Source organism: Physella acuta, unplaced genomic scaffold, assembly GCF_028476545.2.
Source record: "Physella acuta isolate Inbredline_101_S28 unplaced genomic scaffold, ASM2847654v3 ptg000080l, whole genome shotgun sequence".
NCBI lineage: Eukaryota > Metazoa > Mollusca > Gastropoda > Physidae > Physella > Physella acuta.
Window position 1 is genome coordinate 624494 of NW_026731600.1, and position 144179 is coordinate 768672.

The following is a 144179-nucleotide window of genomic DNA, read 5'->3' on the forward strand; positions in this document are numbered from 1 at the left end:
AACCCACCTGTCAGGTGCTGGACTTCTGAAGGCACCATGGTAACGCCGGAGTTGACAAACAAAGGGTTGGCGCAGATGTTGAACCAGAGCAGCGTTATAAGACTACAGAGGTCTGAGATCGCCAGGCTTAAGAAACTGATGTTGATGCTGCTGGTCAGACCCTGCTTGTAGAAGACGATGATGTTGATGATGTTGGAGATGATACCAAACACGGCGAAAATGTTGCAGAGAAAAACGTAGTTGACAATTTCGAAAATAGCTCGAGGCTCTGCTCCTAACAAAAAATCTCCTACGCCTGTGCTCTCCAGGTCTTCTGTGTTCGTTTTGTTTACAAACAATTCCATGTTTGTTGTGCTTATTATGTCCGAAGAAAATATTTCTTAAAATTTCATTTCATTAAAAAGTAAATTATTTTTTTCGGATATGGAAAGAAGTGTCAATTATATTATAAAAGTAATACATAGTTTTTGTTGTTTTTAACTCACGCGTGTGGATACCTCACAATATAATACGTGTAGTAAACTTAATCTCGCGTTGATTGTGATTTACAAAAGAAAGTCATGAAAATGGGAAGTAAACGCATTAAAAATTATGTTTTCATTCATTGAAACTAACTGATAAAGTACCTTGAGCTTCTATATAAACTATAGCTGACAACGTCCGAGGAATTAGGTAGTTTACATTTGATCCTGTTAAGTCTGTATACCTGGTCAACAACACACATCAAGCCATCCAAAGTCCTACTGCAGCTTAAATTCAGAACTGAACCTTATGTCTACTAACTCAACCAGTTGAGTACAGAAATCGTTTAACAATGTACTTTCTAACTTTATAACATTTGTATGAACTTTGACAAAAACAAAATAATCAATTTTTGATCTCGTTGCAAATTTTGTTTAAATAACTGACAAGACACTGTGGTCACGTGTCAATGCCATTTTCTGTAATCGATCAGATTGCACTTAATTATTTAAATTGTTCAAGGGTTTGGATCATACTAAAGGACAATTTATAAACGTACATTTGAAATTCTAGCCAAACGGATAATTATAGAGCAAAATAAAACTAACTGCTTGTACCAGATGGCGTCCTAGTACTTAAGTTTACGACTCGAAACCTCGGTAAAGTAATCGAATTATCCAATTTAATCATAGCCAAATCTTAAAACGATTAAAAACGACTGCGCTAAAGGATATTTAAATGGAATTTCTCCAGTACCAGTTCGTTGGGTGCAGCCCAGGGCAAGCAATTTATATTACCGTTTCCAGTTTCTAGATCAGCCAAATTTTAATAAATTAGTGCTATCAATATTGTGTATATGCTGAGATCGAAAACAGAGTTCACTGTTCGCTGGCGACGTTAATAAATACACCCTTAGGCTTTTAGCTAGTTTAATACGATAGATGACATTCAGAAATTTTCTATTTCTTGAAAAACAATATCATTAGTGATACATATCTAGATCGTAACTGATAATGAATTTTTCATCAAAATAATCTGGCTGGCTTGTGATAATTTTATAAACTTCTTAGCTATCTTTCAACCGCGGGTTTTTTCAAAAAAAGATAAAATTTATCATTTACGTTGTTTAAACAGAATTTGAGTTGATCTATAATGTCGAAATAAGGTAATTTAAGCAAGAAAACCATTTTCCCCTGAAAACAATTAATCCCCTAAAAAGGCGTGTTAATTTTCTTGTGATAATATTATCTTAAGACGTAGGAATACTCTGGTTCAAATATTATATTAAATTATTTAATCCCGATTTAGTGAATCAAAAATTTTCAATCATCAATTTTTTTAAGTACTTGGCAAATAAAAGTATGATATTTAAGTCAATTTTAATTAAACGTTCCTCTTCTGGAATTTATTTGAAGATCAATTAATTCTTCATCAAAATTGTGTGTGTTTTACAATCAAAGCGATAAAATACTTTCCATTTTAAGTGTCACGTTAAATCAAGGGAAAATGTGTGTGAATGTACGAGGAATCGTTGTTTAATGTGTGTGCATAAACTAATATACACGTATAGAGTAAACTGTCAGCGATAAAGTTCTGTTCTTTTCACTTACAGGCCAATTCAGAATAGATTACATTAACTTATTTGGTAGAAATGATGAACAACTTCATATATTCTCTGTAATATAATATGTATATGTAAATTAATATAAAATCCAAAACAGTTTTATAAAAGAATAAAATGAATTTTAACAATTAAATAAAATTTGGCAAACAAAAGTGTGTATATGAGATTTTCATTTATTCAATGCATTAAATACGTGTGAATCATAGTAAAATATTTCAAACCACAATCACTTCTAATTAAATCTTACACAATGTTATGATACAAAGTCGCATATAAAGATATATAGTTGTGCGTACAATGTAAAGATGGCTGAGCATAATGCTGACCTCACTATCCCTTCATATGCCAGTCACTTTAACAGGTGAACTTGCTTTACTTGCCCCCATGGACCTTCAAGCTCTAAAAGGTACTTTACTTTTTATAGTCACACATCAACAAAGATTCTTTTTTTAAATTAATTATCTTATAACAAGGTTTATATTAATTTATTAATGAATTTTAAAACATTCAAGAATTAAGACAGTATATGGTAGGTACCGTAATCTCTTATGATACAGCTGTACTACAAAACAATTATTTTCAGTAGAGGTTGATTGTGGCGTGTCTAACAAGTTTCATTAGCCTCTTTTGTTGTAGCTTTCAAAACAAATATACATAGTTTATTATTCTAAATTAATTTGATATTCTTGATAGTTCTTGTAGTGTTGGGCTCTTATCAGTCCTCAATGTTTTCTAACATTGCCTTGAATTATGTATTGAATTCCCTTACCAAAATTATTCTTGGATAGTTACTTAAATATCGGTGCATGGTTCCTTGACAAATGATCTCAGGACGAATTATCTCAGACAAAATATCCCAGACAAAAAATATCTCACGGACAAATAATTTTAGGACAAAATATATCAGGACAAATGATATCATGGACACATTATGCATTATTATACATCTAAAGAAAATCATTTATTTTATTATTTTAGTGCTTATACAAAATCCCGTTATTGTAAAAATTTAATAGTTTAAATATTAACATTTACATTCACTACACACAATCCCGTTTTACTCTGTCAAAAGATAATTTTGTTTTTGCTTCCCTTGTAATATATTTATGAACGAGCCTATTAGACCACTCTGTGTATATTTTCTTAGAATTATATTGGACTTATGTAACTGTATGTTAGTTTAAGAACGAAATATGGGGTTATTTGGACTTGCTGGGTGTCTTTCCTTAACTTTATATAGAGCCATTGGAAGTCTCTAAGTGGTGATAAAAATCTCTTTTGTTACTTTGAAGCAATTTATTGATAGTTTATTGGGGTCGCCTAAATTCAGTGTAGTCATGTCGCCGATTGATTGTTAGGTCTTTAACTAGGCTTCATTCTTGCAGGTTCATGCTCAAGTGCAGACTACCGACTGCTATTGCTTATTTCGCCTTTAGGCTTTAACTTCAAGATGTCAGTGACCATGTTTAATGATTTTTTTTCTGTGTGCTAAAGTTTTCGTTGGTCAACGGTAAGGGAAATAATACATTCAATATTTTGATAAAGCTATATTTATGTGCAACTGAAAAGAATTCTCTACTTTACTTTCAAGTTGTGAAATTGTTTCTGTATATATTGCAATATAGTTAGTAAAAGCTAAGTGTTGTTTTTTTTTTTACATGCACTAATTTCAATTTATTTTTTTTCTATTTGCCTTCCTCGTTAATTTTTTTTTCTGTTTGTATTTGCCTTCCTCACAAATTTCAATTTCTTTTTAAACTCCATTTCACTTTATTTCGAAGATTTAAGATCTTTTCGTTGTGATCTCATCAGAAGCCCCGTGAACACAGGCTGATGACTACTAACATGCCTTGTTTCTTCCGTAGGTTTTAAAGATCATTTAGTAACAGATTTTCATTTCACCTCATCTGTATCTATCTATATTTAGTATATATCTAATTCTCTTCATGGAGACCATAGAAAACACCAAGCCACCACCCTCATCCCCACCAGTCAGGTGAACTGTGGTTCACCCCGAATGTTTACAATCGTAGAGTGACGGCTAATAAATATGGGCAGATTATTTAGTATTAAACGAAGGGGAGGTAACGATTCCTGATTGCTCTTTTCTTTGTCTGTAAACAGCTGCTTTCACTGGGCGGGAGAGGTGGGAGGGGCGGGAAGGGGTAGTGTTGTATTCACAAATTATGAATTGCTGATAAGCAGAAAATAAAACAACTAGATGGCGGCGTACACTACGTTAGAATTATTTCATGGAGATGAGGACTGTTCGAAATTCTTTTTATGATTTTTGTAATCGTTTAATAATTGAAAAAATTGATTCTAAAAAACCGCTTCCTAATTAAATTAAAGTAATTTTTTTCATCATACCCATCAAGAACAGAGCCAGGTGTGCCACAAAAGAACAAGGAATCTGTCATTTCTCGAACTCATTTTATTAGCAACTTGACTCAATGCTTTGGATATGGGAGGTTGTGGGTATCGAATATTAATATTGTATCATGGTATATTTTGCTGACGACTTATAGCCCGAATGTCTCGGGTTCGAATTTGAAGGACGTCTCTGAATCACGTTAGAGAAACTGCGATGGTGACGATCGCCTTGCATGCCCAATATATACTGATAAAGCGGGAGTTGATAAAGTGGAAGTAGATGAGGTAATTTATATTTTTAATGGTAGAATATTAAATTTCAAGAAGTTATATAATCCCAACTAAATTTCTTTCAATGGTTTTATTCACGTCCCCTGTTAAATAACATACGTCTCTCAGTAAGTAAACAAAATATCAAAGAAAAAACATGGATCCATATTGATGACGGGTAACGAAATATTTAATCTTACACATTTATGTTGCAGACACGTAGGAGCCAATATGAGTTGATGTATTGATTATCTCATAGTTTATCTTCCGTGATTTGAACCTCAGACTTCTCATAGTTCGCAGCAATGGCTTATTACTGTCTATATTTACTGAAGTATTGAAACACACTAAGTTAAGGGGAAAACGTTTTCAACGCTTCAGATGACTGCAAAAAAATGTTGTTTTTTTTATCATCCTTCATCATATGAATGGATGATGTGGTCAGCACTATCCCCAGCCGCCTTTACTGACTACAGTCACAAGTACGAACTAAGTTTCGAACTCGAGACACGAACTCCAGACCTTCGAACAAGCATGCAAACACTCTACCATTCGACCACCTTGTCCCTAACGATATTATTCTGTGCCTAAAACATTTGATTTTTTTCTTAAGATCTTGTTTGGTAAATTAATTACCGTCAACCATTCTGGGCTGTTTCGGTGTTTTTGGGTTCAACTTTTTATTTTGCTTACAAATCAATATCGGTAGATGTGCATCTGACTTCAGGTAATCAAATTTAAGCTGAAGCTATATACTAATTGTTTGTTATAAAATCTGTATATAATAACTAAATAAATCTTTTTTCATAAAATATATTGTATTTATATTTTATTTTTATTTCAGTGCCGGCGCCAGGTTATTTAGCGCCCTAGGCAAAACTTATTAAAACGCCCCCTTTCACACAAATTAATTACTTAAACATATCCTATAAGAAAACAATTCATTAAAAGTGATATATTAATTTATTATCAATTGCATACACGTTATAAGTAGACATCAAAATCAAATTTTACTTGCCTCCTTCGTCTCAAAAGTTTTAGTAATTCCTTCAATTCCAGTTTGCAAGCGTAATCACATTTTATTGAAATTGTTGCTAAGTCCACGAGTCTACTTTGTACTTTACGAGATAGCCCCCCCCCCCCTCCCCTCCTCTTCCCCCCCCCCCCCCCCCCTTAGAAAATGTTAAGTGCTCCCCCTCCCTGGGGGAAAACAGTCTGGGAAAAAAACACAGAAAAAAAAGTTCTTGCAGTGTTGGGCTCTCTGCAGTCCTCCCAAGGTGAGTTCCAAAACGGAACTTACCTGTTTTAAGCTTGACTGTCTTTAGTTATAATTGTAAAAGGTCTATATTGTGTGATTATGTAACGACTTTTTTTGTTTTGAAAAATAAAAGGTTATAAATGTTATAGATTCCAGCCTAAAATTGTTATATATGAATCCTTTAGGAGAGGGTGAAAAATATGAAAAGACAATTAATTAGATGTTTAATGTACGACTAAGACTGTATGTCTACTAACAAATTAAGTATTGCAATCTACAACGGCTACTGATGTTTTTCAACTTGATTATGCTAAAATAACCTACCAAACTATTTTGTTTAAAACTTAAGCTCTGTATAATTTTTACAGTAGCGAATAATAACTTAAAGTTGTATTTATATGTAAGCGGTCAACCTAAGGTCAGGAATTGGAAATGAATGTAAAGTTAAGCAACGAATTATCTCCCATTTGAAAATCCAAAATCCAAACTTTTATACAAGGGAAATAACTTTCACAAGAATTGCTAAATTAACCAAGTGAAACTAAGATATGTTTAAAAAACACAATAAAACGCTCTTAATTTCATTACGTAATAATTACAACAAATGTTTTATATTATCTATGTAACTTTGTGAAAACAATATATTTTACCTATTGACTACTTAACTGCAGGTTTTGTTTGAAAGTCTAAAAATGGTTGCTCTTTTATAACATACTACTATTCAATTATGATGACATACATTTTATTGCAGTTAACTTTGCGAATCTGCTTACAGATAAAATTTTGGATCCCCTAAATATAGGGATGTCTTTCAAAAAAATCAAACACGGGTAACTACTTTAGACATTGCTAGAACTATTGACTAAATATTTTTTTAAATTAATTTGGAAAAATTAAGTTTACGGTTAGTTTTAAATTCCATCCTATTAATATGTATTCATACTTTAAGAGTGGTAATATAGTTAACTCAAAAACTAAAGATTTTTCAACTACAGAACGATTACCTTTCTTTATAGTGTGTTCCGTACTGAATTGAAATCATCTAACTTGCGATAAACTCGACTACTCGATATACTCTGCTACATTCACAACACGATACCTAAACATAACTAGACTCGATGCTTCAGAACTACGACACCAACTCGTTGAACTTCACCAAGCTCTACAAACGGTACTCCCAATCAACAACAATTTCACTGGACCTACTACTACACTTTAACAGTCAATATAATTCGATACCTTAATACCACAAGAATCAATACTCCCGAACTCCAGAACTACGATACTTCATCACCTTCATTCTCATTTGTCTACTACCAATCATATTCCACCGGACCTTCAACTACACAACAGATAAATAAAAAAATACGACACTTTAACAATTAGATACTTTACGAATCCTATCAGATACAGCCCTCCGCCGTTACTCCCAAATCTAAACGAGTCATCAAAACTTACCAAACAAGAAGGCTACAATACTTTGAACACCCCGTCATTACAAAACTCTATACACCAGGATAGATTTCTAATTCAATGTCAGACAAAATGTTCAAAATTTAAATTACGAATTTATTTAATCGTTTTCTACATCAATTAAAACGGCAATGTGACTGGTAAAAAGCGCCCCGACCAAATTAGGGAGGTGGGGTTGCATTTTCACCATCGCGATTAAATAAAGGCCTATATAGACCAAATTTAGGGGTGGGTTGCAGAATTGATAGTTCGTCCTGTGTGCCAAAATAGATCGCTACTCCTTTATAAAAGCTATTAATTATTAGTTAACTTTTGATAAAATGCGATTAAACCTTTTGCGCCCCCCTAGGGATGGCGCCCTAGGCGACCGCCTACTTCGCCTAATAGGTAGCGCCGGCCCTGCTTTTAGATTATTAAAAAAAAATTGTGCGTATTAATATTCGTAAAATCGTTCATGTGACATGTATATAACTTAACATGCAAATGAAAGCTAATGTAATGGTTTTATACATTTTGTTAACGAATTTTATAACTAATTTTGTTAACTTTGTTAACTAATTTTGTTAACTTTGTTAACTAATTTTGTTAACTAATTTTGTTAACTAATTTTTGTTAACTAATTTTGTTAACTAATTTTGTTAACTAATTTTGTTAACTAATTTTGTTAACTAATTTTGTTACTAATTTTGTTAACTTTGTTAACTAATTTTGTTAACTAATTTTGTTAACTAATTTTGTTAACTAATTTTGTTAACTAATTTTGTTAACTGCTTGTAAAAATTCAAGTTTCTTGTCGTTTACTAGAGCTGCAAACAGGAAACAAATCGTGAAAAGTTGTTCTATATTTAGAACTCATCTTGTAGTAGAGCAGTATGCTGACGCTAGAGTTGAACGAGTCCAGTGCAAAAGCAAACGACCAGGTCACGAAAAACAGGTTGGAATACTTCCCGACGACATACAGACCTGGGACGATATAAACCGCCACACTGAACACGACAGCTGGCATGTAGCAGACGATCAAAAAACTGGCAATCACGATGACCATGTTGATGGATTTTTGGTCTCGGCTGGACAGAGTATCGGACTGTTTGTTATCGTGGGTCGATTCTTTTCTCCATTTCGTTTTTTGTCTCAGTTTGACAATTAAAGTAATCGTAAAAATAATCAACGCAGAGAACGATACAAGGATGTACACGCCGAAGAGAAGAAAAGTAATTCCCGAAGCTTTGTCGTAGAGAGCTGTGGGGACGAGACCCAGTAGGGTTTTGTTGGTCTCCGGGTAAAACTTCCAGTCGATGTAAAAAGCGACGTACTCCGGTACCAAGGCCGTGATATGCAGGATGTAGATGAAGCAGATGATGAGAGCAGCACGTCGGGGGGTGATGATTTGTTTGATCTTTAGGGGCAAGGTGATACACAGGCAACGCTCGGCTGTGACTTACGCGGTGATCATACAGGTGATGCGGGCAAAACAGGAGTGAGGAGACCCACCGGTCAGGTGCTCAAACTCTGAAGGCACCATCGGAATATCTGCGTTTTTAAATAGCGGGTTAGCTAAGACGTTGAACCAAAGTAGAGCCACAAGACTACAGAGGTCTGAGATGGCCAGGCTTAAGAAACTGATGTTGATGCTGCTGGTCAGACCCTGCTTGTAGAAGACGATGATGTTGATGTTGTTTCCCACGATGCCGAACAGAGCGAAGATGTTACAGAGGAAAACGTAGTTGACTGTTTCAATAATGACGCGAGCTTGTTCACTTAACAGTTGGTCACCTGTATCTTGGTTTGTCTGTATGTCCGCGCCACTTTCATTAAAACTGATATCCATCTTCTGTTTTATGTACAAAAACTTACAAAGGCTTGTAGGAAATTTTAATTTATTCTAAAACAACATCGGGACAAGAAGTATTTTATTATTATTTTCTTCTACAAAACATATTTTTACTACATAAATTTCAAAATATAAACGTAGAACTCTATAAGTTCACAAAGAATACATGATTGATCAAACTATGACATTGCATGAGAACTTTCAGTGAGAGATAACACGTTATTTACATCGAATTTGTTACACTTAATAACATGGAGAAAATAACGATCGATTCGTTAGTTTGTAAAGACATCATTATATTGCGCCAATAACAGGATCAATGAACGCAGTGAATTTCGAATTCCCTACCTCTGTAAATGAGGGTTTGTATTAAATTTAATTCGTTAAACGTTTGTAGCGCAGTTATACCTATAAACTGAACCTTAATGAATAATCCTCTATTCGATGACTAAACGCGCAGTGCGATCAAATTAACTCAAATTTTCAACAATTTAATTTGTCTCTGTTGGCTTGGTACATGCCAATAACCTACAGCTGCAATCTGTTTTCTTATTACAGATAAACTCATTAAAGTATTTTAACATTATTGGGTAGAGTGTAGCGCCTGATCAATAAATTATGTAAGATATCTTTCCGCTGGATTTTAAATTGTCGCCCCGTAGGCGGTGCGCCGGTTTACCATCAGTCTCCGTATACGATTTCCGATAATGACCGTAAAGAAATTTTGTGGCAAGATATAATTTGAAAAAAAATTATGATAAAACGTTGACACCATCATTAAATTTTGTAATAAAAACATTCGGTGCAGTAAAATTAAATAACTGCTAAATTTATCATTGCTTTCGACCGGGACGAAATGACGTTTTTCAATCACGATCTATAGTCGTTTTAGTAAGTTTTGTCTTCCAGTTTGTATTCGTATTCCAAACTTTTAAAAAAGCATAAAATTGTTGAAACTATAAAAACGACATAAAATAAAGACTTCCATTCTTTCAAAACAGTTTATTGTCATGTCTTTCCAAGCGTCCAAATACTAGTTTTTTATACGTATTTAAAATTAAACAATTTACGGATAAACCTAATAGTTTTGGAAAAGTTACATTTGTGAACATTTTAGACAAAATTTTCACTCTTAAAGTTTTATAAACATTTTAAAATTCGAGTTCCAATCAACAGCGCCACTCAGTTTTACAATTCGTTTTAATATGTTTAGCCTGCTTTATAGCACACAAGTTTTTTTGTTTTTTTTTTATATTGCAGAGTCAGCAGGAGGGATTGAAATTGCAAGGAACTGAATAGAATCTACATCAAGTGCTGACCGACATACAAACTAGTTAAATGAGATAGAGGACAGAATCTTTCATATGCTGTAGGACAATTAGTGTGCGCTTTCCTATAAAATGAGCTGTCATCGGCCATCTTGTTCTGATATTTCTTTGTGGAGTATGAGAACATTTTCCACGGATATTTCTTTATTTACCACTAGTACGGCCAAAGCCGACATGATACGGAGCAGAATAACGTCATTCTCTAAGAGATAGCCTACTCAAACTTTATGAGACTGCTGCTCATACTGCTAGCAGTATAAAATACAGGCTTGTTTCTGTTATATGTTGCCAAACTAACAGATATAATTTTTATGTTCATTACAACTATAAACATATGACCACTCATGTGCTACATTGTTTTCAAATTCTGCTAAAACAATATTGCACATCTTCTTAGGTCAACGCTTGAGTAAAAAAAAAAGCGAGCGGCTTTTAAAAAAACGGTGGTTTTGGATAACCGTTGAATGGTCTGATATGGAGTATATTTTGGAACCTTCTAAAATCTTCTGCTGAATTCAAAACAAGTATTTCAACCGCCTTGGACTTATAATAAAGATTGTCACAATACAGTAACTGGATGCGTTGAGTGCAAACTATAATCCCATATGGAAGATGAACGTAAAAGTTTAGTACAAATCAATGGGTTTCTTCCCCTGATCTGTGCGTATCCCGTGGGGAATCTCTATTTCAGTGGTTCTTAACCTGGGTTTATCAAACGCAGGGGTTCGGTGAGTCTGTCTTAGTGGTTCTGCATAGGTCAAGACACACACCCGACAAATATTAATCTTGATCGGAATATGTCATTGGGGACGATAGAACTATTCAGATTTTCTTCCAGACTTTTTTCTCCGGGGGGGGGGGGGGGGCACTTGATATTTTCGTGGGGGGGGGGGGGGGGGCGGCGGACACTAGTAAAAGTGTATGTTTACTATATAAAATCCATCTTGTTCGGGGGAGCGGTAGACTTTCTTCGGGGGGGGGGGTGCGTCTGCAGTAGTAATATTTGTTAAGTCACGTTGCGATCGGAAGCAGACAAAAAAAATAGTCTGTACTACGTAGAGAAAGGGTAGGGAAAGGTTGAGAAAAGAGAACAAGAGTGGTAACTACGATGGCGGTAAACTAATGGCTTTAATGTCACAACTAGAATCTATCTAGATTTTTTAATCGAAGCTAGACTGTGTTGAATGTTTGGTGGATTTTAGACAGCGGCGTAGCTAGGGGAGGTCGGGTGGATCGGCCGCCCCGGGCGCCGATCCTAAGGGGGCGCCAAAAGGGGTAGAAAAATTAACTTAAAAGCTCATTTTAAGCTGAAGTATTGAATTAGCCACAGTCAAAATAACGAAAATAAACGACTACAAGTCTTTATACAATGATTAAACACTTTGTGGCACAGAAATAGAAAATGTTACACGATAGTAAGAGGTAAGAAGCGTTACAAATCTTTCCGACTGGGTAGGGGGGGGGGGGCTTTTTCACGGACAGAAATAACTGCACATAGAAATGGGAGGGAAAGGAGCGCAAAATTGATAGTCCGCCCCGGGCGCCGGAAAAGGTCGCTACGCCTCTGATGCTAGACTGTGTTGAATGTTTGGTGGATGCTAGACTGTGTTGAATGTTTGGTGGATGCTAGACTGTGTTGAATGTTTGGTGGATGCTAGACTGTGTTGAATGTTTGGTGGATGCTAGACTGTGTAGAATGTTTGGTGGATGCTAGACTATGCTGAATGTTTGGTGGATGCTAGACTTTGTTCATGATTTATGGATGCTAATGTTTTGATGTGTGTTTATGAGTGTATTTTGTGCGAATGTATCTTAGTGCTGATATATAATGAATGGATGGAAACACGCCGCGATATGTATGATGGTTATGTTGTTTTTTTTATAGTTTGGTAGAGCTAAAATAATAACTATAACCCTATTTTTGATTGATACGTGTCACTCTTCACTATGTCATACACTTAGGGAGGTCAATTCTTTCAAACTTATATTTGTAGCCTTGCGAACAAATCTGATCGCTAAATCTTCAAGTATATTTAAATACGCCAATTTATTATTACATGAAAACACGAGGAAAATTACCGTTAATTAGATCCACAGTTCTCCATCAGATTTTAACTTTACACTTTTAGAACACCAAAAGTTTTTTTTAAGTTTCTTGAGCTTTACTTCTGTATTGACTACAAACTGCGAAACATTCGTGAAAAGTTGTTCTATATTTAGAACTCATCTTGTAGTAGAGCAGCATGCCGATACTAGAGTTGAACGAGTCCATTGCGAAGGCGAACGACCAGGTCACGAAAAACAGGTTTGAATACTTCCCGACGACATAAAACCAGTGTTTCTTCCAGACTTTTTTCTCCGGGGGGGGGGCACTTGAAATCTTCGGGGGGGCGGTAAACTTTCTTCGGGGGGGCGGACACTGTTAAAAGTATATATTTTCTATATAAATTATATAAATTTCATTTCGTTCGGGGGGGGCGGTAAAAAGAGATGCCTGGAAGAAACTCTGCATAAAACTCTGGAACGCTGTAAGCTGCAACACTAAGCACGACAGAAGGCGTGTAGCATACGATCAGGACACTGGCCAATACAATGACCATGTTGATGGTTTTCTGGTCTCGGCTGGACAGAGAATCCGACTGTCTCTCATCGTGGGTCGATTCTTTTCTCCATTTCGTTTTTTGTCTCAACTTAACTATCAAAGTAATGGTAAAGATAACTAGTAGAGAGAAGGATATGAAAATATATAAGGCGTAAAGAAGAAACGAAAGTCCTAGAAGATGGGAGTTGTTGGTTGTGGGGACGAGACCCAGTAGGGTTTTGTTTCGATCCGGGAAAAACTTCCAGTCGATGTGAAGAGAAAGATATTCTGGCACCAAAGTTGTCATGTGGAGGATGTAGATGAAACAGATGATGTATGCAGCTCTTCTAGGGGTGATGATTTGTTTGATCTTTAAAGGCAAGGTGATACACATGCAGCGTTCTGCTGTTATGTAGGCGGTGATCAGACAGGTGATACGAGCAAAGCAGGCGTGAGGAAATCCTGCAGTCAAGTGTACAAACTCTGAAGGCACCATTGGAATGTCATCGGCGTTTTTGAACAACGGGTTGGCGCAGACGTTGAACCAGAGCAGTGTGATAAGACTACAGAGGTCTGAGATGGCCAGGCTTAAGAAACTGATGTTGATGCTGCTGGTCAGACCCTGCTTGTAGAAGACGATGATGTTGATGTTGTTGGTGAGGATGCCGAAGAGAGCGAAGATGGTACAGAAAAAATTGTAGTTGACAATTTCAAAAATCACACGAACCTCCACGCTCAGCATTTGATCAACTACGTCTTCAATCACACGAGTGTCGGTGTTGTTTGAAGAGTTTTCTACCATTGTTGTTTTACGTGTGACGTCTAACAACGAACTATCACATGTGTAGATAATAATTTTATTAAAAATTCAGAACATCAGGATTTTATAACCAAACTATCAGTGTATTTTTTTAAAGACAGTAACTATTTTGTTGTATGTAATAGTTCATCACATAAACGACTACAATTCATGTTTGTAAGTCGTAATAACTTACAAGTTATATGCCGTTAAACCAATCCCGTTTCAAATACAAAATTCTTTTTGTACATAGTTCACTAAGCTGTTTTCTTAACTTCATTAAAATAGAATATTTTTTAAATATATATATATATATATAATATTAGAATCTCTTTTATGGACCCAATAACAAATAGATCCCTAAATTATGAGTCTACAAATAAGTTGAAAAATAGCTGCAACGCTCAATTAGAAGAGAGGCAATACTACTCTCCTAATATCAAGTTGGTAAAATAAAATTTCCAACAATTTACGTGTCACAGAATTTTTCCCTTTATCCATCTGCCTAATAATGCATAATTTTCTAGTGTTTACACATTTATTTTACCATTTATTTTTTTATTTTGTGATGTACAAAATCTCATGTCAAAAATATCACAGTAACAACGTCAATCGATTCACCCTTAGGCTCTAAGATAATACTATCTATCCTAGCATGGCTTTCGATAACGCTAAAAACATTATTTTGCCGAGAGAATTTAATTACCAAACTAACTTTAAATAAATATTCCAGTAAGCCTCACCGCCATGTCGTAACAGTAATCACTTAGTTTACGTAATCAAGCTCGTTTATCAAATGCCGATAAAATACGCATATCCAGTGCTTTTTGATCGAAACTTTACGATCAATGACTGTTATTGGATTTTGTTATCTAGAATACGCTAGTAATTTTTTATGGGAAGTACAACTATAAGAACGTTATAATCTTTCAATGCAAAATAATAAACATGTTGTGCAAATGCTGAAATAATCACTTCATTTTTTTGTTTCTTTTAAACGCATCAGAGTTATGAATTTGATTATATTTACTAATCAGTGAAATATAAGAGTATACTAAATTGGTGTAAATTTCTTATGAATTAACAGGCAAGTGTAAATCCAAATACTACCTCTGAAAGGAGAAAGAGAATTTTGTTAGTTATCCACGGAATTCAAGTCAATCAACGTAGGACTATTGGTCTGACTGCATCGGTTCAATTACAGAGGAGCTAATTAATTTCTTTCTGCGCCTTTTTGTATGTTTGTTTCTGTTGGCAACCCTAACATAAACTAAAACTAGCATTGTTAAGCCTTTGGGCCCACATATATAAACGAGAAAAAATAACATGTAAATCTGAAGAAAATCCGTATCACCTCATTTGCCAGTTGTGCAGAAATTCAAAAGAATCTGGTGATTGGATCATACAAAAACGGCGCTAAGTCAGAAACTAAAAATCCAGTTAGACTTTTAATGCGTCAAATGGTAAATGAAAAATAAAAGTCCGTATATGTAAGATTTTCATGGTTCTGGAAAAGATTATCAATATTAAGCTACGTATTGAGACTGGTTTAAAACCCAACTTTTGTGTGAGCTGTAGTTAAAACACCAGCACAATGTTTCGGTTTTTGTCATCGGCTATTCCTAAATACAAAATATATAAGTTTTGGTTCTCGTTCGATATGTATTAATACGTTATATAGAAAGATATATCAACCTGCTTAAAGAAAACAAAACGTAGTCTGTTAAAGAAATCGAAATTTGGAAGCGGGAAAGCGACGAACAAAATCGCCAGATAAAACTACCGGAGAGCGAATAAAAGGGAATTCCCAGCATGGTGACTATATGCAACACTCAGGCAGATAACGGGAAAATCAAAGAAATGATAACATGGAGACCGCAGAGATTTTCTAACACATGTAATGTCGGATGATAAGAGATCTCATGAGCGACCAATACTTTTATTTTTAAAAATTAAGTTTGATTTTTATTTATTTTTTCAGTGCATTTATAAACTTACAATTATAAAGAGTTATTATAATTGTTTCTTTTTCAACCTTTTAGTAATTCGTTCTTATTTAAGTTGACATCATTGTTACCGGAGGTTGAAATATCTGGAATGAAATTGCTGTATTGAAAGTGGATTAAAATATTGAGTTACAATATTTACCATAAACCCACATACAAACAGAAAAAAAACAGAGCTAAAAAAGATTTTTAAAAAAACGCTATAGTAATAAGCTTTTGAATTGACTTACATAAATAAATAAGTAGATATTGTTTTCTTCAATTAAGCATTAGTCGTCAAAATGTTTAGGAGATTTTATGAGCGTTTTTATTTAAGTTTTAAGTTTTTGTTTAAATTCTTCGTTGATCACCTTGCAACCCAATAGTGATTTTCAGCTACATCACTTAGAAACAGATTATTTTCTTGTTCTTGATAATATAATCCTTACAAAAATTTACTTTTAGAGATGTTTAATTGAAATCTTAATGGCATTTATGGACACATAATCTGTAAAATGAATGAAAACATCCAAACTAAACCAGACAAGGTTTAAACTTAGAAACATGTTTATTGTAGCAAAATAATCTAATAATATTTGAGGGACATCAAGAACATGCAGTGAAAATTTCAATTCCATAGAAACAAAAAGCAAGTAAACAGTTTATTGAACTTTCAATCCAAACAAGACAAAACAGGAGGAGTCTTGCGCTGAATGTATTTCAGACTTTTATTTGGTTTGATGTATTGTGACCGTCAATAGAATTGGTTTTAAATTTAAAGGTGAAAAGTTTATCATTGTTTAAATCAGACAATTGTAATCTATTGTAATTAAACCAGACAATTGTAATCCATTGTAATTAAACCAGACAATTGTAATCCATTGTAATTAAACCAGACAATTGTAATCAGTGTTTCTTCCAGACTTTTTTCTCCAGGGGGGGGGGGGGGGGCACTTGAAATTTTCGGGAGGGCGGTAGACTTTCTTCGGGGGGGGGGGGGGCGGACACTGTTAAAAGTATATATTTTCTATATAAATTATATAAATTTCATTTCGTTCGGGGGGGCGGTAAAAAAATTTCGAAGAGATGCCTGGAAGAAACTCTGATTGTAATCCATTGTAATTTAACCAGACAATTGTAATCCATTGTATTCGCAGAACTTCAACGTTGTTTGCTCACTCAAATGGCGAGGTGCTCAGATATCTCTCGCAGAAAACATCTTCCCTTTCATAGATGGTTCATTGATAGATTTTACGTTGTATATCATAATATAAAACCTATGCTCAATTTTCATTATTGAGCGCCCATGCTTGGTTTATTTTTAGTCATACCAGCATATCGTTTTAGTAAGATTATACTAAAACTAAATTTTGTTTTTTTACTTTTTAGTGCATTTTTTGTGATTTTTGAATAATAATAAAAGGTTTTTTCCTTCAAATATTTTTTTTGTGATTTATTAACATTGTGTATCAGAGCGCCGTCCTGCTACTTGCATCAAAATTAAGATATTTTTATGTTGTTCGTTTTCTTTCGAGACTAGTTACGTTGTTTTAGAAGCGAAATTCTAATATGAAAAGTAGTGTAGAGTTATCTATGGGTCACTGTTCTAAACATGCTTTCTTTAGATTTTCCATTGTGTGAAGAATATTTAATGAGTATAGATCTATGTTATTATAGTATCAATTAACAACATAGAAAATACAAGAATGTGCTTTTTGTGTGCTAAAATGATCAGAAATTCCACTAAAACAACGCATACAAAGCCTTCTGTCAGTTAATTGAGTTAAAACTATCTTTGTCTGCAGCAGCGATCGTACTTTAAACTTTGTCCACGCACAATCTTCAGTCTTGATCTGACCATCAAATTACATATAGCTCCACTGTTAAACTCTAGACAACAGTAATGGCGGGGGCCGTAATATTTTCTGAGCAATTTTGTTACTCTTTGCTCATGCTGTCTGTCTAGTTTGAGGAAGCTGCCGCCCATACGGTGCCTGTATTTTTATTGTAGTCATAAATAAATGAATCACAAAATACTAAACGGTATTGAAGGGGCAATGAGAAGATCACTGCGTAGACAAAACCTGTGGCCAAATCTCAGTACCCTTTGTATTTTCTAACCGATAGTTAGTAGATCTACTCTCGAACTCAGTTTCTCTCAGAAATCTCTTTATAATATATACTTTTACCAGTTTCCGCCCATACCCCCCCTCTCCCCGAGAAAACAAGTCTGAAAAAAGCACTGCTCGAACTCGTGGAGCCAGAAATCCTACAGTTTTATTTTTATTCTTCTTCTTCTCGCCTTTTTCATCTTCTAGTGGAGCACAGGCCATTTACAACGTCCTTCCATGTACTCTTTTTGTCCTTCGCTCTTTGTTCCATTTCTTTACAACTCTTTCAAACATGTCTTTTTCAATTCTATAGTTTTCTTTTTGTTTTTGTTAGTTTTTTTTTCAGGAGGTGGGATATCATGAAATACCTAGTCTGGTAATATGTGTTGCCGTTTTCCTCAACACTGGACATATCCATGTCCATTTATTTAAATAACTTAGGTAAACGTTCTCATCATTTTGTAGCATTAAAGTAGTAACAAAACAGAAAATTGTCTTAGACTTGAACGTTCGCGTGGTTCAGCAAAGTACCCAACATCGTTCACCACGGCGAGGAGGAAACTCCTCAGTAACAACAACATGTCAGTGTACGACCCGTTGATTGATAGAAGAGTTATGGAACCTGGCAGAGCTGGGTGGTCAAGCGGTCCTTCAGACACCAAACTTCTTGCACAACACAACAGCAACATTTCCTTTGTCTCAGTAGAGAAGAGGGTGTGGTTGACTATTCACACACAAACGAATGAGGGCGAGAATTCAGCAATGATGATCATGGCACTGTTTAGATATATATATATATATATATATATATATATATATATATATATATATATATATATATATATATATATATATATATATATATATAAAGAGAGAGAGAGAGAGAGAGAGAGAGAAAAGGGGAGGTTGAAAATATTCAAAGCCTCGGTTCCTACACACTATGAATTCAAAAGTTTATGCGATCAAAAGATTATCAGGAGATTAGCCTGTCGGGTGTTAAGCAGAGGTTAAATATAACAATTTTGAAAATTTTGAAAACTTGCTTAATAAAACTAAAATAACTAGCACACATTGCTCAAGACACAGTAACACTTGTGAAATATTGGAGAGACTTAAAATAGACAATACATGGAATACAACAATAATTCGTCGACACTAATCACTCAGGTTTTTCTCACATCTCTACCAAGGTCACGTGCACCCAGCCCAGAAACTTAACAAATGGGAATTCTTTGTTTCCTGTCGACATTATCCTCTAATCTAAATCTCGAGTATAATCTAACTTAACACGATTTTGTTATGAACTAGATCACGTTTTATGGAAACTTCAGAGAGGCATGACAGGAAAACTGATAAGATTACACTCATTATATGCCTACTGTACTTTAATTGGTTTGCACTAGAATTAGTACCATGAAAAAGCCGTCAATGGAGACGATTCGGTATACTCAATACACTTATTCCTAATCAACCCGCCATAAACTTCACACACGAAATTATCAAAACTGTCTTCGCTTCTTAATAGCAGCTTCCTCCCGCTTCTTAATCACAATTTCAATTAAAGCTATAATTATTATTGAACAGACCTCTTTAAGTTTTAATTACATTATAATTACAAAATTAGATAGCTCAACTCTGCGGGTTTCGATGAAGAGTCCTGGTGAGGTACGAAATCGATTACCTTTACGTTTTTTTAAAGATCAAATCAGTAACCATGATTTTAAAAAATTTAAGAACTTTTTGTTCAATTATCAAGCCAATTTCTGCATAGAAAATAAAGTATCAGGCAGTTCGAAACCTTGTTACTGTTAATTAAAATAATATCTAGCGCTATTTAATTAATTATGCATCAACCTAACTATATAATTTTTAATTAAATGTTTCAATGGCGCAGAAAATAATTACCCTAGGGGTTCTAATTGCTATTATTTTATTTTACTAGTAGGTTAAACCTGCACGTGTGTGAGACTAATTGCTCGTTTCACCTCATGATTTAATAACGTCCATACATCCCTAAAAAATTAAATTATCAAAATATGTATTTACATGATAATTAAAATGTTAATTATAATTAATGCAAAAACGAATGTTTGGAAATGACATTACTATGTTTCAGCAGAAAATTAATTAACCCTTTAGTGCTCAGCAGGGACACGAAAAGTAATTTCAAGCAATTTTTACCTACTCTATATTCGATCAATATTTAATTGATCAAATCAATTTTAAAAATATATCTGCAATTTCAATTATTCGCTATTTAAGTTCGGGTAAGGGATTGTTCTGATCGACTTTTGACACAATCTACACAGAATTTGTTCCACGTTTTCAATCAGATACATGGCCAGATATCTCACATTTTATATATCACCGTATCTCCTAAGCAAAACAACAAAAAACTGAAGTAGACTGATAATAAATGTCTACTAAAGTATATGTTTAGAAACAGCGATCCGTTTGGCAGGTGAAGTAGAGTTCATATGTTTCTTGACCTCGGTAATACGAAGGGAAGTTGTTGTCAGCACTATGCCCAGCCGCCTTTACTTTCCCTAACGTGTTAAGTACCCATCAGAGCTGGGTGGACTCAGGGACGTTCTGCTAGCTTGGACCCGGATTCGAACTCGAAAGTATACGTTTGTTTAACGATAACTACTGACTCTCAAAAAATGTTCCAGCGCTAATGCATTGGTTAGATAAAAATCTCAATCTTTTCATTTTCCGACTGTTAAACTGTAACTAGTAATAATCAAATCAAACCAAACGATACGATACCTGACTTTAGGAGCATAACAGCTCGTCTGCTAGTTCAAATATGTACCTTGCTAACATGTCCACAGCACTAATTAGCCTCCATTAGCCGTAGCTGTAAAACCCATCATACCCCATTAGTTTTATCATTGTGGTGGTCGATCCCATCTCTCATACTGAGGTTGATTGGACTAAATTATACAATTAATTAACCCGAGCTGACCTGTGGGGACATTGAGGCTGATTGGATTTAACAAAACAATTAATTAACCCATGCTGACGTATCGAGATAGTGGAAGTTAAAAGCCGTCAAATCCAACTCGTCGAGCTTATATGGAGTGCTGCACTATTTTCTGAGCTCCTGGGCTGCTTGATTATAGAGGTAAATGAAAATTAAAATTATCACCATGTAAATAAGAAGTAAGACTTTTTTTTCTATCTTTTGATATAATGCTACAAAAATTTGAAAAATATTTCAATGTTTCCTTGGGAAGCTAAGGTTTAACCATTTTTTTCATAGATTTGTTAAAGTTATTTTCACAAGCAAACTCCTAAGCTTGATAAAGTAAAGCATATTTTGCTATAATTTCTTTTTAGTATTTAAAATTATAAATTATATTTGTACGTTGATATTTAAATTATAAAGACAATTGGTCCTATATTTTTTTTCCGTTTCAATCATTCAGAAGTGAGGCGTCACCAATCCGAATTTTTAAAAAAGTATATTCGGCCAATTAAATTATATGCAATCTTGTAGACTATTGTTTCTACTAGCTGATTCTTTCCCTTTTTGCTGCTGTATTGAGTAATTTTTAAACTATATTTTAATTAGCAGTTAATATCAGATTTAATTAATACTGCAAATTTATCGACCTGTTTTCGAGCCTGTATTTTAACTCTTCAGTGTGTTAAATTATCTGAACGTATTTGAATTCGATGTTAGACATTTGTATACATTTTGGGCTACATCATAAAAATATTTTCGAATAATTTTACCCCATAGTATTTCTATAAATATTTATCTTAAGTTTACACAATCTTTTAAATCTTATTATATAATAATCTGTTTCGGTTTTCTGAACATTTCTGATATGTTGCAATGTGTTTTACTTTTTTTTAGGTTAAACTGAAGCCATTAAAACCCATGGGAAAATGTAACACCCTAAACCAATTTGAGCACAAAAGATTGTCGCTGTGAAGTAATAGTTGGATACTTTTGACGAAAAGAATGTAAAAAATTGATTTTGGTTTTTATGTGAATATTAAGTTAAATTAATTTTTTTTTTTAATTCTTGTTTTTAATTGAATTTATTTCGGAGATAATTACTTTAGAAAACTTCAGATTTTTACTCAGCTTCTGACTTTAAACATTTTGCTTAAGGTACTTCATAAGATAACTGGATAATTAAAGTATCAAAACAATAAGATGTTTGCCAACTCAAATCCAAGTGGAAACTTCAACACAACCGGTCAAGACCTTGAACCTGATGACCCCGGTGTAATGCTGAGTAACCGAGTGACTCATGTGTTCATTATGGTCAACTACGTTTTCCTCAGCACCATCATCAGCCTGTTCGGCATCGCGGCCAACTCGCTCAACATGCGCGTGCTGGCCAGACAAGGGTTCCACAACACCATGAACATCAGCTTCATGGGCATGGCCATCTCGGACATGGCCAGCTTGGTCACTCTGCTCTTCCTCAACGTCTGCCTCAGCCCGTTTTTCCACGCCTTCAACGAGATCCACTACCTGTTCGGTGCCTGGTTGCACGGCTGCGCGGCACGCATCACCGGCTGGATAACCGTGTACATCACCGTTGAACGTTACCTGTCTATCGCCAGACCACTACAGGTTAAAACTTACGTGACCGCTAAAAGAGCCGTGACGATCATTTGTTTGATCTATGTTTTTAATCTACTCACTCTCATACCGGAAGTGTCCACAATCTACCTTGACTGGAACATGTTCTTGACCCCTGGCGCTGTTATGGAATCGATCACCTCTTCCTCTAAAGGAATGACCATCGTCGCTCTCGTTTTTTCAGTCCACGCTTTCCTAACAATAATGTCTTTCATCGCCTTGGCGGTCTTCACGTCCATCCTCGTCATTAAACTCAAAGAAAAATCAAAATGGCGGAGCAAAGCCACCCACGGGCATGGACAAGACGAGGCGGTGTCCGTCAGGGACAAGAAAACGGTGACCGTGATCATTTTCGTAGCCACGCTGTTGATCCTGTGCTACGTGCCGACCGTGACCTTCTCCATCGTCTCGTCCAGTGTGCCTGAGTTCAGCTTGTTCGGGCGGGAGTCGAACGTCTTCTACGTGGCCTGGTCCTTCGCCTTCATCACCCACTCGTGCAATTCCAGCGTCATCATCTTCATCTACTACAAGATGAGCTCGCGATACAGGGCCACGTTCAAGCAGGTTGTCGCTCAATATTTTCACAGGAGACCGCTAGAGCAAGCAGACGTTGACGGGGTAAACGTCACAAACACAAGATTTTAAACCGCTAGACGAAGTAGAACATCACCAATACAAGATTTTAAAACAGAAAACATTTTACAAACAAACAGTTTTGTAATGTGTAATTATGGAGCACTAGTTCGTGGTGTGTTTGTTTGTGGTTAAATGCAACACGCCACCAACACAAGATTTTAAGACAAAACAAAAAAAGTTTACGAAAATAAACAGTTCTGTAATGTGTAATTAAGGAGAACTGGTTCGTGATCTGAGTTTGTTTTATGGGTAAATAAAAACTGGAACGTAAACGTTTCAAATATTTATTTACAGTAGGAGAATTAGTTTTGACAACACAAGACCGTTCCTTAACTGTTTCATAAATCCGCAATGAATAATTAAAACCTGCATTCACGTCCATGTAAGATAAATCCACCGACCTCACTTTCATGTAAGAAGCAAGCAATTGCTAAGCCGAAAATTCCCAAGTTCGAACCCCTGGGCTTAGATAATTCCAAAATCTAACAACTGCTGCATTGTAGTTGTTTTTTTTTCTGGGATGGACAATGGCTATAGAAGCAAATTTAAAGAAAAGCAGGCTGAAATCGAAATCAACGGCCTTTATAACGCATAGCATGTTAAGGTGTTATACTTGATTGTACCGGTGAAATTCCTTCCAGCATTACAATTTAGAACGAAGAAGAAGATGCACTTTCTAACAAAGGAGCACACTGAACAAGTTCAGGCAATATTCACGCAGACGTGTATCATACTAGCATCCAGCAACTGAATGGGTTTTTACTAACACACAAAGTTCGTTCAAAACGTATCATACAATACTATCCTTTACAAGTTCGAAAACGATAAATGTGGTAATTTCATCACATTTACCGATAAAAAATTAGCTACTTTAGATTTGCATGTAACATCATATTTGTCACACGGGAAACTTGTTTCACGTTTTATTTGAATACTAATTTTCTTAGCCATCCTATCTATCAAACCATTTCGTACAGAACAATATCATCAGTTTCTCATTTATCTAGAACAACAATTTCGTATACAGTGGTCTATATCAAGTAATAACAACTGTAACATCGAAAGATACTTCCTACGTTATTAAGTATTTTTCAAATAAAATTAGTCGGTCACAGAGTCAAAAAATCGTATGTAAGTTGTTTGGAAATTATACTCATAGGCAGTAATTACAGGTTTCATTAATGTGTCTGTTGACGTAATATTTACATAGCTGCCACACCTGCTCTGACATGTCACAGTGGATGTACACAGTGGATGTACACAGTGGATGTACATAGTGGATGTACACAAGTAACAGTAACAAGACAGTGATCATGTGTCCAGTCCACTCCCCGCCCCCACGCCCCCAGGGGTTTGTTTAGTTGGAATCTCCGGTGTACACGTGTAGCAGTAATAAGACTGGGACTCTACACCCCCACACCACCCAGAACACATCCAATCTCTCCCTCCCCCCCCCCCCCTCCCCCCACTCTACCATATAAAACATCATTACTTGCGCGTTATTACTGTCCGTGGTCGGCTTTTAGAGGTTTAACCAACTACCCGTGACCAACAGTTACCGCCGCCACATAAAGTGATGGAGCATTTGCTTGCGCTTTAAGCCAGTTATCTCCGTATTATTGAATATAACCTTCTTTAAAATAAGTTTAAATTACTAAATTAATATCGAATTAAATTAAAGATTATCTTTTTTTTTGTAGTCTTCGTAAATTAATGTATCAGGAAAGTTTAAGAGACTGCTTTGGGTCAAAACTAAATTACAAGAAGTGTCTTAAACAGTATTTCTTCCAGACGTTTTTCTCCGGGGTGGGGGGGGGGGGGGGCACTTAATATTTGTGGGGGGGGGGGCGGACTACATTTTCCGAGGTAGGGGCGGACACTGGTAAAAGTATGTCTTCTGCATAAATTTATAAATGCACAAAATTAGAAATAAAAATTCACTTACAAAAATAACAAAATATTCCATTTCTGAACAGTATGTATCGGTTTATAACAAACCTTTAGTAATACGGAAAAGTGAGTCGTTCCGTGCATCTATTCGTATCAATTGTTCTACAGATTGGAGGTGTCCTAAAAAGTTTCTTGAACTCGGCTTGGTACTTGGAGCTCATCCTATAGAACAGTACAATGTTGATGTTAGAGTTGATGGCGATGGACAAAAAGGTGAAGGTTGCCGCGGCCTGGTACGAGTTGGCCAGTTTCCCCGTAGGCGCTGAACTCCGGCACCAAAGCGGCCACTGAGGTAACGAACACGCTGTTGGTGTAGCAGGCGATCATGACGCAAGCCAAGGCGATCACCATGGTAACGGTTTTTTTTTTCTGACGAGTCGAAAAACTTTCTGTTTTATCTTTATCGGGCATGGCTTTGCGGCGCCATTTTGATTTTTGTTTGAGAACTTTAATTAAAATGGAGGTGAAAATGATCATACCGATGAAAGCAGTGACGGTGAAGATGGCGTTTAACCCGGAAGTCAAACCTTCAAGAGGTGGTCTGTTTGTTCTGTATACAAGTCCTATTATTGTTTTGTTTTGTGACGGAAAAAACTTCCAATCAAGATACAGAACACAGTACTCAGGGATGAGGGTCATGAAGTTTATAACGTAAATCAAGACCAACACGACGACAGCTCTTCTGCTTGTGAAAACAAGTTTGACCTTTAGAGGTATTGTAATAGAGAAACACCTCTCTGCTGTGATGTAGACGGTGATCCAGCTAACGACTCGGTTAACACAGACATTTGGCCAGCCCGCTGTTAGAAGTTTGATTTCGTTAAAGACTATAGGAAACCCCGACCTATCCATGAAAGGATAAACGCAGATAACTCTCCACAGAAGAAATAGAAGATTAATCAACATCGTCATTGTCAGAGCAAAAAAACTGATGTTCATGGAGTTGTTTAAACCGTGTCTGTAGAATACACAGAGATTGATGACGTTGGCCACCAAACCGGAAACGGCAAGAATTGAACAGATAATGACCACATTGACCAGGCTGAAGAACTCCATAGTAATTGTGCCGATGATGTCAACTAGACCACCCACTTCAATGGTCGCATTCATTGTGGTTATTGCGGTGTAACTACCACTGGTCATTGCGTTGTAACTACCACTGGTCATTGCGTTGTAACTACCACTGGTCATTGCGTTGTAACTATCGCGAGTTATGGCAAAAATTTCTTACTTCGATTTCATTTATTATTTATTAATTTTTTTAGCCTCATCCCCCGCCCTTTTTTAATTAGTTAAAAAGACATTTCTGCTGATTTAAAATGATTAATAGAAGCAAAAAAATTAACTCAGCTGTTTCCTTCCTATCAGTTTTATGTGTTATCATCGGTGGATCCGGGTTAAGCTTAGTATACAAAAATTTCCAGCAAAATTTCTCCTTAAATTGATTTAATTAAAAAAACGTTATATTTTATTCATATAAAATTATATACATTACTAGGTGATTTTTAGTGTTAGAAAATGTTTATCGTTCAATTCTATACTGTCAAAAATTATGAGAAAATTAACCAACGACTCGTAGGGTAAAAGGTTTGATTGGTTGATTGATTCTCAAATCATTAAAATTTTAGCTAAAAAATAGTTACAAACCCAATTTACATTGAAAACTAAGCCCTTTTTTGTGAGGTACATATGGTATTAACAATTTCTTCCACTATATCTCCTTAAAAACAGTTTTACACTACACATAATCACAAGTAAATCTATAAATTACATCGTTTTACAATGTTAGGCAAAAAAAACCACATACTGACACTACCAAGGTTTCTTATTGCAAGGCCGGCAAAGTGGCGAAGGCTAAAATACCAAATTTGTGAACCATATTCTAGACCAGGGGTCTCCAAACTACGGCCCGCGGGCCGGATGCGGCCCGCGAAGTCCTCTCATCCGGCCCGCTGAGATATTTTTTTCCAAGAAAAATCCTTTGTTGGTGATAGCTAAGGAACTTTGGCCAGAAAAACCAAAGACATGCCTGGAAGAAACTGGCCCCCAAACTGAAATTTGATAGTTAAAGCGGCCCCCGGACTGAAAAGTTTGGAGACCCCTGTTCTAGACTATATTTACCATACGTTTTAAATGTACCAGCATAACAAACTACTTTCTCAATATAATAAGTTGCAAATATCCTACAGTATACACGGATTTGAAACAAAGTTTTATGATAGATTGAAGCGTTGTTTTTGTTAAAAACAATAACGAAAGAAATATTTTACAGAATTAATACTAACGAAATTAAATATTTTAAATATTTTAAAACAAACTGTTACATAATGTGGAAAAAGTTTCTTTCTAAAAAACGAATTTACGTTCTTAAAACAACGCCGAGTATAGTTTCGATTCTCAATTTTAATCGTAAACTTCACCAATAATGTGTCTTTAATTATACTTTACAGAAAACGCAGCTTAAAATTTTTTTTTAAGTAGACAAACATCAAACAACAGAAGTAACTTTGATAATTGCAGTCTTTAGAAAACTTATCTTTAGTTAATAGATGTTTCCCTCTAATTTTAGAGACAAGATCGTTGCGTATTACATTCGAATTGAACAATCGGGTAATTTTATTCGCGAGTCGACTCCCCATAGTTTAGCTGTAACTGATACTTACAAGGAACCTACAATTTATTATGATCAAAGAAACTACTTTTTATTAACACGTTTTTATTAACTCAGCTTCGCGTGTGTTTGTTGTTAAAATTGACATCGAAAATTAGCCCACTTCTGATTGTTCTATAGATCTGAAATTTGGCATGCAGGCTACTTTCGCCTAACAATTTCAGATGCAATCATAAAAACTAGCAATTAGAGACCGTAATTAGCTTAATTTAATTACGCCCTAAGGACCATAAAATTGAGGACATGATTTCTAAAGATACCGACAAGACTGGAGGCCTATTGACACAGTTACTTCGGCCCCAATCGATGTGAGCGCGCTGGCCGTGATCGTATAGTGGTTAGTACTTCGCGTTGTGGCCGCGACAACCCAGGTTCGAATCCTGGTCGCTCAAGATTTTTAGTCCGTGTATTTATAAACACTTAGTCAATTCATACTTAATCAAGTCATTAGATAAAGTAGAAAATAAACTATATAAAAAACTTTTTTAAAAACCACGTTTTTCATGTGTAGCAACGGACTAAAAAGGAGAAAATAAAATACTTAAAAAAAACTTTTTAAAAAACCACGTTTTTCTTGTGGACTAAAAAGTAGAAAATAACTATTTACATACATTTGATGACAAAAAACGTGGGTCGGGCAGATGGGTCGGGAAATTTGATGGTGAACGAACCCACGTTTTTTGTCATCAAATGTATGTAAATAGTTATTTTCTACTTTTTAGTCCACAAGAAAAACGTGGTTTTTTAAAAAGTTTTTTTTAAGTATTTTATTTTATGTGAACATAGATCTCAATAGCTACGTGATTATATTGTAGGTCCGGTAACTCTTTCTAAATGTTCGTATCGTTCACCAGTACTCTGAAATCCACGGGTGGAATTCGCTATAATGACATATTTTAATTTGTATTAACTTTTTACGTCATAAGTCATATTTTAAACCTTATCTATGGTTTAAAAAATTGCTTGAATAGAATTTAAATTTAAAAATTGTGTTTAGTTATTCTAGAAGCATGACTAAGTTTTTTTCTTAAATCTACTTTATAATTCATTAAACGCGACTTCGTAGGAATTTCAGTTCATTTTTAATCAAATGTTGAATAATGTTGATATTTTAGTTTAAATGTTTGCCATAAACTTGATATTTACTTGTTACTTCCCTTACATGAAATGTTTAGAGATATCTATGGAAGAAACGACACAGGTGTTCTAGGTGATCTAACAATGTAGACGCTTTAACTAACCTGAGAGTCTGCAGTCATAAGCCGTTTACACTTGTAAAAAAAAATAAAGAAAACCCAAACTAACGAACCCATAACGAGGTTGTTGTTTTTTTCGTTTCCGACAGAAAAAACTTTTTTTAAAATTATGTACAAATGTTATCGCTATACCTAATCTCAGCTGGGTTTTTAAAAATAATAGTACTAAACTGTGATGTGTACTATTTAAGGAAATCAATCCAATCGTAGGATTATCGCTTTTTTTTTAATTAATTTACTAAAGGGAAAAAACTCAGTAATTTTTAAAGAATTTGTTTAAATAAAGCGGGAGTGATCTCCCCTAAGTTTTCTCAATTATTATTATAAAACACGGCGAGGGATGGCAACTCGGGATATATACATGAATTTTAATCCATTTTTTTTAAATACTTTTTTATAATAGAATAGAATCTCGTAGTAAAAAAAAATTGAGTACTACTACCGGTCACCGGAAATTTTTACAGAAAACAGAGAATTAGATCTTTTACTTATATGTGAAATTTCTACTATCTGTCAGAAACAGTACTCAAGTAGACGGAAAATAGAATAAATTACACTTCCGATTACCGGAAACCGCTGAAACCTCAATATAGAACAAAAAAGTTGATATAATATTTAAATATGAAATCTCATCATCTTAGATGTAACGGTACTTAAGTTACTGTATTTACAGACAAACACACACACACACACACACACAAACACAGACATACGTACACAACTGCAAAACTAACTTTTCCAGTCTCGATTTCGATTTTTTTTTTGCACTATTACAACACTTCCTCTATACTCCGTATAAAATAAAGTAAAAAAGGCAGTGGCGTCGCTAGGTCGGGTGTCACCAGGTGCGGCACTTCGTGATGTCACCCCACCCCCTCCCAGAAAACAAAGTATATAGTATATATATATATATATATATATATATATATATATATATATATATATATATATATATATATATATATATATATATATATATATATATATATATTATATATCTTCATATATATATCTTTATATATATATATATATATATATATATATATATATATATATATATATATATATATATATATATTTATATATATATATATATATATATATATATATATATATATATATATATATATATATATATATATATATATATATATATATATATATACAAATTACTGAATTTATTAATGGGCCAGGCAAAAAAACATTTTTCTTCTGAAAATTTGGCAAATGTTTGCCTTTGTCTCACCCCACTAAATGGTGTCACCCGGTGCGGCCCGCACCCCCCGCCCCGCCCTCGCTACGCCTCTGAAAAAAGGTAATATAAGAATAAAGTGTAACTTCAATATAGTGTGAATCTGAATTTTTCTTGATGATTTGTAGTTTGTTGACAGAGTTTCTTAAGCCCCCCCCCCTTCCCCCCCCCCCCCACCCGAACGAAATGAAATGTATATAATTTATATAGAAAATTATACTTTTTAATTTATATAGAAAATATATAATTTTAACAGTGTCCGGCCCCCCTCCCCCTGATGAAAGTCTACCGCCTCCCCGAAAATTTCAAGTGCCCCCCCCCCCCCCAACCGAGAAAAAAGTCTGGAAGAAACACTGTTTGTGGATAATAGAAAATAGGAAAAACAAAAGGCATGTCGTTTTTTGGATGAAGAATAATTTGTATTTTGTGACGGATAAAGAAGAAATTTTTCTTTGTTTTCCTTATTACTAAGTACAAAAAATTAGGGTTTGCAAAATAGTGATGCTGTTTGTGTTCTTGTCGAACCTTTAACGTTAAGTCGTGTGCAAATTTCAACAGTAGAAACTGTGCAGGGTCTGTTCGGTCTTGACGTACAAGAACATCACAAATAAGTCAGTGACTATTGTGGTACACACTCTGATTAGCATGGAAAAACTGCTGGTTTTTTATCACTGTCTTAATAGGAATAGCAACAAGCTATTTATCTCATACTTTAGATCAGGGGTCTCCAAACTTTTCAGTCCGAGGGCCGCATTAAGTATCAAATTTCAGTTCGGGGGCCAGTTTCTTCCAGGCATGGCTTTGATTTTTCTGAGCGAAGTTCCTCAGCCATCACCAACAAGCGTTTTTTTCCGTGGACATAAAAATCTCTGCGGGCCAGAGGCGTAGCGACCCTTCCCGGCGCCCGGGGACATACTTTCAATTTGGCGCCCCCCTCGGGAGCAAATTTTCGATTTGCACCCCCCCCCCCTCGAACTTTTCATTTGCACCCCCCCCCTCAAACTTTCGATTTGCACCCCCCCCTCGAACTTTTCATTTGCAAACCCCCCCCTCAAACTTCCGATTTGCACCCCCCCTCGAACTTTTCATTTGCACCCCCCCCCCCTCAAACTTTCAATTTGGCGCCCCCCCCTAAGGTCGGCGCCCGGGGACATATGTCCCCCCCCCCGCCCCCCCCCCCCTCGCTACGCCTCTGCTGCGGGCCGTAGTTTGGAGACTCCTGCTTTAGATTTTACAGTAGGAAATAAATAGCTTATATATACAATGTAGAACTATAAGTTTGTATAAGGATATATTATCAAAATATAACTAAAGTATTACAAATAACCGTTTAATAATAAGAAACATTCTGTTGGTCCAGAAAGACGCTCTTATTAGTCTTGTTACAAGTGGGCGTTGACCTCCTAAAGAGTTTGTTGAACTCTGTCTTGTACTTTGAGCTCATCCGGTAGTACAGCACAATGTTGATGTTGGCGTCGATGGCGTGGGATAAGAATATAAAGGACGAGACAACTTGATGCGAGTTGACCAGTTTCCCGTAGGCGCTGAAGTCTGGGATAAAAAACGTGACAAAGGTGAACACAGTACTCGTCGTGTAGCAGACTATCATGACGCAGGCAAGGGCGATAACCATGGTCACGGTTTTCTTTTGGCGCGAGGATATTTTAATTTTATCTGAAGATAATTTACTACGCCATTTAGAATTCCGTTTCAAAACTTGAACCAAAATAGTTGTGAAAAAAATTAAAGTAAAAAACGCTGATAAAGAAAAGATGGCGTTTAAAAGAGATGTTAATCCTTCAAGGGGTGGTCTGTTTGTTCTGTATACAAGTCCTATCATTGTTTTGTTGTGTGACGGAAAAAACTTCCAATCAAGATACAGAACACAGTACTCAGGGATGAGGGTCATGAAGTTTATAACGTAAATCAAGACCAAAACGACGACAGCTCTTCTGCTCGTGAAAACAAGTTTGACCTTTAGAGGTATTGTAATAGAGAAACACCTCTCTGATGTGATGTAGACGGTGATCCAACAGACAATTCGTGATACACAAGCATTTGGCCAGCCTGCAGTTAATAACTTGATCTCGTTAAAAACTATGGGATAGCCAGACTTATCAATGGATGGGAACACACAGATGACTCTCCAAAGTATAAATAGAGTATTCAGTAATGAAGACTCGGCTAAAACAAAAAAACTGATGTTCATCGAATTGTTGAGGCCTTGTTTGTAGAATACACAGAGATTGATGACGTTTGCCACAATACCGGACACTGCCAGTACCAGACAGAGAGAAACCACGTTTACCTGACTGAAGATCTCCACAGCTGTTGTGGTCATAGGGTCCACACGACTGACCATTTTAACATCGACGTCTGCTGGTGTCATACTAGTGCAGTTTTCGTCGGTCATTGGAGGAAAATTACAAGAATCCATGATATTACAACAGTTCTAGGCTAGGGAAAAAAAAAGACAAATTATTACCTATAATACGTTTGGTTATCAAGAAGAAAAATTAAAATTTAAAAATTAAAATATTTGTGCCAAATAAATGGCAATGTTATTGGTTGATTTTTTATAACAGAAAAATATTATAAATTATTTCTAAATCTAATCAAATATGTTTAATGTTGACAAGATTTCCAATACGTTTAAAATTTAAATTTTTCAATTTACGAAATGCTGACCAATCCCATATATCTATCCTATATATATAATTTTCTACATGGGGACCATACGAGTCACCACCACGTACGGGCTTACCTAACCCGCTCTCTAGGCATATTGCTACCACCCCTAACCCACCAGTCTGGTGAGCTGTGGTTCACCCCGAATGTTTACAATGTGACGGCTATTAGGGGCAGATAATTTAGCTTTTAAACAATTTGAATCTAAGGAGAGGTAAGAAGTTCTCCTTGATCTTTTCAATGGCGTCTGTAAACTGTCACAGACGGCTGCTTTCACTGGAGGTGAGGAAGGGGGGGGGGAGAGAGGGGGGGGAAGAGAGGGTAGTGTCTAATTCACAAATTATGAATTACTGAAAAGTAGAAAATAGAACAACTAAACAGCGACGTATGTATACGGCGCGGGTCAGCTCGTATTACTAAATTATTTACATAACCGTTACAATGAAAGCTCTTGCGAAGTCAACATAACGGAATTCACCAAAAAAAACTTTGTCACGACATAAACATAAAAATATTCCATACAAAAATGTATCTATTATCCATGCCAGTTCGTTCTCAATGTGTCAGTGTGTTCGGCAGTGGAGTCCGGGATCCGAACTCGAGACTTACGGGTTAGCAGTCTAGCGCTCTACCTCTCAGGCAAGCGGATCCCACAGGGAAAAAAAGTATATGCTTTTTTTTATCGATTAAAATAAGTTTGAACAATAAAGCGTTCTCAACCTCTACTTACACGCTGAAACTATTTTAGGCTTTTTACATTACCGTTGTAAGCTGCTCGTACCTGAGTAAAAAGATTTGTTTTAGTGACGATTTAATGAACGCAGTCGGAATCATACTTCAAATTGATGAATTGGTGTTTGTAGAGAAATGGATTGTCACGAAACTTTATAAAACTTGCATGAGTTTGAATCACATTTCTTTAAAAAAAAACAATTTATATAAAGTAGCAAATAGTATAGTTTGACGCCTTGTATTCGCCATCCAATAGATATTTTAAGTTTTCATCTTTTATACCAACACATACCTCTAATGTAACAAAGTCCTATTGATAAAACTATTCTATTTTGGTGAGTGGAAACTTTAAACAAACAAACAAAATATTTTAATATGTAATCAATAGTTTTAGAATTTTAATCTAAAGTTACAAACTCAACCAATTAAAGTGTGTAATTATGTTCTACGAGACAATAACGTACTATTAACCCTTTGAGCCCGGGCCTCCCTGGCCTAATTTCTCCCATTTCCTGAGCTCCCAGGGCCAAATCAATTTTCACTTATCTGCTTCTAACTTTGCCTATAACTTTTGAACCGTTTGAGATAATCAAGCCAAATTTGGTATCCAGACTCTGGATCAAATAATGCAGCAAGATTCTGAAATTCTTTATTTATTTTTTTACTATGTTTGAACAGAACAATGTATATAAAACGAACACATAATTATTGTTTTGATAGAACTTAGAAGAAACCAATTTACAATTAGTAATTGTTTTGTTATTATTGATACCTGGCCATACTAGTTCATCGCCAGAAGTCCACTTTTGTGTGATAACTTTCAAAACAGTTATCACTGCCGGACCCGATGCAAAGAAAAACTTTGCATGTTTTGCACCAGTAAACATTTTTTTTCGTTTCGGCAAGTCTTTGTCCTTGACACCACGTGCATCAGAACATACTTGAACAGTTTCATTGTCACTGTCAATTTCAATGTCATTGTGTTCAGTTTCAAATTCAACGTCACTATCATCACAATATAGACCAGGATTATTATCTTCTTCATCAGAATCAGTAAGTAGTTGTATTGCCTGAGATGCAGTCATTCTACTTCTTTTGTTGATATTTCGGTCTTTTGCTTCATCTTTTGCACCAACTTTGTGTGATAAAGTCGACGGCTGTGGCTCAGCTTTTCGTTTCGGCGGCATTGTTACGAAAAGTAACACATTCACTTTCAATTTTCCTAAAAATCAATTTCTAAAATCATAATCCCGCACTCAAAAGACATATGCACAGTTTTAGTCAGTCTTCCGCTAATTATATTTAATTAGACGGTATACCGGCCGCTAGGAATATGACGCTAGATCATCGGGCCGGAAAACCGGCTTTTCGGACATATATGGCTAATGTTGAAGCCGGTTTACCGGCCTAGCGGGCTCAAAGGGTTAAGTGGAAATAGAAAATGTTAAGCCCGGGAGATCAAACAATGAAAATTACACCTTATTTAAAACGTAAGTTTAAAATCTCTACAACTACAACAATTATGATTAAAATTAATCAATTATCCACAACTTATGATACGAAAAAAAGTTCTTATAAACTAGTAGATCTAGAAAATTATAAGGTGTGCATGTTTATGAAAGTTTGATTTCAACTCTTAACGTATATTTACCGTAATTGATAATTTCAGCGGCTCTAAAACTTACCCTCTATGGCGTACGTGGTAATTATGTTTCCTTTTTATAGAGAATATTTAAAAACATACGTTGGCCAATTGATTCTACCTTCTCTCATTTTATTTAACGCAACGGTAAATTCAGAAATCTTGTCTGATTTGTGTGTCTTGTAGCTAGATATGCGTCGGCCTAGTGTCAGCTCTGACCGTAAGAAATACACGGACAAGCTGTAACTGACCGTAAGAAATACACCGGACCTGGTCTGACTGACCGTAAGAAATACACCGGACCTCCTCTAACTGATCGTAAGAAATACACCGGACCTTCTGTAACTGACCGTAAGAAATACACCGGACCTCCTCTAACTGATCGTAAGAATTACACCGGACCTTCTGTAACTGACCGTAAGAAATACACCGGCCCACATTTAACTGACCGTAAGAAATACACCAGACCTACTGTAACTGACCGTAAGAAATACACCGGACCACCTATAACTGACCGTAAGAAATACACTGAACCACCTCTAACTGACCGTACGAAATACACTGAACCACCTCTAACTGACCGTAAGAAATACACTGAACCACCTCTAACTGACCGTAAGAAATAAACTGAACCACCTCTAACTGACCGTAAGAAATACACTGGACCATCTCTAACTAACCGTAAGAAATACACCGGCCCACATTTAACTGACCGTAAGAAATACACTGAACCACCTCTAACTGACCGTAAGAAATACACTGAACCACCTCTAACTGACCGTAAGAAATACACCGGCCCACATTTAACTGACCGTAAGAAATACACCGGACCTACTGTAACTGACCGTAAGTAATACACCGGACCACCTCTAACTGACCGTAAGAAATACACTGAACCACCTCTAACTGACCGTAAGAAATACACTGAACCACCTCTAACTGACCGTAAGAAATACACTGAACCACCTCTAACTGACCGTAAGAAATACACTGAACCACCTCTAACTGACTAAGAAATACACTGAACCACCTCTAACTGACCGTAAGAAATACACCGGACCACCTCTAACTGACCGTAAGAAATACACCGGACCACCTCTAACTGACAGTAAGAAATACATCGGACCACCTCTAACTGACAGTAAGAAATACACCGGACCACCTCTAACTGACAGTAAGAAATACACCGGACCACCTCTAACTGACCGTAACAAATACACCGGACCACCTCTAACTGACCGTAAGAAATACACTGAACCACCTCTAACTGACCGTAAGAAATACACTGAACCACCTCTAACTGACCGTAAGAAATACACTGAACCACCTCTAACTGACCGTAAGAAATACACCGGACCACCTCTAACTGACCGTAAGAAATACACTGAACCACCTCTAACTGACCGTAAGAAATACACCGGACCACCTCTAACTAACCGTAAGAAATACACTGGACCATCTCTAACTGACCGTAAGAAATACACTGGACCACCTCTAACTGACCGTAAGAAATACACCGGACCACCTCTAACTAACCGTAAGAAATACACTGGACCATCTCTAACTGACCGTAAGAAATACACTGGACCTACTGTAACTGACAGTAAGAAATACATCGGCCCACATTTAACTGACCGTAAGAAATACACAGACCTAGTTCTAATAGTGAGAAATACATTGAACCATCCTGTAACGCAGGACATAAACAAAATTAAGTTTTGCTAGAGTTGTAAATATCTTATAGCATTTATTGGATGTTGGCATATTTCTGTTCTATCACATAACCTAAGAGCTTTAACAAACGACATGGTTTTTTTCAGGCTTATCTTCGTGTCGGCATTGCTCCCATCCCCCCCCCCCCAACACATCCACGCCTACCCACCCCCCTTCCTTAAAGTATCATGCCCCCCCCCCCCCTCCTTTCTCCACCCTGGAGAAAAATGTCTTAAAAAACACACCGCATACTACCAAGAAATTAACTTAATGGCAAGCGACTGTATAGAGCTATAAATGTACCGTCTATTATAAGTACTACGTGGCAGAGGCGTAGAGAGGGGGGGGGGGGGCGTATGTGCGGACCGCACCGGGTGACACCATTTAGGGGGGTAACACCAAGGCAAAAAATAGCAAAATATTTAGAGAAAAACTTGAGGGGGGTGCAAATTGAAAGTTTAGGGGGGGTGCAAATCAAAAGTTTGAAGGGGGGGGGGGGGTGCAAATCGAAAATTTGAAAGATTGTCCCCGGGAAGGGTCGCTACGCCTCTGGGGGGTGACACCATTAAGTGCTGCACCGGGTGACACCCGACCTTGCTACGCCACTGCTACGTGGTTGGATCACGTAAATACATTGATTTACCTCCACCTCCCCACCCAAAGCGTACAACAAGCGTCAAAGGGAAGCGACTCTATTCTGTTTTCTAAGTGCTCCCTTTGTATTGTACCAATTATTTAACAAAGCGGATTAGTTACGTAAGATGTGTCTATTTCAAAGAGAGAGTTGGCGTTCACATCTTTTATCTTTTTTTACCAAGTTTCTCTAACTTGGTAGCTAAATGTTATATACTTGAATAAAAATGAATAATTTGAAAAGCATATTTTAGATAATACTAAAACTTTTTAAATTAGATTTTCTTAGATGTAAAAATGATTTTTCAATCTTCTAATTGTAGCCTATTTGCTTGTATTAAACTTACTTATTTATTCAAAAAAATATATAAAAAAAGAAAAGAAAAGAAAAAAATAAATAAAAAAAAAGAAAAAAAATAAATAAATAAAGAAGAAAAAAAAAAAAAGAAAAAAAAAATTAAACTTACTTATTCAAACCAAACATTTAGATCCGTGTTATAGTACTGTATTATCACTCATGGTGGGGTGATTTTTTTACAAGATTGTTTTCAATGTACATAGACGCTCTCATACTAAAAAGTGAAAACTAAATTTGTAATCAATTCTTTTGATATAGTTAACGGCTTAAGTCTCAGTGTCGTTTTTATAATACACGTATTTAGTATGAATTATCTTTTTAAAATATATTTATAAAATTGTGGGCCTACACGACACTCTCTTATTCAACAAAAAAACACTATAATTAAATTAAGAGGTGTTTATTTTTTTATCTATAACAAGAAAAAACCTTTGCGTATATATAGTTAAACAGTAGTTTCAATATGTATGTAGTAGTTGATATACATTATCATGGTCTTTAAAATGCTTAAAACACTAAGGACAGTCGCAATGATTAGCAGATAAATATTAAATTCATTGCAAATTTTAAAAAAATTCGTTTTATTTTCACTACAAGCTTTCTCAAAGTCTAAAAATAGTGATCGATGTTTTGACACTGTTCTTTGATCTCCAATCATATGACACTTGTAAATACGTCTTAATTAAGCCGACTCAAGCAACATGGTGATCAGATAAATGTTGACGTTACGTCTCACTGCATACACCTTCAGGTGAGGTAACCGCTATGCGTGTTACCTGCGTGCCACCGGCTGGCGGCGAGATGAAAGGCTGCCACAAGGGTGACGTCACTCTCGCAACATGGTTACCCCACCGGTCAGATAATTTTCGGACAATGGTCACTTATGAGTTATTGTGCTTACGTCAACAAATGTCTGCCACGGTGACACGTTACACCTTGAAGATGACGCGGATGATGGTACGTTGTGTAGGCGGCTGGTCACGTGTCACAAAAACTGGACTATATAAAACAGTGAAATTTAAAACTAACTCATTTTATTTGCGAAATTTCGCGGATGAGATTACCCCTTTTGGTTATTCCAAAATGTCTTTGATTGAAATGCTTGACGATGTGGACGTGTTCAGCTGTTTTGGTCTGACCAAGATTCGAACCTTATCCACTGCGAGAAACCTTGTCTACCTCACTAGACATATCAAGTACAAATCTGTTCAGAAAGTGGTCAAGGTCTACGAGAACGACAAGGTCTCGACGGAAAGATTCAAGAGCGAGGTGGAGATCCTTCAGAAGTTGCATCACCCGAACATCATGGCCTTCGACAGAGCCGCCATGTTAGCGTCACAGAACGTGATTCTGATGCCCTACTGCGAGTTGGGTGCTCTCTACCATCATGTCGGGAAGATCAGCTTGTTCCAACTCGACGACTACCTGTTGCAGATGTGCGGGGGCGTCAAGTACCTGCACAGTCAGAACATCGTGCACCGGGACATCAAGCTGGACAACATCCTGCTGGACGCTGGTCAGCGGTTGTACATCACGGACTTTGACCTGTCCTGTACGGTGCCCCCCGGGAACCCGGTGGTTCACCAGCTTGTGGGGACGGATGCGTACATGGCGCCCGAGATGTTGGCCAGCCCTAAAGGGTACTATGATGGATTTAAGGTACAGTTTTTGTTTACTTTTTACTATTGCTATAGTTGTGTAAAGAACACATCCTGGGCCAATTTTCCCTAGTTCTTGTTTCTATACTTTTTGAACGTATACCGTCCAACATTCTATTAATCTCTAATGGGTTTGGACAAGATTTAATGCTGAATACACTCCTTTAATGGTGGGGGGGTGAAAACTATAATAATTGCATTAAAACATTTTTAAAGTATTTTATAACGGGTATTTTATTTTTGAATAATTTTTCAAAAAAGAATTTTAAATTCATTTGATTTATGAAGTCGAAACTAGTCGAAACATCTACATTACTGTTGTTGATGTCTAACTACATCTACTTCACGGTTGTTGATGTCCAACTACATTCACTCTACTGATGTTATATTCTAACCAAATCTAAATATTTCAGCTGGACGTGTATGCCCTGGGTGTGGTTCTATGGTGCCTGTTGTTGTTGTCTAACTACTGATGTTATATTCTAACCAAATCTTAATCTTTCAGCTGGACGTGTATGCCCTGGGTGTGGTTCTATGGTGCCTGTTGTTGTTGTCTAACATCTATAGCACTGATCTAATCAAACCTTTATCTTAATCTTTCAGCTGGACGTGTATGCCCTGGGTGTGGTTCTTTGGTGCCTGTTGTTGTTGTCTAACTACATATGTACCACTGATGTTATATTCTAACCAAATCTTAATCTTTCAGCTGGACGTGTATGCCCTGCGTGTGGTCCTTTTTATGCCTGTTGTTGTTGTCTAACTACATATGTACCACTGATGTTATATTCTAACCAAATCTTAATCTTTCAGCTGGACGTGTATGCCCTGGGTGTGGTTCTATGGTGCCTGTTGTTGTTGTCTAACATCTATAGCACTGATCTAATCAAACCTTTATCTTAATCTTTCAGCTGGACGTGTATGCCCTGCGTGTGGTCCTTTTTATGCCTGTTGTTGTTGTCTAACTACATATGTACCACTGATGTTATATTCTAACCAAATCTTAATCTTTCAGCTGGATGTGTATGCCCTGGGTGTGGTTATATGGTGCCTGTTGTTGTTGTCTAACTACTGATGTTATATTCTAACCAAATCTTAATCTTTCAGCTGGACGTGTATGCCCTGCGTGTGGTCCTTTTTATGCCTGTTGTTGTTGTCTAACTACATATGTACCACTGATGTTATATTCTAACCAAATCTTAATCTTTCAGCTGGACGTGTATGCCCTGGGTGTGGTTCTATGGTGCCTGTTGTTGTTGTCTAACATCTATAGCACTGATCTAATCAAACCTTTATCTTAATCTTTCAGCTGGACGTGTATGCCCTGCGTGTGGTCCTTTTTATGCCTGTTGTTGTTGTCTAACTACATATGTACCACTGATGTTATATTCTAACCAAATCTTAACCTTTCAGCTGGATGTGTATGCCCTGGGTGTGTTTCTATGGTGTATGTTGTTGTTGTCTAACTACATATGTACCACTGATGTTATATTCTAACCAAATCTTAACCTTTCAGCTGGATGTGTATGCCCTGGGTGTGTTTCTATGGTGTATGTTGTTGTTGTCTAACTACATATGTACCACTGATGTTATATTCTAACCAAATCTTAATCTCTCAGCTGGATGTGTATGCCCTGGGTGTGTTTCTATGGTGTATGTTGTTGTTGTCTAACTACATATGTACCACTGATGTTATATTCTAACCAAATCTTAATCTTTCAGCTGGACGTGTATGCCCTGGGTGTGGTTCTATGGTGCCTGTTGTTGTTGTCTAACATCTATAGCACTGATCTAATCAAACCTTTATCTTAATCTTTCAGCTGGACGTGTATGCCCTGGGTGTGGTCCTTTTTATGCCTGTTGTTGTTGTCTAACTACATATGTACCACTGATGTTATATTCTAACCAAATCTTAATCTCTCAGCTGGATGTGTATGCCCTGGGTGTGTTTCTATGGTGTATGTTGTTGTTGTCTAACTACATATATACCACTGATATTATATTCTAACACAATCTTAATCTTTCAGCTGGACGTGTATGCCCTGGGTGTGGTTCTATGGTGCATGTAGTTGTTTTCTAACATCTACACCACTAATATTATTATCTAATCAAACCTTAACATTTCAGCTGGACGTGTATGCCCTGGGTGTGGTCCTATGGTGCCTGTTGTTTCAGGCCGACATCCACAACCCCGTGGACTACCTAGACGTAACCCACACCCACGACTGGCCCTTCTCCATGCTGTTCTACAAGTGGGTTCTGCTCAATGTCCTGCAACCCGACCCCGCCCTTCGATGGGACATCGAGAAGATGGTCAAATCACTGGGTCAAGCTGATTGGCTAGCAGAGAGAGCTCTCCTGCTTTAAGGTTAGTTATATTTCTAGTTTACACTGCCCCACTGTCATTTTTCAAGAAAATTATATTTAGAATATTTTTTAAACAAATGTATTAAATTTATTTTTATTAATATTAATAATTTTTAAATTTAAATTATAATCTATTTTTCTTATTTCTTCTCCTATAAGAAATTTTATTTCCTTTTCTTTTCAGATATTTTGTCTTTTCCCATTTTCTTTTGTTATAACATCTGTTACTTATTCACTAACAACATAACATAATTAAGAAGTCCAATCAATTATTTCCAACAGCATCGTTCATAACTATAAGGGCCCCTGCATTAAAAAAATTAAAGCATATCCAAATCAGTTTATCAAATGCACCCAGAGTAAATGAACACAGTTTTAGGTATAACTTTTTACGTGTGTAGAGTTCGATTCTTTTGACATGCATTTTGTTTAAATATATCACCTACCGTGGTCAGTATAGTAAATGGTCAATACATTTTGTAAATGACAAAGCGGTGAATTCATAAAACACCTCTAAGCCGGTAGTTAGACAAACAGTTTTTACAGAAAAAAAAACAATTAAAAGAAAAAAGTTAGTATTATTATTCATGTTTTGTAATATAATGTCACTCATAAGTACAAGCTTTATATATATTGAGAAGACGCGTACGAATATTTTTATATCATGTAAGAAATAACTGTACAATAAATTAACATAGCTAGAGACATTAAGTTATTTATTGCTTAAGCGTGTTATGTATAAAGTAATTTCTAGGGCTGTTTATCAAATGTTGAGTAAGTTTAGTTTAGCGTTTATAGGTGATAGTATAACAAGTGATACATCTGTTAGTAAATGTACAAACTAGATGAGTTAAGCACATAGTAGACAATACACTTCTTAGTTGCCGCGTTCTTTAGCTCCCTAACACTTTAGCTCCCTAACACTTTAGCTCCCTAACACTTTAGCTCCCTAACACTTTAGCACCCTAACACTTTAGCTCCCTAAAACTTTAGCTCTCTAACACTTTAGCTCCCTAACACTTTAGCTCCCTAACTGTTTAGTTTCCTTACACTTTAGCTCAATAACACTTAAGCTTCTTACAATTTAGCTCCCTAAAACTTTAGCTCCCTAAAACTTTAGCTCACTAACCTTTTGGCTACCTAACACTTTAACTCCTTATCCGTTTAGTTTCTTAACACATTAGCTCCCTAACACTTTAGCTCCCTAACACTTAAGCTCCCTAACTTTAGTTTCTTGATACTTCCACTCACTAGCAATTCAGCTCCCTAAACTTTAGCTCCTAAACATGTTAGCTCCCTAAAATTTAGCTTCTTAATACTTTAGCACCCAAACACTTCCGTTCAACTAATCCACTAATCCACTAACACACTAATCCACTAATCTACTAATCCACTAACACACTAACAACCCATGGCTCTGACTTCGGCTGGTCAACCACTTTTAATCAGGCCACGTTGATGACGTCATTGATGACATCACTGTGACGGTCCCAAGCCCGTGTAAACTGAGAGGGGAAATGGTCGTCTGTTGTCCCTTACCCCATCCCCCCCCCCAGCCCCTCCCCCTACCCTTTTATACTTCCTCCAGTTCCCTCGCACCCAGGTGACCTGCACTGCCTTCCCAGGTCTTCACCTACATCTACCTCCCCTCCACACCTATCCTATTCTCCTGTTTCTTCCTTCCCTCTCTCGACCAGAACCCCACACCTCCCCCCCCCCCTCCCTCCCCCACCCAGAATAAAATTGAATTGCTTCAACTTACCTGGAGCTCTGAAAATAGTAGCAGAGGCTTCAAGGATTTCTGGCCAGTTCAGTGCTTCTTCCAGACTTCTTTCTCCGGGGGGGGGGGGGGGGGGGGGGCACTTGATATTTTCGAGGGGGGGGACTTGATATTTTGGTGGGGGGGGGGGGACACACTGGTATAAGTATATGTTGTCTACATACATTTTATTTCGTTCGGGAGGGGGGGGGGGGCGGTAAACTTTCTTCGGAAGCTCTGACCCCCCCCCCCCCCCCCCCCCCCGAAGATGCCTAGAAGAAACTCTGAACCAGTTTCTTTAAGGAACTTGACACTTTCAGTTAAAGTATATATATTTTCTATATGAACTATACATTAGTTCGGGAAAACGACGGTGGACGTACTTTTGGGGAGGGCACTGCCCGAAGTGATGCCTTTAAGTTTCAATCAAATGCCGAAGCCGGCTGATAATTATATATTTGAAGCGTCAAGAGCCAAGGGAGATAACAAGATATATTTTAGTCCTCCTATAAGTTATAGACTAATGATGTTTAGTGACTTTATGAAGACAGTCACGACCGTCGTAACAAATCGGCCACAGTGGTACCATGTGCTAACAAAGCGGCCCACATTGGTACCATGTGTTCACAAAGCGGCCCACAGTGGTACCATGTGTTCACAAAGCGGCCCACAGTGGTACCATGTGTTCACAAAGCGGCCCACAGTGGCACCATGTGTTAACAAAGCGGCCCTCGTCGTACTATGTGTTAACAAAGCAGCCCACAGTCCTACCGTGTATTCACAAAGCGGCCCACTGTGGTACCGTGTATTCATAAAGCGGCCCACAACACAAATTGAGGTTCCGGGTTCACGGACCATGGCCTACAAACGCACTAACAGACAGTCAGAAATGTTTTTATTCGGTTCAAGAACTGGTGTTCAAGACCTGCGTTTATCGATATTGAACATTCAGCCGTGGATCAGGTAAAGTGTAGCATTTTTTTTTTTTGTTATTCTTAACTTCGAACAAACATTAGCCTTGTGAACGGTCACATTCAATTTTGATACAATTTTTTCCAAAAGGTAAAGTTGTGTTTTTAGACTTTGTAGTTCCAAAGGCAGACAAAGTAGAGTTTATCTGTTTCTGTGAGCAAATGAGCCTTAGTCGAGCCCGAGAATCGAACTCGTGACTTGCCAATTTTTAGCACTCGACCACAAGGTTCCTTCATATATATGAGTACGTTGATGTGAGCAACACATTTCAGTTGAAGGTATCCATCCCCCGCCATAGCTATTTATATAGTTATATATATAGTGATATGTATATATATATATATATATATATATATATATATATATATATATATATATATATATATATATATATATATATATATATATATATATATAATTTATATATATATATATATATATATATATATATATATATATATATATAGTTATATATAGTTATATACATAGTTATATACATAGTTATATATATATAGTTATGTATATAGTTAAATATGTATGGTTATATATATATAGTTATGTATATAGTTAAATATGTATGGTTATATATATAGTTATTCTTGAACCGAATAAAAATATTTCTGACTGCTAGAGCGAGACCCCGACTCCGCTATGAAAGAAACCAAATAGACACATTACTACAGGAGAAAAGCCATTAACAAACACGTTAGTGCCAGTATGTCTCAAACATGTGTTACACTTTAATGTGTTACACTTTAATGTTAGATCAAGAGACATGACTATTCTCGTCCCATGAAATTTTATTTAGCAAATGGGCCTCAAGTTCTTTTGTACTGAGTGATCAATAAAATGGTCCGACCGCTGCGATTCGGGGAATCCCCAAGAATATTCCGTTTGTTCCGGTTACGGTAAACTTCTGCGGAATTTTTTGTCTCACTGTTCTTGTAAAGAACTTTGTTTCGTATTGTTTTTGTTTGTTTCTACAGTGGTGTGTTCATTGTTTGGATTCGTATTTCTGTTTGCATTCATACTTGATAATAGTCTTGAAAAGTCTATGTATTCGTACTAAATTTTTAAAAAATCATTTTTCAATATATTGCATGCAATAACATTATAGCCAGTGGCGTAGCGTGGGGGGGGGCGGGAGATGCGGACCGCACCGGGTGACACCATTTAGGGGGGTAACACCAAGGCAAAAAATAGCAAAATGTATAGAGAAAAACTTGAGGGGGGGGTGCAAATCGAAAACTTGAGGGGGGGTGCAAATCGAAAGTTTGAGGGGGGTGCAAATCGAAACCTTGAAAGTTTGTTCCCGGGAAGGGTCGCTACGCCTCTGGGGGGGTGACACCATTAAGTGCCGCACCGGGTGACACCCGACCTCGCTACGCCACTGATTATAGCTACACTTTTAGAACTTAAATCTGTATGGAAACCATCGATTTCAGTTGTTTGTGTATTTTTGTATTCAATATAAGCAGCTGAAAAGCCGTTTAGAATCAGTAGCGTAGCGAGGGGGGACATATGTCCCCGGGCGCCGACCTTAGGGGGCGCCAAAATGGGTTGGAAACATAAATTGAAAGGTTGAGGGGGGTGAAAATCGAAAGTTTGAGGGGGGGGTGCAAATCGAAATCTCGAGGGGAGGGTGCAAATCGAAAAGTTTGTCCCCGGGCGCCGGGAAGGGTCGCTACGCCTCTATTTAGAATCATTTATTAATTCATATATATTTTTTTTTAAATATAATATCCCCTATCACCACAACACCCTGACTCTACTAATCCAAATTAAAAATAAAAGTGTTTGCTAAACTACTATTATATTACCAGTAATTGTTTGTTGGAATATTTCTAGCCTTAATAAAACCGGAAGTCACTTTGTACTTAGTACAAAAAAATTTATAAAATATTCAATTTTGGTTGAAAAATTGGCTTTCTGGCAACAAAAATGTGGGACCATTGAGAACCAGCTTTTAAAGTCTATTATATTTGTTTGTTGTTTGGTTTGTTGTTTTTTTTTTTTTTTGGTACGAGGTAAACAAATTTTGTTAATCTTGTAAATTAGAGATGCCTGTCATTAAAGGTAAACCGAGTAACGTTAAAGCGAGGATTTACGGTATGAGGTTATAATCTGTGATAAGATTTCATATCGATCTTTCTCTTTCTATGCTGTATGTTTCAGGCAAACTAGGGGGAAATCTGGATCACGCGTCGTTTATTTCAGAACCTTGAGTGATATGTTAATCCGGATTTTATTCATACACAAAATCTGGCTAATCCAATGAGTGTCATTTAAAATCTGGTACTAATCCAACAGGGTGCCACCAAAGTCAGAATTTATTTCATTCAGTTTCTATTAAAATCTGGATTTAAACAATTTAGTGTCAATATCTGGATGTAATCCACTTAGCTCCACCAATATTTGGATGTAATCCACTGAGCTCCACCAATATCTGGATACAATCCACTAAGATCCACCAACATCTGGATACAATCCACTGAGGTCCACCAATATCTGAATGTAATCCACTGAACTCCACCAATATTTGGATGTAATCCACTGTGCTCCACCAGTATCTGGATGTAATCCACTGAACTCCACCAATATCTGGATACAATCCACTGAGTTCCACCAATATCTGGATACAATCCACTGAGCTCCACCAATATCTGGATACAATCCACTTAGCTCCATCAATATCTGGATGTAATCCACTGAGCTCCATCAATATCTGGATGTAATCCACTGAGCTCCACCAATATCTGGATACAATCCACTGAGCTCCACCAATATCTGGATGTAATCCACTCAGGTCCACCAATATCTGGATGTAATCCACTGAGCTCCACCAATATCTGAATGTAATCCACTGAGCTCCACCAATATCTAGATACAATCCACTAAGCTCCACCAATATCTGGATACAATCCACTGAGGTCCACCAATATCTGAATGTAATCCACTGAACTCCACCAATATTTGGATGTAATCCACTGTGCTCCACCAATATCTGGATAAAAAACCACTAAACTCCACCAATATCTGGATACAATCCACTGAGCTCCACCAATATCTGGATACAATCCACTGAGCTCCACCAATATCTGGATACAATCCACTGAGCTCCACCAATATCTGGATACAATCCACTGAGCTCCACCAATATCTGGATACAATCCACTGAGCTCCACCAATATCTGGATGACATCGATCATGTCAGGGCGAGCAACAAGTCGCCGAACCAAGGTCCGCGACTCCGTAACAACGACCGACAGGGGAGATTACTACGCACTACACGACGCCATCAACGACAAAAAACCCCACGAAGTTCACCGGCTGCTCGCTCAAGGAGCAGACGTCAACGCTTCGGACAGTAACGGTCAAACGCCGGTCATCAGGGCCGTGAGTGCCGGCGACCGGCACATCCTGTCCCTGTTGATCGAGTACCAAGCTGACCTCGATGCCCCGGATAAGGTGTACGGGATGACCCCGCTCATGCATGCAACCTACCACGGTAACGATGAAATGGTGAACTTCTTATGCATGCAAGGCGCTAACGTCAGTATCAGGAACGCTAACAACGGGAAATCGTTGCTACACTACGCGGTGGAAAACAGCGATGTAACGACTTTAAAGAGGTTGATGCAGTTTGTCATTGAGCCTGATGTAAACTGTGTTGACAACAAAGGCATGAGTCCGCTGATGTACGCGGCGAAAATGGGAGAATCTGAAATGGCTGCGTTGCTGTGTCGCCACCACGCGAAGGTCAATGTCTCCAACTGTCTCGACGGCAAGACCGCTTTACATTACGCTGTAGAGGACGGGCACAAGAAGGTGGTCAAGGAACTTCTAAAATACGACGCATGCGTGAACATTGTTGATAAGAAGCATAAAACTCCACTTGAGCTTTGTGACTCGGAGTCAGTTAGACGTATCTTAATCGACGCAGGCGCGTTCGAGTTTGTGTACGGCGCTTCGTGTTGCTGGAGCAACAGTAGGCGTGGTTCTGACGTCAGCACATGGACGAGCGTCAGTCAACGGCCTGGGTCGGGGCAGAGTGACCAGAGGTCAATGTTCAGGAGCCAGAGGTACCTGATCAAAAGCTTGGAGAAGATTGTTGAAAACGAGTCGACGTTGAACGAGCTCAGCATCAAATTGGAGTTTGAAGAAGGTAATTGTTATATGTGTAGATGTTAATTGATGTAAGGTAGCTTGCTGTATTCGATGGGGAGTCCGTCTGGGTGGTCAGTGGTCCGGCATTGAGTGATCGGGATCCTGCCCTGGTAAGTCGGTGGCCTGATCTGGTTAGTTGGTGGTCTGCCAAAGCTAGTCGGTGGTCTGGCCTGGTTAGTAGGTGGTCTGGCCTGGTTAGTCGGTGGTCTGGCCTGGTTAGTAGGTGGTCTGGCCTGGTTAGGCGGTGGTCTGCCAAAGCTAGTCGGTGGCCTAGCCTGGTAAGTCGGTGGTCTGGCCTGGTTAGTCGGTGGTCTGACCTGGTTAGTCGGTGGTCTGGCCTGGTTAGTCGGTGGTCTGCCAAAGCTAGTCGGTGGTCTGACCTGGTTAGTCGGTGGTCTGGCCTGGTTAGTCGGTGGTCTGCCAAAGCTAGTCGGTGGTCTGCCAAAGCTAGTCGGTGGTCTGGCCTGGTTAGTCGGTGGTCTGCCAAAGCTAGTCGGTGGTCTGCCAAAGCTAGTCGGTGGTCTGCCAAAGTTAGTCGGTGGTCTGGCCTGGTTAGTCGGTGGTCTGACCTGGTTAGTCGGTGGTCTGCCAAAGCTAGTCGGTGGTCTGCCAAAGTTAGTCGGTGGTCTGGCCTGGTTAGTCGGTGGTCTGACCTGGTTAGTCGGTGGTCTGCCAAAGTTAGTCGGTGGTCTGGCCTGGTTAGTCGGTGGTCTGACCTGGTTAGTCGGTGGTCTGCCAAAGCTAGTCGGTGGGCTGTCCTGGGTGTTTAGTAATTCAGCCCTACCCTGGCTCTACAACTAATCCTTACATTTCAAAACATCAGAAGGGGAGAGAATAATTAAACGTTTTTTTACAAATAGCTAAGTTCGCCCATCTTTAAACAAGTATATTCTAACAAAACACCCTCAATGCTATTTTCTGCAAGTGACGACATTCGCCCTGGGTTTTAAGCTAACCCTGATCCAATGTCTATTCTTAACTCTACCGTATAACGTGTTCTAATCCAGACTCCATTTTACAACCACAACCGTAATACTAACTGATGCCGTCAGAAAACATACTTCTAGTAAAGTTTATTTAAAAAAACATCTCATCTCACGAGTGGGGGAGGGGAAAGTGCGGGGTAGCTACCATTATCCTAACAACGGGTCTTTTATTATTATTATTTTTTTTTTCTATCTTACCTATTAATCTGACGCAATGTTTTTAGAATCGACTCTGGGGTTGGATACCGAAAAGAAGTTGGGGTGGGGGAGGGGGGTCGTTATCATTCTCCTAACAAAACGTCTACCATAACCTTTTGTTGTTTTTTATCTTACAAATAAATCTACGCGCATCTTTTAGAATCGACTGTGGAGTTTGATTGTGACACGAAGGTTGTCCACGAACCCCTCCCTGCCCCCAACCCGCCTGAGCTGACAAGGGAAGCAACCCCTGACGACCTGGTGATCGACAGGGTTGGGTTCACGGAGTACCTGAAGCAATGTGCCGAGCACTACCTGAACCACTGGACCGATCCCAGGGCCCGCTACCAGCTGTGTGCTGATGCTGACAGCGAGAGGAACGACGTACAGGAGACATGTGACCTGCCCGGTGGAATCAGGTAATGAGGGGGAGAGTTAAGGTCAAGGTTATGGTTAGGGCAGTTTGGGGTAAAGGTCAAGGCTATGGTTAGGGTCAGACCAGGGTTAAGGTCAAGGCTATGGTTAGGGTCAGACCAGGGTAAGGGCAAGGTTATGGTTAGGGTCAGAGCAGGGTAAGGGCAAGGTTATGGTTAGGGTCAGTTCAAGGTAAGGGTCAAGGCTATGGTTAAGGTCAGGCCAGGGTTAGGGTCAAAGCTAGAGTCAGGGACTGAGTTCTGATTTGGATTGGAGTTAGGGTTAGGGTTATGGCATGAGCTAAAGTTATAATTGGGTTCAGGCCTGAACACGATAGTAATGGTTAGGGTTAATTTTGTGCTATTGTTATAATTGTTCCGTCGATGAGAGTTCAAGTGTTAACGTTATACTTGGATTAGGGTTGAATGATGAAATGGAACGAATAGGGTTTAAGATAGAGCACGGGTTCCCAACCTGGGGGTCGCGACCCCCCTGGGGGTCGCGAAGGTCTTTCTGGGGGGTCGCCAACTGGTATACTAAACTTTAGTAATTTGAAACATAACATAAATATTTAGAAGAATATTTGAAATTCGACTTCATTAACATCACTGGAAATGTGAGAAGAAGAAACAAATCTTCACCGGAACACACTGAATAAGATATGGAGTTCTTTCGTCGGTAAGAAGCTAGTTGCAAACGCCAGAAACTTGATCGAATAGGAAGTTTTCACCAGCATTAGTGCAAGCATCAAAGCCGCGATAGAAAATGCCAAGCAAAAAAATAATAAAAATATAGGAGAAAATCTCATCAAACGCTGCATGTACGTAAATGTTAACACATTTTTTATTGAAATTAAGCTTTCACCATTGTTTGCTTTTCAAGTTGATAAATCAACAGACGTGAGTTCGTGTTGCAGTTGCTGGTCTGTGTCTATATTCATGCGGATGATAGCAAAGAAGAGTTGCTATTTTGTGAAGATAGCATGGAGAAAAAAATACCGTTTTTAAAAACTGGATGATTAAAATGGGTTAGAACGGCTGTGGGGGTTTGTACGGATGGTGCGCCATCTATGTTTAGCTCAAAATCGGGCTTTCAGAAAACAGAAAAGATTTAGCTCCCTAACCACTGCCCTATCCAATCAACATCAAGAGTCCATTGCTAGTATAAGTCGTAAATTATATAAAATCTGGAGCCTTCAAAGAACTGAGCAAAAACGTTAATATAGATCACGAGGTTCTGCTCTTCTACACTACAGTACGCTGGCTGTCAAACGAAATGTTGTAAATTGTGTTTTGAATTGAAATCTGAAATCAAATTGTTCTTGGGAGTGCAAAGGAAAGAAGACTTTTTGGTATACTTAAAACGACATAGAGTGGTTGGAGAGAGTATCATACCTAGCAGATGTGTTCGAACATCAAGATAAGCTTAACCTGAAGCTTTAGGGAAAATGAACGAATATTATAACTTTCCATGATAATCTCGGGGCATTTTTATCAAAGCTGCAAAATCGGTAAAGAAACCAAATCGTGGAAATATTGTAAATTTGAGAAACTCTGCTGTGTGGTAGATGAATCTGATTGTGAGATAATTAAAATTTTGAAAGAAGCGATTTCTGGGCATCTTGAATCTCTTGAAAACGAACTGCATGGCTATTTCTCTGAGCTGAAAAAAGAAGAATCTGCATTTACGCAATACCCATTCTCTTCTTCCCTTGATGTTGCCTGCATTCCCGATGAATTACAAGATGAATTCTTTGATTTGCAGAATGATTTCAAGCAAGATGAAAAAGTGCAGACACAATTTTGGTGTAGTATTCACCATTCATACCCAAACGTAAAATTGATTGACTTTTCGAGAATATATTTTCAACACTATTCTTCGATTAAAAACAAAATTAAGATAATTATAATGACATAGGTTGGCGTTAACAAAATTTTTAAAAATTAAAAACTTAACCACGAAGGTTTAGTGAATAGTATGCAATTTTACTCATGCTATTAAAACAGTTATCAAGAGTAGTTCATATTGAAAGTCTAGTAGAAAATCTTATTTTAGTGCTTATTAATTTCCATACTAATTTCGGCTTTTTAATTCTATGGGGGTCGCGGGTCACTTACTTTTTATAAAACGGGGTCGCCACTCGAAAAAGGTTGGGAACCACTGAGATAGAGTGATTGTTACAAGATGAGTTAAGTATTAAATTTGGGGTTTAGGTTTTGTGTTTGTTACTACCATTTGTTACTATTGAGTCTATAGATAACTATTGCTAATTAGTGCTACACCGTTATTAATAGTAGTCAGTAGTCGATTCCTTAACCAGTGCCCCCCCCCTAACACACACCGAAGAGATGCCTGAAAGAAACACATACAAGACTAATCAATTGTAGGTTGTCAACATGATGATAAATATTGTCCGTCATTTAACAATTGCCATTAACCACCACATCACCCAACACATCACCCAACACATCACCCAACACATCACCCAACACATCACCCAACACATCACCCAACACATCATCCAACACATCACCCAACACATCACCCAACACATCACCCAACACATCATCACCCAACACATCACCCAACACATCACCCACCACATCATCACCCAACACATCACCCAACACATCACCCAACACATCACCCAACACATCACCCAACACATCACCCAACACATCACCCAACACATCACCCAACACATCACCCAACACATCACCCAACACATCACCCAACACATCATCACCCAACACATCACCCAACACATCACACAACACATTAACCAACACATCACCCAACACATCACCCAACACATCAACCAACACATCACCCAACACATCACACATCACCCAACACATCATCACCCAACACATCACCCAACACATCACCCAACGCATCACCCAACACATCACCCAACACACCACCCAACACATCACCCAACACATCACCAAACACATCACCCAACACATCACCCAACACATCACCCAACACATCACCCACCACATCACCCAACACATCACCCACCACATCACCCAACACATCACATCACCCAACACATCACCCAACACATCACCCAACACATCAACCAACACATCATCCAACACATCATCCAACACATCATCCAACACATCAACCAACACATCAACCAACACATCAACCAACACATCATCACCCAACACATCACCCAACACATCATCCAACACATCATCCAACACATCATCACCCAACACATCACCCAACACATCACCCAACACATCACCCAACACATCATCACCCAACACATCACCCAACACATCACCCAACACATCACCCAACACATCACCCAACACCTCACCCAACACATCACCCAACACATCACCCAACACATCACCCAACACATCACCCAACACATCACCCAACACATCACCCAACACACCACCCAACACATCACCCAACACATCACCCAACACATCACCCAACACATCACCCAACACATCACCCAACACATCACATCACCCAAAACATCACCCAACACATCACCCAACACATCACCCAACACATCACCCAACACATCACCCAACACATCACCCAACACATCACCCAAACACACTCAACACATCACCCAACACATCACCCAACACATCACCCAGCACATCACTCAACACATCACCCAACACATCACCCAACACATCACCCAACACATCACCCAACACATCACTCAACACATCACCCAACACATCACCCAACACATCACCCAACACATCACCCAACACATCACCCAACACATCACCCAACACATCACCCAACACATCACCCAACACATCACCCAACACATCACCCAACACATCACCCAACACATCACCCAACTAACACATCACCCAACTAACACATCACCCAACTAACACATCACCCAACTCATCACCCAACTCATCACCCAACACATCACCCAACACATCAACCAACACATCATCACCCAACACATCACCCAACACATCACCCAACACATCAACCAACACATCAACCAACACATCATCACCCAACACATCACCCAACACATCACCCAACACATCACCCAACACATCACCCAACACATCACCCAACACATCACCCAACACATCACCCAACACATCACCCAACACATCACCCAACACATCACCCAACACATCACCCAACACATCACCCAACACATCACCCAACTAACACATCACCCAACTAACACATCACCCAACTAACACATCACCCAACTAACACATCACCCAACTAACACATCACCCAACTCATCACCCAACACATCACCCAACACATCACCCAACACATCACCCAACACATCACCCAACACATCAACCAACACATCATCACCCAACACATCACCCAACACATCACCCAACACATCACCCAACACATCACCCAACACATCACCCAACACATCACCCAACACACCACCCAACACATCACCCAACACATCACCCAACACACCACCCAACACACCACCCAACACATCACCCAACACATCACCCAACACATCACCCAACATATCACACAACACATCACCCAACACCTGTTTTTTTCCCCCTACCAGGTTCATCAACCACATCACCCAACACATCACCGTCCACATCGGCCAGGCCACCTATGTCCAAACGGGCGAGAATGGTAGGATCGTCATCAAAGATCGCGAGACGGACAGTGTTGTCAGTGACAGTGTTGTCAGTGACAACTTCATCAGCAGGACAGACGCTAACGACCCTGATGACGTCTAGACCCCAGCCGACAGTCTCAACCACCTACATGAGATTATATAAAAACAAACCACAGATGAAACTGAGTTCACCTGATTCCGTGTTATCAACCGATTTCTTTTTTTCATCAGTTATTTTTTCAATCAGACGGGTTCGTTCAAAATACACCCCCCCCCCACCCCCAAAAATTTGAAGTACACCCCCGACCTGAAAGTTTCAAGTGATCGAGTGATCCCCTGGAGAAAAATGTTTGAAAGAAACACCGGCTACAGCCGCCCCACGTAGACCTCGAGATGTAATAAAAAGCTTTCTCCACATCTTCACGCTTTTTTAGACAACCTGTAAGCAACTCTATGGTGCAAGCGAATGAGTAGCTCAGTGGTTCTTAACCTGGTTTCCATTGAACCCCAGTGGTTCGGTGAATCAATCAAAGAGGTTCGGCGGAGGCCAAGATACACACACCCGACTCACGATCTGATTTTGTCAGTGCGGACGATTCAACTTCTAAGAAGGATGCGGTGAATGCGTGTAAGAAACATGCGAGGCTCAGTAACTCCAAAAAGGTTGAGAACCACTGGGGGTAGATAAACGTGCCGTACAGATCACCCAAGACATATCTTACACGTTAGGACTTGCAGACCAAATCATACATATTGGGACTGGCAACGTCTTGCTGAAGCCTATTCACAAATGGATCAAGGAGGTGTTGGACAAGAAGGTTTCAGAAGAGCCGTCTGAGTCTGTTTTTACAACTCAAATCCTGTTCTCTGACACTAACAATAGCCACGTTGTTCAGTCCGTATTGATTGCTAAAGTTGAATCAATAGCAGTGTAACGTACCAATACCCTACCCCTCACCACACCTCCCACACCCTACCCCTTACCACACCCTACCCCTCACCACACCTCCCACACCCTACCCCTCACCACACCTCCCACACCCTACCCCTCACCACACCTCCCACACCCTACCCCTCACCACACCTCCCACACCCTACCCCTCACCACACCTCCCACACCCTACCCCTCACCACACCTCCCACACCCTACCCCTCACCACACCTCCCACGCCCTACCCCTCCCCCAACCACCCTACCTATGTTTTTGACATTACGTCCACCGACCCCCCCCCCACACACACACACACACACACGCCCTTTCCCCCGACGATATAGAAAAAAGTTCATTTTAGGTATTTAGAAAAGATATAGTTCAGCTAGTGTCTGCCCCCGAATCCGGATGTTTCAAGACCCCCCCCCCCTTCCCCGCCTACAGGCACGGAGAAAGAAACAAACAAAGACCTCGACCCGTCTCCACCTTTTCAATGCGGTTCACTGATTATTCCAGAAACTTTTTTCTAAATACCTGTGTCAGCGGCTTAAACAATTGGATCAAACAATCGGATTAAACAATCGAACTGACAGTCGTGTGATCGGATTATTGGAAAAGGTCGCAACCCACCGACCGTTAACACACGGATTAGCGACTCAGCGCTGACAGTACCCTGGAGAGCAAGAATGTTTGATCAAGACTTTTCAAGCGCCACTCAGATAGTAATAAACTGTGGTAGTGATACCAATTTATACTAGCAGTTACACGAGTAGAAAACAAGGCATTAGTAGGAATAGAGCTGATATTGTTTCTGTATGTAGCCTACGTGCTTACTTGACATTTCTGTATGTAGCCTACGTGCTAACCTGACATTGATTTCTGTATGTAGCCTACTTGCTTACTTGACATTAATTTCTGTATGTAGCCTACTTGCTTACTTGACATTAATTTCTGTATGTAGCCTACTTGCTTACTTGACATTAATTTCTGTATGTAGCCTACTTGCTTACTTGACATTAATTTCTGTATGTAGCCTAAGTGCTTACTTGACATTTCTGTATGTAGCCTACGTGCTTACTTGACATTTCTGTATGTAGCCTACTTGCTTACTTGACATTAATTTCTGTATGTAGCCTACTTGCTTACTTGACATTAATTTCTGTATGTAGCCTACTTGCTTACTTGACATTAATTTCTGTATGTAGCCTACTTGCTTACTTGACATTAACTTCTGTATGTAGCCTACTTGCTTACTTGACATTAATTTCTGTATGTAGCCTACTTGCTTACTTGACATTAATTTCTGTATGTAGCCTACTTGCTTACTTGACATTAATTTCTGTATGTAGCCTACTTGCTTACTTGACATTAATTTCTGTATGTAGCCTAATTGCTAACTTGACATTTCTGTAAGTAGCCTACTTGCTTACTTGACATTAATTTCTGTATGTAGCCTACTTGCTTACTTGACATTAATTTCTGTATGTAGCCTAATTGCTAACTTGACATTTCTGTAAGTGGCCTACTTGCTTACTTGACATTAATTTCTGTATGTAGCCTACTTGCTTACTTGACATTAATTTCTGTATGTAGCCTAATTGCTAACTTGACATTTCTGTAAGTAGCCTACTTGCTTACTTGACATTAATTTCTGTATGTAGCCTACTTGCTTACTTGACATTAATTTCTGTATGTAGCCTAATTGCTAACTTGACATTTCTGTAAGTAGCCTACGTGCCAACTTGACATTGTTAGCTTTACTTAAAGAAACCCATGTTAAAAATAACGAAACACTACAGTCTGGCTTTCGTTAGCAGTTAAGTCAAAACCTTGTTCGCTCATGAAATATTTTTTTTATATATGATTTTATTTAAATCTGTCTAAAGTAATTTGGGTTTTTCTTATGTTTTGTGTTTCTAAAAGCTTCCTCGTCTTATAAAGGTTTATACAACGTTTAATAAGTAAAGCTCCCTTTTCAAGTAGAGTTCACCTGTTTCTGTGACATGGGCTTATAAAGTGTTAGTGAAGTCAGCTCTATGCCCAGCCGTCCTGACTTCTAACACACAATGTTTAAAAGTCAATCTTTAAAATTCTTTTAAATCTAATATTTGCCGTCCGTTTGTTTTTGAACAAAATGATAATATAAAAACTGCCTTAAAATGTGTGTTGCAGAGGCGTAGCGAGGGGGGGTGCGGACCGCACCGGGTGACACCATTTAGGGGGTGACACCAAGGCAAAAAATAGCAAAATATATAGAGAAAAACTTGAGTGGGGGTGCAAATCGAAAGTTTGAGGGGGAGGGGGGGGGTGCAAATCAAAAGTTTGAGGTGGGTGGTGCAAATCGAAAATTTGAAAGTTACTGAAATTTGAGGGTCACTACGCCTCTGGGGGGTGACACCATTAAGTGCCGCACCGGGTGACACCCGACCTCGCTACGCCACTGGTGTGTTGTGTGAATGTTATCCCACAGCCTGATTGACTACACATGGCAACCATTGTTTTCTTGTGACTGCAGTCATCACCCACAAGATTGCTCTCCCCTCGACTTACATTTCACCATTTTACGTCTCCAAATAACTTTATACCAAATTTCGTTGCGAAAAACTATTTGAAAAGGGGAAATAATATTTTCATAGTCCTCCAAACATTTACTAAAGTTTCTTTCTCACCAAAAAGTTTCCTTTTCAAACCTGACGGTCTATGGGGCAAGTGAAGTAGAGCTCACTACTAAACTATATATTTTTATTTTCTATATGTTGTTTGATATTTTTCAAAGGGTGATCGGAAAGATGCGCAACGGGAAACTATGCAACGGAAAACTGCACAAAATGCGAAATAGCATTTTAGTTTTCTTAAATTAATCGAGCATTTATAGACGTTAACAAAGAATTACCACGTATGCATTGTAATATTAAATACTTTTCCACGAAATATGACAAAATTAAAGTGTATTAGAATAATTTATTGATATTTGCGCATTTTTCTGACTGCGCTGTTTTCCGTTTGCGCACTTTCAAAGAATTTGTTTTTAAAATGGTGTAATTACTGATAGTAAATTTAGTAGACTTTCCTTGTATCAGTCATAGACGACTTAACGCAAGAACTGCTTTTCTCTAGGCGAATTGTTCTCTCCGCGCTATCATATTGACACCCCATTTAGCGCGACATGACCACTTTCTTTCATGTATCTCTTTAGGACACGTCCACCCCCCCCCCCCCCCCCCCCCCACAATCACATTGTAATAGAAAAATATAATTTATACAGAAAATAGATAGGCCTGCTTCAACCAGTCCGCCGTCCCGGAAATTTTAAGACCCCCCCCCCCCCCCCGCAGAAAAATGCGTGTGCAAGTTACCTTAGATATGACTAAAGTAATAAGCAATCATTATAGGCTATTGTAGCGGATTGTATGTAGTTGTAGTTCTAGCTCTACATTAGCGTGTGCAGGTTCCTCCCTTTTTTTTTTTTTTACATTAGATGTGTAGTGTGACTAAAAAAACGTATTAAAAATATTTGTGTGTACAAAAATATTACACCAAATGTGGATACAGGGTAGCTAGAGATTGTGGAGAGTATAGATATTGTTAGACTGATATAATACAGAGAGAGCCTGGAATTGCATGTAGTTGTATAAATTATAATTTGACCTATGTGCTATAAAATGTGGTATTGTGTCGACAACCTTACTTTGAATAGATATGAATTTTATTTCTATATTTTTTCAATCATAATTTTGTGTTAGGCGTTAAATAAAATGTATATAAATTGTGATAGTCCATTAGATTGTTTATAGAGTATCCTACTTTTGTAGGCCTATATAGCCTACTTTAGTCACTCAGTTAAAATTATTACATAACCCCACATCAGCGTAGACTAACGTGAATACATGCTTCTAGAGGTAGTACTGCAAGTTTCAGAGGTGAAGTAGATGGCCTCAGAGGTGTATATACCCATTCTATCGCCAGGAGCGAACTATCGATTCTCCCCCACCCCACTCACACACACCTTATTTATAGCCTAAGCATGTACTGTTATTCACGTATACAAAAAGTAAAACCAGTATATTGTATTAGTTTTATATAATTCAGTAATGCAGCTCAGCATTAGCTTATTTTATTTCTACCCAGTTCGGCGTCCCCTGTTGGGTCGTTGTCTGGGGCTACCGCCCCACACGCCCACTTCTAGCTCCACCTTTGGATGAAATGATAAAAGTAAGATAGGGAAACCCAAAACCTACATTTAAAATGTTACTGGTGACTACAATGTTTTAATTTAACCTCTTATCGCTATACATGTTTAAATTGAAAATTTAGCTGTGGGACCAAGTGTGCCGATTAAAACTTAGCTCCCAGGTTTAAATTAACTTTTGCTATAATAGATATAAAAGTTTTAAAGCATAAATTTTAAGTATTACTAGCTTACTTCAACTTTATAGAAATGTTGCATAAAGCCTAGACCCTGCCCCCCCCCCCCCTTAAATAACTCAGATTTAGACTAAACATCGAAGAGTAGATATAGCTATTGGGGAGGGACTAACAGCTAGAATGTGTACCATGTTAATGTGTAAAATTGCTAAGTCTAGATTTCCTTAATCTTTCAATTGCTATATTTTTATTAACAATTTTATGCAAGATGGAATAAAATTAGTGGAATGAAATAAAAAACAAACATCTCTTTTTATCTGCATCAATGACATTTAATAACAGAATGAACAATTAACATTATTGTATAAATGTGTATTGTCAAGAATAATTTTTTTAAACATTAAATGAGATTAATATACTGCAGATTAAAATAGGCAAATGCTATACATGCAAAAATTATTGAATTAAAATAAATTATAATTGTGTACATCAATAGACAAGAACTTCAACTATCCACAATAATCATATTTCCAGTTATTAAATAGGGCTATACCAGTGAAAGATGTAAAGAAGCAAAAAACAGCAAGCAAGAAACAATAATTCTTGACTTCTGTCTCAACAAATATCCAAATAATGACCAGCAATATAGACCAAAGCCAAACAATCACTATAATGAGCCAAACAATAGACTGAGACAACAAATGACCAGATTTTTCACGATTGACTAACCAAATAGACCAGGGCCAATGATTCAAACACTGGACTGAGAAATAAAATTAGGTAACTAAAGGATCATTAAAGTGCAGTTCGAGTGGCACCAATCATGAACATAGCCATCTTATTATCAACAGGCAATCGCACATCACTTTTGAAACAATTGGTAGACAGATGTAATACTATTACTAGTAGGCTTATTACAGATACATCGATATGCAGATACATGTTGAAATTAAAGTGTAAAGAGAAAGTGGGTGGAGAAATGAATATTAGTGTGAACTAGTTGACGATGAATATTTTGTTTCATAAAAACTGGTACAATCTTATATCGGACAATCATATAATAGCTTCCATAAGCATGGTATTTTTTTAAATTAACCATGACAACTAGGTATTTATAAAGAAAATAGTGATAAAACCAATTACAAAAAAGTTATGTAAAGATTAGGCAAGACAGAAAGAAATGCTGAGATACAACAGATGTTAAAGACTAAACTAATTCACGCAACTATTATCATACATTCTATAGCAGATAATTAGTTGAAATAAAATTGTTCTGGCTCCAAATACATTAGTTGGATTGTATATGAAATTTGATAACAACTATTTTAAGGGTTAAAAAGAGCTTTTTACTTTGAATTACAGATTTTGACTTGCAGTTTACTACATCAATAGTGCAGCCATTACATCAAATTGCTTAAAAATGCCATGAGACTAAGAAGTCGATGGTACGCGATTGAGCTTTGTCATTTTGTAACCATGGTAGTCTTGTGCACAGAGGACATTTCCAGTGTAATTCTTCAGTAATGTTGCCAGGGGAGTGGTGGATTGGTATTAAGTACATTCATGGACGGCAATTGAGATTCTTATTCTCATTAAGCATTTGTCCAAATTTTTTTAACAATTGTTTTTCAAAATGTATTGAACAATTGGAATCTTTTATTTTATGATTGAAAGTTATGTTTAAGCCATTTTTTAAGAAGGGGTAATAGAACTCACTTGGAAACTTGAGGGGAAAAAGAAAACTGGGAAAGCCAAGGAGAATAAAGTAATGATGGCAGTAAATCTCATACAAGTATAATGATACTAAAATCTAGCACACAGGTATCATGGCAGTAAAATCTAGCACACAGGTATGATGGCAGTCTAGCACACAGGTAAGATGGCAGTCAAATCTAGCACACAGGTATGATGGCAGTCAAATCTTGCACACAGGTATCATGGCAGTCAAATCTTGCACACAGGTATGGCAGTAAAATCTAGCACACAGGTATGATGGCAGTAAAATCTAGCACACAGGTATGATGGCAGTAAAATCTAGCACACAGGTATGATGGCAGTAAAATCTAGCACACAGGTATGATGGTAGTAAAATCTTGCACACAGGTATGATGGCAGTAAAATCTAGCACACAGGTATGGCGGCAGTCAAATCTAGCACACAGGTATGGCGGCAGTCAAATCTAGCACAGGTATGGCGGCAGTCAAATCTCGCACACAGGTATGATGGCAGTAAAATCTAGCACACAGGTATGATGGCAGTAAAATCTAGCACACATGTATGATGGCAGTAAAATCTAGCACACAGGTATGATGGCAGTAAAATCTAGCACACAGGTATGATGGCAGTAAAATCTAGCACACAGGTATGATGGCAGTAAAATCTAGCACACAGGTATGATGGCAGTAAAATCTAGCACACAGGTATGATGGCAGTAAAATCTTGCACACAGATATGATGGCAGTAAAATCTTGCACACAGGTATGATGGCAGTAAAATCTTGCACACAGGTATGATGGCAGTAAAATCTAGTACACAGGTATGATGGCAGTAAAATCTAGCACACAGGTATGATGGCAGTAAAATCTTGCACACAGGTATGATGGCAGTAAAATCTTGCACACAGGTATGATGGCAGTCAAATCTAGCACACAGGTATGATGGCAGTCAAATCTTGCACACAGGTATGATGGCAGTAAAATCTTGCACACAGGTATGATGGCAGTAAAATCTAGCACACAGGTATGATGGCAGTCAAATCTAGCACACAGGTATGATGGCAGTAAAATCTTGCACACAGGTATGATGGCAGTAAAATCTAGCACACAGGTATGATGGCAGTAAAATCTAGCACACAGGTATGATGGCAGTAAAATCTAGCACACAGGTATGATGGCATTCTAGCACACAGGTATGATGACAGTAACATCTAGCAGACAGGTATGGTGGCAGTCAAATCTAGCACACAGGTATGATGGCAGTAAAATCTAGCACACAGGTATGATGGCAATCTAGCACACAAGTATGGTGGTAGTAAAATCTAGCACACAGGTATGATGGCAGTAATATCTAGCACACAGGTATGATGGCAGTAAAATCTAGCACACAGGTATGATGGCAGTCAAATCTAGTACACAGGTATGGTGGCAGTAAAATCTTGCACATACAGGTATGATGGCAGTAAAATCTAGCACACAGGTATGGCGGCAGTAAAATCTTGCACACAGGAATGATGGCAGTAAAATCTAGCACACAGGTATGGCGGCAGTAAAATCTAGCACACAGGTATGATGGCAGTCAAATCTAGTACACAGGTATGATGGCAGTCAAATCTAGTACACAGGTATGATGGCAGTCAAATCTAGTACACAGGTATGATGGCAGTAAAATCTAACACACAGGTATGATGGCAGTAAAATCTAGCACACAGGTATGATGGCAGTCTAGCACACAGGTATGATGGCAGTAAAATCTAGCACACAGGTATCATGGCATTCTAGCACACAGGTATGATGGCAGTAAAATCTAGTACACAGGTATGATGGCAATCTAGCACACAGGTATGGCAGTAAAATCTAGCACACAGGTATGATGGCAGTAAAATCTTGCACATACAGGTATGATGGCAGTAAAATTTAGCATACAGGTGTAGTAATACTTTGTGTTATATGGTAATTAAATCTAGCATAAGTGTTTCTAAAAGTTTTTTTAAAAAACACTTCACAAGTAGGTGCAAATACAATCAGAAAGGAAATAGAAAGAAAATAGTTTAAGGACAGAGACATAAATGTCAAATTAAGATAAATGATCAGTACATTTGAGAACATTGATCTCACAAAAGCATAGAATATTTCTCAATGTGAGAGTTCATACCAAGAACTTTTCGTTATGTGCAGTTACAACCATAGGTACAGAAAATACACTATGAAACTTCAGTGTAACAAGAAATCAACTTGTGAAAACTATGGTAAAGCAACCTCAAAGACATCAGCCTCTTACAAGATCTGCCCACAGCAATCCATTTAACGTAAAGACCTCAAGAAAATCTAACACAAAAACAACGTGTGGACTATATTAGTTTATCTCTATAGGGATATAAGATCACCTCAAGTGAAAACAAAACTGAGAACAAACTTTTGGAGTGACATGAAATCTACCACAAGGGAGTGTAACAAGTAACAGATAAATAAGTCAAGTTGCAGCCCCTGAACCACAGTGGGTATCTTAGCCAAATTTTTTAACTGGAAACAGATTACAACAATGTATACAGTGCTTAACATTAAATAAATTAAAACTAATTAGTCTAGTAAAATATTTCAATTAAATCTTCACTAAATTAGCACTAACTATAATTTGTTTGGCTGATAAATGCATTGTAAAAAATAAGGGATACAGCACTGTAGGCAACTGCCTTCATCCAGTAAGAGAAAATATAGTGCACAAAAAGTTTTTATATCCTGTGCTATCTAACATTGTTTTGATCCACAGTAAGATGTGATACCAACCAATAGAGAACACAATATTAATCTTGAAGACTGTCGAAAATGGTCTTGAGCCAATTCACATGAACACAACTGAACCACTGAACAATAAAAGCTATAGAAGTCCTATATTTATTAAAGGTGAATCTGATCAGCATTGCTATGGAAGTCAATAGGGAAACTGAGGCTGTGTTGTAGTGAAGCTGCAGAATTTCATCCAAGCTTTTCTTGACTGGCAACTGTTTTTGTGGGAAGCTTTGGACATGATACAATGTGACTGATCCTTCCTTCATGTGGAATGTTTGAGCCGTGAAGAAGTGGGTTGATATGTATTCAGAATTCATAAGTGGGATGCCTGCTTTCTGTAAAAAAAAAATTATTTCACAACTTTCATTCATATTAATTTAATTAGCATGGTTTATTGATTCTAAAATTTGCTACAGGGTCAAACAAATTACTTCACCCCATTGGTGCTGACTGTTGAAATGATCCTCAATATAGGAATTTCCTCATGCTCCAGTAAATGGCAGATGGTCTCCCTTGCTCCATATGATCCAGTAGATAGTCTCCCTTGTTCCAGTATGATTCAGTATAGTCCAGCTGATTCTGAAATTTTAAAATGCAGATTTAAAACTCAACATAAATAGTGTATATCTCTTTATGTAAGTACTAACCACTCATTAATTATTATCTATTTAATGAACCAAGGAGATTAAGTTTAGTTTAAAATATTGAACTAAATGACTCTGGAGCTAACAGCCAGATTTCTTTCAAGTACCTAAGACATATCTAGATATAAAATGTTAACTTTACTAATGTAATATTTCAACCATGTATATTAGGGTAGGCTACTATGTTACATGATGAGTACATGAAAATGAGTAAACTGCCCACCTGCGTTGGGCATAGATTCATCTGGCTACAGAATTTTCAGATCAACCTGTACTTCAGCTTTGTTACCATCAAGATCCTCTAAAATAATTTTTAAATTTAAAATTTCATGTCTAATATGAAGATTTCTTTGTTCAAAATAAAATAAAATGTTTTAAAACTATATGATATTTAAATTTTTTATTTGTTATCCTGATTGACTTCTGAAAAAAATAGAAATTAGAAGTTGAAAATTGTTTTATATGGGAAATGCTGTAAAAAAAAGAATTATGGCTGGATGTTAAAATAGAAACAAGTTTTAGGAAAAAACAATCCTTTAGAGTTGTATGGGAAGTTTCTGCAAATATTTACGAATACACAAGTAGATGTATACATAGTAATCAGGAAAATAGTTTAATTATAAGAATACGGAATCATATGTAAATAGTGCTTGATGTAAAATAAAAATATTTCAGTATGAGACACAGACTTCCATAAAATAAGTATTGGTCTACACAAACTATAAACCAAAGGTAACAGCAAAATCATAAAGAAACATACAAATTATACAAAGGACAAAACAAATCAGCACCTACTAGAATATTAAAGTAAATAATTCAGTGCATTAAAATATATGTAGGTGTAGATACTGACCAAATTAATATAAATGTAACAGATCTAATTATAAATGGAAAAGGTGAATAAAAACATACTTTGAATAGTTATCCAAAGTCATAAAAATGTTAAGACTTATGGAAGTGTATATTTAAATATTAGAATATCTGAAGAGCAGAGCAGTTTGACATAAATAAAGAGAAATAATAGAAAAGATAATTTTTTTAGGTATACACACATAGAATATTGGCTATATATAAATCAATTGATTCTTTATGTCAGTACAAAAAAACTCATTAAGTAAATACTATAAGCATTTAAACTTTCTAAGGTGAAGGTTTATATCTAAATACTCAAAAACTAAACCAGACCTAGTTAATTTTGACTCCCAATGAGTAAACACTCAATATTAAATTTAATAAAAAAGTATATGTAGTGCTACAATTATAATTTAACAAAGTACAAAAATAAAATAGCATGAAAAAGTATAGTTTAAGAAAAAGGTTAAACAAAAATAAATCAAATTACATTGAAGATGTAGTAGCCTGTAATATGAATGAGAAGTATAGATTTTTCTTAGAATTAAAATGAGCAAAAATTGTTAGGTTGTGGCTGAAAAAAAAAATGAAAATAATTACTGTTAAAATAATTAATTTTATACTTAGAAGAATAAAAACATTTCAAATAATTAAAATATATTCATAATAGTGCAGCCTAACTAAAAACAAAATCAAATGCAATTAAAGCAAAATGTCTCAAATTAATTAAACAATTCTTTAACATTTTAAATGAAACCAACAAGTGAAATAGAAAACAGTTTAAAAATCAGGGTTAAAGTTTCTCTAAAATATTTGCAAGAAAAGAGATGAAGGAAAAATACATAATGTTGCAAAATGTTTATAACAAAAACAAATGCCTAATAAAGCTGAAACCAATGAAAAATGAGTTAAGAAAAAAAATATAGTTCCATTAATCAGCTTGAATATGTAGATATTGAAGATCATTTTTAAAAATAAATACTTATAAGAAAGTGAAAAGGTTTAAAAGAGCAATAGAATATTAGCAACATACATCAATAATATTGAAAAAGTATATGTAGGCAACCCTAACATATAACCATTATTAAACATTTACAAAGAGGTAAAAATATGTTAGTAAATTTTAAAATGCAAGTAAATTTAAATATTAGACTTGGAGAATGAATAAAGTAAATGTAAAAGGTATGTAAAAGAAAGGTTTAAAAAATAACCATAAATATTAAATAAATTGCAGCTAAACAGTGTCTATAGATAGAATTGAGAAGCCAACTGTGGAAAAAATTGTAAACTTAATATAAAGCAAGCAAAGTAGATCTAATGATAAAGACATACAAAAGCAAGTGTAATAGTGTATACCTCTAATTAAAAACATGAAAACAATGTTATACATACTGCGAAAAGAAATTTAAAGTTAAAATTGAATAATCACTCTAGGTATGATAGGTTATTAATTTTTATACTTTTTATATTTTTTTAGATCTAATTCTAAATAGTCTAATATACTCTAGATCTCTATAGCCTAAATGTAATCATTAAAAAGTTAGTAGGCATATTATATAAATAAATCAATAACTCTAGAAATACCTATTAAATTATTAATCCAATTAATCCATTATTATTAAATTATTAAATTAATAAGGCATAGACATAGTCTATAGACTGAGGTTAGTATGGCATACGCACCATTCAATACTTGCTCTTACAACCAGAGTTTCTTCCAGGCGCCCCCCCCCCCCCCCGAAAAAATTTTACCGCCCCCCCCCCCCCCCCCCCCCGAACGAAATGAAATTTATATAATTTATATAGAAAATATATACTTTTAACAGTTTACCGCCCCCCCCCCCCGAAGATTTCAAGTGCCCCCCCCCCCCCCGGAGAAAAAAGTCTGGAAGAAACACTGCTTACAACTACATAAAATCAATTATTATAACTTATCTTGTCAAAAAGAATTGAAATAGACAAAACCCTGGCATCTGGTCTAGACGTGGTGTTGATCCAACATCTTCAGCAGTCAAGCTAGCTCTGTAGTTTTGGGACATCTCTGAATCACGTGATGCGCAACTTTGACGCCAAAAAATATTTCTACACACAATGATTCAGTTCAGTTGACAAGCACTCACGTATTTTGAAACAACAACAAAACTGTGTCAAAGCAGAGAGTTAAAAATAGAACAAAATATAAACAAACTAGATCTACACGATGTCCGTGTTTTCCTTTAACCCACGATGAGTTACGTAGAAATCTAAAGGCTACTTTAACAAGGGTGGGCCTGCTTTGTCTATAGTCACCATATTGCATAGGATATTGTGGACAGAGTTTCTTAACAAGCATCTTTTCGGGGGCGGGGTGTGCACTGCCCCTCAAACCAAGCCCACCCTGAAATTTCCAAGGGGAGGGGCGGACACTGGTAAAAGTATGTTTTCTATATAAATTTCTTTTCGTTGGGGGGGGGGGTAGACTTTCTTCGGGGGGGATGGGGGGGGGGCGGAGATGCCTGGAAAAAACACTGTAAAAAAATATATTTACAAATTTTATACCAAAAATATATACTTTAACTAGTTTTTTGCCCCCTCTCCGGAAATTTAAGAGTTCCCTCCCCCCCCCCCCCCCCCCCCCCCAGGTAAATTTCAAGCGCCTGAGATAATATATTTGAAAGAAACACTGTAGAGTTTTAAAAAAATGCACAGATAATATTTCGCCTATTCTGTTGAGAAAGATAAATAACACACTTAAGCTCATCCCAGTTTTAAAATTATTTCAATGTAAACAAACGTGTACACCTGGAGGAGGGGTGGGGAGGTGTAATGACACGTGAGCGTTATTTTGGGAAGATCTCTTTGGTGTGTGATTTGTGAAAACTTTTTGGGAGGGGTGGGGTAGGTTCAGACAAGCTTGAACTGCTTTTTTTATCTGCTCCTTAGAGGTGTGGCAAAATATAGTTTAAAAATTTGCAACGAACAAAAAGCTTACGAAAATAGTATAGTTCGCACGTATATCAGCCAGTTGACATTTTATTTATACCTGACGCTATCTTTAAAACACGAAGACAACTTGGGTTATTTATTTTATTCCCGGAGATACAAAAAATGCTACGCCTCAAATTTAAGTAAAAAAAAAAAATAAGTTTCCCTTTCAAGCCTGACGGTCTATGGGGCAAGTGAAGTAGAGTTCACTTGTTTCTGCATATGAGCACTATGCTCAGCTGCCTTGACTTTCCCTAACGTGAGGGACGGTTTACTCACTTGAACCCGGATTCGAACTCGAGACATACGGGTTAGTAGTCCAGTTCTCTATCGCTAGACTACTCCGCCCGTCTTCAAAATTAAGAAGCTGTAAAATTATAAATGCCAAAATGTTTTACTAATTATTTTTTAAATCAATATTCAAAGGGCGACAACAATGAAAATAACAAAAACTCATATGACAGTCCTGGTTGCCTCTCTTTTATTATCAAGCAGAATACGTTAGATTTCCACTCTCTCGAATACAGAGTAGCCTGTGGAGGAAGTATTGTTATATTTTTATATCTTTTCTTTATAACTGTATTATGTGTGGTAAAACAATAACGTGCATACCATTTCAGTTAGATGGAAGAAATTTCAATTATAAGTATTAGATCCCAATTCATTGTTCTTTTTTCACCTTTTGAGCGATTTCCATTTTAATCATAAGTGGTACATTAAGTAAGCTTTCTCAAAACCAATGATTTGAGTATCATTTCAGTTAGGTGGGCAACATGTTATATACAAGCAGGGGCGTAACGAGGGGGGGGGGGGGGCGGGGGTGCGGACCGCACCGGGTGACACCATTGAGGGGGGTGACACCAGTGCAAAAAATTGCAAAATATAGAGAGAAAAACTTGAAGGGGGGTGCAAATCGAAAACTTGAGGGGGGTGCAAATCGAAAGTTTGAGGGGGGTGCAAATCGAAAACTTGAAAGTTTGTCCCCGGGAAGGGTCGCAACGCCTCTGGGGGTGACACCATTAAGTGCCGCACCTGGTAACACCCGACCTCGCTACGCCACTGTATACAAGCATTAGATATACGTATATTTTTATCTTTTAAACGATTTCCAGTAAACGCGAATGATACTTTACTCCGACTTCTCAGAAGGAGGAAAAATTCAATGATGAACAACTATAATCATGAAGATGAATTGGGGGTAGAAGGCTATATTTTTAAGTCAGTGGTGTATGTATATCACTGTTGGTTAAAGAAAGGCGCCTATCTTGTGGTCGAGGTCTTTACTAAACTTTTATTTAATGAAGAAACGTATCAAGTTGTCGGTGTCTGTACCTATCGTTGAGTTAATGAAGGCGCCTTCCATCAGCGTGGCTGATGCATTTTACGGTAGATACTTTTGGATGTGGGATATAATGGATAAATTAGTCACCAGCACAGTCCAAACATTCGAGAAATAACTAAAGAAATGCTTTGTGTATTTCATTATATTAACTTTAAGTGTATTCAAAAGCGTGTTCAACGAAGGTTTAATTTATTCTATAATAAATCAGTTTATAATATCAGTAGGCCTACGCCTTTTTATTTAACACACTAACCCACGCTAAAATGCGCACAGAAACACACATACGCATACACATATATATATATATATATAAATATATATATATATATATATATATATATATATATATATATATATATATATATATATATATATATATATGTATGCCGTAAAATAATTGACGTTTGTAACATGGAGCTAATTGCTTAGATTCGAACGTAAAACACGAATTGCATCACACTTTAGGAACAAGACAAGCTCGAGCCCCACAAAAAGCCACCGAATAAACAGCTAAAAATAATTCAAGCACTCGTATCTCCTCAAGGCCGCGTCAGAACGCCCCCATCAAGGTGGTCAGTCTTCTGCTCACTCATTATAACACTTCTCACGCTGATAAGGTCAGGGAAATTTACATGCACGCCCGACATGTGTACTCACCTCTTCGCTTCATATCTGAGGGGATTTTAATTTTTTTTTTCAATAAATTAGCTGTGTGTGATTTCAGGATGCCACCCAAGTGATAACTTTTACATACACGATGGTCTTTATGCTATAGATAAATTTTAGGGCTTGAATTTACTTTAATATTCAGCTTGACGTGTTACGTGTCTTATAGTTAAAATGTCGTAATTTGTTGATAGATGTTTCCTCTATTTTACGAACATTTTTGTCAAAATAACCAAGGCTTTCATTTTTTATATTAATTTTCATTTCAGCTATCGAACACACTATTCTTAGCTCTAATGAGACATGCCGTAAACCGACAAGAAATGTGGGCCAACCTCAAGAAATATAAAGGTGGGCCTACCTCACAATAAAATAAATGATGGCTTAACTCATACTGTGGGACGGCGTGGCTAGCGGTAGAGCGCTAGACTGATGACTCGAAAGCGTTCGATTCAAGTGAGTGGAACGTTCCTGTGTCCATCCAGCTCTAATGGGTACCTAACTCACTTTAAGCAAAGTTAAGGCGGCTGGGCATACTGCTGACCACATTATCCATTCATATGTCTCGACTTCATCTGCCCAATGGATCATTAGGTCTAAAGAGGAATCTTTACTTTTTTTGCAAGGTCTAAAGAGGAATCTTTACTTTTTTTGCAAGGTCTAAAGAGGAATCTTTACTTTTTTTAGTTTCTCAGACAGTTCTTTTGCAGCATATTTCAAGGACTGCCCACCCTTCTCCACCCACCCAGAAGCACGTCCACCGTCCCGCCTTCCTCCCCTTCCCTCCTCAAAATTGAAAAAAGATGTATTTATATAAAAAAAAATATGTACTTTAACTTCCATGACCCCTCTCCCTCCGGATCATGCATTAGCCCCCTTTGAAGTTTCAAGTGCCCCCAAGACTGGGAAAGAAATGTCTGAAAGAAACCGTGACCTCACGAAAGAAAATGTCGATCTACCCCACAAAACAATATTTACATCAGGATCAATAGTTTATTTGAACATTAATTATTAATCCAACCTAATCGTCCCCATATCTTCCCTTACCACTCTACTCACCCCCCCCCCCCCACACACACACACACACCTTCCTATACACACCACACTCCATTCACTCCATTTACACTCCGCCTCTGATGTGAAGTAAAAAAAAAACACAACGTCTTGTGCAAATTGATCTGAATAAGGTCAGCTGATTGTAGGTGAGCCGATAAGGAATGGATCAGACCTTGTAGTATCAGTACCTTCATGTCAGTGACCTTAATGAGACTCTACATCAGGGATTCTCACAAGAATGGACCAGACCTTGTAGTATCAGTACCTTCATGTTTGTGACCTCAACTCTACATCAGGGGCTCTCACAAGAATGGATCAGACCTTGTAGTATCAGCACCTTCATGTCAGTGACCTTAATGAGACTCTACATCAGGGATTCTCACAGGAATGAACCAGACCTTGTAGTATCAGTACCTTCATGTCGGTGTGAGACTCTTCGTCAGGGATTCTCACAGGAATGGACCAGACCTTGTAGTATCAGCACCTTCATGTCGGTTACCTTAATGAGACTCAACATCAGGGATTCTCACAGGAATGGACCAGACCTTGTAGTATCAGTACCTTCATGTTAGTGACCTTAACGGGACTCTACGTCAGGGATTCTCACAGGAATGGACCAGACCTTGTAGTATCAGTACCTTCATGTTTGAGACGTTAATGAGACTCTACGTCAGGGATTCTCACAGGAATGGACCAGACCTTGTAGTATCAGCACCTTCATGTTTGTGACCTTAATGAGACTCTATATCAGTGATTCTCACAGGAATGGACCAGACCTTCTAGTATCAGTACCTTCATGTCAGTGACCATAAAGGGGCTCTATATCATGGGTTCTCAAATTTGGCGGGCGTTACATCAATATTCAAAAGTGAAATGATTTAGTAGGCTATAAATAAACAAGCCAGTCTTGCAGTAGTACTCATTGTATTCATTAGAAACATTCAAAGTACCAGAGTTTCTTCCAGGCATCTCTTCGGAGGAAGTCTACCCCCCCCCCGAACGAAATGGAATTTATATAGACAACATATACTTTTGACAGTGTCATTCCCCCCCCCCCCCCGGAAATTGTTGTCCCCCCCCCCCCCCCCGAAAATTTCAAGTGCACCCCCGGAGAAAAAAGTCTGGAAGAAACACTGCAAACTACCGGTTTATACTTAAACCGATGAAATTGTATAATAGTTGTAGATCTACGTGTGTTTATGATTCTATCAACATTGCCTTTAAACTTGAAATAGATTGTTCCTTAAAAATAGTTTTTCTTAAAATTGATTTTGCCCTATAGCGCGGTTTGTTAAAAACTTTATCTTTTAGATTGTTGCGATAGCTGCTCTGGTATATCGGGGCTGTAGCTCAAGTGGTAGAGCGCTCGCTTAGCATGTGAGAGGTACGGGGATCGATACCCCGCTGCTCCAATTTTTGTAAAGCTAATTGTACTTTTTAACCAAAGCTTAAATTGCTTGGGAGGTATTTAGTTTATACGTACAACCACCTTTAATAAATAAAAATAATAATCATTAAAAAAGTTTTTAAAAACCCACGTTTTCTGATTGAACTAAAAAGTAGAAAATAAATACTATACATCACAATAATGCAAGCGATCACTCTACTATAAGCGATCAAAAACGTGGGGCGCCGAAGTAAAAGTTATATTACTATTGATTAGATAATACTATTGACTTTTATTAGGGAGCTTGTAGAGAGTCAACAGTATTAGAAACTGTAAGAAAATCACGGCGCCCCACGTTTTTGATCGCTTATAGTAGAGTGATCGCTTGCATTATTGTGATGTATAGTATTTATTTTCTACTTTTTAGTTCAATCAGAAAACGTGGGTTTTTTAAAACTTTTTTAATGATTATTATTTTCTACTTTTTAGTCTTTGTCTGTTTGCATTAAAATCTTGCTATCGATTTTATCTTTTCACTTTTTTTTGGGTAAACGAAGACAACTCATAAAAAGACAACTCTTAAAAAGACAACTCGAAAAAAAATCGTTGTGTGAATACGTTACTGACTAGAACACATAGATTTGAACCCCAAACTGGCCTACATCCTGTAAGTTTAAACTCGGTTCAAAGTAAATTATTTGCCCCTAAGCCTGTGGCAACGTGGGATCGTTCGCTTCACTGCGCGCGAGGTACGCGTCGCTGGTTTTTTTTCTAATGGCTCGCAGAGGAGAATTATATATATAGATTATATAGCGGTCTAAAATGCTCAATAAAATGGTTCCATTGATCAATTTAGTAATAATAACAATTGCATATTCTATGGTCATCCAAAAGAAAGCTTCCCTGAAAATTTCAGCGCGCTAGCTAACTGGGAAGTGCCAGAAATTTCGATCGCAAGATTTGATTGGAAAGACAAACAAACACAGAAACACAGAGAGAAAGCAAGTTAAAGAAAACGTGGGAAAAACAACCAAGCCCCGGATGATGGTGGGTTTGAGGGAAGGCACTTTTATTTGGTAATATACGGCAGGTGAGGGAAGGCACTTTTATTTGGTAATATACGGCAGGAAAAAGAACTGCCTGCTCAGATTATGTGTGCTTGTGAGTAAATAGTTATGTGTTGAATTCTGTAATTTACAATAAATGTTTACATCATAAATGATTTGTATTTAAGAAGGAACTTCTACTTACGATATACCACAAAATATAACATGCCACCACCTACCCCATATAACGTTGCATAATGTTTCAGTGTAACACTACCAGAAATCACTGACATTCATATCAAGACACAATATGTTACTACAAATTCCGTAATCTTAACAAATAAAGAAATCCTCAGTAGTTCAGAGTATTTTACTTTTTACACGTTCATTTCGAATAGTTATAAGCTCTTGTTTTGTTGTTTAATACAAATAATTTTTATGGTAAGCCTGTTGTTCTAACCTATTGTTCTAATCATTCTACTTGTTGAAAGTTTGGTGAACATAAGAATTATAAAAACAGTTTTTTTTAAGATAGCCACACCGCATTTCCACTCCGTATAACACAATATAACAGGATAAACCACCACTTCAACCCCTTCGTGTTATATAATGTTTGCACAATCTTTTTTTAAGACTTTCCTAAATTAAACATGTAATATATATATATATATATATATATATATATATATATATATATATATATATATATATTATATATATATATATATATATATATAATGTAATAACGTAATGTATTGTTACAAACTTAAAAGATTTGAATAACGTAAACTGTAATACTTTGGACGATTATTTTTATTTTGAAAGCAGATTAGTAATATGGAATAGGCTGACGTTTATTACAGCAACTAAGCAACACATAAAGTTATAATTACAAATTTATTATGAGCATAAACATATTTCATACAGAGATCAACAACATCCAAGGCAGCATTTGTCGAATAAATAGACTGAAACATTAATTAATGCAACGTTGAAGGAATAGTTAAAAAAAAAATATTAGTCGTAAAAAAGAAGCAACATTATATATATAAAAAAAAATATTAGTCGTAAAAAGAAGCAACATTATATATATATATATATATATATATATATATATATATATATATATATATATATAGTATATATTATATATATATATTTATATATATATATATATATATAATATATATATATATATATATAATATATATATATATATATATATAAATATATTATATATCTATATTATATATTATATATATATATATATATATATATATATATATATATATATATATATATATATATATAATAGATATATAATAGAAAGTCATGGTTTGAAAAATGTGCCAAAATTCACTGAAAGATAATTCTGTTCAGATAAATAAGGATTGTTCGTCAAACAATCACCAAGCCGCTTTAACAAAAAATAGCCGAAGCTTTCTAGTTAAGATGACGCCCTTATAGACATTTTTGTCACTGTACCGCGTTATTTCGAAATATAAAATTCAATTAACGGATATCTGAGATGAATCCGAGACTAAATAATTAAATACCCTCGCTATGTATGTCGTCACTTCGTTTCGTTAACTCAGAGAGATGAGGTTAGCTGCCATTTATGTATATATCTTTTTATTCACAACTTGAGAAAATACGATTTTTTTTTTATTTTCTTGTTAATAATTGTTTCCTAAATTATTCTTTGTAACGACATTTAACAATTTCTCTCAATGGACACGATTGACGTGCCAATTTCTCATGTCAGAGTGCTTGACCACTCTTGTAGATAAATAATTGAATAATAAATGTAAGTGTAAAAGAGAAATATAATGTTATTTCAAACTCTCATACATAATTGAAGGGCTCAGTGGAAAAAGTACTTAAGTTACATTTTGTCAAAAATGAGTTAAGACCGGTATATTATTTGACTACCTCCCCTTAACCATCCCTGTAAATTTGGGCCATGGAAAAAGTACCGAAGTAGCTTAATTTGAATACTCTGCATCAGCTGTTTTGTTATTTCAATAACAATTTTAAAACTTTGCACTCATTTTTCTCAAAACTCTCAAAATACACTTAAGTACTTTTTCCACTGAGCCCTTCAATTGGAAAATGCATTTGTATTGATATCCTAAACAATATTCTCGAAGATTTCCTTAACTAGATCTACGCAGATGGTCTTAACTACATCTATGTAGATTTCCTTAATTAGATCTATGTAAATTTCCTTACCTAGATGTTCATAGAGATACATAAAAGCTTTATTTTTATTTTAATAATATTCAATTAGTACAATATAAATGTGATGTTTAAAATACGCATTCATAATTGTAGATCTCTCAAGTTTAATAACAAGGCTGATACAAATGGTATACTTCTCTTGGGGCTGTCTCGATGCCAAGTTCACATCTTTTTAATTCGTTTTTTGTTTTTTTACTTTTCCTAAGGTCGCATTACCTGCAAGCCTGTCTGCCTGTTGGTAAATCTTTTTACTCTTTTTTGACCAATTCTAGCTGGGCAATTCGTTTCAAACTTTGCCGATAGATATATCTACAGCGACACCGCAAACCTCCCCCCCCCCGAAAATTTCAAGTGCACCCCCGGAGAAAAAAGTATGGAAGAAACAGAGACGGTAAATTGTTCGTTTAAAAGACATCGAAGTAGCAAATATATTTAAACTGTATCACCAAAGCAATTTCGTAAACAAGGTTAAGATCATGCTATGCGCTCAAATATCAGGTAATTGTATAACATCGTGTATTTTCTATATGTGTAATATAGCAAAAAAAATTATTTGTATAATATTATATTTAATGTATTCAAAGCGTGTTAAACGGAGATTTTATTCATGTTTCATATTCATTTGCTTTTGTGAGGATAGTGAATTTTTTTTACCAGTATACATTCCTAAACTGTAAATAACCTGTTTTTTATAGGTTGTCTCCCTTTCCAGTATCTCCTGCGATTTTATTGTTAACGAGCCGGCCCGCGGCATAACATACGCCGCTATTTAGTTGTTTCTAATTTTCAATAATTCATAATTTGTGAATTCGACAGTACCAACGCTGACACTGAAAATATTTCTTTAAAACACTATAAGTAGCTCGTTAAGGACCATACCCCCCCCCTTCCTTCCCTCCCCCCTCCTCCCCCCCCCCCCCCCTACGTTTAAAATCGTTGGCTCTGCTTGTAAACATTTAGAGCAGGGGTCTCCAAACTTTTCAGTCCGAGGGCCGCATTAACTATCGAATTTCAGTTCGGGGGCCAGTTTCTTTCAGGCATGAAGTGATTTTTCTGAGCTAAGTTCCTCAGCCATCACTAACAAACTTTTTTTTCCGTGGACAAAAAGATCTCCGCGGGCCGGATGAGAGGACCTCGCGGGCCGCATACGGCCCGCGGGCCGTAGTTTGGAGACCCCTGATTTAGAGTGAACACAGCTCACTAAAACCATGTAGGGGTGGGGAGGTAGGGAGAGCGTTTGCAGCTTGTTTTCTAACGGCTCGAAGAAGAGAATTATATATATAGATAATTAATCCAGTAATATCTCAGGTTGTGAATCGTTTAAAATATCAAAATTACAATATTTTCAAAAACATTTAAGTACAGTAACAAAAAGATTACGAAAGTAGAATTGTTTAATTATTTCAATTAACCCGTTAGCTTTGGGAGTATAGTTGTCGTTTAACCCATTAGCAGATGGAGTAGCCGTTACATTACCCGTTAATAGCTAGATGTGTGGCAAGTAGTTTAACCCATTAGTAGCTGGATTCTTGTTGCCATTTGGTAAATTTGGATTAACTCATTAGTAGCTGGACTTGAGTTGTCTTTACATTAACCCAGTATATAGCTGGACTGGCGTTGTCTATGGATTAACCCATTAGTAGCTGGACGTGTTGTCTAAGGATTAACCCATTAGTAGCTGGACTCGTGTTTGATATAGATTAACTCAATTGTCGCTGGATATGTTCCATTGGATTAACCCATTAGTAGCTGGACTCTTGTTGTCTATGGATTAACCCAATAGTCTCTGGACGCATGTACCTTTGAATTAACCCATTAGTAGCTGGACTCTTGTTGTCTATGGATTAACCCAATAGTCGCCGGACATGTTCCATTTGATTAACCCATTAGTAGCTGGACTCTTGTTGTCTTTGAATTAACCCATTAGTCGCTGGACGCATGTACCTTTGAATTAACCCATTAGTAGCTGGACTCATGTTGTCTATTTGTTAACCCATTAGTCGCTGGACATATGTACCTTTGGATTAACCCATTAGTCGCTGGACGCATGTACCTTTGAATTAACCCATTAGTAGCTGGACTCTTGTTGTCTATGGATTAACCCAATAGTCGCTGGACATGTTCCATTTGATTAACCCATTAGTAGCTGGACTCTTGTTGTCTTTGAATTAACCCATTAGTCGCTGGACGCACTTTTCCTTTGGATTAACTCATTAGTCGCTGGACGCATGAACCTTTGAATTAACCCATTAGTAGCTGGACTCATGTTGCCTCAGACCGCTGTAGCTGTTGCTCTCGTTCATCACCCGCATGCTGGCGTTGTTGTTGGAGCTGGTGTCCTTCCAGGTGAGGTCCGGCTTGACGCACCTGGAGAACATCCCGCAGAAGGACCTGCGGTACTTGGAGCTCATCTTGTAGTACAGGAAGATGTTGACGCTGGAGTTGATCGTCTCGAACAGGAAGCCGAAAGACCAGACGGCAAAGAACAGGTTCACGTAGTTCCCCACAATACTGAAGTCTGGCACGAAGAAGGTCACCAGGGATAGGATTGTCCCAGGGGTGTAGCAGACGATGAGGATAATAGCGATGATGATGATCATGTTGATGGTTTTCTTGTCTCTGTTGGAAATCGATTCGGAGTTCTGATGCCCGTAGATGGATTTCCGACGCCATATTGTTTTTTTTCTCAAAACCACGACTAGGATAACGGTGAAGAACACGACGGCGACGAAAGAGAGTTTACCCAGAATTCCGTACAACAAAAACGTCAAGCCCTCGACTTGTTTACGATGAGACGTAAACTTAAGCCCGAGTAAGGTTCTATTTTTACTGGCGTAGTATTTCCACCCGATGTAGGCTGTAGCGTACTCCGGCGTAAAAGACGCCATCATTAAAATGTAAATTAAACTGATGATTACAGTAGTTCTGGTGGGCGTTATGAGTTGTTTGATTTTTAAAGGAAAAGTGATGCACAGACACCTCTCGGCTGTGATGTAGACGGTTATCCAACAGGTAATTCTAGCGAAGCAGTCGTGGGGAATCCCCGCTGTCAGGTAAATCACCTCCGACGCCATCATCGGAAAGAGGTCGTCGGCGTTTTCAAAAAGCGGGTTGACGCAGATGTTGAACCACTGCAAGGTCAGCAGACTACATAGGTCAGAGATGGCCAGCGCGAACAGGCTGACGTTGACAGTCGTTTTCAGGCCCTGTCTGTAGAAGATGATGATGTTGATGATGTTGGCGACGATGCCGAAGAGCCCGATGACCGTGCCGAGGATGACGTAGTTGACGACCTCGTAGATCTGTCTCTCCCTCGCGCTGATGATGTCCTCGTCGACGTGGAAGTCTCCCAGGGGGAGAGCCGTTTCCATGGTGACCATGGCGTCGTTGGCTGCGGGTCTAGAAGTCGTGATGTCAGGATCCAGATTAGCGGACAAGACGGGTCCGAGACTCAAACACAACAGTTGACACAATTTTAACGTAGACCCCATTGTTTCAGAGTTTCTAGAACGTTCCTTTATTTTTTACTTTATTTTATAATCCATGTCATTAGCACCTAAGATTTTAACTTATTATTTACCTCAGTTTTTGGAATACTAAGCATGGTTCACTCATTAGCAGTGTTGGGAAACAATCTCATTACGCAACCAAGTAAAGAAAATGTCTAATTAATCAATAGATCAATCTAAATCCAATGACACCTCCCAATCAATCAGAATCGATTATTCCAGTTTGGCTTTAAGTACTGTATCTAATGAAATGGCTTGGAACTTGATTTTCAATTCTCTTAGCTCTCGCGTTGTGTGTTTCTAGCTGTCAGTGTTGAATTTTCACTTTGTTCTGGGTTTTTTTCTTCTCATAGACACTCATCTGTCACCATCTTAAACGAAAATAGAGAAAAGTATAGAAACATATGTTGGTCATCAGGATATATTTAAAAAGTATGTACCATCAACAAAAAAGTTAGTCATACATGAATAATAAATTTGGAAACGCTTCACGATTCTATCATCTCTGCGCGAGGGCCATGCTAATCTTCTCTGTATCGTTCCAATTTTATTGTATATACTGCGTGAACAGTATACATGAATACTGAATTATATTAAAATGTGCGCTTTTGTTAATATTGGATGGGTGGGGGGGGGTTGAATTTACCCATCATTCAATGCAAGTTATTAAAAAAATATTCTGGACAGACAATATGAAGACTATTTAAATACGTCAATTTGGAAAATATATTTTACGATTTTTCATATGCTTCAACATTTTAAATGAGTTTTCCGATTTTCCATTGATTCAATATTAATGTGTTTCATAACATGTTTGCGATGTGAGGATTGTTCAGCCCTTTTTTTTTTAAAAAAAAGAGAAGCTCATATGAATCTTAAAGAAAAAATTAATTTCTAATTCAGCTTGTCATAAAATTCAACTTTTTTAATGTTTAAAAAAAATGTAATCAACGCATAAGGCGCTTTCCCAGCTTAACTGTTTTTGCTCTGCTGTTTAATCTGGATGATCGCTTCCCACAAAATAAAAATAAAAAACCCGGAGATGAAAAGTAATGAAACAAACTACGGTACGCGAAACTTCAATATCCGGTGACAAGCCAAAATGTCTCCTGGATTGATTGTCACGACTTTAAATACAAAATGGCCGACAGTTGTAAACACGAGACAGGTAAACAGGATGAGCAGTACACTGTTCGATATGACCTTTTAGTTTGTTTTTTTTCTTTTATTAATCACCTATCTTTTTTCATATATATACATATATATATATATATATATACATATATATATATATATATATATATATATATATATATATATATATATATATATATATATATATATATATATATATATATATATATGTTTATATCAGTAATGACAAAAATTAGTATAAAGGTGTTTTGTATTGCATAACGTTGAGTTTTTACCTATTAAGCTATCCGTAAATTTGCTAAGTTTTAACTTACATACTGTTTTATACTTCTTTAGGAATCCTGAAAATTGGTGGGATTTCATACAAATAATCAATTGTAATCCTCAAAACTATATTAGATATAAAAGTAAATTTAAAATGCAACCCTGTTATTGTTTTTTAATATGTCTATTTTTGTTGCTTACAAATCCGTTTCTTTGCTTACTCGTTATAAATTGCTTGATTCGTTAAAATTATTTTGAAAAATTAATATTTTCATTTCTATGTTGAAGCTATTTTGCAGATTATAAGTAAAAACTTCATGTGAGAAAATAAAATAAGTCCAGCTTATTAAATAATTGTAATATGTTTATTCATATATAGACTACATATGAATGTTTATAATATTTTTTCTTTGATGAGACTTTACTTCAGTCTTTAGCTGGTATAAGAAATTTAATTGATCACATTAAAGCAAATGTATGACAGAATTTGATTTTATTTCTATTTATAATATTCTAAATTAATTAACAAATAAATATATAAAGTATAATTACTTGTATGGCAAAAAATATGTGACACTTCTGTCCATTAAGAATAATCACAAGATCGGATAAAACAGACAGTCGGATAGAAGTTACATTTTAAACTCTCTACCTTTCTCTCGGTGTAGGTTTAACACGAGTTCTCCATTGGATTTGTACGCTGATGATTCACCGTGATTCTCGCAGCCACGGATAGATATCCCGTACAAATCCAACCCCTGCCGCAGAGTCACTGCCCCTTAATCAAGGGAGAGTAATTATAACCCGAGTGGTCGTACGTGTATGGGCGAGCAATGAGAGTATCGCTGTCTATGGCTGGTTGTTCGGGGACTCCGTTGTTGTTGGTGTTTGCGTGTGAGTCGAGGGGGGAAAGTGAGCACTCATCCATTTCAATTATTTGCTCATTGTTGGGTAGATACACAGCGGCGTGGGAGGGGATATACAGAGAGCTAAGTAAAAAAGTTGCTTCCAAATTAGATTTTTTTTTTTTGGGAAATTTTTAAAAACATTTTTTTTAGATAAGGGAGGTAATCGATATATGAGTGGAAAGGGAGGTAAATAGATTTTTTTTTTTTTTTTTTTTTTTTGGAGTTGGCTTGACTTAGACCTGTCCAATCGAAGATGCTCAGAGATACCAGCTGATCAAACAGATGAATGTAAACAACGGGTCTAATATCAACTGGCGGCCTGACACGGGTTTTACATTACCGTTAGCATCAGCTGGAGAAGGGGACGGCCTTCAGTGTTAAATGCTCACTAAACCGTTGTACAACAGGAAGTAGATAAAGGGGCGGTGGTTTCTTGAAATAAAATAAACAACAAACTTTTCGACGTTGCTGATGGAGGGTATTGAAAGATGTGGGGAGCATGGGGGAGGGGGTAGGGAAACAGATTTTACGAGAACTATTAGATACGTGGATGGTGAGCGCTATGTTGTAGAGGTCAGAGGGTAGGCGTGAGTGGGGATTACGAAGGGGTGAGTGATGCGTGTGATTGTGAGGTGACGTGTGAGTGATGTGTGATTGATATGCGCGATTGGGTGAGTTATGTGTGAGTGATATGTGTAATTGTGTTAGTGATGTGTGGGATTGTGTGAGTGATGTGTGAGTGATATATGCGATTGTGTGAGTGATGTGTGAGTGATATATGCGATTGTGTGAGTGATGTGTGAGTGATATGTGCGATTATTTGAGTGATATTTGCGATTGTGTGAGTGATGTGTGAGTGATATGTGCGATTACGTTAGTTATGTGTGATATGTGTGATTGTGTGAGTGACATGTGCGATTGTGTAAGTGATGTGTGACCTTGTGTGAGTTCTGTGTGAGATTTATGCCAGTGATCTCCGAGATTGTGTGAATGATGTGTCTTATTGTGTGAGTAATTTAATGAACTGTGCGAGTGATAGTGAGGTTTTGTGATTGATCTTTGAGATTGCGTGAGATTGTATAACTGACGTGTGTGATATTGTGAATGTTTGTGAGATTGTTTGAGTGATATTTTGTGACATTTTGGAAGAGATTGTGTCAGTGGTGTGAGATTGAGTAAAGTGTGAGAGATGTGTGAGTGAAGTGTGAGTGAAGTGTGGGCAGGTATGTGTGAGAGATGTATGAGTGTGGAGTATATGAAGATAACCCTCATGTCATATATCATGACAGTGTATCTATTAGAACTGCTGAACTGTTCGTACTGGGGATGATATTAAGTTTCGTTTTAAGTTAGGGTTCACGCACGTGTTAAGAATAGTCGTAAGAGTCCATTTCGTGATTGGCAATTCTAGGAGAGACAACTCCAAAAACAAGCAACTGCTGCCTTGTAGTCAGTTCTTGGTTGGACAAAGGCTATGGAAGCAAATCCAAAAAGAAAAGCAGGCTGAAAACTACGGTCTGTATCGCGCATAACAAGTCGATACGTATACCTTATTGTGTTGGAGGAAATCCATTCCAACATTAAAATTAAGAACGAAGGAGAAGATAGCTAATGTTAGTTAGCGTTTCTATCTAGTGTTCGCATTGGAACTGAGTTTGTGTAAACTAATGTTTATGTTGCGTGATTTAGTTTAATAGTTTGATTTGGTTAATGTTATGATCTATATCGGATGGTGGATACATGACATCCCAAGACACGAGAGCTCTTGGTGATTTACCTAGCTCACCCCCTCTCCCCTCCTTAACCCTCCCCAAGATGAAATGTCACATATTTATCTCACAAATACTAGCACATTTCTCTTTCAACGCTAAAATTCTCTTTATCTCACCAAGTTAAATGTTTCTATATCGATTTTTGTTGCAAATGTCAATAAAATAAATATTATATTCTATCGATTATTTGAAATTCTATTCCTGTGGTGGTGTTGTCTTGAGGGGTGGGGGCTTTCACTCAATGACCCAGGGTCTTATATTGTCGTTAAACGCAGGGGGTAGGTGTTTGTTGCAGTGGCGTAGGCAAGAGGGGGGGGGGGGGGGGGTTATAACCCCTCCCATGGACTCCTATATATATATATATATATATATATATATATATATATAGTCGTATATATATAGTCATATATATATATATATATATATGTATATAGTCGTATATGCAATATATATATATATATATATATATATATATATATATATATATATATATATATATATATGACTACCGGTATATATATATATGACTATATATATATATATATGACTATATATATAAATATGACTATATATATAAATATGACTATATATATATATATATATATATATATATATATATATATATATATATATATATATATATATATATAGTCATATTTATATTATATATAGTCATATATATATATATATATATATATATATATATATATATATAGGATTATATACGTATGGAAACATTTTTGAACCCCTCCCATGAACAATTCCTGGCTACGCCACTGGTTTGTTGTGTATCTATGTGTGGGACCTTGGTTGGCGAGGTGGGAGTAACTGCATGAACATTGGCCAGTCAGGCGTTGAGGATATTTGTATAGAGTTTTTGACGGGATAAAAAATATGAATTATTAAAAACAAGAGTGGGAATCATACGAAACGATAAAACATTCAGATAAAAAAAATGCGTGGCGAACTCAGTCAAACAGTAACAAACGAGTTCGATCAATATTTTTCAAGTGTTTTATTTTCTATCCGTTTAAATACATTCACACTACACAAAAAGGCGTGCGCATAACTATACAAAGGCTTCTATACAAATACATAGAGCCAGGAAGTTTTGTCAAAAAAAACAGAAAATCCTAGTACACAAAAAAAGTACACACACACAAAACAAAGAAGTGGTGTACGAAGGAATTCAAACAAAGAATAAATAAGTTTGGTATACTAAGAACAAAGAAGATTTGTTCATAAAAACACATGAAACCTCGCACACTTAGAAGTCTTGTAAATAGATTTAAAAAAATAGTTTTGTACACAATGCAACATGAAATCTTGTAAATGAACAACCACAAACGTATGGATTAAAAAAGCAAAAAATATTGTGCATAAAGAACAAGGAACTGGTGTACTCAAAAGACCAAGTTCTGTACACCTATATCTAACACGTCAAGTACACAAAGAACTGGTGTATTCAAAAGACCAAGTTGTGAACACATATAAACAAACAAGTCAAGTACACAAAGAACAAAGAACTGGTGTACTCAAAAGACCAAGTTATTTACATATATAAACAAACAAGTCAAGTACACAAAGAACAAAGAACTGGTGTACTCAAAAGACCAAGTTATGTACACATATAAACAAACAAGTCAAGTACACAAAGAACAAAGAACTGGTGTACTCAAAAGACCAAGTTATGTACACATATAAACAAACAAGTCAAGTACACAAAAAACCAAGTCGTCTTGTCCATACCAGTCAGACACTAAAGCAGACACGTCCACAATAAAATGTCAACAAAACCGCCTTGTACGTGAGTGACAGCGAGTAATCAGGTGCTCACGAAATATGAAACTCTGACACTAGTCGGGCCCAGACAGGCTGTTAACCCTTTACTGACCGATGACTGTGGCTGTTAACTGTTAACCCTTTACTGATCAATAATCGTGGTTCAGACAGTCAGTTAACCCTCTATTGATCGATAATTGACCGGTGCTAAACCCATACTCGTCGATAACCGTGGTTCAGACAGGCTGTTAACCCTCTACTCATCGATAACTGTGGTTCAGACAGGCTGTTAACCCTCTACTGGTCGAAAAAGGTGGTTTAGACAAGCTGTTAATCCTCTACTAATTGACAAATGTGGTTCAGACAAGCTGTTAATCCTCTACTAATCGATAAATGTGGTTTATCGACAACAAAGTTCCGGGGCTGACACCGTACACGAACGAGCTGTTAAAATTTCCAATCCCCATCTTCCGGCCTTGTCAAATTTTCCTGAACTCCCGGGGGGATAATTCACGCTATAACTGGTCATTTTGACCTGTTAAAGACCACCTTGATGAAGTTCACCGTGTCATTTTGACCGGACCCTAATTTTCGCCAGCCAGTCTTCAAAAACAAACATGTCGTCCCCGCTTCCTCCATCTCTCATCCAAATCCCTAATGATACACAAGATGTTCTGAACCTTAGCCTCCATAGTTCTCGCGACAAGAACGTCAATGACAAGTTAGTAGTTAGAGCTTGACGGATTAATACAGCCAGAGTTTCTTCCAGGCATCTCTTCGGGGGGGCTAAGCCCCCCCCCCCCCGAAAAAATTTTACCGCCCCCCTCCCCCCGAACGAAATGAAATTTATATAATTTATATAGAAAATATATACTTTTAACAGTGTCCTCCCCCCGAAGAAAGTGTACAGCCCCCCCCCCCCCCCCGAAAATTTCAAGTGCCCCCCCCCCTCGGAGAAAAAAGTCTGGAAGAAACCCTGAATACAGCTGAAGAAGACCACGTGACCTGAATTGTCCCTACCTATAAACCAACCGTCTCATACGTCACCTCACTCTTTAACTCCCAGTCCCTGATTAAAGGCATCGACATCATTAATGTGGGCGTGTCTATTTATACATGCAGATTATCAACTTTACATCCGTAGATCTGAATATTTTAAAAAAATCAATCTGTAAATAACAAACATATAAGCCTGTATAGGCCTATATATATATATATATATATATATATATATATATATATATATATATATATATATATATATATATATATATATATATATTTATATATATATATATATGGCAGCAACCAGACAATTTAACTCCATGTTTTGGTTATTTCGAGATATATACATCGTTGTGATCTAAATCCACCAAGGCATCAAGGCGAAAAAAATGGTGTTGCCCTATCTCCTACCATTATTATGCAACACTTACATTTTACCAAGTCCTTTATACAGAAATCTTAAGTAAAACGAAAATGTTATGCCTTGTCTATATGTTTGTGTGTGTGTATGTATGTGTGTGTTTTGTTAATTTTAAAAATACATGTGTATGCAGCATGCATAAATGCTAGCTTATATCTATGCTTATATATATATATATATATATATATATATATATATATATATATATATATATATATACGTATTCTTCGTTAAATAACAGCTTATAATCTATAATGTATAAAAAGTCGAATAAGATTTGGAGAAAAAAACATTCAATATGTTTTTCTGGTACAACAACACAAGACCTCATAAGAAATATATCTACAGCTAGTTCAACCAATCAACAATCAAAATACAAATTAAACGTAAAAAAAAACATGTTCGAAACAATTCCTAAATTATTATTTTTTTTAATACCAGCTGATTGATTCTGTTTTTTTACGCTCGGGAAGGTGTTCAAGAAACTCCAATCTCCGGCAGAGATGAGAAATTAAATTGCTTTCCTTTTTAACCTCACGGTTGAGAGAGTTCCAAGTATGATTTCCCCTGCAAAAGACTGGGTGATTGAAGATAACAACGTCAATACCGCTTTAAATTAGCCTGTTTGTCAGGATTTTTTTCAGGTACCATTTTCCGATTGTGATTTTTAAGACTTCTTTTTGAAAAAAGAAAATTGAGAATTAAATTTATAACTTATAAAAACCTGTGTAAACAAAATATTTTTAATAAATAGAACATGTGATTTAAAATATAACTTATTTTCATGAAATGTCAAATTTTTAATCAAACTTTTAAATTTTAAAAAGTCGTGTGCATTTAAAAAGAGCGAAATTTCTTATTTTTTTACATTTATTTAAAACTACATCAGATTTCGAATCTGATATAAAAATCTTTACTAGGCCAAAATAATTCTAAAAATTTCGTTTTCTCGCACGCGTCTGTTATCTGAGCAGCCGTTACGTCACTTCTGCTAACAAGCAGTCCTGTTGTACCGAGCGAATGATTACCTCCCATTTTTACCTCGAGCCTAGCACATTTTGTAAACAAATCAAGCGGGACAACTCGGGTTGATTACTTCCCTTTGATAAAGCTTTGAGAGCCAAATATTACAGCAAGCCAACCCAGCTAATGTCCCTTCTCTTGAATAGACCAACAATGTGAGATGAATCAAGACCTATTGTAATAATGTTTCGGAATTTTAAAAATGTGCCCGTCTTCTCTATTAAAAAAAAAAGTTTGTAAATAGTTTAAACGCCCGAATGATTAAGAAAAAAATGCTATAAAAGAAACGCTTTGTAAACAAAATTGTTTCAAATTAATTAAAACCAGAATTCCTTTCAGGTTATTCTTAGCCCCCCTCCCCTACCCCTCCCCGAAAAAGTTTACCTCCCCCCTCCCCTAGCACGTCTACCACCCCCCCCCCTTCACAAATTAAATTATATAAAAATTAAACGGCTTCCTCACCCCCCCCCCTTTAAATCTCTAAAAAAATTAAGTGCGTCCACAAAAGTTTTAAAAGCTACTCTCCATATCACCCCCCCCCCCAACCTCCACCCAAGAGAAAAGTGTCTAAATGAAATCCTGATTAAACCGCTTGGTGTGAATGGGACAGGGAAGAGCAAGATCGAAACGAATTCAACAGTTGTTGTTTTTAATCTGTGTCAGTCTGTCAGTATGTTAGTCCGTCGAGGGAAGGGGGGGGGGGTTATGTTCGTTTTTTGAAGCCCCTATTATATATTTATGTAGGTTTTATCTAAATATAACTTTATATATATATATATATATATATATATATATATATATATATATATATATATATATATAATATGTATATGTATGTATGTATGTATGAATGTATATCGGAGGAATCTTAAGACCAATGTGTCAGATGCTGGTTTAAACAGCTCCATTAGCTGATGGCAGCTGAATAAGAATCCATGAAAATAAGACAGTCAATATCTCAAACTCCAGCCAACACTTGGCAAATCAATCATTCGACCCGAGCTGTTAAGATCGATCACTTGAGACCTAATCGATCGATTGTGTTAAGTCGGTCTAGGTTTTTTTGGTCTTGGTTCGTGGAGATCCGTGGGTCTAGGTTTGTTTCGACCTGATGGTCTAGGTTTGTGGCGACCAGTTTGTCTAGGTTTGTGGCGATCAGTTTGTCTAGATTTGTGACGGTCAGTTGGTCTAGGTTTGTTGGTCCAAGTTTGTTGCGATCAGTTTGTCTAGGTTTGTTGGTCCAAGTTTGTGGCGATCAGGCTTTGATGCACTAACCTCTATTTTTTCATAGGCGACAGGTCGGAGGGTAGGGAACACGACTGCAAATGCGTTGGACGTTACTGAGTCAACTCAGCTTTAATTGGTACCGTAATATAGTTGGGGAATGTAAATACAGCTGCGTATTACTGCAACTAAACTAGGCCATCATATAAAGAGGTCACAGAAACAGATAAAACTCTTTTTTTTTTAGTTTGCCCCGAATGCGTTGAATGTATATGTCCACTCATCTGTGATGAATACCGTGATATAGTAGGAGTAAATAAAGACGGGAGAGGGTATAAAAGTGATAACATTGGCCCATAACATACCGTTGTCACAGAAGTTGAACTCTGAGATAGAGGAATAATTACATTACTTCAATGGAGAAAAGTAAAGGGGTCCATCAGTCAATACATTAGTCCATAACATACCGTTGTCTCAGAAGCTGAACTCTACTTTATCTGCGATGGAAGGAAAAATACCTTACTTCAATAGAGAAAAGTAAAGGCGTCCATTAGCCAATACCCCTCCCTTCATATACAGAGGTCACAGAAACAAGTGAAATCTACCTTATTTTCCCGTTAGGTAATAAAGATTACCTTTACCTTATGACTTACATGTCACAGAAACAAGTGAAACTTACTTTATCTTCCCGTTAGGGGACTTTGATTACCTTTACCTTTTCACTTACCTTAGACCTAACCCTGTACATGATCCTAGCTCTGGTGCAAGACGCGGTCACAAACCCAGCTGTAACAAAACATCTTGCTAAGCGTGTCCAGGTTTTATACTGCTAAACTAGATGGTGATTGCAGTGTGTGGATCTCTTTCTCCTCCCCCCCCCCCCCCCCATCCATCCCTGTCTCCAGCTCTTGAATTCTTCTTCAGGCGAGAGTTATCAGGTATATTGTCAGTGGTTGGTGTTGTCTGTTGTCAGTGGTTGATGTTTCTTGTTGTCAGTGGTTGATGTTGCTTGTTGTCAGTGGTTGGTGTTGCTTGTTGTCAGTGGTTGGTGTTGTTTGTTGTCAGTTGTTGCTGTTGCTTGTTGTCAGTGGTTGATGTTGTTTGTTGTCAGTGGTTGATGTTGATGTTGCTTGTTGTCAGTGGTTGGTGTTGCTTATTGTCAGTGGTTGGTGTTGCATGTGGTGTCTAACAAGTACATTGTCAGTGGTGTTATTAATGATGTCTTACCGTCGAATCATGCATCTGGTTATGAAACTGTTTAATGTACAAAAACTAAAACATTACTTAATATCGGATTATCTGAATGTATTTTAAATAATTAATAAAATAGCTCTTTACTCAAGACTAGGTTGTCGACCCCGGAAAAAAAATAGACCCAAGTCTTTAAAACAGACCAAAGTCTACATACTTTATCGTTTTTAATGTCAGCTATTTTCGGAATCATTTATAGCTATTTTATATGTGTTTATCCTAGATCTAGTAAGCATATATCATTATTTTTTTTTATTTTAGAGAAACAGCTATGAACTTATATTGATTGGGAATGGTATTAAGGTGGTGACGTCTTCAGTTTGCAGGAATCCATTTTAAATTGGGTATTTTTCTTAAACTTGCATTAAAGTTCATGAACTGTGTTAAAAGAAAGTGTGTCAGTTTTTGTTTTTTTTTGTTTTTTTTTTTGGTTTTTTTTTGTTTTTTTTTTTTTTGTTTTTTTTTTTTGTGATAGATTAAGTTTTTAAGTTTCGGTAGTTATATTATTGATTTATTAGAGCTATCGATCAAGCTCCTTCACTTATTTACTAGCTTTATTTCTTAACTAGGAAAAGAAGTCTTCTTGTTATATGAAATTTCTTTAGTAGTTGAGTGAACGTAGGGGGAACTTCACAAATACGTATCTATTTCTTTTATTTTTCTGGCAAGAGAAAGAAACTAATGTAGGCCCTATACATGTTGACTAACCAGGCTCACGTTTTTCGCCCAAACACTGTGGAAAAAAATGTTTTGAAAAATTATAAACGAAAACTAAATGTAGGTTTAGATAGCATTACTAGATTATTTGCCAACGCTACTTCTGTTATACACCAAAATAAAAATATATGCCAGCCATACCCCTTTCTTATTATATAGTATGTACAATGTCCATAAATATTTTTAGCATACACTGGTCAAATAAGGAATTGATGAGTATTTTTTCAGTGATCATTCAGACTTTTGTTTTTTACTTTTACCCTGGTAGTAATTTGCTAATAGATTATTTTCTCCTAATAATTAGGCCCGGTGATTGCTTGATTTCATCAATGCTTTATTTAATTGAATTTCTTTAGAGCTTTAGCCTTAATTACATTTTATCATTTACCATAGAATTATTAAAAATTCAATGTCACATGACATCTAATGTTTATTTTTTAAATACATTAAATTTGTTTGATTTGAAACATCGTAATGATTTAATTTAATTCCAAAATAGAGGAATAAAAAATAAACAAATTAAAAAATTAAAAAAGAAACCATGTTTTTGTCAAAGTCAAAAGCCAAGGCATGTTTGTGTTTTACGTTTAATTGGATTCTTTCAATACTTTTAACTATTCATAAAAATGTTTGCATTTATTATTTTTACATGTTTAACGGAACACATAGATCTAGTCCTACATGGTAGACAAATCCACCGTAGTCTCTCACTCAGCTAAAACCGCGTACAATTTTTATCTGTGTGGGGTGTTTGGATCGCGTCTGTTGGTACACAGTGCAGTCTTGTAAAACATTTTCCATATTTTACTGGGTCATACCACAAGCAGTGTTACTTTCAGACTTTTTTCTCCGAGGGGGGGGGGCACTTGAAATTTTAGGAGGAGGTGGGGTGAGGGGTGGATTTTTTTTCCGGAGAGCCGGCTGGTAAACAGTGGCCCCTATGCAAAAAGTGTTAGTGGGCCCCTCAGAGGCGTAGCGACACTTCCCGGCGACCGGGGACAAACTTTCGATTTGCACCCCCCACCCCCTCAGACTTTCGATTTGCACCCCCCCCCCCCCCTCAGACTTTCGATTTGCACCCCACCCCCCCCCCCCCCCCGCTCAAACTTTCGAAAAAGGGCCCCTATTTGCCTTGGGCCCCTATGCCTTGCTTACGCTAGCTTTACGGTAGCTACGCCACTGCTGGTAAAAGTATCTATTTTCTATATAAATGCTATTTCGTGCGGGGGGGGGAGGTAAAATATTCTTCGGAAGTCCCCCCCCCCCCCCCCCCCCCCGAAGGGATGCCTGAAAGAAACTCTGACCACTAGGGCCCATCCTGATGGGACCAACTTACATTTTGAGAATTATGTGGTCATTGGTCATGTTCTTAGTCTGAAAATAATTATTTACTTTTTTTTTTTCACGGAACTTAGTCCTTGCTGGTCGTATCATTATTTTTAAACGATGCTCTAAAAATCCTGATTGGTAGTTAGTCGATATTTTCTCGTGACGTAGTAAGCTCGTTAAAAATTTCAATGAAAAGTTAAGCCGTCATTCTAAATTATTTCCAGAAGCATTTTTTTAATACATTTTCGAAAGTCTTTTGTAGAACGTTATTATTGATTTTCTAGCCGTCTCAGACTTTAAATTGCTTTTCTTAGAAAATTCCTAAATCAGTTTTTTAACCTACTGAATTTTCTAATGAGTTTTAGAAAAAAAAATACTTTGAACACTTCGGCTTAGAGGGATTTTCTTACCAAAAAAAATTTCAAACTTTCTTAAAATAATTTCCATAAGCTAATCATTAGCAAAATGATACCTTAGACAATTTCATCTACATAAAACCTAATCATTTATTCTTGTTTATCGCAAACTAGGGTAAAATATAAATTATTTATCTTCTCGACCAACTAATTATTCCACCCCTTAGAGGTCGGGGCTGGTCACGTGATCACTTAACCCACCTAGTTTTCTTAGTTTAGAAGATGGACGTCAATTATTAACAAAATCCTTCTCACAAAGACTGCCCCGCTCTGAGTACAGTTCGATACATGTTCGGAGACCCGGCGATTGGATAGTGGGATCGATGACTAACTAACTTTATTAACGAAGCCGTAGCCAATCAATACATAATTTCAGTGGGAGGTGGAATATGTTGTGATACTTACATTCTAACAATCTAGAAATTAAATTCCCTCTGAAACCTGAGTAGTTCACTTTTTGCTAGAGATTGTTAAAATTCTGAATCAGTCGACGAAGACTTAGTAATACATGCTTCGAGGCACACGTTGCAATTAGTGGGGGCTATTCTAAATATATATATATATATATATATATATATATATATATATATATATATATATATATATATATATATATATATATATATATGCGTTATACATAGCATATATCTTGTTAGTTTTTCTAGGCACGTCCATATGTCCGGATCAATTTTTCCTGAGCTTCTGTTAACGAAGAGATTGTGAGATGAACGCTACGCTCACCCTCTTTTCTTTACGAGAGCATGACATTACCTCACCCAAGGTCACTGGCAACCATTCTTACGCAAATCACTACCCCCCCCCCCCACACACACACACGCAGATCAATTGCCATCTGTTAATAACCCACAAGGCCCACTAACCCCTACCCAAAACAACAGCAGTAGGACATTACCCTCCCCTGGTTGCCGATATTGTTTTACTCTTATGAACATTTGGTGCATGATCGTCTGCTTTGTTTTCTATTCTCTTTAAATTTCAAAAAGTTTTATTGATAAGTCTGTTTGAATTAGCAAAGAGCGGCCATCATTCGGGAGTCCTATTTTCGTCGTCCTCTTAATCTAACATTGACATAAAATATAAATAACCAAGCGACCCAAGATAAATTCTCAGACAATACCCCCTCCCCAACCTTTCAGCTTTATTCTCCACTGATCTAATGTATCCACGCGAGTGTCTTTACCATCTCCAATATATCATTATGAGGTTTACAATAGGGTGTTCAAGACTTCAATTTTATTTTATTTTTAAGGTAACTTCCCTTGACGACATCCGTATTATTACCCAACATAAAGTTTGATTGTGTGGTTTTTTTTTATGAAACATTGCGGTCCAGCTGTATAACTGGAATTAACTTGCTTGAACAACATTCCCGAGCTTTCTATCATGTCAGGGTGACTTCCCGTCGAATTGTTCAAACAGGCTTGTTTTTAAATAAACTGGGTTTCATTAACGAACGCTCACCTTATTTTTTACCCCCAAAAAAATGGTGCGGCGCCACCGGCATTTTCTCTTTTCATGGCTAGACACATCCTTGACCCCCCCACACGACCCCCCCCCCTCACCCACACCACACAGGATAACCGCCAAAACCAGGGACGACATTACGGAAGCCGAATAAAAATCAGTTGAAATGCAAGGAAGCTGGACAAATCAATATCCCGCGGGGGAAGGGGGTGGCCTGCTAATGACAAGTCGAGAGAAATCCGACATTTTGTTGTCATATTTTACAATCTTGCCATAATGGCTGCTTTATTTCTTGGATGATGAATTTTTCTCTCTCATTCAGCAAAATCTTTGAATAGTTTCGTTTTTTAGCATCTTCATATTTTTAATATGAAACAAATGAAGTGCTGGTGTTAGTTGTTTCTATTTTGATTCATATAGTGTAGTTTGAATAATAAAAACAAAGTAATTATTTAATTACTATATTTATATTTAATTATTATAGACATTATTTCATCTTAAAATATAAACAAATTAAGTAGTTCGTTAAATAAAATTCTGCGTGTGATCTTGCATAGAAAAGTAGGTGTATGTCCTAACGTTGTTTCAGTATCATGAATTAATATTGAAAACTTCGTAGAGCAGTCTAGCACCATGTGTTTCTTCTTAACAATTGGTTACTGTTAGATTGATACGACACGTCAAATTACTAGGTGATTATTAACATTTGGTTCCATGTGTGAATAGATATGTGTTAATTATGTTGTTTTGTCTTTTCGTTTGACCGAAAAAAAAGTTACAAAATACTAATAATATCACAAACAATAATTGCTTTGAGCCGCAAGCCAAACTGTCTCGTAGTCAGAAGTCAACATGTGGAGGCTTGATAGAATAGTAGAGTGTTTGGCTCGAATGTTTTGCTTGAAGGTCTCGAGTTCGAATCTCGGAACGGACATGTGACTGTACGACTTCTCTGAGACCACCCAGCTCTGATGGGTACCTGACTTACGTAGGGGGAAAGAAAAGGCGGCTGGGCATAATGCTGACAACACCATACCTTCATATACCGTGGTCAAGAATTATTTGAACCCGTCTTCATCTGTGGATCTTGAGGTCTAAAGAGAAACTCTATTTTTACTTTTTATTCGTAATATCACTTATAACATGCCATTGTGGTATTTCAATGTAATACTTTTACTTGTGACTATCATTATTGTGTGCTTTTTTTCCATATGACAAGTTCTTACATTTCATTGTTATACAAATAATTGTGATACATGTCATCCTACAACTTGAAATTGTGATATGTCAATGCGATACGTGTCATTTGTTACTCCCAATCTTGGTATAACAGTTGAAGAAATTATGTAAAATTTTCTAACGACACGAAATCTAATTGTCGGGTTTTTTTTAAGACTCCAGTCTTATACAGAGTTTCTTCCAGGCATCTCTTCGGGGGTGGGGGTGGGGGGTGCGGGCGGAGAAAGTCTAAATTTCCCCCCCCCCCCTCCGGAGAAAAAGTCTGGAAGAAACACTGGTCTTATATGATCTAATTAAATAATACTCTCGTCGCCCCCAACCCCCACCCCGTCCTTAACCTTGACACCCACAACCCCCCCCCCCCCCCCCATCAATCATGCATATGCTAAAATTATCACACCGCACCTACGTGGGGTCAGAGCTAATCGGATCAGCATCGTTAATGCCACCTTTCAGACCTCGCTACACCAGCCATCACAGACCTTGCTACACCAGCCGTCACAGACGTGGGATGCTCGTCCGTTAAGCGGCAGCCGGCCTAATCTTTAATGGCATCGAGTGAAGTTTTAAGCCTACGCAAGCTTCGTTCCATCTTGAAATTAAGTGTTTTGTTGTTGATGTTGTTTGTTTAGGTTTTTTCATAAACTTTTTTTTCTGATTTTCATTTTCTGATTTTGGCTGCAGAAAAGAAAGTTTGTTTTCGTAGACTATGCTGTGATATGATTTTATGTTTATCTAACACATTAGAAAAAATATAAGCTGTCGTCATATAAGCCAACTATCATAAAACGCTAGACACCTCTACTCTCAAGCTTTTATTTTAAAAGCTATCCTCCTTCTCTTCCCCCCCCCCCTTGACATAAAGAAACACAGCCTTGTGGAATTTAGCACCATTTTAATTATTTTAATTATTTTTATATACAAAATTACTGCCAAGTCACACTGAACCCATTCTTCCCTCGTATTACGTCATAACGACAGGCTGGAACCATCTTATTCCACCCCACCCCCAACATCCATCCCCACTGTTTCTTCCAGATTTGTTCTCCGGGGGGGTACTTGAAATTTTCGGGGGGGGGGGGGCTAAAATTTCCGGAGGCGGACACTGTTAAAAGTATATATTTTCTATAAAAATTACATTTTTTTCGGGGGGGGGGACAGTAGACTCCAAAGAGATGCCTGGAAGAAACTCTGCCCATCCCCCACCCTCAATGTTTTAGACGCCATTTATGTACAATCCCCTAATGATTTCTCTGAGGTCTAACAAGATGGCGTAGCCCACCTTTACGTCATTGCTTCTGCTAAAACCTGCCGACCCCTCTGTGTTCTCGGCCACTCAACGGTCAATAATTACTTCGTAAATGAATGTTGTCCCTTGCACAGAGCCAGCGTTACATGTTATAAAGATTTTCATTCCAACATCAGTTCAATAAAAAAATCGATAATTATTTGTCGCTATTGTGGTGGTAAAACCCCGCATAAAGAGAAGAAAAAAAGACAGGGTCATAATTTGAAATAGTTAATTAAAATAATGTGATATTGTGCAATAAACTTGAAGTCTAAGCAAACATGGATAATATTTATCCTTACAATTTTAACATTTTTTAACAATACGGCTTTTAGTTTTAAGTAGGTCACCAAATTCTTATACTAGCCAGCTAGTCTTTTTCAAACCAAATGTGAATGTGTTTATTAAATCGGTAAAAAAAAAAAGTGACTTACGCTATTGTTAATTTATTTAAAATCGTAAAAACTGATAATGATAGTTTGAGAATTTACCTGACCCTGGCAAACGAGATTTCAAATTTTAAGTTAGAGAAGCAAAGAGACTTACAAGCCCAATTGGTAGTTTTTTTTTTCTGTTGTTTTTTTTTTCACAACATTATGTGACCTACTTAACATACAATAAATACTTTAATGCTAGCAACTAACTGACACACGAGAGTCGTGTATATTTTCATATCAATAAATGGAAAGTGTTTTCTTTTTCCTTTATATGCAGAAATTACAACACTTTAAAATCTTTGGACAAAGTTTCAATCTACAACTAAATATTCTCCTGGAGTAACTGTTTAATTCAGCGCTTGAGTGCTTGTGGTGGGACACAAGTTTTATGTTGACTCGTGAAAAGGAAAACCAATATTTAAAACAAAATTTAAACAAAAAATAATTGCTGACATAGTGAAAACAGTTGGCTTATACGGTAATGGGGACGGGGACGGGGACGGGGGGGGGGGGGTCCTAAAAATCAATTCTGATTTTTGAAAGTGTATATTGTTTCATGCTTCGCAGTTCACAAATTACATATTACTTCATGCTCGTGTGAATCTTGATAGAGGTCTATGCGAATTTTCTAGAAAATGAATAACATATTTTAATGGTTTAATAGGCCTATATGTGGCATAGGAAAGAAGAAACATGTAAGATTAGTATTATATAATATATATATATATATATATATATATATATATATATATATATATATATATATATATATATATATATATATATATATATATATATATATATATCAGGAGCTATAAAAATTGCATTGTGATGAAACTGAACAATTTATTTTTAACTTGCCCTTTTGACTATGGATACTATCCCTTTATACAAGTTATTGATTTGCAGTACATAATATTTGTCTATGTGGTCATTAATCAGCTGCTCGCTAACTCATTAGATGATGCATTAATTAATTAGTTATGTTCTAGCTCAATCAATCGTGTAAATATTGCTCAAACAATTCCCGCGCACTCTCATCCTGTTTGATGTCGCTGGAACGCCAAAATTGTCAAAACAATCTGTGAAATGTTGGTACCTTCGCTGTTTCATTATTCATGTTTTGTTTGAAAAATGGGGGAAGATATGGTCGGCTAAGGGTGAGCGCTTGATTGCTAACAAAATAGCTCCAAGCTCAGACCCAGAGGCGTAGCGAGGGGGGGAGGGGGTGCATATGTCCCCGGGTGCCGACCTTAGGGGGCGCCAAAATGGGTTGGAAAAACAAATTAAAATCTTACTTTAGCTGCAGTTTTGCATTATAAATATAAAAAAATATATTGGGGGTGCAAATTGAAAGTTTAGGGTGGGGATGTGCTAATTGAAAATTGAAAGTTTGTCCCCGGGCGTCGGGAAGGGTCGCTACGCCTCTACTCAGACCCCGGGTTGCTGAAGCTATTGTAGTAAGCTAAGAATAGCAACCTATCCAGCAGAAGTGCATTTTGCTCTTGAGTGGACAAAGGTTATGGGAAAACAGGCATTCAAAAAAAAGCAGACAGGAGTCAGTGTCAACAAGCCAGAGGCGTAGCGACCCTACCCGGCGCCCGGGGGCAAACTTTTCGATTTGCACCACCCGCCCCCCTCAAGATTTCGATTTGCACCCTCCCCCTCAAACTTTCGATTTGCACCCCCCCCCCCCCCTCAAACTTTCGATTTGCACTCCCCTCAGCCTTTCAATTTATTTTTCCAACCCATTTTGGCGCCCCCTAAGGTCGGCACCCGGGGACATATGTCCCCCCCCCCCACCCCCCCCCCCACCCCCTCGCTACGCTACTGCAACAAGCCATATGGCGCATAACATATTGGCACGTACTTAGTTATGTTGGAGGAAATCTTGTCCAATGTTACACTTATGAACGATACGATTCGCAGTGATGTCACTATTGAATAAGCTACACTCCTACCACAGAAGAAAGTTAATTATTGTTAAATATAATGTCATCATAATTTTATTGAAGTATATATTAAATGTATATTAAATGATAATTTACACACACACACACACACACACACACACACATATATATATATATATATATATATATATATATATATATATATATATATATATATATATATATATATATATATATATATATATATATATATAGATAGGCCTATAATTTATATATTATATATGTATAGTATAGTCTATATATAACCAGAGGCGTAGCGAGGGGGCGGGGGTGCGGACCGCACCGGGTGACACCATTTAGGGGGGTGACACCAAGGCAAAAAATAGCAAAATATAAAGAGAAAAATTTGGGGGGGCGGGGTTGCAAATCGAAAGTTTAAGGGGGGGGGTGCAAATCGAAAATTTGAAAGTTTGTCCCCGGGAAGTGTCGCTACGCTTCTTGGGGGTGACACCATTAAGTGCCGCACCGGGTGACACCCGACCTCGCTACGCCACTGTATATAACTATATATAGGCATATATATATATATATATATATATATATATATATATATATATATATATATATATATATATATATATATAAAGGATCGTCCACATATTAAATTTACATGACAGTTGAGCAAGCTAAAACAATACGTACTGCAGTGTATGCATGTAGATTATTTAGATCTAGATTCCCCCCTTAGCAATAGGCCTAGGACTAGGGGTAGAATATGTATCATAAATCTAAGTGACGTTTTGTGTTGTTGTTGTTTTTTTTTTTGTTTTTTTGGTAGATGAGAAATTGATTGGCTAATTTGTTTTAAATTATTTTTAAAACCTTATTTATATCTGAGTCTACATATTGAATACATCTTGGCAAAGAACAGACACGAGATGTTCTCACGTAGGCCTAGCCAAAAAAAAATATAATTTTAAATTCGAAATCATCACCGAAAATAATAATGATTTCACCTTTTATCAATACAAAATGGCGGATGCGGCAGCCCAACGAGAAGCTAGGCGAAAGAAAATATTGCAAAACTCAGAAGATAGAATTAAAAGGATATATGGTTTAAATTCTAATGGTACCTGAAGTTTTCGCTTACCTTTATACTTTATACTTGTTTTAAAAGGCTAAAGCACTGAGTAGACTAGTCTAGTTCTTATGGTTATCGATACACTGAGTGAGTACCGGGTACCGTCCACTCAGTTAAGTGGTGAGTGTCGTCGTCAGTGTAGGTAGACTGTAGTCAGTGTATTGTGTTTCTTTTTCAGTGGGGGGGGGGGGCGGGGGACGACGACGACAATACTATTGTGTTTCTTTTTCAGTGGGGGGGGGCGGGGGACGACGACGACAATACCACTGGTAAAAGAATATATTTTCTATATGAATTATATTTCATTCAGCGGGGCGGTAGACAATAATAAAGACATGCTTCGCTGGGGGGGGGGGGGGGGGGGGGGAGAGATACCTGAAATTAAAAGAAAACACTAAACCGGAAACTTAAACACTGGTCGTAGTGTTTATATTAAGTTTAGGTTAGTGTTTATAGTATTAAAGCTAGAGCCAAAAAATTATTAATAGGGACAAGATTATTTACTAGATTAGATCTAGTACAGTGGTAACCATCGCCATCATACATTCCCACCTTATACTACACACTACCAGAGTGACAAAACTTTTAATAAGGTTTCATCAGCATATTTTTAACCTAAATTTTTTTTTTAAATAAGTTATTTAATTGTAAACAATGCTGGCTCTATACTCCTTTGGAGCTTAGTTGTTGGGACACAGTTTTGTTCACACTAACTCCATCCACCCCTTGGCCTGTTGTATGAACGCCTTGAGTGTATGTTAATCACCCTCCGTAAAAGTGAGATAGAACACACCTTACAGGTATCAGGGTTGTCACTACATTTTGGTAGCCACCGGTTACACTACCACATCAAATGCTGTGGTATTAGGGTTGCCAGGTGTCCAGTTTTGAGCAGACTGTCCAGGATAAAATAAATATAAATACTGGACAAGTATATGAATAATACTCTGTTACCCCCCTTCTTCTGCTTTGCGGCATACCTGAGAAGGGAAGGATGGAAAGGTGTCCAGTATTTTCGGAAAAGGTATCTGGCAACCATAAGTGGTATAGGTATATGGCACTCTTTAAAATGAACATAGGCATCAAAGTGCTCATGGAGGAGCCCAGGGTGCAGCCCATTGCCGGAGAGTTGGCAGTTGCGCCTGTTGCAGCTTGATCATTGAATCAATTAATGCCCCAGACCCCCTGTGCAGGACACTTAATCATCAGATCCCAGGTGCTAAGATAGTAACCATGACCTTCTAAGGAGTATTCTCAACAACTTTCCAAAGCTAGTATTAAGGTGTAGTAATGCATATAAGACAAACATACAATAATTTATAGGCCTATGTATTGTTACTTTCAATTTTTTAAAATAAACATTAAATAGACTTTTAATTCCTGTCATTGCAAATAATAAAAGTGTCTATAATAATTCACAGAAGGTGTTGCGGAACAACCAATACCAACTGAGCAAAAAAATGATGAAGAGCTGCTTGAAAGTTCCCAGCCTCATTATAGCCTTAGAAATAGACATCATAAAACTGTTGCTTCACCACAGATATCAACACATGAAACTCCTCTTATAAATGAGCCACCAGTTCAACCTTCCTTGACTGGTCATAATTCCTCAACATTTGACGATGTGCCGTTGACAAATTTTCACAACACTTTAAGTGATTCACTTCACAATGATGAAAATGAGGCAGAAACCAATGCAGTACCAGAATCAACAACAAAAATAAATACAAATAATAAGATGTCAGACTTTGTCATGGATTCAAAGTCCTTGGAGATTTTAAAACTGTCTGTGTTTGCCTTAACTGCATTTGTCTCTCGGTTTCTACTGAAATTTGGGTTTGGACTGTTTTTACTGCAAGTAAGTTTTAATTGAAATACTTTTTTAAAATTAGAACTTCTTATATAGATATACACAAAAAAACTAGTCTTAAAACCTCTACCCTCAAAGAGTTCCACAAAAATTTTAAAACGAATTACAAGAACTTTATATTATTATAATGAATATAAGGGGTCACCTATTTTATAAATCAAGTTGGAACTTTAGAACACCCACCTCGCCATACCTATATGACCCCTAATCAAATTTTCTATTAATAAAATGTTAACATTTTTTACAGAGTATTTTCTATCCATTCATCTTTCTGGAGATAGCCATAGCTTATACAGTACACACTTACTTTCAGGTACATATGTATAGTATATTCTATATATAGCCTATAAAATATAGCCTATATATAGCCTATAAAATCTCTCTCTTATGTACCATCAATGCATTTACATTTATTTTCAAAATAAATGGTGATATTTGTATTGAAAATTAAAATATCCTCTTTAAATTCTATCTAACTTTCTAGTTAATGTGGTTAATTCTGGTATGCTTGACTTATAAAAACAATCTGTATTTTTATAGCACATACCAGTAATGCAATCCAAAGGAAACATGATGGTAGCTGCTCTCATGTTGTGTGGAATCAAGCAGGATATTCTGGATTCATACACCAAAATAATGGCCCACGTATCTTTGGCTGTCAGTGATTTTTGTGTTTATTTGTTTTTCTTCATTTTTTCTCATGCAGTAATAAAATAATTCCCTGCGGCACTTATTTGTTATTGGGTTGTTATTTTTTCCACTGCTGACTACTATTAGTTTTTAAAATTAGTACAATGTAGTGATGGTTGTTTCATGGGTAATATATAACTTTTGAAGGTAGGTTTATCCTCTAGCTGCATTAGCTACCAGTGCCAGTATACTTTGAACTCCACAACTCCCAATCTGACCATTGTATCACAGGAACCTTCATAACACTTTTTAAAGCATTTTGGAAGTCATAATGACATTCCTATGACATAGTATATATAAAAAATTTAAAAAAGATTGCATATTCCAGATTTTTTAAAAGAGTTATAACAAATTATTTGCCACCTTTTAAAGATAATTTCTAAATGCTTTTTTTACCTTATACTTTTAAGTTCTTTTTTGGTTAGATATACTGACATTACTAACAATCTACTTCAAAAGGTCTTTCAGTTTTAAGTTGTAGATCAAAGCATCCAGATATCTATGGAAAGGTTGAATCATTGTACTATATGTTCTGTATTTTAGAATTAAAAGGATAACAATTATTAGAAATGCCAATAAAGTAATTTTGTAATTATTAGTTGAAACCTATTTTCCATTGGAAAAAAAATTCTTTTTATTGGCATTCTGAAATCAGGGTCCAGCATTAGGGCAATTACAAAACTTTTTTTAAAAAGGCCTCATCTTCATTAGTAAATAGGTTATTAAATTTAAATGTTATTGAGCTTTCATATTTCTGCTCTTTTGAACATGGTAGTTGTGCTTGTTTTACATGAAATAACATTTAACTGCTACAGTAGTTTACACCTGTAAATTAACCCTCTATGTAGTATGTTGTAAAAGTTTTGAAGAAGTAAAAAAAAAACTAAAATTGTGTTTATTTAAATAAGTTTTCATATATACTACTTTTGCATTATATTCCTTTAGTTCAATTCTTTATATTAGCTAGCTAACCCATATTACTAGAGTAGGAGTTTCATTTCATGTATAATCTATATAGGTTCACTATGTTGAATTAAGAACTATTTGTTACCCTTACAAACAAGCTTTTGCTGTTTCCTGTTACATGAGAATTTTGACTTACCTTACTAAAAATAAGAAATATCTCTGCACTAAACTAAAGACATGAACTTACATCTCTGTTATGTATTGTTATTTAATATTACAAGACAATGGGAGCTGCAATGAAATAATGCCCGTAAAAATTTTAGGACTAGGAAAGTATTAATTATAGTAAATTACATGAAAAAGCAAATAACAATGTATGACATTTTAATCTTGGGGATTTATCTCAACCTTATAAAAACAGAAGTATGCTAATTCTTTTGAGTTTTTTGGTTATTTTCCAGTTCATCCTGAAACAGAAACTCTTCTACTTCCTCATTCTTAATTGTAATTTAACATCTTTTGTTGTAATATTACATAACAATCAAATTTATTTTTTGGCATAACAGAAATTTATTGCTTTTGTATATATACTTTCTTTGTTTAACTCTGAAGTAGGCTTCATATTGTAAATAATGTTGAAATTTTATGCTTACTAAGGCAAAATGGAAAAAATACATTGTACTTTAGTGGGTCATTAAACTATAAGTGTAAATAGATCTACTTAGTGCAATATTTCTAATAAAAATCAGAACATGTTCTTTAACAACAGAATTTGTGTTGGTGAATACTTTTGTAATTCTGTTACATTTTAGTAGTAAGCCATTTAATTTTAAGTATGTTTTTAAAATGTGATTATGTTTATCTTGTACTTCAATCATATTTTATTGCAGCATTTTTGCTTTGATCAGTTGGCTGTTTATGCATATGCATTCAAATAAAAATGTCTTTATAAGTACCCTTCTTCAGATTTTCTAATTTGTTTTTGTAATGGAAAAGTGACCAAACACACAGCTTTGGAGAATGATTTATAATTATAGTAAATTATCTGTATTGTTAGTGTTATCAATAGGTTTTCAGTATTTCTTTACATTGCTTACTTTTTTAACACAAGTCATTTGTAGTCCTGTCAATTATTTGTTTATTTAATGTTTTATTTTTAATCATAGCTGTTGTATAAGAAAAGCATGAATGGAATTCATAAGAATTTTAAAATTATATAGTTTTGTTACATAAAAAATTTTAACTGTGGTGGAAAATGGTTTTAATGTAGTGAGAACCCTAGAAATTCAAAGACAGAAAACAAGTGATTTTAAAATAAGCTTTTATTCTTCTGTGTGAGTACTGAGTACACTGGTGGATTGATTGAAAAGAATACACCAATATCACAAAAATCACAACACAATAATTTGCTGGATACCCTGAACTATAATTTATAAACAACAAAATTCCTTTCCTTTTTAAAACTAAAATGTTTAACATAACTGATTAAAAACACAAAGCAGATCTTTTATAATAAAATCATTAAAAACCCTTTAAAATAAACTTCATGGGAATGCAATATATAGTTTGCCTTGATGAAAAATGTGTATAGACAAACAAAAAAAGTACTTGGAATGGATACTGGAATTCTATTTTGATTGGATTTTGTTTCAACTTATTATTGTAACATTATAAATTGCAAAGTAAAATGAACATTTTTTTTTAAATTTCCATTACAATGTAAAATGAACATATTTTTTAAAAATTTCCATTAGTATTGCACATAAAAGTTATCACAATTTTTTGTTTGAAGAAAACAAATGCATGTAAAATAAATATTTATAAAAGATAAATGCTGTACTGATCAGAAAATAACAATACTTCTTACAGACACAAAATAAAACTACACATTTCTATAGATGTAAATTGAAAAATAGATTTTTTGTGTATATGATTTACATTAAATTAAGCAAGAAATTGTATAAGTCAAAACTCTTGAGATCACTAAACCATTATTGCTACGTGGAACAGTTTTTGTAAGATATATTAAATTTGGAACAAGAAAAAGTCATGCCCTAGCTGGTCCATAATGAGAAAAATTGTGATCTAATTTTTTTGACAAATGTTGTAGAATGTCTGTAATTCATTCACCGCTTTTGATTTATTATAAGTAGCAGATAGAGAAAAAGTACATTACTAAAGTACTGTAAACAGCTAACACATCACACATATTGGACCAGACAACAGCAAGAGGGACTGAATACATTTTATAATATAATAATAATATATCATATACTGCTGTAGTTTCATTAAACATTGCACATTAATTAGTTTAGATTATTTTTTGTGCAGAAGTTGGCAACATGTGGCTCCTGATCCTAAAACAACTCTCAGTAAACAAATAGGACTCTATTTATTATGCAAGTGGCTCTACGATTAGAGTGTGGAAAAAGTACATACAACAGTTATTTCAATGTCCACAGTTAAAGGTACCAGTATCAGGGTTAAAATATAAATTTCAGTTTAACTCTGAAAATATTTTTAAAAAGTATAAATTACAATACCTATTCTAAAGGTAACATCAATGATTACAGCCATTAGCTAGGGCAATGTGTAAAATAAAATAATAACTTTCTGTGAAATTTTAATTAAAAAGGGCAATGTGTAAAATAAAATAATAATTTTCTGTGAATTTAAAATCTAATTGTAAGTTATAATAATAACTTAAGACATTAATAACTTCTTTTAATTAATCTGGGTGTCTGTGAGGTTTTTAACTATTAAAAAATTGTGTGCTGTTCCATCTCACTGGTAGTTCACAGGCATTTTCTTCAACAAACTTGTTCAAATGTAGTATAATATATAAAATTTGCAAACAAACTTATAAAGCTATTAAAATTAAAAGTAGAAATTAAAGTACATAAAAGTTATAAAAATTATTTTTGTTCATGTTTTAGAAGAATAACATAAATGTCGGCTAAGTTTGTGTGATCATTACAGAGTAAAATTAGTATATTTCTTGTGTGTGACTATTATGAAATAAATTTGGTCCTTGCATTATATTTTCAACCATGTGATCGTATGAAATAAAATTTGGTACCCTATTTTAATGCTTAAAACTTCTAAGACCTTAAAATGATAGTTTATTAACTAATTTTTTACTCTTTTTCCATTGTGGCTGTGATGACTAAATCCAGCTGCTCTTGCACAGCTCTTGGTAAAAGTTTCAGAACCTCTCTCATCTGGTCAGGTTTTAGAGTTTTCAGCCCCTCACCTAGATAGTAGTACAGCTGTACAGTTGTCAACCTGTCCGCCAGAGCTGACCACTTGGTGGTGGGATCCAAGTAGGACAGAACAGACACTAGCAGATCCCTGTCATCTAGTTGAGTCTGTAATCAACAATAACAAAAATACTGCCTCAATGTTAACAAGATGCCAGTTCTTTAATGCTAGAACCATGACATAAGCACAGCTTTTGAAAATTATTTCATTACTTTTGCCGATTCTGTAATTTATTGTAGTTTAGTGCTGAATAAATAAAGTGTACAACAGAAGTGATTGTAATTGAACTTTATCTCAAGATCCATAATGTAGCTTGTATGAGTTCATATGTTTCTTTAACCCATGAAACATTTAACCTATTTCCCAAAATCAAATTAGAACTCAACGCTCCTGGGCTGATAACAGAGTGCCCAACAGTTGACCATAACTTAACACAACACTGACAAAATTTTAAATGTCACTCACTTTGGCCTGAACTTCTTCCCACAGTGCCTGACAGGTCTCAAGCTCTTGACTACGATCAGGTTCTGGCTGAGAGCTGGGAACTAAAGAAAAGTTCAGCTCAGGAGCAGGGGACAGCTCGCTGCCAGACTCTCCTACATTGATGTTGTTCACAATGTGTACACAGTGGAAAGAGGGGTGGAAGCCTTCAGCCTTGGCAGAGATTTTGTAGTAGCCATCAGCCAGTAGTCGATAATAGTCTCCAGCTTCCACTAAAGAAAAAACATTATGCGATGAAGTGGAATCTACAAATGTATGGTGATTTATTTTTATTTACATACAAAATTTTAAGCAATATCTGAAACTACTACAATTAACCAGTCCTTCAAGTATGCGTTTGTTGCAGGAGAGATGTAAAAAAAAACAGATCAAATGACAAGGCTTAATACACAATAAGAATTGTCCTGACTTACAAGACAAGATATCATGTTCTATAGGCAGACCAGAGGCCAGATTGTTGACTTTTATTTCAGCATTGGCTATTGGTGTACTGTTTACAGATTTGACAAATCCTTTAACTCCAACATGCGTCTGAAAACAAAAAATAAAGTTAACAAGCTAATATAGTAATATTTCTTAAAAAAAATGTTAAACAGAATGTAGTGTTTTATTTTTACATATTATCACATTAAAACATTGATTGTGGTTTTAAATTTAGATAGTGAACTAAAATAACAATTCTACTACTGAATGCCAATCAAACAAATCTTTTAATATTATTCCTACTGCAATACTTGTGCCACTATTATTTTAAATAATGTAAATTTATAGATTCTACCTGATCATCAAGTTTTATTAGCCTGAATAATAATTGTAGCATATCCTCAGACTTCTAATACTAACTACTTTTAAGATAACCTCATGTCTTTAGATACTGAATGACTAATATGGTGGCTACCTGTAGAATGTAGTTAAACAGAGCTGCAGCATTGTCTAGCCAAAGCTCTTGTAATTTTGAAGCTTTGGGGAACTTGTCACAGCCCAATTCCAGAGTGATCTCAAAACAGTTGGTGTTTAAGTAGTTGTAGTCCTGCATGCCTAGTACAAACAAGTTACACATTCAAATCTCAAGAGAAAAAAAATTATTTATTTCTAAGTTACACAGTTTAAATAGGAATAAATTTATTTTTTTAAATTTGGTACTTATGAGTTATCCTCACCTGGTAAGACATACCACATGTATAATTTAATAACTCCCATAAAAAGTAACAAATTTAGAAATGGTTTAACCTTTGTGAAAATAAAGTATGGGCACAACAAAAAATATTTGTTAGTGTCCTATAACCTTTAAATATTGAACTTTCTTGGGACTTCATATAAAATAAATATATTAACATGCATATGTTTAGATGCATCAGATATTTTGAAATATACCTTTGGCTACAGAATACCAGAGACCTCCATTTGTGATAGGTTTGTTGTCTCCTTCTTTATCACAGGGTATTCTGTTAGCATCTGCCATAGTTTTATGAAAGTAAGCATAGGACTTGGCCAGGTAACTAAAATCAAAAGAAAATAACATTATTATTCCATGAATATTTTTTCTCCAGTATTGAGAAGCTTAATGAAACAAAATATACCACTCACACAAAAGTATGATCGTCAGGACAGGCAGTGTACTCTTGGCTCTTTCCGGATCTGGTTTCATCATAAGGATAGTTGGCCACTAGATCACCCCCATGAAGATTAGCAGATAGAACAAATCCAATACTTGCTAGCCAACGCATAACTGCTCTAGTTTCTGGCTGCAGCTGTTTATTTATTTTAACAACAGTGATTACATTTCACAAAAATATAAATGATTACATACCAAAAACATGACAAAAAGATGGCTATTACATTTTAAATATCATACTGTTAACAAGCAACAAGTAAAAACTTACAGATTTGTCATTAGCTATAGCATTTTCAACTTTCATTAGGTGGTTGTTTCTGCCTTTATGATCTCGTTCATTCTCATACACTTTAGCATTTAAGTCTGGGAAGTTGCGGTTCAAGTCAACATTATTAGCATTTGATCTTCCTGTAAGCCATCCTGCTTCTCCAGTTTCCTAAGATGAAAAGTGAATTGTTAAATAACTCTTAAAGATGAATATTTTTTTTCAATATTTATAAGATAATGTTCAATATTTTTATCTGGCATTAAAGAAATGAGTAAGGAAAATTTCAGAGCTTATCTGACAAAAATTGTACTAAACAATTTACAAAATAATGTGCTTATTATTTAATTGGCCATAAAATATTCTAACAATGAGCGAAAAATGAAAATTGATCAGATATATATTTTAGAATGGAAAAAATATTTCTATTATATTCATTTGCTTATTCAGCTACATAACAGAGGCTTTTCATGATTTATGTAAGTAATGTAAAAGCCTACAACAGCGAATTACCAGCATTTCCTTGTAAGCTTTCTCCCAACCATCGGGATTCATGGATGGCAAAATATGAACACGTGTCTGGCTTACAATAAAATTAGTTAACTCATCTCCTTTCTTGTAAAGTTCACACATAGCAACCATTAAATACAAAAGCATTTCCTTTCCAACAACTTCATTACCATGCATATTGCCTACATATTTGAATTCTGGTTTTCCTGTAAAACAAAATTGTTGAATTATGTTTGAGTTTTGATAACTAAGTTATAATTATAAAATAATAGTAGGCAATCTATAGTCATAGGCCCTAATTGCAATTTTTTAAATGATAATCTCATTCATAAAGTATAATGATAAAGCAATGTAAAATTTAAATTAAATTTAGGCCTATATTAAAAAAGATCTGTAAGCCTATATACTATACTAAACTAAAAATAAAAAATTACATAACTTACCTGGCTTGTGAACTCCAGGATTCTCTGTTATTTCTAAAACAGTTAAGTTTCGTCCCTCAACTGATGGCTCAGAGAGATTGTAAATTCTTGTTATCTCTGGACAGGCTTTATTCACTTCAGTCATTAAGCTGACCATTGACTCATAATTATGATGAAAGAATATTGAGCCTTCTTCATTGCGATCTTTATTAACAACTGCTTCATATTTACCGTTTCCACTACCGTCATTTTTTAAAGCTCCCTGGTTTTCTGATTCTGGTTTGGCACTTTGAATGATTGTTGTTAAACACAAAACGCAAACAAAAAGAGAAATAAATAGAGATCTGGGTGATTTTTCCATGGTCTACACTGGTAAGAAACTTAACGTCCAAAAATCAGTACCACTACAATACAGATAGATCTATAAGATCAAGATCTAGGCCTAGACTTCTACAAAAATATGTGTGGGAGCGTTTCAAGCCTAAGATCTAAATAATATAAATATGATAATTTATCCACCTTTTTGGTTGTGACGGAAGCGTTTTGACGTCAATGGGGAGTTCTTTAACAAATTATTTACTTATACTTTTCATTGAAATTAGTATTAAGATTATTTAATGAAATATTTATAATCATTGATTATTTAAACAATATATATTTTTTTAAAACACGTACCTTTTTGTAAAAATAAACTAATTATGTTTTTAAACACAATTTTAAAAAAACAGAAGAGATACCTCCCATTAGGCGCGAGAAGATGGCGACGACCATGGTTGGAAGCTGCTTCAAAGGCAGCAAACTTCAAGCACTTTATCTGGGCTTAAAAAAATTGCAGTATGTTTCACCCGTGAAGAGATATGGTCATAATTATGTTTGTTTTAAGCATTCTGTTTTTATTTCGACATCAAACCTATGTTTTAAATAATTTAAATGACCTGGCAAACTGACGACACACTCAAGACTCAACTCACTCAACTAAATAACTCGAAATTTCACTCTACTCTGGCATCAGCACTAAAAATAATATCCAGACTAGAATCTAGATCTAGATACATCCTACATTAAGGTTCCCTAATTATTACTAGTCTGGGCCTAACTAATGGATGTTTATTTTAACTAATAAATTAAAATATCCTTGGTTTTAAAACTTTTACAAAAAAAAATTGGGACATTCTGGGTTTTTATTTTAAAATTATTTTTAATAAATAAATTATTAAATAGGCCTAATACTAATAGTAGGCTTCCTGAGTAGGCCTAATCATTACCCTGTAATGACATGTTTATAACTTAATAACATTATCAATACAAATATACATCAATATATGACATGACACAGAGAGGCGAAACTTTAAAAAATTGATTTTTGTGAGGGTTTAGGTCCATTTTTTCATCTAGATCTAGATCTACATGCTGAATTTACTGAGGCCCCACATTTTGAAACAAACATGAAAGTGGAATTTTATATTATAAATGACAACTCTTTAGGCTCTCACATCCACACAATGCCCATCACATTCCAAGGTCAACGAAACAGCGGTGACTTTAACTTCAGTTGTCCTCTTGACCAACATGTCTAAAAGGGTAACTTTGATATAGGTCTATAATTTATAGCCCAAGCATAGAATTACTGTACTGAAAAACAAATAGTATCCCACAATTACATATCATAGATTGGTCTAAAACACCCAACAAAAACTACTATAAGAAAGGTAAACATCTCAAAGCACATAATTTAGTTCATAGTTAAGCCAGTGCTGCTCCTGAAAAAATCTGACAGTTCATTATTTCCCTTTGTTAACACAATTTTTTTTTTGCATATTTCTGTTGTATCTATTATAACATGTTATAGCCTATATCATTAATTAAATTATAGTACTCAAGCAGCTTGGAGTCATTATGTTCCAATTTTTGGTAGTTACTTTAAAAAAAAGAAAGCTTAGATGTATACTTGCTAGTTAGGAATTTTGTGATGGTATTAATGGAATTTTATTTATGTATGTTAGGCCTACATGCATATTGTATTTACCCAAACTACTTGAGGCTAATTCACTTGTGTTACCTCTCACTTTCAGGATCAGCATTAACAACAGTGGTCCTAATGCTAATTTAAAAGAAGCATCCAGTCATACGTGTAGAAATTTCTCTAACAAGCAAGGGCACTTCATTAATATAAAGAAAGGAGTTCTAGATGTACCTATGCCGAAGAAACCGCAACATCCTGGTGGTATTTTTTTCACTTTCGTTAAGGAAGTGGAACCGATTATCAAACAAAAGCACCCAGGTTGATTACCTTATTTTTACTTCTTTCTGTCTATTTAATTACATTTTTTTAAAATGATTTCTTCACGACCTTCACCCCTTAGGACAGTTGTAAGTAAGTAAAGTTTCCCTTTCAAACCTGACGGTCTATGGGGCAAGTGAAGTAGAGTTCACTTGTTTCTGTGACCTCGGCATATGAAGAGATAGTGTGGTCAGCACTATGCCCAGCCGCCTTTACTTTCCCTAACGTGAGTTGGGTACCCATCAGAGTTGGGTGGACTCAGGGACGGTCTACTGACTTGAACCCGGATTCGAACTCGAGACTTACGGGTTAGCAGTCCAGCTCACTACTGCTAGACCGCTCCGTCCCGCCAGAGGACAGTTGTAGTAACAAAAATGTCTTCTAATATCTAAGTCTAACTTACAAGTATTGCTCGATGAAATTGGTTGTATTTTACTCAATTTTAACTCAATGGATAAATACCACCAAGTGGTATTAGATACCTACTTTTGATCCATCTCTTTATTTGTTTGAAACGTATGTTATTCCAATATGTACAAATTGTGATCATCTTTGCTTCCAACTTGGCAAATATCTGACAAAACTAACTTTCTGTATCTTATATTTAAGCAATTAATTCCTTACTTAAATCTAATGTTGACGGGCTTAATGTAATAAGTAATCACTGACAAGCTGACTCAGAAACATATATATATATATATATATATATATATATATATGGGAACAGGACATTTCCCCCCTGTCAATTACACACACACACACCACACACACACACACACACACACACCCCCACCCCTCGGACATTTAGGGTTAGAGCTAAGGTTAGGGTTGTGTCTAGCGTTGGTTTTGGTTTTGTGTGAAGTTTTAGGCTAAGGTGGATGCTTAGGTTTTGGTCTTTTTCTTAAGGTTTGGATTAAAGTAGTATATAGGTATAGAATTCTAGTTAGAGTTAGGATTCTAACTTGAGAGGGGGGGGTTATTGCACCGGTGGGTAAATATGATGGGGGGATTTCCGGGGGGTTATGTCCTGTAGCCATATATATATATATATATATATATATATATATATATAATATAACAATGGTAATTTAAATTCTTTTAGTAGCCATCAAAAGTTGTTAATTCTAAGTATATATTAATTAGCTATTTGTTTTGTTTTTGTTGTTTTTTAAAATACTTTTAAATAAGTTATCTAAACTGCAACATTCTACAACATGTTGTGATCTTTTTGCAGGTTTTATTCATTTTACTTGACAATAACATTTCCCATGTATATAATTAATCAATCTCATTAATTACCAAAATATTATAATAAAACACTACTTAGGAAAATAAATTTTTAAAATATGGAGCACTATAAAACTATATATTTACTATTTAGAAATTACTTCACAAGTCCAAATGGTTATTAAAGCCTCTGAAATGTGGAGAGACTTAGATCCTGAAGAAAAAGCAGTAAGTGATAAAAATTTGTTTTGAATGTTCAAGCCAGTTCAAATTATGCTGGGGAAAAAATGAAATTTTATTACACTCGCTCAATTCACTGGTTAAACTTTTATACATTGTCCGTTATCCTAATCTTTGTTTTAAATCACATTTAAGGAAAGTTATTTAGTTATTAACATTTTTAAAATTAAAATGTTTTATATAGATTCTTATCCTGAGAAAGCTTACTACTAGCTGGGGAAAAAAAATAATTAAAAAGAGAGACAAAATTGTTAAAAATACACAAGTTATTTAGGGATGAAATTGTAATAAAAAAAATATTAGAATGTCAACTCTATTTTCACCTCTTTTTTTGTTTTTCAATTTTTGAGTAATATTTTATGCTTAATCTAAACAATTTTATTTTTTTCTATCTTATTTTACTTAGTTTACTTTTACATGTTTTAATATAATCTTTTAGTTTACTTTTATGATATTGTAATGATCTTATGGTTAATTGTATTTTTTAACGGGATATTGATTTAAATGTTTGCTTTTTTTTACCAGCGTTTGACACTGAAGAGACGTGAAGCATATGAAAAATACAAACAAGAAGTAAAGAATTACTATGATAATTTAACACCCTTACAAATCCAACATAAAGAAGCACTCAGCCTGCTTACAAAAGCAAAAAAAGTTAACAAGGTTTGTAAAAAATAAACTGTAACTTGTAATGAGATTTGTTAATATGGTTTAACTAAAGTTTTAGTTATGTTTTTTTTTTCATCAAGACTAATAATTTAAAAATACATGTTTTCCTTTAGTTTCATAACATGGCCAATTTTCATCCTAAATTTTATTTTAAAAAATGGATGCCTTTCATTCAATACCTCTAATTTCTTTCTTTAAGCATTGTTTGCCTTTTAAACACAATTGACAATGCTTTGAATGTAAGTCACTGTAATGTGTCTTATACTGGCACTACTTCACATCTAGTATATGGTGCCAGAAACTTGAGCGGTCTGCCAGGCCAGTCTTACAAAGTTAAGTTAGTGGAAAGTAATTAGGATAGTATTAGTCTAAACCAGGGGTCTCCAAACTACGGCCCGCGGGCCGGATGCGGCCCGCGAAGTCTTCTCATCCGGCCTGCGGAGATCTTTTTGTCCAAGGAAAAATCGTTTGTTGGTGATGATGAGGAACTTTGCGCAGAAAAATCAAAGACATGCCTGGAAGAAACTGGCCCCCGAACTGAAATTTGATAGTTAATGCGGCCCTCGGACTGAAAAGTTTGGAGACCCCTGGTCTAAACCATTAACAGTCAGTCTCCTTCTCCTCCACCCCCCCTCCTCCCTCCTTTTTTTCTCTTATACCTGTTACCCATGTTATTGCAAATTGAGAAACCCGGCACTCTGTAGTACAGAAATTAGTACAGTATAAAATAAAATTGCATTTATTTAGTACTTTACCTAGGCATTGCATTGAATCCAAACAGAGAAACAGTGAAGTTTAGTATAAGCCTAATCCTAACTGAAAATTCCATAACATTGTTAGGTTTAGTGTCAGTTTTGTTTTAACAGACAGGTAATGTCCCCCATTTTTTTGGGGTGATGCCCTAATCCTATTTGTGGACGGGGTAGTTATTGATCTGGGGGTGATGTCCTACTCACAGATTTTATATATGTTGCTCTGCACAATATACCCAGCATGTAGACAACTAAAACCATAAATTGAAAGTGTTTTTGTATTAATGGGACGGAGTGGTCTAGCGGTAGAGAGCTGGACTGCTAACCCGTAACCCGTAAGTCTCAAGTTCGAATCCAGGTTCAAGTAAATAGGCCGTCCCTGAGTCCACCGAACTCTGATGGGTACTAACTCACGTTAGGAAAGTAAAGGCGGCATGACATAGTGCTGACCACACTATCTCTTCGTATGCAGAGGTCACAGAAACAAGTGAACTCTACTTCACTTGCCCCATAGACCGTCAGGTTTGAAAGGGAAACTTTACTTTGTATTAATTTATCACATACCAGTCAGAATCTGCAATAACTTTATTTAATACTTAGGAAGTTAACTGTAGTATTAAGTGTAAACTTAATTTGTAAAGAGTAAAAAAAAATTATTTGACAGTGCCCAGTTGACTTAATATTTTTTAAGCCAATTTTTTTTGTTTTCATTTTAGGAAAGGAAAGCTTTGGGCATACCTTCTAAAGCTCCTGGGGCTTTCTGTTACTTTATGTCAGAAAAGTTTAGAGAACGAGACCCTGACATCTCAGCAGCAGTAAGTGAAATTTATCATAGATCAGCTTAGTGGCTAATATTGGCCTAGGTTTCAATACCCAAACCACTTATAAAGTACACTTGTTTTACACTTGTTACAGATAAAAGTCCTGAAAGGATGTAAAATTTGGATTTAATAAGTGCACTATCCTTTTAGATTTCTCTACCAAACCCTTCCAAAAATATGCAGTATTCTGAATCATGTTCTCAGTCATGTCTGTTAACATAACTATTACATTTTATTTTTATCCAAAGTAGTTCCCTCTACTCCTTTTTGTTTTGGTTTGCGTGGTAAATTAGGTGATGTGTCATCCATAAATATCACTCATAAAGGGTTGGGGGCTTATTAATTTTGTAGTGATGGGGGGGGGGGATGGGGTATTCAGATAGTGTGATGTCAAACTTTTGCATTATAAAAAAGTAATATTTAAAACTGAATTTTAGCTGTTATTTGGGTTTAAGAAAACCATTTAATTAAAATACTCAGTCAATATTTTAGGACGACAAACGACGTTTTAAAAAAAAACAATTTTGAGGGGGGTGTAGGCTGAGTTGTGACATCAAGTCAGGGGGTGGGTCTAGCTTTTTGTGAGCAGGGGGGGTGTAAAAAGGCATAACATAATTCATGGATGACTCTAAACACCCGATACACTGAAACCACATTTATTATTACTCTAATGGTACAGTTTTTTTATGATATGTATATTTTATTCTATTAGGCCCGGTTGAAAATTATTGTTACTCGCTGGAAAGAAATGACTGAGGCTGAAAAAGAGGTAAAACAATGTATTTCCTTAAGCATCATTTTCTAGTGTTTAAAAAAAAATGAGATTTTTATGATTCACTTCTCTATATTTATTTTTTTATTCCAATTATCCTCTCCTTTATAAAGGTTTTGATTCAATTTTTTTTCTTTTTAGCCATATGTTACATTAGCAAAACAAAACAGAGACTTACATGAATCCGCAATGAATGAATGGGAAAAAAAGATGATATCATTGGGAAGATTTGACTTGATTAGAAAGAATACATTGAAAAAGCTAGACAAAGGAGAAAACTTGGATGGAAAACCTGTTTCCAAATCTAAACGTGTTACATTTGCTCCTGATGTTAAAGAAGAGTAAAAGTTTTCAACTGAAGGACTATATATATTGCAGCATAATCGTGGAAAGGAAGTGTTTATGTGTGTGTGTGCAAATAGACAATAGATATTTTCAAATTAAAATTTTGAGCATGTGCTTGTAAGTGTTGAAATAAAAATATGAAAGAATGTGCATCTATGCCTAGTCAGGTGCTATGTTGCAGAGTTTTAGTGCACGCTGTGGAAAATGAACTCCAGCTTTGTAAATAAATTCTATTCTAAATCTTCAGGGATTATCTTTTTTTAACAGTAATGTGCAAATGAGATTTCAATGGGTTATTAAATCTTCAATTATAAGTAAAATTTAATAGATACCACTTGTTACTGTTCAAAGACTCAACATAAAGCAACATTATCTTATACATCAAACTTTTTATAAACCATTTTATTATTATAATGAATTGCTATTACATGGTTTAATGACTGATAAACAGCATAAAGAATGCTGATATTGTTAATTATCTTATGTACATTGAACAATAAAAGGTTTAAAACATCAATTCAGATTTTGCTTAGTTTCGTTGAGTTAGCCAAAGTTCATTGTCTGTTTGCTAAATAAATCCATGGTGATATGACTTAGGAACATTGGGAAACTGTTTTGTCTTATGAGGTACATTTCCATTGCATCTTGTAATGTTAAAGAGAAATCTGTTTGCAATAGCTGAATTTCACCCTTTTCATTTTGCTGTGGAAAAATTCAAGAAAATTACTTCTGAGTTTTTGGCCAGCCTTGACAAAAAAATTTTTTTAAAAGATTGCTAACAAAATGCAATCATTCACCCTATATTACTATTGAAAAATAGTACACCCAATTCTGTTTTATTGGGACATACGGTTGATAACTGTACAGAGCGAATCCAAACATTTATCTAGAAACTAATCTACTTATTTGGGAGGTGGTGCTTGCAACTTTAACCTTGAAGCCAAACACCCCATAATATTAAAGATCAGAACTCTATAGATCAATGGGATAGTCACAAGTGCTTGACTTTTAGCGCTATACCACCAGAATTCTTTTCAATAAGTAATGAAATGTGAACAGATAAGGCAATTACAGAACAGTTTTCCCCAATCTAGTGACATGGTTATGCTCTTTTCATAAAACCCATGATTAATGTAAGCATTTTGATTGGTCTAGTTAATTTTTTTTATTTTTTTAAATGAGAATTCAGCATTTCTATTACTATTAAGTAATTTTACAGCCTATATATTAGGGAAAACGCCTTTTCATATTAAGCAGAATAGACTACTACCAAGGGATGAAAAGAAATCTACCTGAAATAAAAGATAATCTCTGGAGCTCTCCGCATACATGCTCATTACTCTATACTGGTTGGGGACAGGAATATCTATCTTATATCCAGTCAGCTGATAGCAGATTTCTCTCATTTCCTGACTTGTCTTTGTGAACACTTCTTTCAAACGTTTGTTTCTCATCTCTTCAATTTTTAACTTTTCTTTCATTTCTGAAAAGATATGAATACAACTTCTTGTTCAATAACTACAATCAAGTTAATAAACTTATGTTAATATATTTGCTATGGTTATTTTGTTACCTTTAATTTCTTTGCTTGGGGATGGGTGCTGCAATTTTTCCTGTACTTGAAGTGTTATGTCTTCCACCTTCCCCTGCTCCTCTAAAATCTGATTACGTTTGCGCAACTTGTCGTTCTCCTCTTTAATTTTAGTCATCTCTTCTTGTCTAGCATTAGAGGCAACAGCAGATGGATTCAGGTTAAAGTGAATAACCTTTATCTTGGATGGATCGTAATCACCCTAGTAAAAAAAGTTATGCATAATGTCAAACTCCTTTAACTGGTAATTTTTAAAAGCTTTTTTATGCAAAATACTAACAAATATTTTTAATTTTACAATTTACCTGTAAATTTCTCTGTTCAATTCTTGCCTCCAAAATATCTTTTTCCTCCTGTACTTTTGAAAGGGTTGTTTCTAATTCTGCAACTTGCTCTCTGCAGACAGACAGTATCAGACAGAAAAAGTAAACACTTTCATTTAATCTCATTCTTATTGAATTTTTAACAAAGTGTAGGAATATAAAACTTACTGTAGCTTTTTAATCAAATCTTGAGACTCTTTGCTTGTCTGTTGCTGTCCAGAGGGGCCTAGGATTAATAGCTGCTGTTGAACCTAAAACAAGGCAGGAAGATTGTACATTACTATTCAAAAATTCACATAATAGTTATTAGAATTTAAATCCTATTGTTAACAGTGCTTTTTTTGTGATGGTACGCACCAGTACAGTGTGCCTGCATCTTTTTCAATGTGGGGAAAAAATTATTACTTTTCTTGTATTTTAACGTTTATTATTAATTATTAAATATTAAAAATTATTATTAAATATTATTAATTGTTAATTTAGTTTCTTTGCAGTTGTGATTTAGCTTGCATCGAGGTACAAACTGGTAGTTAAAAGTTAGGCAATCCATCACTGAGTGGCGGTACCTATTTTATTTACAAAAAAAGCACTGATTGTTAATATTGTAGAAAACAAATGACAACTTCCATGTAAATAGTAAGAAATCTCTTCATTTTAACCTGGTCATATTTAGCTTGTGCATCCATAAATTTATCACTGAGGCTGTTCATTTCAGCTTCTAGCTCAGCATTTTGCTGTTTGTAGTCATGTACAAGTTCTTCTAGATGCAACACCTGGGACTTTCTTTCATTGTCAAAGTTGACTGTAACTTCACTTTCATAAGAATCCAATAGATTTTTGTAACTGTCCCTCTCCTTTGAGAAATAGCCAAGCAAAATATAAATTAATTAATCCCAACAGTTTACAATAAAATTATAAAGGCTGGTTTAAATATATATTTAATACGTATGAATGAGAACACTATTGAAAAAAAAAGATTAAAGATTTCTTTTAAAAAATCTTAATTAGCATTAGCTTAACTAAGTTATTAGGCGTACCTTAGCTAACAACAGTGTTTTTCTTTTAAGACGTTTGATGTGTTCATTTTGTTGGGAATCTCTGTTAGTTACCTCGGCCAGTTCTAGTAGAAGTTTTTGTTTTTCAGTATTTGCCTGCTCTAGTCGACGCTGGGTCAGGTTGATTCTGAAATATATTTCATATCAGTTCTTCTGGAGTAAAGTAATGTATAACAACTTAATTTAAGTCAATTTAGAAACTTCATATAGCAAAAAGTGATGTATTTATGATGTATTTCCTCAGATACATTATGCACCATACAGCCAGTTAACTCAGATTTCAGCTTGCTTTTCTTTTTGGATTTTCTTCGTTAGCCTATGTCCATCCAAGAACAAACTACAAGGCAGCAGTTGTTTGATTATAAAGTTTTCTTTCCTCGATGGGTTACTGTCCTCAGCTAGTGAGCCTCATTCAAGGCAAGTTAACACAACCTTGATTGTTCAATCTTAAACAGCTTTAACTAAAGGTTTGATAAGATATAATACATGACATACTCTGATTGTAATTCCCCTTGATTAATTACAAGATTTGCTTGAATAGTTTCTAACTCTTGAATACGTCTAGATAATGAGCAAGGAGACCTTGAAGAAAAAAAAACATGATATACTTGGCATAATTAAACTTGATCCTTTGAAAACCTAATAACATGAATCAAATAAGTACATACTGTGGCCTCCTGCTACCACTTGTATCAGAAGCCTCCCAACGATAAAGTCTTCCTTGTAATTCCTAAAATTAAAAAAATATTGAAAAAATTGGAACAGACACAAAGGTAAATACAGAAGGCATAAATAAAAATAAATAAATCTTACTTCATTTAACACTTCCAACTCTGTTACTCTGCATGCTATTGACTCGGCATACTCTAATTTATTTTTTAAGCTACGAACTTCCTCCTCCAAAAGTAATGTGTTTTGCTCATTGTGACTGAAAGAGTAAGTTTAAAAGTAAAAACTTTTTAAAAAATTAACTAAAGTGAATGTTAAAACCAAAAGCACACATTCAATAGAAAGATTTTTTTTTTTAAAAATTGGAAGTCAATTCTGGGGAAATTGTCTGATATGTTGTTAGCAAAAGCCTACAGATACAAGTGGAACAGGCAGTATTACAAACTCAAAGGAGTTATGGCCCTGGTGGTGAGTCAATGTATTTAAAACCTAACCAGCTCAAAACAATTATATAAAAAATTTCAAAACAACTGACCGTAAAATTTCATTGTCTGTCCTCAATTTTTCCAATTCATTTTTCATAAAAGGAACCAAGTCAAGGTCACTTTTCATTGCCTTTGTGATAAGGATATTGTCTTCATGCTCACACATCCATTTTTCCAGCTCCTAAAATCATTACAAACCAATCAAGTTAAAAATGTCATTTACTAAAGCAGCATGGTATTCTTCTTTTGTTTTAAACTAATAATTTTAGGTTTTAATGTTTATAATTTCTAATTATTTTTCAAGTGTTGTATTAACAAATTAAAAATATATCATAATATACGGCAATGAAGCAAAAATATACCTGTTTCTTTTGTTGTTCTTCTTTTAGCACCATTTTTAGCTCTTCTACCTCTTTGCGATAATCACTGTTTTCATACTGGGTTCTCTTTCTTAGTTCCAACTGAGCTTCAGCCTCATTTACTTTTGATTTAAGGGTTGATATTTCTTGCATCTGCATCAGAAACTTTATATGGAAGTCTGATTCAGCTTGCAACTTTGAAGCCTTTACCTAAAAAACAAAATAGGTGGTATTCATTTTCACTAGAAAATATATAATTTCTACTGAATAGGAAGAAAGAACAAGCCTAATTGGCCTATGTTAACAAACTTTATGTTATGGCAGACCTTTGAAAATGTATTACGAATAGAAAATGAGAATACTATAATAGATATGTTTTATTAGGAAAATAAGAGAGCGACAAAGCAACTCAAATCCATATAGATTGTACCTTGTTTGGGTTTTATTTTATTTTATTTATTTGAACATACAAATTACCTGCTGAAGTTGATCTATAGCTTCAATTTTATCCATCTGAGCAGCAAGCAACTTCTTGTCAGCTTCAATCTTCTGCTTCTGTAATTCTGATTCTAGCTTTACAATTTCATCCCTGGAATTCTTCTCTTTCTCCATTACAAAATGAATTTTGGATCTTAGTTCAGATGATTTAGCAGACTCTTTCTGAAATATTTCCCATAATATTGGATTTAAGTATTATTAATTATCATTAATACCTCATTAATCTAATGTTTGAGGGATGACTTTTTTTTACTTACGGCTAAAAATGTTTTTATAATAAGTTAAACTTACATCTCTTTCTGTTTTAACTTTGGCCAATTCTCTCTCATTTTCTATTTGCGCTTGTCTTAGAGAATTTTCCAATGAACACAAACGGTTTTCATAATGCACTATGTTAGCCTTTAATGCAATTATTTCAGATTCTTTTAGCGCAAGATCTTTCTTTAGCACTCCACTTTCTGGTGATGGAAGTATTTGTTTTTAGTTAAACTAATGTAGGATAATGAGGTTGCCTGGTAGATAGGGAAATAGCTAGTGGTTGTGGCTTTGGGTACAGTAATTGCCATTCCAGAATTTTTATAATATACCTTTTAACAACTATTTTTTTACTTTGATTTACCAATACCATGGATTCAATAATTTTGTTACAAAATTCTTCAAAAAAGTACTTTTTTCAATCATTATTTCACACTTTGAAAGAAAACTAATGATATATAATTACTCATCATCTTTTCCTGTTTTTGCTCAAGATAAATGGGGCAGATGAAGTAGAGTTTATCTGTTTCAATTACCTCTGCACACAAGGGATAGTGAGGTCAGGACTATTGTTTCCCTAATGTTGAGTCAGGTACCCATTAGAGCTGGGTGGAGTCAAGAAACTCCAGACTTTTGGGTTAGCAGTCATAAGTTCTACCATTCTACCACACTGTCCCAATATATAATTACTGCAAACTGTAAAACCTAATAGTAAAAAGCAGAATTGTATGTTTTCCTACCATTAAGACTGCTAGCTGAGACATTGGAAAAGAGGTTACTTTTTCCTGAATCATGGGATGTTAAACGTGCTGATTTCAGTGGTGTATCACCAAAGTCTGCCAAAAGGTTATGCCGAACATTTCCAAATTCTCTGCTGCTTCTATCAGAGATTGAACTGTCAAACTTGCGCTTCATCCTTATAACCTCGGTGTTGTCCACAAACGAGTCCATGATGCTTCAGACTTTTGGGAAATGACTCTACCAATAAAAAGATTTAAGGAGGAGATAAGACCATTTACATTTTAAAATTATCAATCAGTACCAGAAACTCAAGTTCAAGGAATCGACTGGTAATTGCAGATTAAAGATTTACTCAAAGCCACAGAAATTTGGCCAAAATTATGGAAAAAAAAAAACTAGTGCCCCAACAACATTTTAGCATCTAGCTAGTGGCTAAAAGTAGTAAGGGGGGGGGGGGGGCGCTAACTAGTAACTATTTAATAACAATAGGCCTATAACTATAGATATAGAATAGATAGAATAGCCTACTACTACTATTTATTTAAGTCAATATTATTTAGTAGGCCTACTACTACTACTAACATAAAAAATATTATCTAATCTAGGCCCTAATCTAGATAATAGATATAGATCTAGATTAATTTATTATAACTATTATAGTGTATTGTATACTCAACTGTGTACTAGTACCACACAAGTAACTAAGTAAGTAACTAGTAACATAACAGTGTGTTGTAAGCTGCTAGAGTAGTAGTAGTTGTAGTAGTTAGTGTTAAGTTAGTGTACAGTAGTAGATCTAGTAGACCTAGTGTGTGTACACAACACTCTCACTCAACACTGTGACTATGTGACAGTGTTGTAGACTAGATCTAGATCTAGATCTAGACTAGTTGTAGTGTACAGTCACACAGTGTTGTACTGTACACTGTACAGTGACTGTAGTACTAGTACAGTGTACAGTAGTACAGTCACGACTTGACTTAGATCTAGATCTAGATCTAGATGATAGAATCTAGACTAGTGTGTGTCAGTGTGTAGATCGTAGAGTAGAAGGAGCATGATTTTTAATAAATAATTAGTAATTTTCAATTAAAGCAACTCTCAACTTACCTCTAGATCTAGAGCTAGATTCTAGTCAAGATTTTAAAATCTAGATCTAGATCTAGTCTAGATCTAGATTTCTAGATTAGAATGTGTAGGCCTAGCTAGATCCAGATTTTTAAAATTCGGCACTTGAGTTAACAAAGCTTCCTACTTAGTCCTACTAGATTCTAGATCTCAGTTCCTACACTAACACTAAGGGACATAACTGTAAAAATAAAACACATTTTAATATTTTCCTTTTCCTTTTAGTTTTAGGCCCTGTGTGGACCCTGGTCAGAAGAGACACTTCGTTTTTTTAATTTCGTCGGGGGATGGGCGTCTTCAACCCCCCCCCCCCCCTTCCGAGAGGTGCCTGAAAGAAACACTGCCTGTCTGTCCCCCTAAAATAAAGTCCTAGCTCCTATTCAATTTTTGTTGAACACCCCTTTCCCAACGTTATCACAGAAAGCTGATCATCCATAGTCCTAGTTGTGTGAAATAATAATTTTTTAGCGCAATTTCCATTCTGGAGAATTGCGTTTATTAACTCGTCATTTCTGGGAATGGATGGATGAATGAATGAATGTATGGATGAATGTGTGTCCGGGCTTTAAGTCGTATCTCCTCCTCAACGAAGCAATATCGATGACTAGTTCCAAAAGCAATTATGTTAAGCAAGTTACGAGAATGAGCATAGGCCATAAAAATTCCGGGTTTCTTTCATGTATTTCCCGGAAAAGCCAAAAAACCTCGAAAAAAATCAGTTTTTGGCCAATATCTCGGCAACCAGACCACTTAGCGACTTGAAACATGTACCGATCGATACCCGCCATAATTTAGAACAATATTGCCGAAGAAAGTTTTCAAAAATATCCTCTCGTTCGGGCACAAATTTTAAAATTACATAAACACCTACAAACCGATCGTTCTTCTAGCTTGAACGCACCCCAGCTATATACGCCAGAGCTATTTTTAGATAACATAAGGATATTGCGCATAAATGTCACTAGACTTTTTTAATTAACTTGTTTTTTTATAAACCATTCAAATTCTTATGTTAGATCATAAAGAATTCGGTAGATCTAGTAATACTGTAACTTATAATCTGGCAACCAGGGTTTCTCTGAGGGGGGAGGGGTACTTGATTCTTTTGTGGGTGGAGAGGCACACTTAAAATACATTTCTGGTGGGGGGGGGGGGGGGAGGGCACATTGATCATAGTATATATTTTCTATATAAATTAAATTTAAAATCTAAAATCATAGATCATTGACTCTTATTCTTTGAGATGATCATAAATGCACTTTTCTGCTTCTACATTTACACCCATGTTGATACTTCTGTCCCATTGTTTAAAAAGAGTTAAAAGGCATTTTATAACTGCACCCCATACATTAAATTTGCGGATACCTTCAGATATATAATAATGATGATATTAGTCAATGCACAAATATTGATGACGAAAAAATTGTAGTTCTGACTCACATCCAGCATACCAGCCACTTTGTGGAACCTAAGTACAACACAAAAATTCCACATTTTAAAATCTTTTTTTATACCCAGACAGTTTGTGGACTAGTTTTGAAATATAGTTTAAAATTCAACTTTACTAGCCATATTACAGAAATTGTAATGGATTTTGTAGATTGCTCAAAACCTATTGAGAATGATATCACCCAGAAGGTTTAAATATACAATGTTTAACTTAAGAAAGTTTAAATTGAAGTATTGAATAACCAGCAAACAAAATAGTTTTCAGGTGAATTTTCAAAATGTTATTATTTATTAAACCCTTTGGTCTTACAAGAGTCCAAGAACAATGATGCATTATTTTGAACAACTTTTCATAACAGACTCATTTATCATTATTGGCATTATGATTTCAAGAATCCATCACTAGTAGAAAATAAGGGGGCTTAAAAAGTGCTGAAATGTTTTGAAAATATGGTACAACTTTGGCAAAAACAAAATTTTGAAGTACAAAATCATTGATAAGTTATTTTATTTACATTAATTTGTGAATAGAAATAATGCATAACATAATGCAAAAAAGAACTATATACAGTTATGATTATTTAAATTAATTTTTTTAAACATATTAAACTTAAAAACCTAAAAATAATTATGTTTTGAGGAAAATCTTGATCAATTTGAAATATCTGCTTTTTAAATTAAAAAAAAAACCAATATATTATATAGCTAATGAATTTTTAAATATATATTAAACTTGGATTGAAATATTTTAAAATAGTTTTTAAAAAGTTTTTAAAATGTTTTTAAAACAGTTTTCTTTTTCAGACCAAGTTGGACTATAAATAATTAAAGGATAAGAATTTTTTTTTCAAAATGCATTCAGTTTATCTAAAAATCGATTAATTAAATTAATTTAGTGTTGAAAACAGTTCAACTTGCTCCTGGTACAACTTGTGAAATTCATTAGCCAAGTAGAAAAAAGGTGTGTCCACATTTTGCATTTCTTTCTGTTTGTCATGGAATAAAAAAATAAAACATAAAATACAATCTAATTTGTCATGTTATAAATTTATGAGTTTCTATTAATTAACCAAGCCCATTTTCTTGTTTTGCTACTTCACTTACAGCAGAACATTCAAAATATTCCAGTTTGTTTGACAGTGCAAACTCTTTTCCAACCTTTGGGCTGATGACTCTTCTCTGATCTAAATCTGTCTTGTTTGCTATAAGGACACCTGGAAATGCAAACATTCCTTACATCAAACTAAATTATAAATATTCAAAATTTATTGTAAAGATATATTTACTCATTTTAACTACTACTGAACTTTTTACTTTTTCTAAATTTATTTTCAAAACTGATTATAATTGGCTTTAAGTTTGGGAAGCATTTTTAAAAAGGATGATGTTGACCCTATTAAAATTTACCAATCATTAAATAGTTAAGTTATTAAAGGATTCAGATAACTGAACTTTAATTTGAACACTATCCTGAAAATATTGTGTTAAATGTGTGCATGATGGGTTACATTTTTTTATCTGTTTACAAAAAAATGTATATGTAATAATAAATATGGTTCAATGTAAAATAAAAACAATGTTTGATTAAACTGAAGACATGGTGAAAAACAGAGAACACAAACAAAACAACAAATGAAATGTCTAAGCTGAAATTATCAAGCCAAGAAATAAGGAATTCCTGATTGTTTAACACCACACACAAAAAAAATTATAGAAAATTACTTTGACTCACCAGGAATTTTTTTATTTGGATTCTGAGATCGAACCTTTTCTAACCATTTTGTACAGTTATTGAATGATGTCTCACTTGTGCAGTCATAGACCACCATTACAACTGAAGGCTGATCCCACTGTGAATACATGTTAAAAGGGAAACATTTTAAAAAGTTACCACTTAGCAGAGAATAAGATCAGAACAAATTACACTAATTAACATAAATTACATTAACAAAAGATAGTCTTGTTAAAAATTATTTTTCAATTTATTTCACAAAAGATTTACACAGGCACAGTTATTTCACAACTATAATATAGAATTATTGATAATTTTTTGAAAACAATGAGAATTACATATTTGTCAAGTATTTCTGTAAATGTATCTTTCCCAGCTAAATCATACAAATAGATTTCCTGGAAGGAAAAAATGAGACACAAAGTTTTTCAAAATTTCATAATCATAAAAGGTAACACATTTTTTTTAAATCTATAATTTTGTGTATATTTTCAGCATAAAAGCTGATAAAAGAATTTTGTCTAAACTAATATAATCTGCTTAGAGCACATGGATTAATATGCCTTAAGATAGCATATAAATAATAATTTATACAAATGTGGCTCAAGAAGGCATGCTTTGGGTGACAGAAAACTGTTTTCTTCCTCTAGCCTTCTTAATACAAGAACATCTAATAAAGCATCTTTAATTTGTATGAACACTGTCAATGTTCTATTTTGTTCTTTAAAATTTCAAAAACTTGTAGAAATTTTCAAAATGACAATCTGAGTATAGGACATAATTAATAGACTGCAACATTTTATTCAGTTGTAGTATATTGTATAGTATTAACCAGTCAAATAAATAAATTAAGGCAATAAAAAGTTAGAGTAAAATTAATGTGTAACAAACCACACTGTCTGTAGTTTCTGGTATATTCACTGGCTTTACCAATAACTCTACACCCAATGTCTGAAATTTTAAAGAGATAAATGTGTTAATATTACAGAATCATTGTACCATGCACATACTGGCCTACTCTCTACCAGTTGTAGTCTTTTGCAATTAGAATAACAATCATTTTTCACTACATAACATTAATATAACATTAATTCAGTTTAATTGGTAGAGACTATGTGAATAATCAAAGATGGACTATGATTAATTAATAGTCTTCTGTTCTTAATTGTAATGTAGGATGGGATTTTCCTCCAACACAATTAAGTATTATGTGTCATTATAGGAAGTTGCTTAATCTTTTTGTATTTGCTCCCATAGCCTTTGTCTGTCCATGAAAGAACTACAAGGCACCAGCTGTTTAAGTTTGGAGTTTACTCTCCTAGATGGGTTTATATCCCCAGCTATCGAGCATCATCTGCCCTGGGATCGAACTTGGGACTTTTTAGCAATCATGAACTTTATCGACCAGACCGCTGACCTCCTAGTAAAACGTATGAAACTACTTAATAATATTATGATCCCCAACATTTTTATACAAACCCTGATGAGATATGATCTTACCATTGTGTAATTTTTTGGAAAATGTGCAGCATCACTGTGAAAGACTTGAGCTATTGAACTTTTCCCAACAGTTGCATCCCCTTTGAAATTTAAAAAAAAAAGTATGTATAATTATTTAATATAGTTTGAGCAATATTTAATACTAAAAAATAGTGTGTAGCTGGATGATCAATACTTTCAATACTAGTTATATAATAAATAGCCGAATAATGCCGAATATTGGCGAATAGTCGAATAGGCCTAAAATAAATATTTGTGGAAATGAAAATTGGGTAAAACTCCATTTTAGCGTATTTTATTCCCCGCTTCACGTTCACCTCCAGTTGAGCGTATTTTATTATAAACACAACCGAAACACACAAAAACGTTAGGAAAACACTAGGGATCTACTTATTTTTTATGAATGTGATTTCTAATTAGAAAAGGTATAAAAAAAACATAAAAAAGCATTAAAACTGTTCCAATTAAATATCGTGTGATTGTCAGCGGGAGAAAAAATCCTTACACGGTCGCGGGTTCACCGTGAGTTCACATTGACTTTAATTATCAGCATACGTCATAGCTCGAGCAATAGCTGTTTGAAATTGTATTGGCCTCAGTTTTGGGGTCATTGCAAGTTCATAAATGTTTATTTATAGTATCATGCCTGGGAGATACTTGTAAAAATACAAACTTAACCGCCTTGCAATTGTGAGTTACGTTTACGTACATACTTCACCCATGGTCATGGCCATTGCCATGATGAAAATTCTAACTGACACACAAACATAGCACATTCAATAATACTGTCAATATTCTAAATTTGTTTTTTCTCAAGTTTTGACAAAAGTAAATTTTAAAAATTATCAAAATCCAAAACAAAGTCAGTCTCTTTGTTTGTTTTTTATTCATTTGTTAAAACAAAAATACAATACAAATAAATAAATCCTGTTTTCCTAATGTTTTTGTGTGTTTGGTTATTATAATAAAATACGCTCAACTGGAGGTAAACAAGAGCGGAGAATAAAATACGCTAAAATCATAAAAATGGAGTTTTACCTGAAAATTGTTAGTGGTTAAAAAAATATTAAAATAAGTGTTAACTAAAAAAAAAGGTCTACATACTACATAGATCTATTAACTTACCAACAATAACACATTTGCATCTCAAAGTCACCGGCATTCTAATTTATCTTTGTAATTGTACTAGTGAAGTAACATTCACTTTTCACAGCAAAACTTCACAAATTTTTAAAATCTATTGTAACTAAGCAAAACAGTTTTCGATTGCTTCCCTTTACAAAGTAATTTCTCATCACGCAGTAAAAAACAAAATATATTCTATTGGTTCATTGATTTTATTTACTCAGCCATCTTTGTTGTGATTATGAATGATGGGAAAATGGGCAGGGCCACCTCACTGCGTAATCAGAATGGTGTTATTTAGAGCTAGAACTATTAAAAGTAAACTTATTTTTATGAAGTTTCATCAGCTGTGTACTTGTACTTTAATTTTAAGCATTTTATATTGAGTATAGCATTCATTCATAGCAATATAAATAAATCTAGATCTATATCTAATTCGTTAGTTTATACTTTTTATGTGTCAGCTAAAAAAGGCTGAGCAGAAACTAGCTGCTAGCAGTAGCAGCAGCAATCATTGACGCAATGAACAATGATCACTGATAGGAATCTGTAACTGGAGTAATTCTAACTGTTGTAATAATATTATTGTAATAATAAAGATTGACTAAAGACTAACTTACCTTTTTCAAGTGTTTCATTGCATTAAATTTTGAAATTGCATTGATTCAAATTAGTATTTAGAATTATAGAAAATAGTCAGACTAAGTTAGTTGAAAAGAATAATATTATTATTAACGAAGTGTCTACTCGGAAGAAGATTTTTCTCCCCAACGTCTCCATTTAGTCGGCAAAAGATAGTTCTGCGCATGCGCAGTGACCTATGGTAGAATGAGGGTTAGGATTAGGTTAGGGATGGGATTAGGGCTAGGGTTAGGGTTAGGGATAGGATTAGGGTTAGGATTAGGGTTGGTGTTAGGGTTCTGCGGTTGTAAACACACGCATGCGCAGTACCATCGAAAACATCGCCGCTAAGGCAAGTCGTAGTTTCTCTCCATTGCGCATGCGTATCACATACGTATCTTATTCCGACTAGAATCGGCCTAATATTAATTTAAAGTCAAAGTATTGTAAAGTTGTAAAGTAGTAGTTCTATATAATATTAGGCCTAACCTAATAACTAAAACTAACTTAACAAAAATTACTTTCTGTTACAATATTTTACTTACTCCAAAGTGTTGTATTTGCAATAGCTAGCCTATTTTCACAATTTGGTTTTTTTTTCAACCATCACCTGATGTGGGTGATTTTCAGCTTTTAGAGGGGGGGGGGCTACTTTATTTTCACTCTGCATTTCATTTTCTTTTTTAAATTATTAGCCGCTAAAGTATAATATAAGCCCTGTATCATCAATAAACTATGATTTTGTCATAATTTTTAAGTAAATCTTAATCATCAGGTCTAAATTAAATAAATATGCATAACACAGTTAGTCTTAACAGCCAACTTAATTTTCTAATCTAAATAAATTAATACTAATATACTAATATAGGCCTTCTAGCATTTATGAACAATTTAAGTTTTTTAAAAATGAATCATAATGTATTAAATACAAGATTTAGATCTATACAGGCCTACTTAGACCATTATATATATATATAGCTTGTATAGGCCTATAATTAACATAATTTAACTAGAGTAGCTATAATTAAATCTTGTGATTCTATCTAGCTGTTATATGAAGAATTGTTTTGTTTATTTTCCTTAAGCCCACTTGTCATTGAATGTAGCCAGCCCACTCATATTAACATAATAATTTAATGAAAACATAGTTTACAATACAATTTATTTACACTAACAGTATAATTTCTTATATTCATATTAGTTTACCTAGATTTAAATCCATCATTTTATCTCCTTTTTCTTTTCAGATTTTTTGTAATAAATAGTCTCCTCATGCCAAGCTCTAGAATGGACCATGGGCTAGTTGGCCCTCAAGACTCAGCTCCTCCTGCCTTAGTTCTTAGCTCCACCTATCCAGTTAACATGGGCAATGTCCCTGTTACTAGCAAGGGGAGCCCAACAAAAGTTTTGGACTGTAAGCACAACACACAGTCTACAACTTTTGAGACATCCAACAGATACGTACATTCATTTTTATGCTATGAGTTGTTCGCTGCAATTGAAATGGGTTCATTGAAGAGAGTTCGCAATGTTTTACTCTCCTACCCAGATCTTGATTTCAACTTTCACATCAAAGACGTCACTCCACTCTCATTGACATTGTATAGAAAAAGGTTTGATATATTCCACTTGTTTCTACACCATCAAGCCAAAATGGGAAATCTTAATTTAAATATGATCAGCAAGGACAACCTTGGAAGGATGGAACCCCCAATAATCACAGCATGCCGTTTACATTTTTTAGAGGGTGTCATGACCCTTGTAAGAAAAGGCGCAGACATTGACATGACTGATAACCAGGGTCATACTGCATTGTGGGTGGCCTCAAGACAGCAGATGCCTGACCTAGTGGAGTACTTGATTAACAATGGTGCCAGTGTTAGCAAAATGGACAAGTTTGGTTGCACTCCCTTACTCACTGCTCTTATGTACAGAGTCAGTTCTATGATTATCCGCCATCTCATCATACACGGAAGTCCGCTTTCAGCTCACAACAACTGGTCATCAGCTGAACAGTCCCCTCTTTTCTGGGCCACCAAAAATGGCAACTTTGAAATAGTTAAACTAGTTCTCCAAGCGGGTGTCGGCTTGTGGGAGATCCGTTCAGTGAGGATGGCCCTGTCCAACAGCGATGTGGACTCTGACATACTAGAGCTCCTGGATCAAGAAACTCAAGCGCCCCCTTCTCTCCAGCACCAGTGTAAGCTAGTGGTCAGGTGTTCCTTAAGCCGCATTGGACGTGGGAAACATTTTATCAAAAACATGCAAACTCTGCCACTACCGTCCAGTTTAATTCAGTTCCTTCTGCTTTTCAGATGATAATTCATCATCAACATTCCTATTTTAAATAAAATTTCTTGAATATTGTCTAGTCTCTTGCATGTCAAAAAAGTTTTTATACTTCTGTGTAATCTCTTTTTATTTTACATGTTCTAATGTTTACAATGATGTATCTAACTTAATTTCAGTATAGTTTCTATTATGGGAAAAATGTTTATTTGTGTTCTGTTTGCATTTTATTTTCAGCTATTATGAGATGAAAGATGATTTTGCATTTATTTGTATAAAATTAAAGGACCTTTTGTTTTCCTTTTACATGACAAAGTTAAAGCCATAAGTAGTTTGTCTATTTAAAAAAAAAATTGCTATATTTTCAATTTACCATAGTAAGTGTTTAAATAAAGTTAAGTTCCCCTGTTTGATCTAATGACCTATAGGGTAGATGAAGTAGAGTTCATTTGTTCCTTGACCTCAGCATATAATGGGATGGTGTGGTCAGCACTATGCCCAACCACTTTTACTTTCTGTAATGTGTTTTAATGGTTGTACTTGTATAATAAGTTGGTTATATTATTTGTATTTAAATAATTGAGAAACAACACATTCAATAATTAAGTTTTATTTGTGATTTTGAATTAACTTGAGCATAATTTTGTTGCTCGGGTGCTTTCATTAAATAAAGTATATATTTGATTAATAGGAATAAAAATCAGCTATTTAAAAACTGTGTATGGAAAAAGCATAACTGACTTAATTGTTTTCAGTTGTAAGTTAGATATTTCATTTTAGTTTAAACTTTTTTCTCCATCATCTTGTCTTTTAAATGAACAAAGTATTTGTTTCAATGTATGCAACTTAAAGTTGTAAGTAGATACTTTAATATACTGCCTTCAAAATGAAACTACTATATGAAGTATAAATGTATTGTATGCTACATTCCTTAATCAAAAATTATTTCATTGATTACATTGAGACACAGTTATAGTATTGAATTAACTTCACAGGAGACTGCTATCTGTGATAATTGCAACTCTGTGATGTATTTTTTTGTTCATTGATTTATTTTATTTTTAGAAAGAGAACCTTTATGTGTTACTTAATTAAATCTACATTTCAAAGAAAGTTACTACTTTAAATATAAGTATGATATCTGCCTTTATCTTAGTAAAAATAAATAAATCTACACTATAGTATAATATGAAACAGCTTATGGTCATTTGACTTTAAAATTTATCTTATACTCTTAAATTGAATTAGAATTGCCTAATGTTGAATTTTTTAGTCAAGACTTAAAATAATGGAATTTTCTTCTCAACTTTGACCCTTAACCTTGTGTGTAAAACATCCCTGGCATGTTTAGATGTGCAGAACCTACAGTTGGCACAATGTGTTAAACACAAAAGTAGTATTTCTGCCTTGTTGTCGATGATTTACTGTAAATCTTAAAAAATTATCTCATCCTTGATATTTCAGAAGCAGCTTTTTTTTAGGAGTTAAGAAATGTTAACCTGTTACATGGTAGCCCATGTGAAAAGGTTGAGAGCTACTGTTATTTATAAAAGGTTCTTAGAAAAACTGGTCAAGATTTTTTTTTAAACTGTATGCTTTCTAAAACATAACACGCTTTTAAAGATACAGTATCATAGTAATTAACGTGAGTTATCAATGATGAGATTTATAATTCTGATACATTTGTGTAGTCATGTACGTAATAAAATTTGTGTTTAAAAAAAGTTTGTAGTTAAAAATCTAAAAAAATTGTCCATTGTGTTTTTGAGTTATTTATATCTATTTGGTTGTGAGGTTTGCCATAAGATTTTATATTAAATTACCCTCTTACATTGTTTAAAACATTATTTATACCAAAGTCAATGATTTGCTTTACATTGATGTAACCAAATTTTACAAATGCTTTTTTTAATTATTATTCATAAAAGTATTGTACCATTGTCTGAGTATTTTTAACTATACGAGCTTCAAAGAATTTTAGCTTAGAGGTTTGCCATATTTTTGCTTGCCAGTGGATATATATGTGTATATATATATATTTTTAAAAGCTTTAAATATGCTTTATTCTTTCAACATATTAATGTTTACTTAAATATGGGCAAAACAATCATAAACATGTTTAAAAAAATATTTCTATTGAACTCTAAGATATTTTGGTATGTATTTACAATTAATGACTAGTCTTTTCATGGGATATCTTGGCTGCATTTTTTAAGGTTAGAAAATGCATTTGTGCAGAGGTAGATATGCTTTAATTATAAACTTTGTAAATATATGATTATATCTACCTTCTAAAAGTTTTAGGTTAAATGTTGACTTCATCATACAAATTTTAACTTAAAACATTATTTTAGGTTTTTATTTTGTTATATTTGTAAGGAAAAAGTTGTTTTCTATAACAATAATAGATTTAAAAATTACCAGCTGTTCTAGTCTCTTTCTTTAATTTTCTGAGAGATCTAAAAATGGATTTTGTTCTTGAAAAAAAATAATCTCATTTTACCTCCTTGTCTGGTGCAGGTGGTTTTTTTCTCAGAACCAGGTTAAAGACATGAACCAATTTTTTTTAGATTGAAATTTGTGAAAACATTCTTGGCTTTATCTTCTTTTTTTTTTTATTTTAATGTTTTGATTATCTCCCTTGTTTTACAAACTGGTCAGTATTAATTAATAAGTCAATTTAAATTTGTAATTATAGCTTAAACCAAAGTTGGGTTTGTTGTTTTTTTTTAAAAGATTCAATCACTGTATTATTAAATTTGGCACCTGCAATTTACAAAACATCCTCATTTGGAGCGGGTTATAATATATGTCTTCAAATTAGAAATGAAAATTAATATCTTACAGTATAATTAAAAAATGAATTTAAAAAGTATCTTGACTTGTATGTAAGCTTCACATTTTATTAAAAAATATATTAATTTGGTTTGAAAATGTGATTTTAGTGTACAATGTGTAATATAAAGCATTTTTTGAATATATGAATTATTCCAAATATAACTAAGATCTGTAACAATATATCCTTATAACAAGAATTTTATGTATGTTGTCATTGTTTAATCATGTGCCCATTCTTGTCTATTGGCGTGAGAATTTTCTTTTCTATCAGCTGCTGCCAGCCTAGAGGTGTAGTATTTTATCTCTTTTTTTTTTCCTCTGTCTCAATTTGGTGAACTTAGATAATTCATAAAGGTTTCTGAACGATCAGTTTAAATCTGTCCTTATCTAGTCTTTACATAGCTTATGTTTTTTAGCGCTTAGAAGTTTGGTTACTCTTGAATGCTGTTTGGTTGTGTTTGTGAACATCTCTTATTGCTATTCTAGTGCTAAGCATGTTATTTTATCAATGCTTTTACAATTATATGCTGTTGTAATGAAAATGCAGAAAATTGTGTTGTTGTTTTTTTTTTTAATTTATTCTAGTTCAGTATTTACTGGTGGGAGGTTAATGGGAGATAAAGTTAATTTGTTTGTTTCTGTCAAACTGTACTGGTCTTATATAAAATGCATTTATCTTAATGGTCATTTCACAACCACTTATGTCCCATTTTGTAAGTCTTGGGGTTGGTATTTGGAAAATACAGCTCACAGATTCTTCTTTATAATGGCAATTGCCAAATTCATAAACTAGTTATTTTTGTATTTGTTTCCCTACTGACATAACACAAACAATACAAATTCCGCTGAATATTTTCAAGTTTACTCCCTACATGAGAAACTGACGAGGTGAAATACAGTGATATATTGTGTTGTCTGTGTGCTGTTTCTGATGTTTTCATGCTGGTGGTGATACTGCTGTGAGTGGGGGGGGGGGGGTCATTATTGATCACCACAAGTCTCAGGAAATAATTCACAATGCCAAATAAAAAGTGTCAGGTTTAATGGGGATGAGCCCCAGACAAATTGCAGAAATTCCTGTCTTGAGATAAAAAAATATTTAAAAAAACGCATTAAGCAACAATCTGTATTAACATGTACCAAAAGTATTATAAAGTAATGAAGAAACCTTCAGGCAACATCAGAAAGACTGCTTCTAAAATTAGTAGCATTGCCTTTGGCATTAATATGTTGTTTCTTTGGAAGAGCTATTTTTAACTGCTCGAACTGTTCACTCAATAATCAATGATGCTTCATTCAAAAGACGTAGATTACATCTTGCATATTTCATTGATCCAACAATGTAAACAACTGGATCCACTACTATTTTTAGCATCCAACTGATCTGCGTCTGAAAGGTTCTGCAAATGTTTTGTCAAACAAGACATTAGAGTCATGATTAACATTTTGAATAGTGATACTACAGTAAATAGTATTAACTCAAGTTTTCTACAGGGGGGGGGGGTTATGTTTAACAGCCTTCAATACTTGAATTGTGTGATTAAATGTCCCCACAATAAAGGTGCTGTTACAGTTCTTCACCACTTGCACGCCCAGCTGGTGAATATTTTATGTGACAGCAATGAGCCATCAGTGTTTCTTCCAGACTTTTTTCTCCTGGGGGGCACTTGAAATCTTCGGGGGGGCGGTAAACTTTCTTCGGGGGGGGGGGGGGGCGGACACTGTTAAAAGTATATATTTTCTATATAAATTTCATTTCGTTCGGGGGGGCGGTAAAAAAATTTGGGGGGGGGGGCTTGGCCCCCCCGAAGAGATGCCTGGAAGAAACTCTGTGAGCCATGTGTCAAACTGATTCACGGGTCTATTGTTGTCGGACATGGATCTAGCCTAGATATACGGAGCAAACACAGACACAAACGTTTCACTACACCAGGGGTCTCCAAACTTTTCAGTCAGAGGGCCGCATTAACTATCAAATGTCAGTTCGGGGGACAGTTTCTTCCGGGCATGTCTTTGATTTTTCTGGGCAAAGTTCCTCAGCAATCACCAACAAACGGTTTTTCCGTGGACAAAAACATCTCCGCGGGCCGGATGAGAGGACCTCGCGGGCCGTAGTTTGGAGACCCCTGCACTACACGAATAGTGCTCTGCTTATTAGGAATCCTGTACGGATCCTGGACTAAATTGATACAAAAATGCACATTGACTTCAGTCTTTTGTCTAATTTATTAACCGTTTACATAGATCATCACCCCATATAATATTTCTTTGAAATGTGGCACAACAATTGTTGGTGGTGGAATAGTAGAGCATACGACTGCTAACCTGAAAGTCTCGAGTTCGAATCTGGATTCAAGTCCATAGAACGTCCACGTAAAACGTCCATCCAGCTCTGAGATGAGTACTTAGGGAAAGTAAAGACGGCTGGGCATAGTGCTGACCACACTATTACTTCATATGCCGAGGTCACAGAAACGGGAACTTTACATTACTTGTCCAATGGACAGTTAGCTTCAAAAGGGAACTAACTTTTACAATAAATGTATTTCTTTTTTTTTTTAATAGCTCATATACATAAACTTTGTGAAGAACGCTTTTTATTCCCCATTAGAAATATTTCCAAAAACTTATTTGAGCAAGTAGAAAAATGCATGAACCACAGGCGTCAACTTATGCATCCAAACATTCTAAAAGTAGAGATTTAGAGAAAACAAAAGTGATGTTGTGCAACATTTCTCTGTACTACCACCCACTCCACATAACATCATATTCATTAGCTTATAATAAATATTAATAAATAATAAATATTCTATCGGTCCGTGTTACATTTGTGCAAAAATATCAAATGAGCCTTAATTACTGTTTAGCTTAACCCCAGTTTGATCTAAGATACATTTATAAAGGGGACGGAGCTGGACTGCTAACCCGTAAGTCTCGAGTTCGAATCCGGGTTCAAGTCAGTAGACTGTCCCTGAGTCCACCCCAACTCTGATGGGTACCTAAATCACGTTAGGGAAGGTAAAGGCGACTAGTAATAGTACTGACCACACTATCTCTTCCTATGCCGAGGTCACTGAAACAAGTGAACTCTACTTCACTTGCCCTATAGACCGTCATGTTTGAAAAGGGAACTTTTACATTTATAAAACAAGAGAAACACCATCCAGAATATCTTCATGTGTATCGTAAGTTTTTGGCCCTTTGTATGACAAGTTTTTTTTTCTTTAAAAATTAAGTACAATTACCCCTTGCGGTAACTCATGGTATAAATCCCCCCCCCCCCCCCCCCCCCCCCACGTTTGTCGATAGATATAGGCTAAATCTGTACTTCAGTTCTATTTTAACCAATTTTAAATTAACTTCGTTATTGATTACAATTGAAACGTTTTTTTTTTCCTGAATATTTTGCAATGTTTCGTCTTAATGTCGCAAATTAAATCCCCTTCCCCAGCTAGGTTGGGGGGGGGGGGGAGGGTGATAGCCTGAGTTGGCACAACTGCTGCAACCGCCTGCTGTTGTAAAACCGACCTCAGTGTGGCCTAAAATAAACACAGTGTCAGTAGGTGTCACAACACGACCGCTGACATGTCGGCTGTGCATTGACCCTCATATCCACCTCCCATGAAGGGGAAAAACAGAAGAAAAACAAAATTGGCAGGAGTGAAGAAAAAACTGTTTCTTTATTTGCTGTGAGAATGTATATCTGAAGAGAAAAAAAAAGACGAATTAAATTAAAAGATACGATCTTGCATGAAGCCTGTTTTTCTTGTAAAATAGTCGAATGTTTTGGTTCTCAAGTATCTCTTTTAGCCTAGCCCTAATTAAGTAGTAACCCTAATATTAATCCTAAGCTGGACTTTAACCTTAATCATAATCCACACTTCAACTGCGGAACCGACAGAAAAGAATAAATGTGTACGATCTTATTCAGGCATTTCCAGTGGCGTAGCGAGGTCTGGTGTCACCCGATGCGGCGCTTAATGGTGTCACCCCCCCCCCCCCCCAGAGGCGTAGCGACCCTTCCCGGGGACAAACTTTCAATTTGCACCCCCCCCCCCTCAAACTTTCGATTTGCACCCCCCCCCTCAAATTTTTCTCCATATATTTAGCTATTTTTTTGCCTTGGTGTCACCCCCCTAAATGGTGCGGTCCGCACCCCCCGCCCCCCCCCCTTCGCTATGCCTCTGGGCATTTCTTCTGGGAATGGGGGGGGGGTGACTGCCATTGTCCAAACGCGGACCGTTAGCCTATCGGAGATCTAGGTGATTGGACAAACTCGACATCTGTGCTGTAGGCTGAGCTTTAAAAATGGTGTACATTCATGCGTACAGAGTTCTCAATATGTTAGAACTGAAAATAAGAATTATATCTATAGAATCACCAATAATAGTCATCACATAGATGAGCTGGATGAGGTCATTTTGCAATGTGCTGTGTAGAGAGGAGGGAGTGGGGCGGGGCAAGAAATGTGAAGTCTGATTCTGACTTGGCATTTGTCTTATTTCGCAAGTAAAAACGATGACAATGATGCAACTTTTGGTGCAACTTTTGGTTATTTTTGGGGAGTGTATGGAACGTTTAGCGAGGCCTGCCTTTGTCTAATTATTGTGGTGAGAAGGGGGGAGTGTGGCAAATTGTGACGTCATAATTCAATGGAAAAACTCTCTATCAGTCAACATTTGGTATTATCATAGAGATAGATAAATGGCATATCAACTCCATGAAGTCAGCAAAGCTTGGCATACAGATACAAGTTCCTGGTAATCTAAGATGTGTTGGGATATACTGACACATGTTTGATCGGGAAGATAAAATGCTATTGATAGAAAGTCATGTCGGATATGACGCGGGGCTACGACAAGTATTTCAATGTCTGTGATAATTTAGGGGGGGGGGGTGTTTGCTACGTGTTGTTAAAATGTGTGAACAAGAGGGGAAGGTCAGGTTGACTTCGTTTGACGGTTTACTATGGAAGTCTATTTACCTTCCCTGTTAACGCTAGGCCCTGATTTGAAAACTGAAAGTCTGATGTCAGCGTAGGTGTGGTTTATAAATTACGATTAAGGGGGGGGGGGGGGGGGGGGTAATTTCAGACTTTTGTGGTGCCACTTGGGAAATCATCATCATCATTCTTGTGAACCCCTTGTGGAGCATTGGGACGACACCTCTCCATCGTACTCGTGTCTGTGCGATTCCTCCAAGTTTGGCCCACGACATTCCGGACCGCACCGGGTGAAACCATTTAGGGGTGACACCAAGGCAAAAAATAGTAAAAATATATAGAGAAAAATTTGAGGGGGTTGCAAATTGAAAGTTTGAGGGGGGGGGGGGGTCCAAATCGAAAATTGAAAGTTTGTCCCCGGGAAGAGTCTCTACGCCTCTGGGGGGGGGGGGGGTGACACCATTAAGTGCCGCACCGGGTGACACCCGACCTCGCTACGCCACTGTCTTGGCGGTTCTGTGGGGGGGGGGGGGGGGGTTTAAAGCAGAGTTTCTTCCAGGCATCTCTTCGGGTGGGAGGGGGGGGGGGGCTCCGGCTCCGCCCCCCCCCCCCCCGCCCCGAACGAAATGGAATTTAAACATATATTTTTTATTTGTGTCCGCCCCCCCCCCCCCCGGAGAATGTAGACCGCCCCCCCTCCCCCCCCCCCCCCCCCCCCCGGAGAAAAAAGTCTAAAAGAAACACTGGTTTGAAAGCGTACCTGACCTTGCTGATGCGGCTTTTGGTGTCCTCATCTGCACCTCCCCCCCCCCCCCCCCCCCCCTCCTTGCTAACTACTTTTCCTAGATATGTGAAGCAATCCACCTCCGAAATATTCATTTCTTGTCTTAAGTGGGAGCTCTTGTTTGTTGTTAATTTTCACAACCTGATTGGTTTTTTTTTTACAGTTGATCTTTAAGCCTGTCTTAAGTGCTTCTTCACAATGTTTGCTTTGCTTGGACTGGGCATGCTGTTGTCGATGTGAGATTAGGCTGATGTCATCAGCAAAATACAGGTTCTCTAGTTGTTTAGTGAGGGACTGAGGGTCCACTGAATTCAATTTATTTGGTCTGAGGTTGTTCTGCCCATAATCCAGTCCAGTCAATCACTATCAAAAACAAAAAATCATTGCATGCAACCCTTGCCGTACTCCGGTTTTCACCGTGAAAGGGCTGGTTCGCGTGTTGTGGATAATCTGGCCTATACCATTATTGATGGGACAGCGAGGTCGGATGGAAGAGCGAACCACTGCTAATCCGAAAGTCTTGAGTTCTGCTCTGGGGCTTCAGACGTCCCTGAGTCCACTCAGCTCTGATGAGTGACTGACTCACATTAGGGAAAGTAAAGGCGACTGGGAATAGTGCTGACCTCACTATTCTTTTATATGCCCAGGTCACAGAAACAGATGAACTCGGCTTTATCTGTCCCAATCGCAAGTACCGCCATGTTCAGAAGGGTAACTTTAAAAAAAAGAACCTTTTAGGCCTATATCATTTTCAAAACAAAATTTTTATTAAATTTTTATAAAAGCGCGAAATTTAATTAACACTCGCAGCAAGCTATTAAGACTTATGAGGTCTCTTACTATTTTATTTGTTTTAGTATAGCCTATTCGTTACACAAAAGGAAAAAACCTATTTCAAAATGTTGGATCGCCTGCTAATCAGAGCAGTGGTGTAGCCAGGATCGTCTCAAGGGGGGGGGGGGGGGGGGGTCCAATTTTTACCCGGGGACAAACTTTCGATTT

The 144179-nt window shown here is 35.9% G+C and overlaps 14 protein-coding genes, 1 long non-coding RNA gene and 2 other non-coding genes across 19 annotated transcripts in view; 7 read left to right on the forward strand and 10 right to left on the reverse strand.

Moving 5' to 3' along the window:
* The window catches only part of LOC131957081 (uncharacterized), a 1047-nt gene extending 703 nt beyond the window's left edge, over nucleotides 1-344 (reverse strand). The window contains exon 1 of the mRNA XM_059321782.1: nucleotides 1-344. This exon is cut by the window's left edge and continues 703 nt beyond it. Coding sequence (XP_059177765.1) covers nucleotides 1-344 — 344 coding nt within the window.
* Nucleotides 345-8898: 8554 nt separating this feature from the next.
* LOC131957093 (uncharacterized) lies at nucleotides 8899-9288 on the reverse strand. Its single transcript, XM_059321786.1, has one exon. It carries the CDS (start codon nucleotides 9286-9288, stop codon nucleotides 8899-8901), a length of 390 nt encoding a protein of 129 aa, XP_059177769.1.
* A 1545-nt stretch (nucleotides 9289-10833) lies between these two features.
* LOC131957098 (uncharacterized) lies at nucleotides 10834-14002 on the reverse strand. The gene is made up of 2 exons (XM_059321801.1): nucleotides 13461-14002; nucleotides 10834-10912 (listed from the first exon to the last, which is right to left on the reverse strand). Exons 1-2 carry the CDS (start codon nucleotides 14000-14002, stop codon nucleotides 10834-10836), a joined length of 621 nt encoding a protein of 206 aa, XP_059177784.1.
* Nucleotides 14003-22266: 8264 nt separating this feature from the next.
* Nucleotides 22267-23346, forward strand: LOC131957107 (neuromedin-U receptor 1-like). The gene has a single exon (XM_059321813.1). The coding sequence runs from the start codon at nucleotides 22267-22269 to the stop codon at nucleotides 23344-23346; it is 1080 nt and encodes a 359-aa protein (XP_059177796.1).
* A 2127-nt stretch (nucleotides 23347-25473) lies between these two features.
* LOC131957115 (uncharacterized) lies at nucleotides 25474-26397 on the reverse strand. Its single transcript, XM_059321824.1, has one exon. The coding sequence runs from the start codon at nucleotides 26395-26397 to the stop codon at nucleotides 25474-25476; it is 924 nt and encodes a 307-aa protein (XP_059177807.1).
* Nucleotides 26398-39315: 12918 nt separating this feature from the next.
* LOC131957126 (uncharacterized) lies at nucleotides 39316-42254 on the forward strand. The gene is made up of 2 exons (XM_059321836.1): nucleotides 39316-39891; nucleotides 42015-42254. Exons 1-2 carry the CDS (start codon nucleotides 39316-39318, stop codon nucleotides 42252-42254), a joined length of 816 nt encoding a protein of 271 aa, XP_059177819.1.
* Nucleotides 42255-48121: 5867 nt separating this feature from the next.
* On the forward strand, nucleotides 48122-55489 carry LOC131957131 (poly [ADP-ribose] polymerase tankyrase-like). The gene is made up of 3 exons (XM_059321849.1): nucleotides 48122-49150; nucleotides 50497-50755; nucleotides 55309-55489. Exons 1-3 carry the CDS (start codon nucleotides 48181-48183, stop codon nucleotides 55487-55489), a joined length of 1410 nt encoding a protein of 469 aa, XP_059177832.1. The 5' UTR covers nucleotides 48122-48180.
* Nucleotides 55490-65448: 9959 nt separating this feature from the next.
* On the reverse strand, nucleotides 65449-66171 carry LOC131956959 (uncharacterized). Its single transcript, XR_009389012.1, has 3 exons — nucleotides 66037-66171; nucleotides 65606-65748; nucleotides 65449-65504 (listed from the first exon to the last, which is right to left on the reverse strand). It is a non-coding gene; the product is annotated as an uncharacterized LOC131956959 (long non-coding RNA).
* A 7861-nt stretch (nucleotides 66172-74032) lies between these two features.
* Nucleotides 74033-74105, forward strand: Trnaa-agc (transfer RNA alanine (anticodon AGC)). The gene has a single exon. It is a non-coding gene; the product is annotated as a tRNA-Ala (tRNA).
* Nucleotides 74106-79616: 5511 nt separating this feature from the next.
* On the reverse strand, nucleotides 79617-80858 carry LOC131957140 (growth hormone secretagogue receptor type 1-like). The gene has a single exon (XM_059321862.1). The coding sequence runs from the start codon at nucleotides 80856-80858 to the stop codon at nucleotides 79617-79619; it is 1242 nt and encodes a 413-aa protein (XP_059177845.1).
* A 490-nt stretch (nucleotides 80859-81348) lies between these two features.
* On the reverse strand, nucleotides 81349-81450 carry LOC131957272 (U6 spliceosomal RNA). The gene has a single exon (XR_009389084.1). It is a non-coding gene; the product is annotated as a U6 spliceosomal RNA (small nuclear RNA).
* A 20078-nt stretch (nucleotides 81451-101528) lies between these two features.
* Nucleotides 101529-106204, forward strand: LOC131957259 (guided entry of tail-anchored proteins factor CAMLG). Its single transcript, XM_059321998.1, has 4 exons — nucleotides 101529-101634; nucleotides 103068-103504; nucleotides 103764-103829; nucleotides 104057-106204. Exons 1-4 carry the CDS (start codon nucleotides 101538-101540, stop codon nucleotides 104231-104233), a joined length of 777 nt encoding a protein of 258 aa, XP_059177981.1. The 5' UTR covers nucleotides 101529-101537; the 3' UTR covers nucleotides 104234-106204.
* Nucleotides 106205-106416: 212 nt separating this feature from the next.
* On the reverse strand, nucleotides 106417-112225 carry LOC131957205 (carboxypeptidase E-like). The gene is made up of 9 exons (XM_059321947.1): nucleotides 111708-112225; nucleotides 111268-111470; nucleotides 110758-110925; nucleotides 110462-110625; nucleotides 110249-110373; nucleotides 109773-109912; nucleotides 109288-109405; nucleotides 108839-109086; nucleotides 106417-108480 (listed from the first exon to the last, which is right to left on the reverse strand). The coding sequence occupies exons 1-9, from the start codon at nucleotides 112045-112047 to the stop codon at nucleotides 108250-108252; spliced, it is 1737 nt and encodes a 578-aa protein (XP_059177930.1). The 5' UTR covers nucleotides 112048-112225; the 3' UTR covers nucleotides 106417-108249.
* A 169-nt stretch (nucleotides 112226-112394) lies between these two features.
* Nucleotides 112395-118793, forward strand: LOC131957169 (transcription factor A, mitochondrial-like). The gene is made up of 7 exons (XM_059321902.1): nucleotides 112395-112520; nucleotides 113759-113967; nucleotides 115349-115422; nucleotides 115960-116097; nucleotides 117572-117670; nucleotides 118389-118445; nucleotides 118590-118793. The coding sequence occupies exons 1-7, from the start codon at nucleotides 112444-112446 to the stop codon at nucleotides 118791-118793; spliced, it is 858 nt and encodes a 285-aa protein (XP_059177885.1). The 5' UTR covers nucleotides 112395-112443.
* Nucleotides 118794-119298: 505 nt separating this feature from the next.
* On the reverse strand, nucleotides 119299-125981 carry LOC131957159 (mitotic spindle assembly checkpoint protein MAD1). The gene is made up of 16 exons (XM_059321894.1): nucleotides 125880-125981; nucleotides 124769-125006; nucleotides 124065-124231; nucleotides 123753-123935; nucleotides 123279-123485; nucleotides 122967-123097; nucleotides 122576-122690; nucleotides 122431-122492; nucleotides 122258-122344; nucleotides 121745-121889; nucleotides 121367-121561; nucleotides 120876-120958; nucleotides 120690-120780; nucleotides 120367-120586; nucleotides 120086-120276; nucleotides 119299-119495 (listed from the first exon to the last, which is right to left on the reverse strand). The coding sequence occupies exons 2-16, from the start codon at nucleotides 124977-124979 to the stop codon at nucleotides 119337-119339; spliced, it is 2247 nt and encodes a 748-aa protein (XP_059177877.1). The 5' UTR covers nucleotides 124980-125006; nucleotides 125880-125981; the 3' UTR covers nucleotides 119299-119336.
* A 1633-nt stretch (nucleotides 125982-127614) lies between these two features.
* Nucleotides 127615-131921, reverse strand: LOC131957200 (intraflagellar transport protein 27 homolog). Its single transcript, XM_059321933.1, has 7 exons — nucleotides 131704-131921; nucleotides 130579-130658; nucleotides 129970-130029; nucleotides 129417-129476; nucleotides 129079-129196; nucleotides 128451-128560; nucleotides 127615-128332 (listed from the first exon to the last, which is right to left on the reverse strand). Exons 1-7 carry the CDS (start codon nucleotides 131738-131740, stop codon nucleotides 128234-128236), a joined length of 564 nt encoding a protein of 187 aa, XP_059177916.1. The 5' UTR covers nucleotides 131741-131921; the 3' UTR covers nucleotides 127615-128233.
* A 10-nt stretch (nucleotides 131922-131931) lies between these two features.
* On the forward strand, nucleotides 131932-137996 carry LOC131957181 (histone-lysine N-methyltransferase EHMT1). Of its 3 annotated transcripts, none has more exons than XM_059321909.1 (2): nucleotides 131932-132021; nucleotides 133572-137996. In XM_059321909.1, the coding sequence occupies exon 2, from the start codon at nucleotides 133597-133599 to the stop codon at nucleotides 134641-134643; it is 1047 nt and encodes a 348-aa protein (XP_059177892.1). In that variant the 5' UTR covers nucleotides 131932-132021; nucleotides 133572-133596; the 3' UTR covers nucleotides 134644-137996. The 3 variants fall into 3 exon arrangements, with proteins under 3 accessions (XP_059177892.1, XP_059177899.1, XP_059177906.1); XM_059321916.1 differs by lacking the exon at nucleotides 131932-132021 and adding an exon at nucleotides 132196-132261; XM_059321923.1 differs by lacking the exon at nucleotides 131932-132021 and adding an exon at nucleotides 132207-132276.
* Nucleotides 137997-144179: the final 6183 nt, after the last annotated feature.

Coding starts and splice junctions, on each gene's coding strand:
- LOC131957093 (XM_059321786.1), bottom strand. CDS start 9,288: ATGGATATCAGTTTTAATGAAAGTGGCGCGGACATACAGACAAACCAA.
- LOC131957098 (XM_059321801.1), bottom strand. CDS start 14,002: ATGGTAGAAAACTCTTCAAACAACACCGACACTCGTGTGATTGAAGAC. Junction 10,913..13,460: donor TCTCTTCACATCGACTGGAA/GTTTTTCCCGGA, acceptor TATATCTGTTAG/TTTGGCAACATATAACAGAA.
- LOC131957107 (XM_059321813.1), top strand. CDS start 22,267: ATGTTTGCCAACTCAAATCCAAGTGGAAACTTCAACACAACCGGTCAA.
- LOC131957115 (XM_059321824.1), bottom strand. CDS start 26,397: ATGAATGCGACCATTGAAGTGGGTGGTCTAGTTGACATCATCGGCACA.
- LOC131957126 (XM_059321836.1), top strand. CDS start 39,316: ATGTCTTTGATTGAAATGCTTGACGATGTGGACGTGTTCAGCTGTTTT. Junction 39,892..42,014: donor GGTACTATGATGGATTTAAG/GTACAGTTTTTG, acceptor TTAACATTTCAG/CTGGACGTGTATGCCCTGGG.
- LOC131957131 (XM_059321849.1), top strand. CDS start 48,181: ATGACATCGATCATGTCAGGGCGAGCAACAAGTCGCCGAACCAAGGTC. Junction 49,151..50,496: donor CAAATTGGAGTTTGAAGAAG/GTAATTGTTATA, acceptor CGCATCTTTTAG/AATCGACTGTGGAGTTTGAT. Junction 50,756..55,308: donor GACCTGCCCGGTGGAATCAG/GTAATGAGGGGG, acceptor TCCCCCTACCAG/GTTCATCAACCACATCACCC.
- LOC131957140 (XM_059321862.1), bottom strand. CDS start 80,858: ATGGGGTCTACGTTAAAATTGTGTCAACTGTTGTGTTTGAGTCTCGGA.
- LOC131957259 (XM_059321998.1), top strand. CDS start 101,538: ATGGCGGATGCGGCAGCCCAACGAGAAGCTAGGCGAAAGAAAATATTG. Junction 101,635..103,067: donor ATATGGTTTAAATTCTAATG/GTACCTGAAGTT, acceptor AATAATTCACAG/AAGGTGTTGCGGAACAACCA. Junction 103,830..104,056: donor CAGTACACACTTACTTTCAG/GTACATATGTAT, acceptor GTATTTTTATAG/CACATACCAGTAATGCAATC.
- LOC131957205 (XM_059321947.1), bottom strand. CDS start 112,047: ATGGAAAAATCACCCAGATCTCTATTTATTTCTCTTTTTGTTTGCGTT. Junction 109,913..110,248: donor CTGGTATTCTGTAGCCAAAG/GTATATTTCAAA, acceptor TGTTTGTACTAG/GCATGCAGGACTACAACTAC. Junction 109,406..109,772: donor TGTTTAACTACATTCTACAG/GTAGCCACCATA, acceptor TTTTGTTTTCAG/ACGCATGTTGGAGTTAAAGG.
- LOC131957169 (XM_059321902.1), top strand. CDS start 112,444: ATGGCGACGACCATGGTTGGAAGCTGCTTCAAAGGCAGCAAACTTCAA. Junction 113,968..115,348: donor TATCAAACAAAAGCACCCAG/GTTGATTACCTT, acceptor TTTACTATTTAG/AAATTACTTCACAAGTCCAA. Junction 116,098..117,571: donor AAGCAAAAAAAGTTAACAAG/GTTTGTAAAAAA, acceptor TTTTCATTTTAG/GAAAGGAAAGCTTTGGGCAT.
- LOC131957159 (XM_059321894.1), bottom strand. CDS start 124,979: ATGGACTCGTTTGTGGACAACACCGAGGTTATAAGGATGAAGCGCAAG. Junction 122,345..122,430: donor AGTGGTAGCAGGAGGCCACA/GTATGTACTTAT, acceptor TTTTTCTTCAAG/GTCTCCTTGCTCATTATCTA. Junction 120,959..121,366: donor CACAAGCTAAATATGACCAG/GTTAAAATGAAG, acceptor GCCTTGTTTTAG/GTTCAACAGCAGCTATTAAT.
- LOC131957200 (XM_059321933.1), bottom strand. CDS start 131,740: ATGCCGGTGACTTTGAGATGCAAATGTGTTATTGTTG. Junction 130,659..131,703: donor ATGCAAATGTGTTATTGTTG/GTAAGTTAATAG, acceptor TAAATTTCAAAG/GGGATGCAACTGTTGGGAAA. Junction 128,333..128,450: donor AATATTTTGAATGTTCTGCT/GTAAGTGAAGTA, acceptor CATGACAAACAG/AAAGAAATGCAAAATGTGGA.
- LOC131957181 (XM_059321909.1), top strand. CDS start 133,597: ATGCCAAGCTCTAGAATGGACCATGGGCTAGTTGGCCCTCAAGACTCA.